Raw genomic sequence first — 144,179 nt, forward strand, 5'->3', positions numbered from 1 at the left:
GTCTGGTAGGGGTGGAGGTGGGAAGGGAGTATAAAATCTTTATGCCCATAAAACTCTCTCTCTTGGAAACATTTAGAGAACATGCAAGAGTAAATCGCTCTTTTATGAGGTCTGCAGAGCAACATAACACACAACTTGTCTTTGTTGGCTGTGTCTTTTTTCCCCCCTCCCAAATCACTTAAACATTCTGAGCTGGGGAAAACAACAAAAATTACAATAAGGAGAAGAGGGGAAAAAAAAAGAAACTCAGTAAGATAGGAAAGGTTCTTCAAGATATCTCTTTTCACTTCTCAAGTTTCACTTCTCAAAGTTTCATCTTGTCATCTTACTTATAAATGTTTTTCAGAGACTATCATTCCTCATGTTGTTCTTTACATCTTTTAATTTTTCTGATACTCATTATCCCACTATCCCATACCAAATATTTCTCTATATTTCATTTCCTATAGTTCATTTCTCTTATAGCATTAAACCAACTACTTTTTCTTATACTACAGGTATTTTAATTCTTAATTTAATTTATTTTAATTTCTTTCTTGCTTTTTCATCCCCCTTTCTTCAATCAATCAATAAATTGATACACATTTATTAGGTACCTACTATGTGTCAGACATTGTATCTGAGGAAACAAACACAAATTAAACAGATCTGCCCAAAAGGTGCTTACACTTCATCACTCTTCTTTTCTTCATCATCCTTCTCCCTCTATTAATATCTCTCCCTCTGAATCAACCCTCAATCTTCTTTCAGTCCAACTGCATCTTTAAAAAGTACCATTCTTATTTGTTTTGTTGGCTCTGACTCCTTTTTTTTACTGTTAATCTTCACCCCAGGTTTGTTTCCTGGCTTCTTTGTGCCTCTAATGTTATCTTGGCATGGTATTTTTCACTATATATAAATATGCGCATATTTATATGTAAATGCACATTTTATATATGTATATATATATATATTATATATATATATATATTTTAACTTTTGCAGATGTAACTTTTATAATAATTTTTCCTCTCTGCCAAATTGAGATGCTGCTCAGTGTTAGGGATGGAGAGTCAGAATTGAGGAGCTGAGTTGAAGTCCTGTCTCTAACACATGCTGTCTAAGTGAGCCTGGGCGAATTGTTGAATATCTCAGTGCTCTAGGCCAGTTCTGCCAGACACTAATAGAAACAGGGGCAACTAAACCATACATGAAGATCACCAAAGGAACATATTGACTTAAAAATCACATGATATTGTCTATGTCCCATTCTACTTTTATTTATTTTGTTAAATATTTTCCAATTACTGTTTTATCTGGTTCAGGCTGCACATGGCCTCATGTGGCCTGTGGCCTGCATATTTGAGACCTCTGCTCTAACACAGGGGCTTTTAAATTTTTGTGTGTGTCACGAACTCCTTTTTAAGTCTGGAAAAGTGCATGGAACCATTCTCAGACAACTGATTTTAAGTACATGGAATAAAATATGTAATATGTCAAAGAAAACCAATTATATTAAAATATGGTTATCAAAATGTTTTAAAAAACAAATTTGTACGGGGGCAGCTAGGTGGCTCAGTGGATAGAGCACTGGCCCTGGATTCAGGAGGACCTGAGTTCAAATCCAGTCTCAGACACATAACACTTACTAGCTGTGTGACCCTGGGCAAGTCACTTAACCCCATTGCCTAACCAAACAAAATAAATAAATAAATAAATAAAAATAAAAAACAAATTTGTAAAAATATTTAGCAGCAAGTATAACCACAATAATTTTGAAGAAAGAATGAGTGTAAATGATGTTTGAGTTATCAGTAACATCTATAATGTGATATGAGAATGTCTATGACTGGGAGGTGGAGCCATAATGGCAGAGTAAAGGCAGGGACTTGCCTGAGTTCTCCCCCAAACTCCTCCTTTAAATATTGACTCTAAGTAAATTCTAAGAGTGGCAGAACCCACAAAAAGATAGAGTGAAACAATTTCTCAGCCCAAGACAATTTAGAAGGTCAGCAGGAAAGGTCCGTTGCACCAGGGTCAGAGTGGAGCACAGTACAGCGCAGGCCACCCCAGCACAACCCCAGCCCCAAAAAACCAAAAAAGAGGCCTTGGAAACCACTGAATCAGCAGTAGCAGTGGCTGCTTCCAGGGCTCTCAGTCCACAAATGATAAGAGAATTAAACACCTGCTTAGAAGGAGATTACAGGGGTCTCTTTGCTTGTACAGGGGTTGCTGGACTCTGTTGCTTTGCCTATACTCAAATCTGAGTCACAGTCCTGGGTGGCAGTCCCAGGGTGAGGAGGAGCACTGGCACACCAGAGCTTGAGGCTACAGTGGAGCAGGGGCCCTCACAGTTCCAGAACAGAAAGATTGTTTGTGGTCACTCACAGACCAAAGCATAGGCCAGGAAAGTAATAAACAGCTCCCCTTAAATCATACCACCTTGGAAGAACTGAAAACTAATAGGTCTGTAGAAATATCTCTGAAAACAGCTGCACAAAACCCTCAAAGCTTGGGACAGTGCGCCCTCCACTCTGAAAGCAGAACTGTACTTTAACAAAGAGTTAAAAGTCAATTAACACTCTGCGAAAAGGAGCAAACAACAGGAAAAGAAAATCTGAAAATAGAAAGTTACTATGGTGACAAGGAAGATCAAAACACTCACTCAAAAGATAGCAAAGTCAGAGTTCCTACATCCAAAGCCTCCAAGAAAAATATGAATTATCTTAGGCCATGGAAAAGCCCAAAAAGGATTTTGGAAATAAAGTAAGAGAGATAGAAGAAAAATTGGAAGAAAAATGAAAGTACTGCAAGAAAATCATGAAAAAAGGAAAACAATGAAAAAACAGCTTGGCAAAGGAGACACAAAAAGTACTGAAGAAAATTAACATCTTAAAAAAAAGACTAGGTCAAATGGTGTAAGAGGTCCAAAAAGCCAATGAAGAGAAGAATGCCTTAAAAAGCAGAATTACCCAAATGGAAAAAGTGGTGCAAAAACTCACCAAAGAAAAAAAAACTCCTTAAAAACTAGGATTGGCCAAATGGAAAAGGCAGTACAAAAGCTCAGTGAAGAAAATAATTGCTTAAAAGCGAGAAATGAGCAAATAGAAACTAATGACTTTGTGAGAGATAAGGAACTATAAAGCAAAACCAAAAAATAAAAAAAGAAAAATATCTCATTGTGGTATGTGATTGTGATGGAATATTGTTATGCTATAAGAAATGATGAACAGGATGCTCTCAGAAAAATTTGGAAAGACTTACATGAGCTGATGCAAAGTGAAATGTACTCTGTGCAAAGTAATAGCAAGATTTTAAGATGATCAGTTATGAATTACTTAGCTATTCTCAGTAATACAATGATCCAAGACAACTCTGAAGGATTTATGATGAAAAATGCTATCCACCCCCAGAGAGAGAACTGATGGTGTCTGAATACACATTGAAGAATACTTTTTTTTTACTTTGTTTTTCTTGAGGGTTTGTTTTGTTTTTTGTCTACATTTTCTTTCACAACATGATTATTTTGGAAATGCTTTGCATGACTACACACATATAACCTATACTGAATTGCTTGCCTTCTTAATGGGTGGAGGGTGAGAAGGGAGAAAGGGAGAGAATTTGGAACTCAAAGTTTTAAGAGCAAACGTTAAAAATTATTTTTGCATATAACCAGGGAAAAATAAAATACAAAATTTTTTAAAAAATCAATGATTTCTGATGCTGACAAAGTCACAGGTACCCCTAATGCCACTATTGTTTGCTCCTACATTTATAATTTTTTTAAAAAATTCACTAAATTTCATTTAAAAGTTAGGGAAAAATCAAATATGTTTTTTTTTTCTATCCAAGTTCACATGCCCCCCTGAAATCTATCCACTGACTTCTTTGGGATTTGTAGACAATAGGATAAGAATCCTTGCTTGAACACTATAAATTGTAGAGGAAGTATTTCTTCCCCCCCCACCCCATAAATCTAGCATTATGAAAAAAATAATAAAATGGATAAACTATTGGTTAATTTGGTTTAAAAAAAGAAAGAAAACTAAATTACTAGTATCAAAAATGAAAAAAGTGAACTGGTAGAAAGCATGTCCTCAATAGACCCAGGAGTTTCCTCTACCAGTTAAGTCATAGATCTAATCCCTTCTCCTAAGATTTATGCATAACTCAAAACAGAAGCTTTAATTTGGGTAGGAGTAGGTATTTTGTTTGTACAATGCAAATTACCAAAATTAGATACTAGGCATGGCAAAAATGAGATGATCATGCTGTCTGTTACTGGACAGATCACTCACAGAGCCATTCAGTATGTACCTCTGTCTCATATAGACACCAAAGATGGAGAAGAACTGGGCTGAGAACTGAATAGAAGTAGGAGAGTGAGCTAGATTGCTATTGGGAAATTACACAGTGCTTTTAATGACTGCAAGTTTCATTCCAAAACAAAGGTATTTCTAACATCAATATTCTTATGGTAATGCTATATGATTGTGAGTCATGAAATACCACAGTTTCTGAGAAGTTCAAGTTGGGGATAGCCCAAAGGACATGGGTAAATGCACAGCAGCATGCCTATGTGGCAACATGACATTATGGAGAATTACAAATGAGAAGTGGCTTAAAAGATGGTCATCAAAGACATGCATAAATGGAAAAGAAGATGTAGTATGGTTGAGGGATTACCTGCTCCACTGCTACCCTTACAATGTCAAGAGTCCTAGAAAAAGTAACACGGGATTTGGGGTCTCCCTATGGAAAAATTTTAGGGGAACATGCACAAAGTCATACAGAATGAGGTGGAGATGGGTTGTTCTAAAGCAGTAGTGTCAAACTCAAATAGAAAAAGTGGCTGTTAAATACTACATAAGGATCTCTGCAGGCCACATATTGATTTAGCTTTAAAATGCAATATTATCTATCATTTATTATATTTTATGTATTTTGTTAAATATCTCCCAGTATTTTAATCTGGTTGAGGCCGTACTAGGGAGTTCTGTGGGCTGTATGTGGGCTGTGGGCTATAGACATCTGATACTTCTGCTTTACAATGTAGATTCTATACCAACCAAAAGATATTCATATCAATAAGATCACAGTTTTATTGAAGTTAAATATAGTAAAGTTAATATTAAAATATGTCAGAGTGGTGTTTACCTGCACTTGAAATCAGAAGACTTATGTCCTTATCCTGGCTCCACTTTTAGTTCTGTGTCATTGGGAAGATCACTTTATTTATTTTTGCCTAAATTTTTTCATTTATAAAATGAGGGGAGTGGACAAGAATAACTCTAGATTCTCACCCTAGGCTAAAAAGTCTGTGATTCTCAATGATTATACAAACAGAGCAAGAGATTATAAATAAGAGTACAATTTAGACCCTTTCCCACTAAGGCTATTATTATAAATTGTTTTATGTTCCTAGCTGCCTCAACTTTCTATCCAACCCAACAAAAATAAGAGCTAAGGTACATAACTGGATTTTTACACTAACAGCAGCAAACTTGCATGAGTCACTTTTCCCTAAAAGATGTGAATAATTTCCTAAGGCATTTTGAAAAGGGAGAATGCCACCCCACTTCAAATGGATATCATTATTTATTAACAGTTTTATGAGGTGAAACTTGAAACTTAAAATAAAGTATTACTTCTCAAACCAGCTTGGTTGCCCCTGGCAACCAGCAACTTTAACAAACTGCCTGTGATACAAGTGACAATTAGAAAGATCTTATTACCTCTTTTACTTTAGAGTAGTAAATTTTGAACAACAATTTCAGGCAGAAAATTTGACTGGATGTCAGAAAGAAGGTTAAAAAAATCTTCATCACATGTAGCGATACCCCTACCCACACAACAAAATAATAACAATGGTTTTGTCTTGTTTCATTTGTTTTAGGAATTAAAATGTTCATTTGTGGCATATGTTACAGAATAAAATAAAATGGAGTACGATAGGGTAAAATGGGATAGAATACAACAGAAATATGTTTCTGGAATCTAGTTAAATTTTGTTTTTAAAATTTCAAACTCCTCTCTTCTCCACTCCTCTCTCTCTTTCTCTTTCTTTCTTTCTTCTTCTCTCCCCTCATCTCTCTCACTGCTTCTCTCTTTTTCCTGTACAGAATTTGATTAAAAAACAATGTGCTTGCTTAACAGGAACTTTTTGTAAAGCTATTAACAATACAGCTGAAGTCAACATCAGGCAAAATATCTAAGGACTCTAGTTCTATTTTAACTATATTCCTTATTTTATACTATACTTGCCTTCTTGAAGTCATCTCTCTTTCTTACCAATTCTGAATTTATCCTTGTTTCCTACCTCCTTTTTCTCTAGTGGAAAGTTTTCAATGACTATGAAAGAGATCATCTGTATTCGATAGGCAGGGCCCAAGTACAGCATTTTAAATTTTAAACAGCCCCTTTTCCCAGTTGGGAGAAACATAGACACACTGTACCATCTTAAGAAAAGGTGCCTTTAATTTACTATTCTATAATTATAAACAATTCTCTAGTCTTTTCATTATTTATTGAACAAATGAAATGCATTAAAATTGCAATTCTAGTCCTTCTTCCTATGTGCCCAGCACTAATATACCTCATGTTCCTCTGATGTTTTCATGATGCTCTCTCCCATTAAAATTCCACATTTCTTTTGTTATTTATCCATGATGTTCTAATATATGGATGCTATGCATCCCCATTCCATTAATTCTCTCCTGTGCATTTACTGGTCTATTACCCCTTAAGTTTTGTTTTTCAGTATTATTAACCTTGTTTCTTATGACTGAAAGGCAAAAATGTCACTATTTCTAGTATTAAATATACCTGCTGTAAAACCACTTGAAGACTCTTATAGCAAATATCAGTTCTTAAAGCTACATTATAGATCAAATACAACCAAATCATCAAATAATTGAGGGACTTAAACAAAATAATTGGCATCCATGGTCATCAGTGTAATTGTTGTTTTTCTAACTCCGTATTGAAATAAAACTGACTTGGAAAGCAAGTGTCTCATAAGATAAATAGCTCCTTTTATAAACCTATGCTTGTGATTTTGTTAGTTAACATGAGGTAAACCATGCTTAGAAAGGTAGCATAGTGGGTAGACACTACCAATGTGGAAAACAGGCATTGCCACAAATTAATACATGATCCAATCAATTATTTTTTAATAAAAGTGCTTTGATAGATCTGTGATCTCATCAATGTGGGAGTCTTTTCAATGAATATTATACATGTTCTCTGATAAATTCTCTACAGAGGGTCCATCCTACATGACTGAGTGCCTTAAAGTATATCTCCTAATATTATATGGGGCATCTGCTATTAGTTATGCCTTGCACTCATTACATGACTGGCCAACCTTTTCTATTTATACCCCTCTTGATGACATTAATGGCACTTTGGGTGAATATGTTTTGTAAGTAATGTGCTAAAGTCTTTACACACCTTCCATGCATCTCTTAATTGCCCTTTGGGTGACCTAGTTGCTTCACAAAATGTGACATTCTATGATTCATTTCCATTTAGCGTAAGTGGAAGATTAATGAATGTTTTTGAAAAAAAAATAGTAAGGCCTCTGTTTCAGGAAGAAGCTTGAGGTCATCAAAACTAATGCACACTTTCCAAACTGCAATTGAGCTTGATTTCTTCCCCCATTCAATTCTGGCTTCAGTTATTTTTCCACTATTATTAACTGTCTAAGTGTTAGTTACTGATGGATGAGCTCTATGGGCTTTCCACCTAACTACAGTTTGGATAATAAATACTCTCCATCCACTTTTTTTCCCCATGTGGATAGTTAGATCAAACTCTTCTAAGGGACTATGGATCATCAGAAGGCTCTGTAGTTTTCTGAGACTTGACATAACCATCACAATGGCTTCAACAAACAAGAACACCTGGGAAGACTTCACAATTTATAAATAATCCCTCTTCCATTTGAATCTTGCACAAGATTGCCAAAATACCTTGGAGGACAGCCTGGAATCATATATGTATATATGCATATATATATATATATATATATATATGCATATATATATGCATATATATATATATATATATGTACACTATTGTCATAAAACTACTATAGAGGTGAGAAAGTAGTCATCTAGACTGATAGTTTCTGATATTTTCATGATGACATTATTTTGGTTGTAACAATGTCCATGATTATTTTTTCTAAGCATTTCATACATCATAGAAATAGATTTTCTAGTTACTTCAATATTTTGTCCTTATACTTTCTTCTAGAGAATAAATTCATTAAAATGAAAGTACTAATATTATTTGAAGCAAGTTTCTAAGGAATTAAGTACTTAGGAATGTAATGATGACGTCTTCTCTAATACCAAATAATTTTTGAAGCTTCCTTATTCAATCCTTGATTTAACTGTAGCTTCAATGACTTTCAACGAGTTGGTCTATTTTCAAACTCAGCTACTTCCTATGCTGTTTTGGCATGTATGTCCCAGCAAAGGCCACTTTGTCCTCTGAAATCTTGCTCTATCTCCAGAGGTCTCATAAACTTTACTTATCTGTTTATAATTTGAAAGACAGAATATATCTAATTTTTACTAGCACATAATAATTTGATATATTTTTAATACTATAATTTAATATTATTACTTAAAAAGTGATCAAAATGATTGTTGAAACAGGTAACCTATACATATTCACATAATGTTGCATATTAAGATTTTGGACATCAAGATGAATTTTTACAAAATATTTACTAATATCATGAATGACGAATGTGCGCATTATACAGTTTTAAAAATAAAAATTTCTTGATAATTTTGGGTTTTGCATCATTTAAATTTTCTCTAATATCCTTGCTCCTCCTCCTCCTAGAGAGCCAACCCAGATAATAAAGAATTTTTAAAAGAAAAGGAAGAAAAAGAAAATCAGCAAAACCAATCAACAAATTGAAAAAGCTGACATTTTAGGCAATGTTCCACACCTATTGAGTCCCAAATCTTCAAAGAAGTTGTGTGTGAACAGATATATCTTACTATCCCCCACTCCCATTTCTTTATGCAGAACTACTCCCTCTACTAGGCATCCAGGTCCTATATGGACAATTCAATTAAGGGCTCTGTTATGCTCTGAGACTTGTCTGATACCATTGCTTGCGTTAATAGATGAAATATCTTCCAGGCCTCTTTTCTGTCCCTTTTCTGGCCAGAATCAATATATTAACCTTTTTCTTTTCTTTTCTTTTCTTTTTTTTTTTTGGCAATTGGGGTTAAGTGACTTGTCCAGGTCATACAGCTAGTATCAAGTGTTTGGTCTGAGGCTTAATTTGAACTCAGGTCCTCCCAACTTCAGGGCCAGTGCTCTATCCACTGCGTCATCTAGCTGCCCCAATATATTAACTTTTTTAAAAGATGGTAAAATATAATCTTAGAAAGGATAATAATTTTTTCATGTCTCTTCCTATACTTTGATGCAGGTGGAGACCTGTGTTTGCATATGTATGGCACATGGCATTATGGTCATAAAGAGATACAAAGTCCTATTTTTCACTGCCATGGATATTTATTCACTACTATACTTTCAACTATCACCAACTCCAATGAAGATGGCTCCGTATATCACATTTGTAGCTTTGATCTCTCCCAACACTTCAGCCTCCCACTTTTGAGTACTTGCTAGATATTACTACTTGCCTGCCCAATTTTCTTCTTAAACTCGATGTACCTAAAATCGAAGTTATCATCTCCTTGTCACCTTTCCTCAAAACTAGCTCTTCTTCCTTGCTTCTCTATTTTTTGAAATTAATAACACTAGTATCCCTTGAAATCTTGGAACCATATTTGACCCTTCCTTTTGTTTTATACTGAGTATCCAATAAGTCTCCAAGAGAAGTGATGAGTTACTTTGGACAGAGCAATAGACTTGAGAGTCAAGAAACCTTCTTAGTTCCAATTTGGCCAATAAATAGTTCTGTGATATCGAGCAAGTCTTTTAACCTTGCTGGAATTTTCTCATCTGACAAATAAGGAATTGTATTTCCTGGTCCTCTAAGGCCCCTTTCAATTCTTTTGGGGGAAAAAAGTTATTCTAAATCATATTAATGTTCTTTAACAATGTCTCACAGTTACATTCTCTTTGTATTCCTATTGGCCTTTCTGTTTCCACTCAACCTTGTTCCTATGCTGATACCTCAGGCATTCAATACATGCAATATAGCTTCTTAATTGTTTTCCCTAATTCTAGTCTTACCCTAATCTGAGCCATTTTATATCCAGTCATCAGGTTACTCTTCTCAAAACACTAATTTTCTGATGTATTCCTTTATTTAAAAAAAAAAAAACCACAAACATCCTTTACTCTCCAAAGCCTACTGTGTAAAATCTATTTCCCTTAAGCTGGTATCTAAAGCTATTTACCTTTCAAGAGATCTCACACTACTCCCTTACATAAATCCTCTTTCACTCTGATTGGTGTATTCACCAGTAAGGAGGCCATTTTAGAATCCTCTGTTACTAGGACAAAATAAAATGTGAAGAAAGAGAATTTTAGATTTGGAAAGGACTGTCAGAGGTTATCTACTCCACCCTCCACCCCCATGTTACAGATGCTGAGGAAGTTGTCAGTTGCTAAGACTCACAAAACTAACTAGTGAGAGAACTAGGAATTATATATGAAAATTAGTCATTGTGTGCTCATAATATTATTCTATATCACTTCATGCCACAATAAACTTTCTTCACTAAAGAGATCAGAAAATGTCAAGGTGGTGTGGTCTCTCCAAAAGCAGACAATTTGAAGGCACTTCTCTTTCCAGAAATATCCTACCATTTGCATCAGCCAGGTGTCTACCACTGCTTAAAATGTATGATTCTTTGGAAAGTTAACATTGTCATCAGTATCAGGAAGCAGCCCAGATATACTTATCTTAGGGGACCAAAAAACGTGGAGCTGGGCTCACTTATCTGCACATGCTCCCAAAGAGCTAAGTGCAAGATTTTAGTTTTTCAATTCTGAGGAGAACTCAGACCTGCCTAGTAATCCCAAAGGGAAAATCTCAATCATAAACCCAGACTGTATCTCTTGCATTCATCTCTTTGATACTGTCCCTGGTATAGACACTCCATTTTTTTGTTGTTCTGACTCTTTTACTCAGCTCCTAGCAGCCCAGGCTACCAAACTCTGTCTCTAAGCAACCAATGAGTCCCACATCTTCAAGATTAGCCACCTCCCAGGTGTAGACTCCATTGCTCCCTCCAAACAAAGACTTCAGCCCCAACCAAAAGGAAGTACCAGGTTGAGTCTATGCCTACTCCTCATATCTAGATTTTATTACTCCTGGAGTGGAAACTTGGTAGGAAAGCTTAAGTGTATTTTGAGAACTTTCTTCTACAGCATATACAGTCCAAGCAAACGCAAATTCATTAAAATGTGGCTGCATCATTTTTTAGGGGAGGGGGATTATCATGGGGCTTTACTACTTTATCAGGTGATGTTAAGTGCATTAAAGTAATTGGATGAATTTTGAATTGAATAATTAGGCAACCTCCAGGGAAAGGAATGTATGTGTGAGAGAATATGCATTGATGTGTGTGAGTGTAAAGGAAAAGTTGATGAACCTACCTTGATCACCCTTTAACCTGCTAGTTGATTCATTGCTATATTTATCCATATCATCCCAGATTGAATAATAATCCAGGAATGTGTTTATATATTTTATAAAATTGTAGCTTTGTTCTTATTAATCACTTAGCTTGAAGCTCCATCTCAGTTTATTATGTATTATTTAATGAAGTGAAGACTTCATTCGCTATAAGTAGTTAGTATCTACTGATAACATTAAAAAAATAAGCAATACTAACCCAAGGTGTATATATATACATATACATACATACATATATATTTACGTATATATATATATATGTACACACATATGTATGTATGTGTGTGTATATATGTATATATGTGTGTTTGTGTGTATATATACACACATACACACACGCATATATATATGTGTATATATATATATATATACACATACACACACACACACCCATATAGTTAGTTACAATATAAGGCAGCTAGGTGGCACAGTGGGTAAAGTGTCATACCTGGAGTCAGGAAGACTCATCTTTCTCAGTTCAAATCTGCACAGTTATAAACTGTATGACCCTGTGAAAGTCACTCAACCCTGGTTGACTCAGTTCCTCATTATAAAATGAAGTAGAGAAGGAAATGGCAAACCATTCCACTGTCTTTGCCAAGAAAATGACAAATGAGGTCACAACGAGTCAGAAATGATTTCAATGACTCAACAACTAACATTCACAATATTCTGTCCATGAGATAGATCATAACCACAGTTACCTCAAACCACCATGGAAACTGCAGATAAGATAACCTAATTTCTGGAAATATAGTTCACTCAAGAGACCAAGCCAAGGTTGTTCTCAAGAATACAACATATATGTTAAAATAGTTTCAACAAGAAAGAAGGTCTCCATCTAATTTCTCTCTGTCTTCCAGTATTTCTCTCTTACAATGACAGGAAGATAGAATCTTCACCTCTCAAGCCAACTCTCTGAACAGTCTCCAAACTACCAGTAAAAACTGCCACTGCCATAACATTACATATGGTTCTTAAACTATAGGAATGGGGATAGCTTCTGCTGAAGAGGCTTTTGAAAGCAATGTTACACATATCCTTATCTGCATTTATACAAATATGTTATATATTTGCATACATATATGTATGTATATAGTATCAACAGAATGAAATAGTGTATGGAGAAGTGGTCAAATACTCAGGAAAACCTGGATTAAAATCTACTTCTAACACATACTGACAACAATACTCTGGACAATACACTCCTCCTCTCAATATCCCATGTAATATATATCTGTGTGTATACACACACACACACATATGTACATACACATATGTTATATAAATTGTATGTATTGATAACATGTATGTATATGTATTTATAACTAATAAAAGAAAAATAAATAATATAAACAAGTGAGAATTGAGTACATTGGCTAATCAGCTTTGTTGTTGTTATTCAGTTAGTTAATTGTATCAAACTCTTTGTGACCCCATGTGGGTTTCTCTTGGCAAAGTTGCTAGAGTAGTTTGCCATTTCCTTCTCCAGTTCATTTTATAAATGAGGAAAATGAGGCAAATAGGGTTAAGTCACTTGCCCAGGGTCACATAGCTAGTGAGTGTCTGAGGATTTGAATTCAGGTCTTCCTGGTTCCAGGCCCAACACTCTCTCCACTGAGTCATCTAGCTACCTCTTCATCAGCTTCAAGAATGTTTTAATTTTTTATTTAATTTAATACTCTAAATCACTATTGATTAGAGAAATGCAAATCAAAACAACTCTGAGATACCACATCACACCTGCCAGATTGGCCAACATGACAAAACAGGAAAATGATAAATGTTGGAGAAGATGTAGGAAAATTAGAACACTAATGGATTGTTGGAGGAGTTGTGAAATGATCCAACCATTTTGGAGAACAATTTGGAACTATGACCAAAGGGCTATAAAAATGTGCATCCCCTTGACCCAGCAATAACATTTCTAGGGATATATCCCAAAGAGATCATACAAATGGGAAAAGGACCCACATGTACAAAAATATTTATAGCAGCTCTTTTTTGTGGTGGCAAAGAATTGGAAATCGAGAGGATGCCCATAAATTGGGGAATGGCTGAACAAGTTGTGGTATATGAATGTAATGGAATATTATTGTACTATAAGAAATGATGAACAGGCAGACTTCAGAAAAACCTGGAAAGTCTTGTATGGTCTGATGCTGAGTGAAGTGAGCAGAACCAGGAGAACATTGTACACCGTAACAACCATGTTGTGTGATGACTAATATTGATAGATTTAACTCTTCTCAGCAGCACAAGTATCTAAGACATCTCCAAAGGCCTCATGATGAAAAATGCTGTCCACATCCAAAGAAAAAACTATGGGGTTTGGAGGCAGATTGAAGCATGCTATTTGCTACTTTTTTTCTTCTGTTGTGTTTTGTTTCTTCTTTCTGGTAGTTCTTCCTATTGGTTCTAATTCTTACTTAGAACATCACTAATGTGAAAATGTATTTAATAGGAATGTATATGTATAGCCTTTATCAGATTTTGCACCATCTTGGGGAGGGAGGTGGGGAGGGAGGGGGAAAAATTTTAAAACTCAAAAGCTTATGGATGTGATGGTTGATAAATCAAAATAAATTAATTTTAAAAAATAATGTTTTAATTTTTGATGTTGCTGGAGAGTTTGCTTAAAAAGTTTTGTTGGGTACTTGGGTTGCCCTGGTTCCTCTTAGTTTAGTCAAAGAGACACCTAAAGTAATGTTGATACAAGTCATGATGATAAAAACTAAGAATGAGAGAATAAAAAAGGAAGTTCCAGGGGAAGGAACATTGAAGAAAAACATGAGAGATGAAAGGGAGGCTCAAGTAGGGATGTAATAAATATTGGTATCAGAGTGATTATAGGATGAGTGATTTCTGCTCACTAGAATACAGAGAATAGCAGAGTAGTTTGATGAGGAAAAAAGAAAAGAAAAGAGAAGGTCAAGGCCTTTTACTGAAAATTCACTTATTAGCTGTGCAATTTTTGGGAAGGCCTTCCAACTTCTCTTTACCTCAGTTTCTTTATCTGTAAAACAGAAATAATTATCCTTGAACTACCTCTCCATTAGGCATATCAAATAAGATGATGTATAAGCACACACCCATAAACAAAATAAATGTCAGCTATTAATATTAGTGAAGGTAATGATGCTTATTTTAAGCTTCAGTTCCAAACAATTATGCCATATGAATTCTTTCAAATGCTCATGAATCACTTTCCTAAACTTTCTCATGAAAAAGAAATAGAATTATTTTGCTTTTTTCCAGTTTTGGACTTAGTTGAATCAGCCATCCAGAATAAATCTACACATTTAAAAAGATTAGATAAATGAGGTAACTTATCTGTATGCTGGTTTTCGAAGGACATATGCCCCATCTATAAAGACTTGTTTCCTTTTTTAGCCATCTTTCCCAGGACATCTTTCTAATTGTTTTCATAATAACTTCATCGTCTCCTTCTAGACAGCATTTCTTAGCAGGTGGCTGCTCTTTTGTGATCCCTGATGTGATGAAAGCCAGTTCCTAATAACTGGGTTGCACCTGCCATGTCTCTATTTCTCTCTCTGCCTTCTTATCCCCTTTTGCCCCCTCCCAGAGGTATCTTAAATTGGCTAAATATAGGAACAGAGATTAGCAGTAACCACATTTTACATTCTAGCACCTCAGTATTATCTTATAAATTTATTATCTAAGCTCCTCATTTCTCCTTTTCCCTAATACCCCTCTTCTTTTTGATATGTCTTTGTTCTCTAGCAGGGAAAAGGAAGAAGGTCAAGGTCCAATCCAGAAAGAAGTAGAGTGGATATAAGGGTTAAATGCTGGGATTACAATGAGATATTGGGATTGCTAGTGACTTCTGTTCATCCCTCCTATCCTTATCTCCCATTATCTTGGATAATTGAGCATATGTGATATCTCAGGAGCAAATATCTATCTTCAGAACTGATTCATGAGTCATAATGCTCTGTGTGTGTGTGTGTGTGTGTGTGGTGTGTGTGTTGTGTGTCTTTGCTCTCTAAAAGGGGTGGAGGGGGAGGCAGGAAGATAAGAAAACTTTTAATTGGTGCATTCAGCCAAGCAGTTCAGGAACAGAACATTAATTTTTATTTTAATAATGTAATTTTAATTGAATACTTTGCTAGTGCTGAACTAAATTGGGTCTGTTATTCAAAATTACATTAAGAAATATCAACCCCCTCTTACTACCAATACCACTCAGACTCCTAAATGAAATGTTGTCAGTTTGGGAACAGGAAGAATTTAAATGAATATTCCTTGAGAGATTCTAACAGAGAAAAGGGATGACTATCCAAAAACTTGTATACTTGCTATTTGTGAGTAACTGGAAATATCCTGAAATGTGTTCTTTCTCATATATCCTGGTTCTTATGAGTTTTGCTCCTTATAGAATTAAAAAAGCAACAATCAATGGGTTTCACATATCTTCTGATCATATAATTATAGATTTAGAGGTGCAAAGAATGTGAAAGGTCATTTATTTCAATCTCTTCCTTTTAGAGATGAAAAAATTGAGGTTTAGAGAGATGAAATTTGCCACAGGTCACACAGTTCATAAGTGATTGGGCTGCCTCACAATGTCAGGGCTTCAGACTCCAATGTCAACAAGCATTTGTTAAGCTCCTACCATGTTCCAGGCACTGTGCTAAATTCTGGAGCCAGTCTTCTTTCAACTATACCATGATGGCTTTCTACAATCCTCCAGCAATAATGGAAGATGTTATGTAAGTAGCAAGAAAAAGTCCTTTGAAGGACTTTATTTATTTATAACATGCAATCAGTTTGATACCTCAACATATTATACTATATATAATCTATGACCATTATGTAGTATGTAGCCCAGGTATGTGGTAGATACAACCAATGTGTTTGCTACAACTTGTATATTTGGTCTATTTCATGCAATTTTTGCTTTGCCATTATGTTCCCTGGGCTGTCTGATTTTACCATTTTTCCTGTAGCTGTACCCCAAAGACTCTTGGGCCTTTCCATCCACTCTGCTTCTGAATTCTAAGGACCTTTCTGGGCCTTTCTGTCAGCCCTGTGTTCCTACTTTTGTTCTGGGCCTTTCCATAAGCCCAGTTCCTACCTGTGTTGTATCTACCAGTTAGAATGACAGCAAATTGGGAGGAGAGATAGTACTGTTTTTCCTATTTATATCCTCAGTTTTTAGCATAATACTTGGAAAATAATAATTATTTCATAAATGCTTTTTCATTCGTTCATTCAATTATAGCTACATATTCCAAGGCAGGTCCAATCTTTTATATATAAAGGTGCTTACACCATGGAATTGGGAAAATTTCACAGATCATGGTAGAAGTTAGAATTTATATTTGTTGGGAAATCATAGAGGAGGCCAGGACTCAAAGGACACATATTTTTCTTGGGTCAGTGTTTTGAAAAGGGTTATTTCCTGTTCCTTCTCATAAGAAAAGTATATAGAGCTTTTTTATTTGTTTTTTAAAGGCCTTACTCCATGAAGTCTTTTCTTTCTTTTATTTTTAAAGTGTAACTCTCAATTTAATTTATTTCATGTCTTTTTTTAAACATATTTAAACATTTATTAATTTATTTATTTTTAGTTTTTAACATTCACTTCCATAAGTTTTTGAGTTCCAAATTTTCTCCCTATCTTGCCCCTGCCCCCACCCCAAGAGAGGGTGCATTCTGAATACTCCTTCCTCTAATCTTCCCTCCCTTCTATCACACCCCACCCTTCTTTTATTCCCTTCCCCTTCTATTTTCCTGTAGGGCCAGATAGATTAAAAGACTGGATATTTATTTATTTATTTGCTTGTTGTTTTGCTTTTTGGTAAGGTAATTAGGGTTAAGCGACTTGCCCAGGTCACACAGCCAGTACATAACAAGTGTCTGAGGCCAGATTTGAACTTAGGTCCTCCTGACTCCAAGGCCAGAGTTTTATTCACTGTACTACTTAGCTGCCCCCATGAACTCTTTTCTTTTGACCCCTAGATGAATGTACTATAACAGCAATATGCATAACTTTCCGTAGGGGTTCAAAGATGACAGAAATCAGATGTAGTTGGTGAATTAGTGAGAAGTCTTATGAAGAAGGTATTTTTTGACCTTCACTTTAATTCAAATCTACAAATATATATTAGGTATATTAAATACCTAACATGCACAAGGCAGTAGGGCCTGGAGTGAAAAATTAGAAACTGTCTCTTCCCTCAAGGAATTTACAGCCTACTAGAGATTGTAATATATGCACAGATAGGTAAATATGAAGCATATACCAAGCAATGAAGATTAATTCTAAAAGGAACAAGCATTAATTTTAAAAGAACTAAAGATAGTGGGGATATGGAAGGCCGAAAATAGGAAGTAGTTCCTGGTATGTGGTTTGAAGGAAGCTGGAGATTCTCTGACGTAGGGGTGAGGAGGGAATGCATTCCAGACAAAAGGGAGGGGGGAGGCAATCTGCACAAAAGCCCAGAGATGAGAGACAACTTTTATACAGAAAAGCAAATAGGCCATTCTTCTTGGAATGGAGAGGGTATTGAAGGGAACTTAGAAAGTTAGGTGCTATTTTCATAGAAGCAAAAGTTGGCAAAGTTTCAGGTTTGTCTAGGGAGCTGCAAATAGTCTGTGTTATCTGGTATATGGGGCATCTGTTAGAATCTGGATAGACTGGGCCACAGCATGGAAGGCCTTAAAGTTTAGATTTAAGATCATGAGAGTTAAGGATTGAGAACCCTCTCATTTTTGAGTTGAAGGAACGAGAAAGAGAATCATTGTACCCAAAGTGACACAGGTAAGAAGCAGGAGACTTGAGATTCAAGATCAGTTCCCAGTGGCTCTTATTATAGCATTTGATAGGTAACAAGAAACTAAAGGGAAAAAATGTGAAGATTTTTATCTCAAGTATCATGTAAGTGCAATATTCTATGATCTGTTGACTCTATTTTCAGTCATTTTGATGACATCATAGATACAAAGATCTAATTCTCTTATTTTATAGATGAGAAACTGGTCTTCATAGAAGTGTTTTGCCTAAAGTCACAAAGGTAGTGAATAGCAGAGCCAGGATTGAACTAGTTCCTCTGACTCTAAATCTAATGCTCTTTCTACTGTATTATATTTCCTCAGTTCTAAAGAAGAAAACTTATTTGACTGAGCTTAGCCAACCATTTTTGGAAACAAGACGTGAAAGTACAGTGGCTACCTAAAAAGATTCCTAGGGAGCAACAGCAAGCAATGTGAAGGGATGAAGGCCCTACCAATCCTCAAACCACATCAAATCTGAGAGCTAGACCTGATTGAGGTCTGGGGAAAAGGAAGCTGATAATGGTTTACAGGAAGATGACAACAGGGAAGGAGAAACTGAAAGACATGTAGTTTAAATAGCATTAAAAGAGACCAGCATACAACATATTTAAATGCTAAATGCTGCTCCTGACATTTTTGTCCATATTGAAAGGGAACATGACAGAACTATGAAGAAAGAATCCTTTAATATAATGGCTGACATTGAATCAAATCATCAATTACAGGTGTCAAGATCTAAGACTCGTTCTGAAACAACGCCACCTGGCATTTTCTTAGAGTTAAAGGCAAAAGGAAGACACCTGGCCGCTGCTTTCACTAGGATATATAAACATGTTAGGTTGACGTAGTTGTGGTTGAAGAGAAGATGTCTTACAGAAGCAGATCCAAAGTTGACTTTGGGATGTTAGTGCCCGTTATGTAATATACATATACGTATACATACACGTACACATACACACACATATGTCTACACACACACACACACACACACACACACACACACACACACACACACACATATATAATGCATGGCATCCATTGTACCCTTTGACTTCAGGGTGATCTACATTCGAAAACTAAAAAAATAGATTAGATGCCCTGCCCATTTTGATTTGATGTACATAAAACATCATATTGACACGTGACTTTTGCATATATGTATGAAATGTAAATATAACATTAAGATGAGGTTGAAAAAAGAAATAAAGCCCTTTAGAAGAAAAGGTGAAAGAGCTGATTATACCCTGAGTTACAGAATGGTCAATTAAACATGTCTATTTTAAAGAGATGTGCTATGAATGAAACAGCATAGGATTTTGTCAAAATAGGGAGCACAAGAGCGAGGTAGCAATTTCCAACTTTAAACTCCCCCCTACCCTCACCCCAGCATTCTGACTTCATTGGTCCAAACCTTTAAATGAGTACTTAGCTCTGGAGTTGAGTTCATAGAAGTTAAATGTTTTGCCTAAGGCCACACAGCTAGAATGACATTCAATCTCCCTGGACTTTCATTTTTATATCCAAAAGAAAAAAAATGAAGGGCTTCTGAGGTTTCTTATATTTCCCAATAAATGTATTGGGAAATTGAAATTTAATTAAAATGAATGTTTTGAGAAATGTTGTGAATTTAATCAAATGTACATTGTGTTTAACATGCTTTACATGGGTATTTCTCATTTGATACTCCTAATGACCCTTTGAGATATGGTGTACCAATTTGTTTTTTTACAGATTATGAAACTAAAGTTCAAAGAAATAAAAGATTTCTGCAAGGTTACATAGGTAGCATATAGTCAGACCCAGTTCATCTACCTCTTAAGTCTTGTGTTTTTTCTGTCATACTCTGCCTTTTTGTAAGGAAATCTTTCATAGAATTTCATTCCTTTTTAAAGCGAATGAGAATTTAAGTGGTCATCTAAGGAAGTAAGGTATTGAAAGTTTACCTAAGTTCACATCGCTGCCTAATGGCAGAGCATTGCCTAGAAGCCAGGATTCCTGACCCCTAATCCAATCCTCTTTCCACTAGGTCATGCTGCTTCCCCTAAAATTCTCCCTTTTCTTTTTTCCTTTTGTCAAATTCTGCTATTAGGAAAGCAATTTTGACACTGTGAATCTATAACGATGGGATTTTGGCTATGACTCCCCTAAGGACACTGGAATGATGAGTCATCAGAGAGCACCTCGGAAGTGGTGGGGACTTGGCAACCTGAATTAGAAAACCTTGATCATTCATTGGGCTTAGTGTACCTGTCATCATTTGCCTCTGCAAATGAACTGAGAGCTGGAGTCCTCCCACAGAGTATGAAGTGGGTCACCTAAAAGAAGAGCAGTAAGCACTGCAACTGTGAGAGAAGGAGCCGAGTCTGGCAGAGAAAGAACAATGACACAGTCTCTGCCTCTGAGGCTGAGATCACACAGCTGCCACTCAGTCCATGACCGGGACCTGGCATAGAACAATAGGTAGAGAGAATCAGATACCCTGATAAAGCCAATCTTAACAGAGAGCAAATGCATACACTTTAGAAAAGGAACACAGCAGAAAGGAATGTGTCAGGAATAATCTTGGCCCTTCCAGAGTCACAGAGATCTTCAGAATAGAAGTGACAGTGATGTCGGCAATGATATTCTAAAGTGAGGATACTTATCCTGCGGCCCATAAACCATGTATAATTTTTTAATAACTATTTCAATATAATTGTTTTTCTCTGAAACCCTATGCATTGTATTTTATGTATTTAAAAACATTCTGAAAAGGGGTTCATAGGCTTCACCATCTGACTAAAAGGGTCTACAGCACACACACAAAAATAATGGTTAAGGACCTCTGGTCTAAAGCATAGGGAAGGACTTTGGGGAATCAATAAGGGAATGTTTTCTTTCTTCAGGGGACCAGGGCAAGAGGAAAGTCAAAAAGACTGTAGAGTAGATGTTCAGCACAGCCCAAGGCCAAATAGGATGAAGTCTTTCCAAGGAAATAGGGTTGCAAATATTCTCCAAGGTGAAAAGATCACCCCCATAATCTGAGGGGGTCTAAATCTTATTTATTCCATTGAATTTTGCATAGGCAAAATTATGTTTTAAAAAATAAAAAGGATCACAACTTTCCAGACAAGTTGATCCTAGACAAGAGGTGAGCATTAGAGACATATTTTAGAGGTTGCTTTACATAGTTTATGTTAGAGGTAGAGGAAACATTTATATAGGTTTTCCCTTCATTTCCTAAAGAGATTTTGATAATAGAAAATTTCCAACTTTATTTATGCTAAAATAAGAGGAAATCATTATTCTTCTTCTTCCTTGACTTTGGTAAGCCTAGGTGGTAGGTTCAGTGTCCCCCTTGAAGTTATTTGTGACAAGGGTAACAAGCATGCAGTCTGAGAGTCTAAAGGATCAGATGCAATGGAACTTGACTAAGTTGGGGATCCAGAAGAGAAAAAAGTTGGGCACAGAAGCTAAGGGTGATGATAAGGAGGAGGAGCAGGATGACCATTACAAAAATGACTTTTCATTCTGGCCATTCCTTCACATTCCACAAAAGTGTCACAAAAGAAGAATGGGGATTAGAAGACTTTCTTTAAAGGTCAGATTCAGTGCTGAAAGGGAATTGAGAGGCCATCAAGACCAATTGCCTCCTATTTCAGGTGAGGAAACCATGACACAGAAAAGTTAAGAGAATTGTCAAGGGTCACTCAGAGAATATCTGAAGTAAGGTCTTCCTCACTCTGTGTATATTCCAGCACTGTGTTCTGAATAATTAAGCTGTCTTCCAAGTCCATGATTATCTGATGACAAAAGAGTACAAAATCAAGAAGACAAAGGGGAGGGGGGGAATGGGACTTCCAAATATTCAGATAATTGTTCCTTTCATGGAAAAACACATTATTCTGAGTTCCTTGTAATTCAAACCTATAAACTGTTAGCAAGGAATGAGTTACAAATTATTGTGAATTAAGTGATGGCATTCAAGAAGATTAGGGAAGGAGCTATAAGGTAAAAAGAGGACACTCACATTGGTGTGTAGTCTGCAAAGTCAGCGATGAGTAGAGAAAACCACATACCCAGAACGGCACATTTACTGAAGAGCTAATATATGTCAAACAATCATGAACTGATTCAAAACATACTTAATGAGGTTTAACACTTCTGTAACAAACACAGAACTATATAGTTTCAATCATCACTTATTTAAATTGATATTCAAACAACCACTATCATAATATGTACTATATACTATGCATTAAATAATCACAGTTGGTTAGGGAAAACAAATGCCTTCCAATGTTTCATCATCGCTGATTTGTTAGGGACAGTGTCAGTTTTTCACTTCCATAATACTGGCAATTTACAAATGATAGGGGTTTTGTAGGAAAATACTTTTTAAACCCTGAATATAGCTATTTTTTCTCTTCAAGTTAACAATAACTGTAAATTATTTTTATAAACAGCAAAAAAAAAATCCACAAACAAAATTATTTTCAGTAGCATCTCATGGAAATATATCTTCATGACTCTCAATAGCACTACTCAAAATTTTTATTTTAAAAATTCCTATTTAAAAATCCCTTCCATTAAAGCTATACATAGATATATTTCATTCAACCATTTGGGTCCTTAGCACAAATTATTTATCTCCTTCTCCCAGCACAATACCTTCAGAAATTCTACTTTTAGCAACTAAAAGTTGTAAGTAGGTAACATCCAGGGCACCTCTTTCCATTTCCATAGCTCCTTCTCTCTTACAGTCTTTATTATTTCATTCTCAGAGTATGGCAATAACTAAATGCCTTTATAATACCAGTTTCTACATCCATCAAGGCATCTTTTATAATATTATGATTCAATATTACCCTAACACATTCAGAACTCCAAGTAGGACACTTATTCTGTCACACAATCAGATTCACAGGAGTTTATACTCTTGGAACTACCAGTTATTTCCTTGAGGCTTCTGCAGTTTCTGAGTGTGTACTTTGATCCAACCTTTGCCCTATCATTCTGCAATTAGCAGTGGACCTCAAATCAGCCAACTCATTAGCAGATGAGAAAAATTTATAGGGGATCAGGGAATCCTCCTCAGCCAGGAATGGCTATGCTCAGTGAATAAATTGAAATACTGAGGAAAATGGGACAGGGTGCCAGCAAATGAGGCTGCACAAGGCTTGAAGGAAAATGGCCTGGCACCCAACTGGTTTTGTTCTTTCCTCCTACTACTCCACAAGTAGTTGGGGCAGCAACAGAGTCTAGACAGCTCCTTCTATAAGCTATGAGACTCAAAGACTTTTGATGCTAACCCTGAGGCATAAACTTTAATCAAAGGGGAAAGATTCAGAAAAAGAGTAATAACTAAATATAAGGACAAAAAAAAAAGGATTAGAAACCACCAAACATCTCAGGTGGAATAAAACTCATTTAAAAACCAAGATCAGAGGGAGATAATTAAACAAGGAAGATATTTAAAAAGAAGGGAAGATGGATACCAAGACATATAAATTACTATAAACCTCTTGAAATAAAATTTTAAGACAAAGGAAATTGAACTAATACTTAATGAAACAAAGAAGCCTGTGGGTTTCCAAAAGATCTATGTAATCACAGCAAGATGTTCTATATGGTTCAACAAGAAAATGAGAAAACTTGAAAGAAGAAGTTAAAAGGGAACAAATGGCAGAATATATGGCCTACATAGCAGAAATCATTAGCAGAATACAAAAACAAAAGTTAACTCCATAATGGCTTTACAGTAACAAAAGAAAGAACAATATATTGAGACTTCAAATATACTGAAATAAAGGACAATCTTACAGAAGTGAGGCAAATAGCAATAACCTTAAAAGAACATATGATCTTTATAAAGGAAAAAGAAATTCTGATCTAAAATACAGGATGCAAAGAGATAACTTAAGGATAATAAGTCCTAGGAAAAAATGACAAGTCAAAAAATAATGAACATTGCAATGGAAGAAACAATACAGGAAATCTGCCTAGAATTTCTGAATCTAGAAAACAGCAAAAACTGAAAGAATTCAAAGAACACTCCTGAAGCAAAAATGCTTTAAACTCAAATATAAAAGTCATCAAACTTAACAATTTTAATGAGAAACAAACAAAAAAAAATTCTGCAAGTGACCAAAGAAGGATGCTCAGATTCGAAGGAAATTAACTTGTAACAATACAAGATAATATTACACTCATCAGAAACTGCAGAAGTTAATGAAATAATATATTTTGAAAAATAAAGTATCTCAAGGTACATATCCTGAAAAATGACATACCTTGTAAACCTAAGTCTAATCACCAATGAAAAAATGGATTTTCAATAAAAGAAATAATTTGAAAACACCCCTAAAAATGAAAATGGTATGAGCAGATGCTAACAACTACTAAAAAAAGCCCCAAACCTGGCATTCAAGGCCCTCTGCATTTTAACTCCAACTAATCTTTACAGAATCATATTACACTGCTCCTTTTTGAATCTTTGATGCTGCAGAAAAACTGTACTATTCTCCATTCCCCAAGCTTAACCTTCTCTTTCCACTTCTATGTCCTTATTGACATCATTCTTTAAATCTCTCCACCATATTTCCATCTGTTAAAATACATATCATCCTTGAAGGTACAACTCACACTACCTCCTTGATAAGGACTTCTCTGATCTATGGTAATGAATACCTCATCCTAAATCTCATTGTACTTTCTTTTTATTCATGAACTTATTCTAATTTATATTACAATCTGTGTGTTTTTTATAATTTTTCTTACAAGGGCATAAGCTGTTTGAGTGGACACTATCTTTTTATTTATTTCCCTTCCTTCACAAAAATCTAACATGAGGTATTCATATAATTGTATTGAATGTGTATTTATTGATATGTGGTAAGTTGAGTTGAGTTGAATTGAATTCTATGAAAGACAAGCGCAAGGACATTAGTGAGCTGAAAATTTTGACACTGGCCAGACTTTATTAAATGTGTTTGGCTTACTATTTTAACAATCCCACCCACCCACTCCCAAATAGAAATTACTGATCTAATAGTTATAATACTGATCACTGTCTACCAAAAGGTGGATTATTTTGAGAAAGATTATTAAATTACCCTACAAAATCTTTTAGACATGTATAAGTAAGCAAGGATTGATATAATAAAATTTATGATCCACCAATAACTACTAGCATGTTAGGCTATAGAAGTAATCTTCTTTCTCAGAATTATAAAAAAAAATGTTCTTTATATCAACATCATAATACTAAAATAGAAATTTGTCAATTCTGGATAAGGTACCAATTTCCAACCATTGCCTCACTGGTTCATTCTATGTAATAACTGTGGCGATAAAGGTCTTTGTTTTTTTGTAAGAATAAGAGGAGTACTCCCAAAACTAATATTTCTATTACTATCAAATGATAGCTCATAATATTTTCCTCTTATTCCTTCTGTCCTTACTTCCTCCCTTCCTCTGTGTCTCTCTCTCTGTCTCTATCTCTCTGTCTCTCTGTCTCTGTCGCTGTCTCTCTCTCCTTGTTAATTCATTAGTTTAGGGAAATTAATTATAACTGTTGTGAGCAGGCTCTATTTTCCAGTACAAATCAGCTGTTTTTTCTTGCAGTGTACAGAGAGTAGAATAAGGAGGAGAAGTTAAATTATGGGAACCCTGTTTTTCCTGACTCCAAGAACAGTTTCCCACTGACTACCTTATACTGTTTCTCAATTCATAATATGACTTTTTGAATAATTTGACATTTTATATTTCATGTTGTGTAATATAGATATAGAAGCTAGGTGACACAGAGGGTAGATATTTGATTTGTATTCAGTTTAGATCTGAATTTGAATCCAGCTTTATAATAGGCTTATTGTTTGGATACAATTTGCAAACTTAAAGTATTATATAAATGCTAGTTATTATTGTTGTTATCAGCAATCCTGATAGATTGATGTGGCTCATAATTATTCCCATTTTACAAGAAAGAAAGTTCAATATAGAGTACCTAAGTTAAGGTAATTGAGGAAAGTCCATGTGCATGTGTTAAAAAGGAGGATGGTAATAAAAGAGGCAGAGATTAGGTTTTCTGACTTTGATCACGGACAAATATTCCACCTTTGAACACCATGGTTGATTGATAAAAAGGAAGCTGATGTCATTTGCTCCTTGTCAGGTGAGAGGGTCAGCCTTGAAACATTCTTTGATTATATGGAGATGTACATATGTGTGTGTGTGTATGTATACATACATATATTAAGTTATAATGTTATTGACTTTCATGTATTGTATGTGTATGTGTACATGTGCATGTATACATACATACATCAAGTTATAATGTTGAGAATGTGTATATATATATATGTGTGTGTGTATACATACATATATGAAGTTATAATGATATTGACTTTCATGTATTGTATTTTATTGTGCTTTCTTAATTCTTAGATAGGAAACCACCAGAAGCAGAACCTTCAAGCTTGCACAACTTGATCTGGTAAATGTAGTTCTGATGCAGAAGATGGTATCAGGATTCAGTAAATTCCCTTTTTGAAGATACCGTATACCTTCAAGATGATATGTCACTTTAGGTGTCCAATTTGGGATCAGCCATAAAGCCACAAATTCATTTTTCAAGAGATATGTGTCTGAGTAAGCTTAATTAATTACTCATCATCCTGAAAATGAGGGAAGGGGAGGTTACCTCTTCTCAGCTCTTCCATTATGCTAAAAATTAAAGAATGTGTGATATTGTCAGTGGAATTGATTATCTGCTTATATTATGATTGAGTTGGGAAGTTTACTTTTTATACTGCTAGGAATACTATCTAGTGCTTTGACACTGTGAGAGCCTAAAATTTTAGGGAATATAGAGTCCTCAGTAGAACACACCAAAACTATGCCTGGGACAAATTTGGATGGCAGAAAGAATAATATAGGATTTCAGTTAAGAATGGGAGGAGAAGAAGCAAGTTATTTTCCCAAATGGGGAAGCAATCCCTGTCAAGCATCAGAACTACATTTACCAGATCAGGTTAGCCTTATGCTGATTATATTCATGGTTCTCAATTTCCTATTATATGTTCAATGGCTATGATTCTATATTGAATCAACTTTTGTGGTATACAGTCAACTTATTCTCCCCTAAAGCAAAAATTTTATTGAAATATTTGCATTATTATTTTAATCTTCATTGGTCTCTGGAGTTTTGATTTTAATTAACAAATTTAAAACAAAACTTTTCTCCTTTGGAAAGGAATTGTCAGACTAGCATAACCACTATTTCTAGTAATGGTAATAACTATGTTGTATCAAGTCAGCTCATCTTAGAAAAGTTCCTGATTGACCCAATGCTGAAGATGAGGTAGAGAAATGGAGGGAGATGGAGAGATGAATTTGTATTAAGGGAGTTTTGCAGAATCTTACACATAAGCTCAAATATGGTTCTAATAAGGATGAAACAATGAATGAATGAACATTTATTGCTGTACTCTAAAATCATAACCCTGTGATGAAAGGACTATACCATCTTTTGTCGTTTGTCTAGGCTTATTACTTTGTTTATGTGGGGAACTCCCAGTGTATAAATTCCTGTTACCTACATACACGAGCAATGAGTCAGTTACTGATTTTCTTGGGGGACAAAAAATTTAGGTGATTTGTCCATAGTCACAAAGCCAGTATGTAGAAGAAGCAAGGGTCTTCCTGACTTCATGGCCATCCTTGTATGAATTGTGCTAGGCTGATTCTTAAGTCTTTATTCCTTTGCAATTTCTCACATAACATTATATGCCCAACCTAAGTTGTGAGTTGACACTGTATCATCTTAAGATAAATTAGATCTCAAATATTTATATGAGAAGGTAGACCTTTCTTAGAAATTGTGGAAAGAAAATTACAACATTGTTAAACCAAACAATTAGGAAATACCCTGAAGCAATCACCTCATCTCATTTTTTCCCCTCCACTGTGAATGTCTTACCTATTTAGCTTTAGATATATGGATCATCAATGATCTTAGAACTTTTGGTTATGGTTGTAGTAAACCTGGAAATGTCAATGGATGAATTTCTTGGACTAGAATGAATAAATCCCAGTGAAAATGTACTAAGAAAGACAAAGTAGTCACCCCTAAGACTAAACCTATTACACAAAATTAGCACCTATGATGAGCAGTTAATAAGAAGTAAAAAGGTAAAGGTGGACCTGGCCACATGCCTGTCAGGATCTATCACTCTAATCCAATCCAACAGTTATTTATCACCTATGTACAAGGAAGGCACTATCCGAGGTGCCTTGGATCCAAAAAGAAAAATAACAAAAATTAATAATAATAGCTAGCATTTATATAACTCTTTGAGGTTTAGAAAGATCTTTACCAATATTATTTTATTGTATATTCACAAAATTCCTGTGAAGCAGGTAGCATTATTAATACATTTTTTCAGATGAGGAAACAGTAGAAAACAGAAATTATGTGACTTAGGCAGGTGACAGGAAGCCACTGGAAGAATCATGGTCCTCTATGTGATGTCACGTATTTATTACACATGAAAGGACAAACATAATTTGGGATGCTTTTTTTCTTTTAAGGCTTCCATACCATGCAAATCCTTTCAAACTAATCCTCACGTCAGTGACATCAAGATCCCTCAGATATTAAATTGAAAAAAAAAGTAGAAAAAACCAGTATCTGATTGCAATTATCTAACAATAAAGTACAGTATGTCCCTGTTATGTATTCAATATGTATTCTAAGGGCTACATTAAATGAGGAAACTAACACAGTTGTTTGAAAGAGTTTGGAAGAGTCCTTGAAGGCTGGGTAGGAAGGAGACCCCCAAGATCTGGAGTGACTCTTCATTAGGACCTGAAGAGTCTTCTTGATCTTCCCTGAACAGCAAATGAGAAAACTAAACATTGGAGCCAATAGTAGTAGGGTTTACTGTATTTTGTTTTTGCAGTATTATCACAGCCTTTAGATGGATTCAATCAGTCCATCAGCAAATGTGAATTCTTTACTAAGTGCTAGACACTCTTCTAGGTGCTGGGTACAGAAGAAAAAAACACTATAAACAGTCCCTGCCCTCAAAAAGCTTACGTTTATCATGGGAAGCAAAATGTATATGTGTAAATGGACACAACTATATTTAAAGTAATCAAGGGGGGCAGCTAGGTGGCACAGTGTATAGAGCTCTGGTCCTGGAGTCAGGAGGACCTGAGTTCAAATCCAGCCTCAGACACATAACACTTACTAGCTGTGTGACTCTGGGCAAGTCACTTAACCCCAATTGCCTCATAAAATAAATAAATAAAGTAATCACAAGGTAATTTCGATAGGGAAGGAAGTAGCAGCAATGGGAAGATGCAGTCAAGTTAGGATGGAGTAGGGAAGATTTTAAGTTTCAGATGGTAGTTCTGGCTCTTGCCACAGACGATATAATAAAATATAGACTTTATTTTGGATAAATATACTTTTATAAACTCAGGATTGGAATCTTGCAGTACTTTCCTCTCAAAAAAAAATCTGTGCTGTTTGAGACATATCACTGGTCAATACTGACTGTCCAGTCTATTTCTGGATGAAATTTCAAATATTTAATCTATAGCACCTATCTAGTTTTTGACCCGGATACCTACGTGAATCTTTTTTGTCTCTGTTAACTCTCCTAACGATAAAACAAACTGGAGCTAATTTTTCTAGATTCAGACTTAGAAGGCCAAGAAGTAGGCAATCTTCCACCAAACTCGCTTATCCTCCCCTCCTGCTACAATAAAGAGATAGTGGTTTGATGTTCCTGAGATGAAACAAGATATATTTGTTTAACTTGCTTTGTTCTAATGTGTAATTTACGCTGTTTGGTTTTTTTCCCTCCTTGTCTATATTGTACATTTCTTTAATGAACATCCAGTCAGCTAGAAACATTGATAAGAATTTAAAACAAAACAAAAGAAACCAGCAACAATAAACAAAATAGGAGACTCTTGACAGATCTGAAGTACACGTGGGTAGATGTTTTCATGTCACAGCTCTTCATTCTTTCCATTTCCCCCTGCTTTGTTATTGTTATTGCTGTTGTTGCTTATCCTTTGTTCTCCACAAGGACCAAATGACATCATGAGAGTGATGTTTTGCCTTGTTAGTAAATTGGATTTAAGTGAGGCAGAACCGTGCAAAGTTATCAGCCTCACTCTCTCCTCCAGAGTCATCACAGTCCAGTGGCAAGCCAAAAGTCAACATGACTGGCATTGACCCAGGATGCAGGGGATGACCTTGGCCTTTTTTTAAATCAAGATTTTTCTCAAGCCTCAATTTGTCTGAGGCAATGCCCACATAAAGACTAAACGCTCGGTAAGAATTCAGAGAAAGGATGGCCTGATCTACCATGGTAAAAATATCAATCCGGGAGAGGAAAACTCTCAAATTGTCTGCCTTCCACTCCATGGTTGACTTGAAAGTCTTCATTCCTAAATGTTGCCTCTTCCTCTTTTCTAGCCTTGCCTTCCTTTCCCCCTTCTCTCCTGCAAAATAGGATTCCTGTTTTCAAGTTGTCCCCTATCCACTGCCTCTTAAATAAGCATAAAACTTCTGCTGGAAGCTTTCTAAGAATTTTTATGCTAGTAACTACAAGGAAACAGGTCAGTTTTTTTTAAAGGAAAATTTACTAAATTAACAGCTAATCCTAGTTTTCCTTTTGAATGTAGAATGAGCTAGGTCTTAACTCTTTTATAACTCTCTCCAGAACCCTCTTCTCTCCAAAGTAGTTGGCTTAAATCTTGTTTAGGTTAGATAATATCTCAAATTCATCAGATACTAGACTGGCATAGATTTAGATTGACAAGGCTACTGTCTTTCTTATTCTTTCTGCAATTTGCTTCCCAATAATATGTACAAGTATGTGGTTCCTGAGTTTTTCTTTCTGCAGCCCCCTTTTTTCCTTTGCTTATTTCCCTCTCCCACCCACTAACAATTGTCCCATTGACCCCATGGGCCTTCTGCCTTCTTCTAATGGTCTTCCATTTATTTTCTTATCACTCACTGAAGACTATAACAGTTAAAAAATCTTTTTTTTTAAGTATCTAGTCCTCACCTTCACATGTGAATAAGAAAATATCCTCCCTTATGAAGTCTCCAAATGTACTTTCATTGGTTTCAGGCCATCCTATGTTGACCTTGCAGTCATCTCTCTCATCTTCCCAAGAGGTTTCCATATCTCTAATTCTTTAAAGTTTCTGTTACTCATGTCCAATTCCTCTTGGTCCTCACTGGTTTACCTGAAACAAATTCTCTACCTGCTTAGTAAGTATTGTGTCTACAATTTTGGTTCTAGCATCCAGTCCCGCTTCCTCCCAGTGGCTTACAACCTGAAAACAGTAAAATCATTTGTGGGGAGTTTTTTTGTTTTTGACTCTTCCTTCTCCATGGACATTATCTCCAAAAAAACAAAGATTCAACTTATCTTCCTAATTCAAAGTCCCCAACATACACTAAATCTCTCACTAAGTTTTTATTTCTTATATGGAGTGTACATCTCACTCTTACTTGTGGGACTAAGATGGCAAACAGATCTTGAACTCTATGAAGGAGTATGGCTTTGTAAAACCATAAAGTGCTTCGTAAATATCAATTATTATTTTTGTTTTATTTATTGTGAGGCAACATCTTATAATGCTTAGAAAGTGAACTTAGGAGTCAGGAAAAGTTGGGTTCAAGTATTACATGTTGTCATGTACAGCTTGATAAATTCACTGAGCTTCTGAATGCCTTCAGAAAACTTTAAATCACAGAGTAGGTGCTGATCTTCAAAAACAGAATTTCCTTGCATAGCATTTCTAAAACAAGTGAAATTTCAAATGTATGTATATATGTATGTGCATATGATGCATATATATACACACATAAATGTATATATATATGTGCATATGATACATATATGTATTCACATAAATGTATGCACATATGTATGCATATGAATATATTTGTGTGTGTAAACATCATTACACAGCTAATTAGTTCACTTCTGTTCTCTAGAGAGGCATGGTGGTGTATTGGAGGAAGAGCTGATCTGGAGTCAAGAGAATTTGTGTCAAAGTCCTGCCTCTAACACACAGAAGCTATATATGATTATAGGGAAACCATTTTAAACTACCATTATTTACTAAGATACCCTATAGCTGGCCTGATCCTGAGGTGGATCAAGGGGGGAAAACACTAATGTTCTCCAACATGAACTTAGTCTGTTTGCTTTATGATGTATGCTCCTTTTGGACCCATTCAATGTTGTATCTCAACATAATAGTTATGCCTTTCACATCCTGACTTTCTGCATTACGGTTTCAAAATGTTGCAAGTAGGCATAAGAAATTGGGAATTTTGGGGGAGTTTTGAGGAAGTTTAGAAACTTAAAAATGCATAATATATATACATATACATACATAGTATCATATAATAACATATTTCATCTTTTAATATCACACTAATTCAGACTTCTCTGGTATGAAGGGAGAGCCAACAATTTTAGCACAGATTTTTCAGACAGTGGGAGCACTGCACTGCTAACCTCTGGAATGTGGAAGGGATAACTGTGTAGTGTGCTTACCATGTGTCAGGCACTGTGCTAAACACTTTAAATTATTATCTCATTTGATCTTCACAACAATCTTTGAAGACAGGTACTATTGCTATCCCATTGATATTAGGAAACTGAGTCAAACAGAGCCTGTGATTTGGCCAGGGTCACATAGCTAATAAGTGTCAGAGGCTAGATTTGAACTCAGGTCTTCCTGACTCTAGGTCCAGCATTCTGTATCCCTCAGTTAGATCTGCTTTGCTCCAAGACTCATTCCAATGTGGAACTGATTATCTTTACTGGGGTGAGGAGGAGGTTTACCTTTGCATCAGTGTAGAGAATTACAAAGAGAGAAATGAGGGGAGTAGGGAGGGAAACCATTCTCAGAGTTCCCCACAATGCTGAAATCACAGGGTCACAGGTCTGGAATACTATACTTTCCCCTTCCCCACCAAAAAACAAAAAACAAAACAAAACAAAAAAAAGAACATTCCCTAGGTACCTTGTGATAACTCACATATCAGATTCTGTGCTCCCAACCTGAGCCTCAAAGAGTCATCCTTCCTAGAATAAAGGTTCACCATAGAGGGAAAAATACTTTATGTACAAACTGTAATAAGAGGCAATTCCCACTGACAGAAAGAGAAGGGTCATTTTCCCACACAGGGAAACCCAATAATGGAATCATATAGTGTTTGAGACCTTGGAAGATGTTGATTTAGTCCTTCCTTTTTCCCTTCAGGCAGAATTACACTTAAGTCATCCTAGACTGACAACCTTTTCATTATTTTAAAGCTACTTAGGAAAGGAGGTTCCAGAATCTGTTTCCCACCCTCACTGTCAATGTTTAATTCATAAGTGAGAGAAATCCCTCTACCTAACCAGGTCAGTACATAATGTCTTTCTTATCCTTGTATAAGAGCACTTTGAGAAGTAAGTGACTTTTCCAGGGTCATACAGTCAGTATGTATCAGGGAAGCACATGAATACTTTGAGGAAATTTATCCACCTGTAGGTTCCCAAAGTGGGTGATACCGCCCCCTGTGGGATGCTGGAACATCCAGGGTGGCAGTAGAAGTCTCAGGTGAAATTGGGGACGTTAAAATAAAAATAAGGGTTAACTTCACCTTACCCCAGGAGGTGATGAGTATTTTTTTAAAAGCAAGTGGTAGGTCAAATAATACACAATGTCTGAATACACAATGAATCTCGCAACAAATTATAATGACAAATGAAATAAATAACATAATTGGTTGTTTGTTAAATTTATTTATTTATTATTTATTTAAATATAGATATGAGTAATTAGAATGCGAATGGGAAGCACATCAGCAGGGACTCAGGAGTTATAGAGGTAGGAATATATCTTTCTCCCAAGATTACTCTTCGAACTTTGAGAGTAGGTGAAGTAGTTAGTCAGCCCCTCTTCAAAGTGTGTTCAACTTTGGGGAAAGCCAGCCTACAAAGAGAAAAGAGCCTAGAGGAGGGAGCCAGCCACCTGATACATATTAATTCATTCAACAAGCACTTTTCTTTCGCACTGACTATAGGCAAGACAATGTACTAGGTCCAGTGGGAGATTCAACAATGAGCAATACTTGGTCCCTTTGTCCAGTGCAGATGTGTTGTGCCATATCAGGCTGTCTTCACTTCTGAAATTTGTCACAAAGTAGAAAGAGCACTGGATTTCAATTCAGAAGACCTAAGCTGAAATTCTGGCTCTGCTATTTATTGCCTATCTTATGTTCTTGAGCAAATTACTTTGACTCTGGATCTCAATTTCCTAATCTGTGAGGAAAAAAAGAAAGATTTATACTAGGTAATCTCTAAAGTAGCTTCTAGCTTTCAGTCCTATTGTGCTATAACTGTTCCTTGACTGCTCCTAACAGCTCCTGAACACCTAACAGGCAATTTAATGTAAGTGTCTCAGTGGATAAAATGCTGGCTTTGGACAATCAGAAAGATCAGAGTTCAACTTCTGCCCTAGATTCTTCTTTGCTTTGTGACCCTTGGCAAGTTACTTCTCTTTTCTTTAGCTTCATCATCTATAAAATGGGAATAATAATAGTGCCTACCTTCCAAGTTTGTTGTGATGATAAATTCAGATAAATTAGTTTGTAAAGCACTCTGTAAAACTTAAAGGACTTTATGTAATATATATATATATATATATATATACATATATATATGTATACACATATATATATATATGATCACATAATCATACTAAGACTTAAACTTTATCATATCTGTTTCCAAAATGTCTTTACATATATGTTTGCCTGCATGTGCATGCACATGCACATACACACATATGTATATGTACACATGACACATGCATGTGTATAAATATTGGTTTCCAAAAATTCCTTGTATGTGTATTCATGTGTGTTATAATACATGTATGCACATATACACATACGTGCATACAGATATGTTCACTTTATTCTTACATCAACCTTGTAAGAGAGGTAGGGCAAGTAGCGTTTTTCCTATTTTTCAAATGAGGAGACTGAACTTAGAGTTAAGCAATTTATCCAAGGTAACATGCGTAGTAAATATTAGAGCTAGAACTAGAATCTTAAGTCACTGTGTTTCCTTGGGAAGTAAGTTTACCTTTCCAGGCTTTAATTTCTTCTTTTGTAAAATGAGAGGGCTGAATTTGATGATGTCAAACTCTCTTTTGCCTCTAAATCTACGATCCCATGATCTCATGAACCCAAATTCTGCCTTCAGTCCGGTCTAATAGGTTTTCCATTGGATTATGATGCCCAGGTCTAATAAGAGTTATCCTTATTATGGTCAGGTTTAAAAGATGAGCAATTGATTTAAAATTGGAGACTCAAGTGGTAATACAAGCATTTTGTCCATATTATTTTGCAAAGTAAACATTAGAAGTATTATTCTGGATCTTGGCATCCAGGAAAATGTCATTCCTTGTTGCTGTTTACATTTAACTAATTGAGATGTGTGTCAAATTATCTAAAGAGTTTAAAACACATTCTAACAATATGCTTCCTTCTTCCAAAAATCACCACTCTTTGTTATTGTCCATAATGATACCTGGTAGGTATAAGCCAGACACCACTGTTATTTCACCTTTCTAAGAACTCTTTCCTAAACCATTAAAGTAAATGCCACACTTGCTACTTAGCGATGCAATATTGGGATCTGCCACCAAATGAGTTTACCAAGAAATAATTTAATACTGAGCATGTGGCAATGTATATATCAGAATTAGAGATTAACCTTAATCTTAATTAAATCTCACTAAGGCAGGCAAGAGCTGCCTGGCTTACTAAATAAATAAATAAATAAAGATTTATTGATTATTTTAGAAATGGAAATCACATTTAATAAATATTGGAGTGAGCCATTAAGGGAGAGCAGACCACTGAAAAGCATTAAATGGTGATTAAAACAAGATAAATATTTATTAAATGTGGCTGTGATTTATTAAGCTGTGTTGGACTAAACAAATGTAATTTGATATCTGAATCATATCTCATTCTGATATAGCCTTCATTAAATCTGAAGTCTTGGCTTTAAATGGATATCATATGTTCCTTCCCTTCAGTTCTTAATCTCTTTGAAATATCAGTTTGATGCTGTGGAAGACATTGAAAGTCACAGAGACTGAAGGCCCTTGATTATCAATGAGGTTGTTCTGCTCTCTGCACAGGGAATAGTGGATACTTTCCATAATGTGGAATATTTGACTCAGTCAAGTGCTGTAGTTTAAAAAACAGCAACAACAATAAAACACTAAGCTGGGAGTTAAGAGACTCGGGTTCTAGTCTTTACTTTACCATAGTGTGTATACAGGTAAATGATTTTAGGTTTTATTTTCTTCATCTGTAAAATGAGGCATTTTGATTTGAAGATCTTCAAAATACTTTCCAGCTCTCATTTCTAGGAATTCTACATGAAATGTGTTGTTATTCAGCTAGAACCTTCTTTATCCTGATGGATCTATAGAAATGGTTCTTTACTCTCTAGGTTGAAAGATAAGTATCATACCCATTTATTCTATATTCTTCACAATAACCTTTTATTCAAAAAAACCTATTCTTATCTGCTCTCTAGGTTTATCTAGCAGAAAGAAACAAGGTATGGCTTTATACACAATTGAAGGGGAAATTTTAAATATTTATCCAAATCATTTAAGCCTAAGTACTTGGGAAAAAAATGATTTGAGGGGTGTGACAGTTCAAAGGCTTCCTTTGATTCATTGCCATCACCTCAGGCCTTGAGCTTCTTGCATGGGGAGGGAAAGGAAAGGAGCACATTCCCTCTATCTCTTGGCAATTGATTTACAAGATTCAAGCTAGTCTTCAAGTGCAAAAACAAGCAAACTGTATAAAATACCTTATGTAATTACAGTAGGTAGTTAATAATTGTTCTCCACTTGTCTCTCAGAGTTCTGAATTTCCTTTTAGTATATTTATACATGGGATCTCGAGTCATTTTATGGCTACTATGGGAAATGAAGAGCACTTCTTGTTTATTCATTAACAATTAGCCCCTAACAATTATCTCTATTGTTTATATTGTATAAACAAGGAACCAGCACTACTATAAGCCACAACTCCCACGTACTTATACTGACAACAGAAGGCTATTTTTATGTATGTTCAGGAGTGGGAAATGAGCAGAGACAGAGACAGAGACAGAGAGAGACAGACAGAGAGAGAGAGGAAGAGGGAGACAGAGAAGCAGAGAGAGAGAGAGGAAAAGAGAGAAAGAGAGAGACAGAGACAAAGAGAGGAAGAGAGACAGAGAAAGAGAGACAGAGAGACAGACAGAGAGACAGATGGAGAGAAGAAAAGGGAGACAGAGAGAGACAGGAAAAGAGACAGAGACAGAGAGAGGAGGAGAGACAGAGACAGAGAGAGACAGAGACAGACAGAGAGAGACACAGAGAGAGAGAGAGAATGTTAAATTATCCAGCCTAGTTATCTTACATTGATTAGTCTCTAGTTAATTAATTATCCAATGACCACTTTTTTTTCCCAATGTAAAACTCGTAAAAACATTAGCTCATGTAAGTAACTGAAGCAATGAGACAAATTCCTCTTTTGTTTTTTTCCTGCCACAATCACAGGAACTAACCAAAAAAACAAAAATTGACCACAGATAGGATATGGGAGTGATCTGAATCAGCTAGCAAGATTATTAAAATAACCAGTCCAAACATGTCATGAGCTGGTTATTCGCTGGTAGTTACTTGTGGCTGATAACATGGCCTAAGTTGCTTTGAAGCCAAGTAGACTTACATTGCAGTCCTACCACTGACAAATACTTGCTCAGTGACCCTAGACAAGTCTTAGCCCTCTGGGAAACAATCTAAGGCTCTGAGATGCAGAGAACATGACAACCTGCATTACAAGAGGGAATCTCTTTACCCATGTTTCCTGTTCCAATGAAATTATAATTCCTATCTCTATTCCTTATACCTGACTATAAACTTTCTATTTATGCAACTATTTTGTAACTCTTGACTTTATGTATATACGGGCAGCATGAAAGCATATCAATTGCTACCCTTGGAGTTAGGAAGACCAGAGCTTGAATCTTAACTCTAATACTTATTAGCTGTATGACTTCTGGGAAGACATTAAGTCTCTTTGAGCCTCAGCTTTGTCATTTATACAATAGAGATGATAATGGCACCTACCTTCCAGGCTTGTGCTAAGACTCAAACAAGATGATGGATGTAAAGCTTTCTGAAAACCTAAAAGCATCATACAGATTCTGAAAATTATTATTTATAATTTATTATTATATCATTGGTAGTTATATTTCTAAAACTTTCATTAAAAAAGAAATTGCAGAAGAAGAAAGGAGATATGTGAGAAGGGTTAAGGGCACTGACTTTCTCAAGCATCAAAGTGTCACGTGTCCAGCTGGCAGGACAATCGCTTGCATTTTCTGGGGCAGCTCACTCACCTTGGCTGAGATGTCTGTGCTCATTAGACATGTGACAAAATCTGCAAGCTACATAAATGCCAGGGCTGACTCATCAATGTGTCAGCACATCATTTCAAGTTTTCTTCTCTCTCCTGAGAAAAAAAAGTAAAGACTGCATCTCTGAGCAGAGAACATACAGGAGAGTTTTCAGCCTCAAAGGTGAACTGGTAAACAAAGTTACATGACACTAAATATATCTGTAGAGTCTTAGAGTGAATGCGGCCGTGTCAACCATAACTGTAATGAAACAGCTAATGAACAAGTGCATTCTAGCAAAGAGTCTAATGGCAGCAAAGCTGGCCATGTATGGTACTGAGCACAGGAAGGGAACCAAGTGAGTAAACAGCAAAGGCAGGATTAGCCTCATTTGTGAGGAATCTGTTCCAGCCCAGAATCAAACAGGGGAAAGAAGAGACTTTGCATCTGAAAGCAGCTGGACTAACTACTGAGCAAAAATAAAATAAAATAAATAAGTTTTAAAAAAATGTTCCATAGCTCTCTTCCATGGCAAGAAGTTATCATGCATGTAACAGACATGTACCCATGAACTAATCCTGTAAAACTGTAGGAAAGAAGCCCTAAAAATCTCCTATTGTCTTATAGAGCATGAAAATCCTGAAAGTCACATCCTTTAAAAAAAATCTTCCTTGGTTGGTGTATTAATGGACAAAAATCTGCTGAGCTCTTAAACTCTAAAGAAAAAAAAATCAGACATGATCAGATCGCCTCAGTCTCAATCTCAAATCCTCTGCATGTAGTTGCATATCCTTACCTAGAAGTAATAGCCTTATTCATGGAGGGTCTTTAATAGATTCAACTTAACATATAACATTAACAATACAAATTAATATTTGATTAAACAAAACTCCATATTTATCTGCCAAAAGAAAAAAAAATGTTGATGTTATCAAGTAGTGAAAGGACTGAACTGGTAATCAAGAGACCTAGCTTCTTCTAGTCCCATCTGTCCTGCCAGCTTTCTTTATGACACTAAGAAAATTACTTCATTCATTCAACAAGAATTTATTTTTATTGATTTTGTTGCTAACTTTTGCTTTCATATCAGTTAGAGTTCCCCCTGTATTTACCTCCTTCCTCCATCCCAGAGAGTCATTCCCTTCAAAAAGGTATTTTTAAATAACCTACTATGTGCTAGGTATTGTGCAAGGTGCTTGACATACAAAGAGAGTCAAGAAGCTTACATTGTTTGGGCCTCAATAACTTCATTTGTAAAATGGAGTGGTTGTCTTAGATCAAATAACTTATTTTTTCTTTTCTTTTTTTCTTTTTAAAGACAATTGGGGTTAAGTTACTTGCTTTAGAGTCATGCAGCTAGTAAGTGGCTGAGGCCAAATTTGAACTCAGTTCTTCCCAACTCCAGGGCTGGTGCTCTATCCATTGTACCACTTAGCTGCCCCAGATCAAATAAATTCTAAGGGCTCTTCTCACTGTATTTATAAGGTTGCAGGCTCATGGCTCTAGAGCTGGAGAAGGAGTCAAAGACCAGTTTGTCCAACATCCTTATTTTACAGGTAAGAAAACTGATGCCCAGAAAAGTTAAATGAATTTAACCTAGGTCACACAGTCAAGTATTTTCAGAGGCATAGTTTATGTCCATTCAAGGACGGTGAATGGAATGTGAACTGCAAAATCCAGTTGACTGGCATCATCAAAATCCTTTGCAAATGCTAAAAAGGCCATTCCTGGGCCCTAGGTGCCCATACAATCCAGAGATCATGAATGGCTATAGGCTTACTATAAACTATTTGGATTAAGACGGAAAATTTAAAAAATAGATGGAAAGTATGTCACCCCTTCATAAACTCTTTGCTAATAGGTATCCATATCAGTATTAGGATAAAAGGGAGGAAGTATCCAAGCAATGCAGATAGGAATTAATGCTAGTCTAGGAAAAGAATTTAAGAAGAAAATGGGCTTAAAAATCAATAATTAGTAGAGACCTAATGATCTTCCCCTCTTCCCCAAACCTCTTCTTCTTAACTTCTTTGTTTCTTTTGAGAGTACCAATAGCCTTCTATTCACCCTGATGACCATTGTAGTCATCCACAACTCATGACATTAGAACACATTATAAGAACAAATTACAAGAAAAATTATAATAAATTACCTGTCCTAATAATTTTACAATCCTGAAATGATATGACATTTAATAATGTTTGAAAAAACATGGACCATTGGGTTGGAATGGTCCAGTGGAAAGACAAGTGGATTTGGAATCAGAGGACATGGGTTCACATCATAGTTCTGCTGCTTATTTCCCATGGGACCTTGACAAGTCACTTAGAGTCCCTGGGGCCAAGCTTTCTCTTCCAAAAATGAATGTTAGATTAGATGATCCCTAATGTCCCTCCTAACTGTAAAGCTATGATCTTACTATCTTTCAGCTTTATGACATAGCACATTTAGGGTTATATTGCATTTTTACTGTTATAATTGAATATGACCTGTACTACATACTTCCTAGTTTCAGATTTTGTGAGCCCTGGCCCCAGATTCAGATAGAGAGTATTATATAGCTGAAACGTTTACTGTTCCATAAGTAGTTAGAGCTAGGCTATCTATGTTCAGAATGATTTTATCCTACTGCAGAGCAGAATAATAGATGTTTATAGTTAGAAGAAAGCATAGAGTTTGTTTAGTAATTTACAACCCTTCTTCAATATCTATCTGGCCTTTAAAACACATTATAAGGTGACAGTTATCAAAAGTATTTGCTACTGAGCAAAAAATAGAACCTAATAGAAATCCCAGAAATAGATTCATATACACACTCACACACAACTATATTATAACCACATTGCCATTAAACAATAGGAAAAATGACCATTTAATAAATTTTGGGAAAACTAGATATTTTGGGAAAAAATGAAATTTTAATTCACAGATCATACTATATTCTACAGTAAATTCAAGTTGGATCAATAAGCTATTTTTATTTAAATAGGTAAATGGAATAGTATACGTAGTCCATATGTTGAGGGGGGGAGAGAAATTCTAAATGAAGTAAAGGAAGAATCGATTAGGGAAATGATACATTATTATTATTGTATGTGTAGCAAATAACAAAGAGATCAAGATAAAAATAAGAACAATAGATTGGGGGAAATTTTCTATGAATATGGCAAATAAAATCTTCTCATCTAGAATTTATAGAAAACTAATATGAATTTCAAATACAGAAGCAAGGACAAACATTTTACAAAAGAGGAAATGCAAATAGTAGGCAAAGATTTCTTAAAAAAAAACTTTAAACACACTAATAATTAAAGAAAGGAATGAAAATTAAACAGCTATAAAATATATCACAGTCATCAGTTTGGCAAAAATAAATAAAATAATATTGTTGGAGCAGTGGGAAAGGTACATTCATATGTTGCTGTTGGCAATGCAAATTGGTGCAGTCTTTCTGGAAAACAATCTTATAAGCAATATACAGCAAGAATCAGAAAACCATTTATACCCTTTGACCCAATAATCCCACTATTGAGAATACAACCTAAAGAAGCAATTAGAAGAAAATAAAAAAATAACAATCTGTACAAATATGTTTATAGCTGTTGTGTGTAAGAGGAAAATAAAGTAAAAGAAAAAAGCTGGAAAAAATCTAAATGCCCAACAGTTGGGATATAGCTGAATAAACTGTGGTATACCAATGTAATTGAGTACTGAAATCATGATAAAGCACAACAGATAAGAATATATAGAAATATAGAAAGATCCAAATGAAATAATCCAAAGTGAAAAAAGCAACAACCAGCATTATATACATGCAGAATGCATCTATATAATAAAATGTATTTGACTGTACACAGATGAATGTATTATCACAAGGCTTAGTAGGGGGTTATAGATTTACTAATAAGGCACCATTAATTCCTCCATCTTTAATTGTACTTTTTATTGTAAAATTTAAAAAATACAAAATGAAATGAAAGGGAAAAAAAAATCTTTCCCCCAAACCTCACTCTTGTCACAGCAAGTGGGGATAGAGCACAGGGCCTGCAGTCAGGAAGACATGAGTTCAAATCTAGCCTCAGACAGTTATGTAGCTGTTTAAATCCGTGGAAGCCACTTAACCTTGTTTTCCTCAGTTTCCTTATCTGTAAAATGAGCTGGAGAAGGAAGCAGCAAACCACTCCAGCATCTTTGCCACGAAAACTTCAAATGGGGTCACAAAGAGTCAAACACAACTGAACAACATCAATCACTTGTCACTGTATAGAGCCAATCGGGTTAGTACCTAGGCGGTGAGTGCCCTTCTGCCCATAGGTCACAGAATCTTCTAATTGCTGAATTGGAAATGACTTCAAACTCCATCTAGTCCAACTAATAAGTGGTCATCTAGCCTTTTCTTCAAAGAAAAGGTATCAATAAGAACTTTAATCACCTAGTCTTCTTAATATTTATTAATTAGTGCAGGATATGGTGCTTAATTGAAGCCAATCTAGGTTGGCTAACTGTGTTTTTCAAAAGTATTTTATTACCATTGTGTTGGAAAACAAATGAGAAGATAATTCTTTTTTTTTGTCTGTCTCTTCCTCTTTTTTATTAATTTATTTTTGAATTATCAACAATGACTTCCATAAGCTTTTGAGTTTTAAATTTTTCTTCCCCTCCCTCCCCACCTTCCTCCCCTACATGGCATGCAATCAGATAGAGGCTATACACATTCATTCCTATGAAACATATTTTCACATTAGTGATGTTGTAAGTGAGAATTAGAACCAATAGGAGGAACCACCAGAAAGAGGAAACAAAACGCAACAGAAGAAAAAAATAGCAAATAGCATGCTTCGATCTGCATTCAAACTCCATGGTTCTTTCTTCTTTGTGGATAGCATTTTCCATCATGAGGCCTTTGAAGATGTCTTAGATCCTTGTATTGCTGAGAAGGGTAAAGTTTATCAATATTAGTCATCGCACTATGTGGCTGTTATTGTGTACAATGTTCTCCTGGTTCTGCTCACTTCACTCAGCATCAGACCAAGTAAGTCTTTTCTGAAATCAGCCTGTTCATCATTTCTTATAGCACAATAGTATTCCATTACATTCATGTACCACCACTTGTTCAACCATTCCTCAATTGATGGACATCCTCTCAATTTCTAATTCTTTGCCGCCACAAAAAGAGCTGCTATAAATATTTTTGTACATGTGGGTCCTTTTCCAATTTGTATGATAGCTCTGGGATATAGCTCTAGAAGGGCTATCTCTGGGTCAAAGTGTATGCACATTTTTATAGCTCTTTGGGCATAGTTACAAATTGCTCTCCAAAATGGTTGAATCATTTTACAACTCCACCAGCAATGCGTTAGTGTTCCAATTTCCCCATATCTTCTCCAACATTTCTCATTTTCCTGTTTTGGCATGTTGGCCAATCTAGAGAAGGGAATTCTAGACCAGACCAATGTCCATAATGGCAAGGTCAAGCGACCTCAAGCAAATCATTGTCATTGTCATGAGAGGTATTGCTCTGCTATTGGTGGACATATTTTACCTGGATAATTGGAGTGAGACTCTGTACCACTCTTGTCCCATGAAGGATAAATCAAGATACTTCATAAAGTAAACGTATAGCTAGTAATAGTTGATATTTAAAGCAGATAAGGATACTTCCCTTCACCCCCGCCTCTCCTCATTCAAGATAAGCTTAAAAATTATTCAGTTAATGTGTCACAGAGTATTAAAGTTGCAGCTGCAGGACTTGGGTTCAAATCCAACTACTACTAAATAAACTTTATCAAATAATTTTCTCCCATCTAAGCATTATGTTATTCATTTGTAACATCAGTGGGTTGAATTGGTGATCTTCAAGGTACCTTTTAGCTCTAAATATATGATCCATGCTTTTTGGGTTTTGGTTTTTTTTTTTTTAGAATCCTTTTTATGACCAGCTGGGGTAGAAGTTTAACTCTGGGCTACCATGTCTTAATCCCAGGAAAAGCCTCTTTTGCCCATTCATAACTATAAAATACAGAGGTTTCTAGTAGTGCAAGCCCTTCTCATTTTACAGAGAGTATAAACAGGAAGAAAAATAGGATGGAAGGAAATGCACAGTTAGTAATAATAATTGTGAATATGAATGAGATGACATCTCTCATAAAAAAGAAATGGATAGCAGAAAGGATTAATAACCAGAATCCTACAATACGTTATTTGCATGAAACATACTTGGAACAGAGAGGCACATACAGAGTAAAGGTAAGGGGCTAGAGCTGAATCTATTATGCTTTTGCTGAAGTTAAAAAAAAAAGCAGAGGTAGCAATCCTGATCTTAGACAAAGCAAAAGCAAAAATATTTTAATTAATTAAAAGAGATAAGGAAGAAAACTATGTGTTCCTAAAAGGTACAATAGACAATGAAATAATATCAACACTAAACATATGCACCAAGTAGTATAGCATCCAAATTCTTAAAGGAGAAGTTAAGAGAGTTACGGGTTCATAACCAAATAAGAGGTAGCGTTACGAAATGTAAAATAGATAATTCTGATTATTTTAAATTAAAAGGCTTTGCACCAAAAAAAAAAAAACTAATGCAACCAAGATTAGAAGGAAAGTAGAAAGCTGGGAAACAATGTTTACAGCAAATGTATCTTATAAAAGCCTGATTTCTGAAACATATAGAGAACTGAGTCAAATTTTTAAGAACACAAGCCATTCCCCAATGAATAAATGGTCAAAAATATGAACAGGCAGTTTTCAGATGAAGAAATCAAAGTTATCTATAGGCATATGAAGAAATCTCTAAATCATTTTTGATTAGAGAAATGTAAATTAAAACGACTCTGAAGTACTATCTCACAACTATCAGATTGCCTAATATGACCAAAAAAAAAAAGCAAATTATAATTGTTGGAGAGGATGTGGGAAAATTGGGATACTAATGCACTGTTGGTGGAGTTGTGAACTGATTCAACCATTCTGGAGAGCAATTTGGAGCTATGCTCAGAAAGCAACCAAACTGTATGCACTCTTGATACAGCAGTGCCACTACTAGACTGTAGTGTGTGATCCCAAAGAGATCATAAAAAAGGGAAAAGTACCTATATGTGCGAAAATATTTATAGAAGCCCTTTTTGTAGCGGCAAAATATTGGAAACTGAGTGGAAGTCCATCAATTTCAGTATGACTGAGCAAACTGTGGTATATGAATGTAATGAAATACTATTGCACAATAAATGATGAACAGGCAGATTTCAGAAAAACCTGGAAAGACTTGTATGAACTGAAGCAAAGTGAAATGAAAAGAACCAGGAAACCATCATACACAGTATCAGCAACATCCTGTAATGACCAACTATGAAAGATACAGCTCTTCTCACCACTGCAATGATCCAAGACAAGTACAAAGAACTCACAAAGGAAAATACTACCCATATCCAGATAAAGAACTGATGGACTCTGTATGCAGATTGAAGCATACTGTTTTACTTACTTTATTCTTTTTTTGTGTGTTTTTTTCCCCTTTTGATATGTTTCTTCTTTCACAACTGTAACTAATATGGAAATATATTTTACATGATAGTACATGTATAACCTATAAAATTGCCTGCCATTTTATGAAGAGGGGAGGGGAGGGAGGCAGGAAGAAAAATTTGGAACTCAAAATATTGTAGAAATAAATGCTAAAATGTGTCTTGACATGTAATTGGGGAAAATACCATTAAAATAAATAATATAATATAATATTTTCCAACAAAGAAGAGATAAAATGAACTGCCCTCACCAGCTCTAGATTCATCTTTTGAAATTCTACCCTTCTTTTATATGCCATGTTCAAATGTAATATACTCTATGAAGTTTCCTTATCTTATCAGAAATTATATTTCCTTCTAAGTTTGAACAATACTTTATAACTCTCTTATGTAAAAATATACATCAGTCACTTGTTCAACATCACAAGATTGAATCAAAGTGAACTAAACAAAGAAGAAAACAGAATAAAATAGGATAGCTGTATATGTGTCATATCCTCCTTGCTAGACTGTAAGATACATGAGAGCAAGGGCCTGTACTTTAATCATATTTATAAGAAAGGCAATGGTGCAAAGTGGATATAGAACTGGAATCAGGAAAAGCTTGATTCAAGTCCTGCCTCCAACATATACTGTGAAATCCTGAGTATATCATTTAACCTTGTTAGAGTGTTAGTTGAACAGAACATGCTTATCCACATTGGTAAAAGAAACTCCTCACTAGAAGTTCTTTACATTGATGAAATCACAGGTCCATTAAGAGAAAAGGAAAAGAAAAAAGTAATGGACAAAAAACAAAGAAAATAAAGGGAAGGGAAGAAAAAAGGAAGGAAGGAAGGAAGGAAGGAAGGAAGGAAGGAAGGAAGGAAGGAAGGAAGGAAGGAAGGAAGGAAGGAAGGAAGGAAGGAAGGAAGAGGAAGAAAAAAAGGGGGAATTAGGGAAGAGCAGGAAAGAAGGAACTAAAGAAGAAAGAGATGGAAAGAAGGCACAAAAATTATTTCTCTGTCTTCCTCAGTACCTAGAATAGTGCTTTGCATACAATATTAAAGGGTTATTGAATGAATGAATATATCAGTAGGGAAAGAACAAGTAAAAGACACTTTGGAAAGGCCAGAAAAGTATACAGCCTATTATTTAAGGGAAAGTGAGGCAATCCCCAAACCTCTAAATCCTAGGTAGTTTTCAAGATTTTATTGAATTTCACTTTAGGCTGTTCCTGGGGCTCTAATAGTTTCATCAACGCATTGCAGTCAGGACTAGCATCTTGAACAGCATTTTTAGGCCAAGGTTGCTTTCAGTGCTTTGTTTGGTCCTGGTGTTTAAGATGTACATAGTATACCGAGAAACTGAATAAAACCAACTACTTCTTTCCCCTGGGACTTTGCACAGGGCTCAAATTTAAGTCCCCTCCCCAGGGGAGAGGTCCGATGCAAAGGCTCCATTTGTTCCTATCATCATCCCAGAAAGTATACTCAGTTTCAAAAGACTAGAGTTCCTTTCCCCTGGCTGAGATTTAAGGGTGTCCTTGCTGGATAAAACCAGGACCAAAAGTGATGCAGAATGATACGATAAGTGACTAGAAGGTAGAGGACCTGACAGTTAGTTTCTGCTCAGATGCTAGGAGCTTTGTGACCTTAAGCAAATAATCACTTGTCTGACTTAATGTATAGATTACTGAACTTTATATTAGAAAGATTCAGGTTCTAATCACTCCCTAAGAGACTGCCTAGCCTAGTGACACTAGGTAAGTCACTTCCTAGTGAAGGAAAGAAATATGATATCAATTACATATGTGAAATCACGTAAAACATATTTCCATGTTAGCCATGTTGCAAAAAAGGAAAATAACAACCCCCCCCCAAAAAAAATAGTATTCTTCAATATGCATTCAGCCTCCACTTCTCTCTCTGGATATGGATAGCATTTTCCACAATGAGTCTTTTGGACTTGTTTTAGATCATTGCATTGCTCAGAAGAGCTAAGTCTAATAAAGTCAGGCATAGCACAATGTTGCTGTAACTGTGTACAGTGTTCTTGTTTTGCTCACTTTACTCAACATCAGTTCATGCAAGTCTTTCCATGGTTTTTCTTAAACCTTCTTGCTCATCACTTCTTAGAGCACAATAGTATTCCTTCACAATCATATACCACAACTTGTTCAGCCATTCCCCAATTGATGGGCATCCCATACAATTCCAATTCTTTGCCACCACAGAAAGAGCTGCTGTAAATAGTTTTGGTATATACAGGTCCTTTTCCTTTTGCTTTAATCTCTTTGGGATACAGACCTAGTAGTGGTATTGCTGGGTCATATGATATGCACAGTTTTATAGTCCTTTGGGTATAGTTGTAAGTTATTCTCCAGCACAGTTTGACCAACTCATGATTTCTTCAATGGAGCATTAGTGTCCCAATTTTCCAGTATCTCCACCAACATTTTATAATTTTCTTCTACTGTCATGTTAGCCAATCTGATTGGTGGGAAGTGGTATCTTGTAGTTGCTTTGAGTTGCATTACTCTAATCAATAATGATTTAGAGAATTTTTTCAAATGCCTATAGATAGATTTGATGTCTTCTTCTGAAAACTGCCCTTTATATGGGTTGACCTGTTTATATACTTTGAACCATTTATCAGTTAGGAAATGTTTTGTATTTTTTTTATATAAATTTGATGCCATTTGCTATATATTTGAGAAATGAGTACTTTATCAGAGAAGCTTCTTGTCTTTTTTCCCCGTTTCCTGCTTTCCTTCTAATCTAGGTTGCATTGGTTTTGTTTGTACAAAAACATTTTAATTTAATGTTATCAAAATTATACATTTTACTTCCCATGATCCTCTCTATATCTTGTTTGGTCATAAATTCTTCCATTATCCATAGATCTGACAGGTAAAATGTTCCGTGCTCCTCTAATTTGCTTATGGTATTATCTTTATGTCTAAACCACATACCTGTTTTGACCTTATCCTGGTATACAGTGTGAGATGTTAATCTACACTCAGTTTCTGCCAAATTGCTTTTCAGCTTTCTCAGTAATTTTTGTCAAATTTTGAGTTCTTGTCCCATAAGCTTAGATCTTTGGGTATAGCAAATGCTAAATCACCATGGTCATTTACTACTGTGTATTATGTACCTAATCTATTCCACTTATCCATCACTTTATTTCTTAGCCAGTACCAGATTGTTTTCACGATTACCACTTTGTAATATAGTTTGAAATATGATATTACTAGGTCACCTTACTTCACATATTTTTTCATTGGTTCCTTGATAGTCTTAAGTTCTTCCAGATTAATACTGTTATTATTTATTCAAGCTCTATGAAATAATTCTTGGTAGTTTCACTGATATAACAATGAATAAGTAAATTAATTTAGGTTAAATTGTTATTTTTATTACATTGGCTTTGTCTGTCCATGAGTAATTAGTATTTCTCCAATTGTTTAAATTTTTGTCTGAAATGTTTTATAATTGTGTTCATATCGTTCCTGCATTTGTACTATGTAAGTTCTAGATATTATTAACAATTGGGCTCTCTGCTCACCTTTTAAAAGAAGGTATTGAACTAAGTCACTTAAAGTTCTAAATTTCGGTAATACGGTGTCAGTGGACCCTCCAAGATTTTTGCCTATTGATAACACCCTCATTTGCTTCTATCTACTTTGCTCAATCTCGGGAAATTTTTTATTAATAACAATTGGTATGACACAAGCTTGCCCATTCATTGAAGTTTCTTTGGGAACATATGAAATTGACTCATTTTTCAGTTTGAGGATCCTTAGATCCTTAGCTGCTATTCAAACATCAGATATCCAAGTTATGAAACATAGAACAAATATTCCAAAAAATAAACAAAGAATTCCTACTCACAAAAATTGTACCCAAAGGTAGATCACACCTCCCTTCAGAGAACTACAGAGTCATTTACGATCTGTATGTAATACTACTTGTGTTTATCACCGCTACAATGACAAAAGGACATGTGGGAAAAGAAATAAGGAATTTGAGGGAGTCAAACAACATAGCCATAGGGTGAGCACACAAAGCAAAGAAAGAACGTAAGGTTTCTAGAGAGTCAACCCTATTGCCTCACACCTTTATGGTCCACATAATTTATTGTACCAACGAAAAGAAAAGTCCAAATTTGCTCTTCCATATGATTTTATGCCTTCTTGACATTCTTTTGGTCTTTAAAGATAGAGAACTACGTTCTCCCACATGTTAATTTCCTCTCTCTCCCTGTCCTGTCCTCCTTCCTTCCCTGTCTCTCTGTCTTTGTTTCTGTCTGTCTGTTTGTCTGTCTGTCTGTCTGTCTGTCTCTCTCTCTCTCTCTCTCTCTCTCTCTCTCTCTCTCTCTCTCTCACACACACACACACACACACACACACACACACACACACACAAAACCTCAGTCTTGACTGGTCTTCTTTTTGCAGCTTCATCATTCTGATATACCTGATTCCTCTATTTCTTCTATATTCTTTCCACTGCTGTTACTGTGACTTTCTCACAAAATTGTTAACAACTTTTTTTTTTTTAGTATCAGACAGTCTGGCCAACATGCCTCTCTTCTATTCAACATAGATTCCAAAGGTCCACATGGTCATCAAACAAAAAGTCCCCTCAGGAACTATGAAGACTTTATAGTTCCAATTTTTTATCCCTAGCGAAGTTAGAAAAAGTGAAATCCATCCACCCCTTGATGGTTTCAAAGAACAAACATTTCCTTGTCACTCCTCCTCCTTACTGACATTTGCTGAATCTTCTTGTGACTGGGAAGCAATGTTAGTACCCCTTCTCTTCACCTTTCTGACTTCTTTCATTCCCTGAACAATCAAACTTGTATTGTGCAAGTTACTCTGAGTCTCAGAAAAGGACTAAGAATGCATTCAATAGCTGGAGGAAGAGGGGTAAAACTGATGGTTTCTCAGAGATCTTGCTTCAATAAAGAGAAGGCTCATGCATCTCTTACATTTCTATGACTGTAACTCCAACTGACCTTTTTTTCTACTCTTCTGCTTCATATTTTTAAAAAATCTTTTTAATACCCAACATGTAGAAAAATTGCCATTTTTCATACACAGGTATCACATAAAACTAAATATGATTTTTAAAATCCTTGCTAAAAGTGTTTCATTCCTCTACTCTTAAACAGAAAAAAGAAAGCCATCAAGTTATATTTTTGCACATACCCCTCTGCTGGACAAAGATGTCTTTCCTGATGGAGTGAAAATGCTTTACCATCCCATATTCTATTGTCTACAGAAACTCTTCTGAATGGGACCAGCTGCCATTAAGTGAGTAAGTCATGCATGATCCCTGGGCATATTATCAGGCCCCTTGTGGAACATTTTTACCAATGATGAAATGTTATTGTTGTCAGTGTCAGACATTCAGTCTTTATCAGTCTCCTTTCTGACAACCCTCATTATTCAGGCAGCCTTGGGATACTTTCAAGGTTAGATCTCTTACTACAAGGTCAAATGAGCCAACTTTCTTTCCTTGTCCTCCTCAAACATTCCAACCCCCTTTTACCCACTTCATGACTTATAATACAATCCTACCTCAAGACACCCAAGGGAAGTGCACTGTTCTTCTTGGCCTTACCCTAGGATTGGGCCAGTGATAGGACCAGTCCAGGGCAAGGTAGAAAGTCCTACAAAGGGAGAGGGAGAAGAGGGAATAGAGGTATGCTTTTTATTTTAGTGTTCAAAAGCTAGAAGAAAACAGAATACTACAAAAGCCAGGCTGGTGATGATTATAATCAAGCAGCAAAGTAGCAGAGACCAAAGGCAGAAGACATGTCCAAAGTTAAAAGAGATGAGGCAATAATTCAAGAATATCCAAATTTGAAAGGATGATTGAAGTTAGTCAAGTGTTCAAGGAATTAAGTATCTAAAACAATGTTGAACTAATCCAAAAAGTATCTTTCCAACTGTACTTAGTTCAGTGATCATGCTATTCCTCTTACATATGCTATTGTTAAGGGTTAGCTCTGGCTCTACTTTATCTTCTGCCATATTCTATGTTACTGACAGTTTCCCAATGGTACCAATACTTTCTCTATTGGAAACAGTTGAGTTTGTGTTGACCAGAAAGTCCAAATAACAGAAATGCCAACGACTCCAAGTGGATCAGAATATTTTTATGTGAGTTTGGTACCATTTCTATAGGCTAGAGGGTGAGACAGGAAGTTGGTCCTTAAATCCTTAAATTCTTTGAATATTTTAGATTGTCCTTGAACATCCTTTCTCAGAATGTTTCTCAGGCACTCTATAGGTAGCAGAGTGGGCAACCCAAGGTGGCACAGTGGAAAAAGCAGCCAACTAAGAGACAGACCTTGGTGGTCCCAGCTCTAGCAGTTACCAACATGCAGTGTAAATTTGAGCAAATCACACCACGAAACTTCAGTATTCTCCTTGGTAAAAAGGTAGCCATGATACTTGCACTGCTGACTTCAAGGATTGTTGTCAGAAAAGCCTTTTGTAAGCAATTAGTGCTTCTACCAAATTCTCAGGAAGCTTCAAATGATCCTGATAAGTTTCTCCTCCAACAGTGTCATCCTACTCCACCAACTGAAAAAAAAATAATTTTATATTCCCAAGAGAATTTTAAGTATTCTAATATATCTTGGGGATTTATGAAACCAGAAAACAATCAAAGGTACAATTCTAGCACATTTTGTATACATACATGCATATAAACAATATATATATATATATATGTATATATATATATATATAATATGTGCATGTATATACACATATGTAATGTGTATAATATATACAAATATGTGAATATACATATATGACAGGATTGACTAGAAAACAAAAATAGCTCATCACCACATGACAAACTGTATATGTAGGACGGCAGCTTGACCATTTATTTGCTTCATTATGAGTATTTTAGATTGAAAGGGAAAGGTCTTGGAACAGTAAAAGACATAGTTATATGTGTGCTAGGTGGTACTGGTTGGAACAGTGGATAAAGTGGTGGACTGGAGTCAGGAAGACCTGGGTTCAAATTAGGCCTTAGGTACTCCCTAGTTGTGTGATCCTAGGAAAGTCAACTAATCTGTTTTCCTCAGTTTCCTCATCTTTAAAATGAGGATAATATCTACTGCCCAAGGTTATTATAAGATCAAATAAGATAATCTTTATAAAGCATTTTGCAGACCTTAAGGTAGCTAGGACATGATTAACATGGAAAAGGAATCCTGAGAACTGCTAGCATTATTCAAATCTTACTGCATAATTCCAATGGGCTGAAATCAATTGCCATATTTTATATAATTTTAACTTTGAATAGTGTAAATTGAAATATATGAGACCATTTCATGGGATTCATTATCATACTAATCAAGATCTAGTGATGTATAAATTCTTATTTCTTGGGGGGACGCTGGGCAATTGGGGTTAAGTGACTGGCCCAGGGTCACACAGCTACTAAGTGCTATGTGTCTAAGGTTGGATTTGAACTCAGGTCCTCCTGAATCCAGGGCCGGTGCTCTATCCATGTGCCACGGCCCGTATAAATGCTTATTAAAGAAAGTTTGGGAATGCACTAGTTCAGGCCCTTGAAGACTTTAAAGCCCCAAAGAGCCTACTGGAATATCAATAAAAATACTACTTCATTTCAATTAGCCTGATTCTATCCCTATTGCTATATTCTCTACCATTTTCCTAACCAGGAACAAAAATATAGTGAAACTGACCTCATACACATTCTAAAGCAGATTCTCTTCCACAATTGGTCCTTCATAATGTTCAACCTCAAGAATTAATGTAATGGCAAAAGCAAAACAAAGCAAACCCCAAAATAAAACAGAACAAATAAACCTTCCTTCTGCTACACAAAGGAAGGATCAGTTACTATGACTTCAACGTTCTCTCTTTCCAGTGTGCCAATTAGTAGTTTTGACCTCATAGATTACACTGAAACCTTGTAGACTGGGATACAACACTGGGATACATAAGACTCTGCTAAGGTATGCCATACTTAAAAGTAACAGGAGAGGTAAAGAAAAGGAAAGAATAGTAATGTATATTAAGAATATATTTTCATGTGAGAAAATTGAGGAGGTAAATGTGGGAAGTATAACAACAGCAGGAACAACATCAATAATAATTAGCATTTGGTAGTGCTTTAAGGCTTTCAATGAACTCTGTGCATTTTCTCATTTTATCCTCAAAAAAACTGTGACTTAGGTGCCCAAATTAACCCCATTTTATAGATGAAGGAACAATGTTAGATAGAGATTAAGAACTTTTCCCAAGGTCAAACAGTTAGTTAAGCATCAGAGACTGCATTTGAACTCTAGTCTTTCTAACTCCCCATCCTGGACCCTATTCACTATAACACCTAGCTGCCTCACATGATGGAGAGAATTTGGCTGAAGATCAATGGAGAAAGAAATACAAGTAATATTGTCTTTGGAGTATACTATAGACCCACCTAGAGAGGAATAAATAAATACAGAGTCTCAAAAACAGTTCACAAGCCTGAAACAGGAGGCGTGATACAGTAGTGATTGGGGACTTCAATTATCTAAACAACTGTTGGAACTCCCTGCCAAAAGCAGAGCAGTTAATAATTTCTTGGCTTACCTCAATGCTAATTTCATCCTTCAAAAAGCAGAGGAATAAACAAAGCGATCTGCTATTGTGAGGAAGTGGTTGCTGATGTAGAAATCATGGGGATTTGGGGAAGAAGCAACCACTCAGTCTTAGAATTTCTGATAGAGGAGAGGAAAGTTAACACACTCCAACCCTATGTACTCTAAAGTTTGGGAGAACAAATTTCAATATCTAAAGACTAAGGAAAGTTTCATGGCTTACAATTCTATGGAGGAAATCAGCATAGGTGAAATGGAAAGCTCTCAAGAATCGAATGCTTAACCTGGGGTCCATTGATAGATTTCAGATTCTCAATTGAAATGGATTAGATATTTTTAAAAACTTTATATTTATCTCTCTTTTCACTAATGCCTAACTGAAATCTAGCTTTTCCTTCAATTATGAATATAGTAATATACAATAACAGTATTAGCACTACCTGTAACTTGTTCACCAACAGAAGTCAGAGATATTTTCATTTCTTGTTATAGCTGATAAAAATTCTATGTACAATGTGACATGAATATTGCCTTGTCAAAGGCCAATCCACAATGTATAGTTATTCATATTAAATAACAACAGCCTTTACATTGATGTCTTTAAAAATTAAGCTCTTATTTAATTTCTCTATATTTAAATGTATTTTATTATTATTTAAGAAATTAATAAAGAAGCATATGCATTACAATAGCACAAATTTGGTTTTAAAATACTTTGAGAGTTACATTCCAATGTAATATATTTCCTTTGTGATTATATTTATTTATTTTATGAATTAAAATACTTTTAAACCAAAAAGGGCTCCATAGGCTTTACTCTGATGCCCAAGAGGCCTGTTAACATACACACAAAAAAATCAAGAAATCCTATTTTAGAGGCAAAATTCCAATGCTAAAGGAAAGGCAGAACTGTCTGAAGATACCAATGTGGTTGCATAGGGAACTCATTAACCAATTTTGGTGTTTAAAAATACATGTAAATAGGATAGAAACAAATTTGGGTAGATAAAAGGAGATGAATTTTAAAAGTGTGCTGCTATCATATGAGAATAGTGTCCAGATAGAAAAAATGCAAATGAACTAAGGAATAGTGAAGAATAATTTTTTTTAAGTTTCTTTTCTTTTTTTTATCTATCCAGGGGCAAATGGGACGGCCAAGGAAAAGATGGTCTGCTGCTCGAGGGGAATGAAATGATAACAGATTATAGTAGAAAATGTAAATTTTCATAATTCTGACTCTACTTTTATTTTTTTCTGCCAAAAAGGATAGTCATTGGACTTTTAATAATAGAATAAAAATGGCAAATTAGGAGTTAAAACTCAAGGTAAGTATTGAGGTAGGAAAAGAATACTTGTATAACCAAAATGAGTTCAAGTCACCAGGACCAGGTGCTAAAAGAACTAATAGATGGCATTTCTTAGCTACTTCATGATCTTAGAAAGATTATTGATAGCAGGACATATGTGGCAGAACTGGAAAGGGGGAGATGGGTTCTCCAATTTATCAAAAGGGGAAGAAAGTGGGTCTTCAGCCTATTTATCTAAAATTCCTGACAAATTCTAAAATGGATTATCAAAGGAATGCCTGGAGGAAATAAAACAGGGATCACAAAGAGTCAAGTGCCATCTCATCATGAAAAGGTCATACCAGCCTAACCTCATTTCGTTTTTGACAGAGTTGTCATACTGGTAGTTTGCAGGGATGCTGTAGAAATTATTTAGCTAGATTTTAATTAAGAATTTGTTTGAGTTTTTCTTTCTTTTTTTATAATTAATTTATTTTAGTTTTCAACATTCACTTCCATAAGATTTTGAGTTTAAGTTTTATCCCCCTCCAATTCTTCCCACCCTCCCAAAAAAATGGTGGCATGCAATCTGACATAGGCTCTACTTATGCAATCATATTAAGCATATTTTCCCATTGGTCATGATGTAAAGAACAATTAGAACCAATGGGAGGAACCGCGAGAATGAAGCAATAAAACAAAACAACAAAGAAAAAGGAGAACAAATAGCATGCTGCTGTCTGCATTCAGACTCCATAGTTCTTTCTCTAGATATGGATCACAATTTCCATCATGAGTCTTTTGGAGTTGTTTTAGATTTTTGCATTGCTGTGAAGAGCCAAGTACATCAAAGTCAGTCATTGCACAATGTGGCTGTAACTGTGTACAATGTTCTTCTGGTTTTGCTCATTTAACTCTGCATCAGTTCACATAAGTCTTTCCAGGTTTTTCTGAAATCTGCCTGCTCATCATTTGTTATAGCACACTAGTATTCCATTACATTCATATAACATAACTTGATGGGCATCCCCTCAATTTCCCATGCTTTGCCACCACAAAAAAAGCTGCTATAAATATTTTTATACATGTGGGTCCTTTTCTTGTTTTTATGATCTCTTTGGGATACAGACCTAGAAGTGGTATTGCTGGGTCAAAGGGTATGCATATTTTTATAACCCTTTGGGCATAGCTCCAGATTGCTGTCTAGAATAGTTCTATCAGTTCACAATTCTACCAACAATGCATTAGTGTTCCAATTTTCCCCATATCTTTTGCAACATCTATCATTTTCCTGTTTTGTCATGTTAGCCAATCTGATAGGTGTGATATGGTACTTCATAGTCATTTTGATTTGCATTTCTCTAATCAATAGTGATTTAGAAATTTTTTTTCATATGACTATAGATAGCTTTAGTTTCTTCCTCTGAAAACTGCCTGTTCATATCTTTTGACCATTTATCAGTTGGGGAATGACTTATATTCTTATAAATTTGACTCAGTTCTCTATATATTTTAGAAATGAGGCCTTTATCAGAGACACTGGGTGTAAAAATTCTTTCCCAGTTTTCTGCTTCCCTCCTAATCTTGGACGCATTGGCTTTGTTTGTGCAAAAACTTATCAATTTAATGTAATCAAAATTATCCATTTTGCATTATCTATTGCTTTTTTGGTCACAAATTCTTCCCTTCTCCATAGATCTGGAAGGTAAACTTTATCCCTTGCTCTTCTAGTTTGCTTATAGTATCAGTCTTTATATTTAGATTCTGTACCCATTTCGACTTTACCTTGGTATAGGGTGTAACATGTTGGTCTATGCCCACCTTCTGCCATACATTTTTTCCAATTTTCCCAGTAGTTTCTGTTAAATAATGATTTCTTATCTCAGAAACTGGAGTCTTCGAATTTATCAAATAGTAGATTAGTATGGTCATTGACTGTGGTGTCTTGCATACTTAACTTATTCCAGTGATCCACCACTCTGTTTCTTAGCCAGTACCAAGTAGTTTTGATGATTACTGCCTTATAATACAATTTAAGATCTGGTACAGCTAGGCCACCTTCCATTGAATTTCTTTTCAATAATTCCCTTTATATTCTGGACCTTTTGTTCTTCTAGATGAACTTTGTTATTGCTTTTTCTGTCTCTATAGAATAGTAGTATGATTGATAGTTTGATTGGTATGGTTCTGAATAAGTAAATTAATTTAAATTGTCATATATGTTATGTTAGAAATCACCCAAACAGGGGTAGCTAGGTGGTGCAGTGGATAGAGCACTGGCCCTAGAATCAGGAGGACATGAGTTTGAATCTGGCCTCAAACACATAACACTTTCTGTGTGATTCTGGGAAAGTCATTTAACCCCAGAAATCATCTGATTTTTTCAAAGCTCTTGTGGATAAGAAGAAGAAATGTTGGCTGGACAATGATAAAATAAATCATTGGCCACTCAGGAGCTAGATGACAGTCAGAGGAAATCACAGTATCAAAGATTTAGAGCTGGGAGCAACTTTAGAGATCATCTATTCCTCTCTACCTCCACTTTATAGGTATGGAAAGTGAGGCCCAGAGAAGCTGAGTTACCTGAGGTTACATAACAATCAAAGGCAGAATTTGAACCCAGGTCCTCTGCTTCCAAAGCCAGTATTCTTTCCTCTATACCACATTTCCCCTCAAAGGTAATAAGTCCATAATTTCCCCAAAACAGGAAGAAAAACCAAAAAGAGTACAGACATCAAAGTACTGTATTTCCACAAGTGCATTTCATGTTTTAACATATTTTAAGTCCTTTATTTGCTAAACCTTAAGTCTCATGCCTGGAACACAATCCCTTCTCAACTCTGCATCATGGAATCCCTAATTTCCTTCAAGAATGAACTCAGATTTAACCTTCTATATGAAACCTCACAGCTACTAGGGTCTTTTCTCCCAAATTATCTCACATTCATCTTGTATATATTATACCTATGTATGTGTGTGTGCGTGTGTGTGTTCTCTGTTAGCTACTTGAGGGAAGGAACTGTTTTGGTTTTCATCTTTGTATCATCAGAATCTGGCATAATCCCTTGTAACTAACAAGTTTTTAATAAAAAAAATTGAATTAATAACTGGTAATAGTTGCTTCATAGCTGGGTCACACAGGGACTTGGAAAATAGAAAAAATCCTCTGCAAATCAAATCAAGTAGGCAGTAACTGGGTACAAAAATCTAAGGCCCTATTCTCTGAAAAAAGTATTCCTGACCACTGGGGGTCTCAGTCACCTGTTATATCTAAAGGTACTTCACTCCCTGGTCATTTCCTCCAAGCTCTGGGCTCAGACTAGAAATTAAACCCTATAGGAGTTGACTGCCTCATCCCCAGAATTCTTGTCCTGGGGCCCCTTGTCTTTATTAGCAGTGGTCTCAGTCATTTATTTTATTCACACACAGAGAGAAGCTGCATATATAATATCAATGATATATTATACATATACATATATTATCAACTCTATATCTGTCTATCTATCTATCTATCTACCTATCTATCTTTCTATCCATCTTTCTATCTACACACCTATCAGTAAGACTTATCTCCCCGAGTTCAGCTCTAGCCTTAGACACTTAGTAGCTATGTGACCCTGGGTAAGTCATTTAACCCCATATGCCTTAGTTCCTCATCTGTAATGTGAGCTAGAGAAGGAAATGGCAAACCACTGCAGGATCTTTACCAAGAAAACCCCAAATGGGGTTGTGAAAAATTGTACACAACTGAAAACACATACATACATATACACATACACAGACACACATACACACACACACACACACACAGAGTGGTGTGTGTGTGTATATGATACATCACAGTCACATACATACATATGTATATGTAGGTATGTATATCAGTGTTCTGGAAACATAATCATATCAGCTCTGTTGCTATTTTTGGAAAGGATCTGTCATCAATCTACTCCTGTAAGTGGGCTCCACTCATCTTTCTTATAATTCTCCTAAGCAAAACACTCTTCCCTGGATTCCTCCATGCTATAGGTGTTGTCTCCTCTAAGTTCCTGGAAGGAACTTGACACAGTGTTTGGCATAAAGTAAGCACTCAATAAATGCATTTTTCATTCAATTCATTGCATTTCCTAGATAAATCATGAGGAGAATCACCCTTTGACCTTCTCTTTTGCCTAATTTTACTGTCCTCTTCTGTTACTGTGTAATTCTAAATCAAATAGAAAACAAGGTTAAAGATTAAAAGGTGTGTGTGTGTGTGTGTGTGTGTGTGTGTGTGTGTGTGTGAATGTGATGCACACATATGTATGTGAAATCTAGAATATAGTACGGAATCAATGAACACATAAACATAACCTGGTGAGGGAAAAGTCAACATGTTTTTGTAACAAAGAAAATCATGCCTTGCTAATTGACTACAGGTTTTTTTCCCCTTTTTTGAGGTGCTAAATAGGTATGTAGAAAGAGAAGTATAATTTATTATTATTTTTAAAAGCCTCAAACAACACACCAAAAGCTATTAAACTTAAAATAACAAATACTAACAGCCATGCAAATATGGGGGAAAGGTGAGGAAATGGAGGAGTGCTTTGTAATGGGATGAGTGGACATGTAAAATTTTAACCCAGAAAAGAACAGACCAATCAGGGCCTGGAAAGAAGTCATGGCGTTCTACCAGTATAAAGCTTCCTCTCACTTCTGTTTTGGCGCACTTTCTTCTGGAGGTGTACCCGCTCTTACAAGAACGCAATAAACGGTTCTTCACTCCAAGCTTAGTTTCATTTTTGATGAGGAGGCTTGAACTTTCAGAGTCATACAACAATTAGGGAAATTGGCTGTGCCAATTCACCAGGGCTTAAGCCTCCACTCTGCTCTTGAGAGTCTTTGAGGCCTCATTTCTAACATACAGGAACATCTTTAAATCCACAAAACAAAGGAATAAAATAGATTTTTTTTATGTATGTAATGCTGTTAATCTTATATTTAGATTTCAAAGTTCTGAAGCTGATCATGATGTGGTATGGACCCAAGCCGAGACCTTTTGCCCCTAGCCCCAAAAAGAATTTGGGTCACATTTATCTATGGTCACAAAAAACCCTTAAACTTTCTTTGACATCACTCACCTACTTGGCCTCAAAATGTTGCCTGAGGCTATAATCCACTCAACTGGCCTTTCCTTATCTCTTATTCTTATTCTGATGGACTTGCTCTCCCTGCCTTTGATACCCTAATGAAGAAACCTACTTTTAATACCCTAATGAAGAAGCCTAGAATATTTCCTATCTTTGATTTTATCCAGACCCCATTAAACCTCTTCCTTCTCTATCTCCCAGTTCTTTTATAAAGCTTAGTCCTTCTTGGTCTGTTCCCCAAGACCCCATTCAGCCTCCCAGACATTCCCATTTGGGTTCTCCCTAAACTCCCTAAACCAGCTTCAGGATCCTCCTCCCAGTCCCTCCTCTGAACACTCCAAATTACTTGGCTATATAAGATATATATTAAATATATAAGATTCACCCTGGCCCCCATTTAAACAGTGAGATTTCCTTATGCCTGCTTGTCTTTGCAGATGTCACTAATATTCAAATTCCTGAAGAGTCTGGCCTGTATGGTTCATCTCTAATAAAACCTTGTCTTTGCTGAAAGAAGACTTAGGTCAAATTCATTTGGGCAGGACATGTGTGTTGTGATTTTGGGGTCCTAGCACCCCTATCATCTACACCTCATCAATCAGGTCCTAGGGTCCAGAATGAAAGGAGGTTATATTAGATCATTTTTAAAGATCTCTTCCAGCTCTAAGACTATGATGATCTCTGAGGAGTCATTAATAAGTTGATGTAAACTATAGTGAGGAAGCTAGGTGGCCAGGGGTCAGAGTGCTGGGCCTGGAGTCAGGAAGACTCATCTTCCTTACTTCAAATCAGGCCTCAGATACATACTAGCTGTCTGACCCTGGGCAAGTCACTTAACCCTGTTTTCCTTAGTTCCTCATCTGTAAAATGAGGAAATGGCAAACCACTTCAGTATCTTTGCCAAGAAAACCCCTAATGGGGTCACAGAGTGTGACATGACTGAACAACTACAAAGCAGCTCCAGATTGCAAAAAGTATGGTGTGCAACTCTGACTTGATTTCAGAGAGTAGGAAAAAAACAACTAGCTCACTATTACCATTGGGTTTTAAAAAGCTGAAGACTATTACTATTTGATGAAGCAGTATGGTTTCTGATGGGCTGTCTAGACCAAATCTCAGACTATTATTTATGCATCTCATTTGGACATTAGCTACAACATACATGCCATAGGGGAGGGGAAGGAGAGAAAAAATAGATACCTCATGAAAAACACTTGTTATTATACATAAGAAAACAACCGAACAACAAAAATCAACTACAGTGAGGACTCTTGAGGATCAGCTTTTCTATACTTTTAACATTGATTTGAATGAAGCCATAGATAACAGAATATTAAATGTGATATAGCATTAATATGCTAAGAGGAATAACTAATATATTAGATGAAAATTTGAGGCTCCAAAGAGATTTCAACTGATGACAATATACCAAATCAAATAGGATGGAATTTAGTAGGAAAAAATGCAAAGTTCTATACTTTGGTTCAAAAAAACTTTAACAAGTTACAGAATGGAGGAGGCATGGTTAGACAATTTTATTTTAAAAACTATCTGGTGGTCTTACTACAGTACAAGCTCAATATGTCAACACTGAGACATGGGAGCCAAGAAAACCTGATGCTATTAAAAGAAAAATATAGTGACATAGAAAAGTATCATAGATTTAGATTTGAAATGGACCTTGGAGTTCCTATAGTCTCAAGCCTTCATTTTGTAGATGAGGAAACTGAAGCTTTTAGAGAGTACGTTACTTGTGAAAGTTCATACATGTAGTAAACATCAGAATCATGATTTGAACCAACGTCCTCTGACTCCAGATGGAGGTAAAAGGTAGGGAAATGATAGTTCCACTATACTCTGCTTTGGTCACCCCACACTTGAAGAACTGTTTTCAATTCTGGGTTCCATATTTTAGGAAGGACAAATTAGAGCCCTTAGAGAGAATGGTCATGGACTGAAATACTTGCTGTATAAGGATTGGGTAAAAGAATTGGAGATGTTTCACTACAAGAGAAGATTAATGGGATCTATGATAGTTCAATTCACATATTTGAAAGACTACTGTATGGAAGAACAATTAGAGTTGCTATTTATTTGGCCCAGAGGGAAGAATATGGAGCTACTGTTAGATGTTGAAGAGAGTGAGGTTAGGTCTAACTTTCTGACAGTTTTAGCTATTCAAAACTGGGATGGGATGCCTTAGAAGCTGGTGAGTTCTTTCTTATTAGAAGTCTTCAAAGAGAGGGTGGATAGTCAGTTTTCAGCTTTGATGCAATGAGAATTATTGGTTAGTTATATGGGTTGTATGGACTTTGATATCCTTCCCAACTCTATATCATTCTATGATTTACCAGTTAATTTTATGATGAATAAAAGGAATAAATATTTTATATAATGGCTTGTAAATGGATTCAATTTGTCTTGAGAGAGGTTGGGCAGGCAAAAGTATAAAAAGATCAAAGAATGGTTTGAATAAACTGATAGATGGTAGTTCCATAATGTTAAGGAGGGGGAAGTTGAATGTAAAATTGTAGACTATTAATGTTGGAGAGAAAATTAGGAATCTAGTCCTAACTCCTCATTTTATAGATGAGGAAACTGAATCAACAATCACTCTAAACAAAAAGCAATCAAATAAACATATAAAAAATTAAGCACATTATTATCCTTCACCTTTAGCCTTTACCAAGTCAGAACCAAACTCTTTAACAAACAGTAAGCATTCAAATAAAATGTTTTTGTTCTATTTCCCCTTTCAGACCTGCCCACAGTTCTATCATATGTGGTTTGGTTATTTTCCATCTTTTTTTTTAAATTTTCTATATTGTAGTCAGTGTGAACACTGTTCTGATGCTATTGATTTCATTTTGCATCATATTATATATGTCTTCATGTATTCTGTTATGTGCTCCACATTTATCTCTTTCTGGAATCATAATATCCCATCATATTAATATGCCCAACGTATTCAGCCATTCTCACATTTTAAACATGCAGGAAATTCATTTTTTTGTTTTTATTTGTTTACTGCTTTGCTTTTTGAAAATAAATCAACTATGAATATTTTTATACTAGGATAAAATCCTAATAATAGAATCTTTGGGTTGAAGGGTAAGATTAGTTTTATGATTGTTGTTACATATTGCCATATTGCTGTTTAAAAATTTTTGCAACTATATACTCCTATTAGCAATGTATTTAAAAGATTGTCTATTTCATATTCAGTGACAATTTGTTCCATTGGGTATTGCATATAGGTTTTTTCTATCAGATCATTATCTGAAATACTTAATGTAAATGGTTTCCCAATTTGTTTCTTCTTTTTCAATTTGGGGTATATTGCTTTTTGTTGCATAAAAATATTAATCCATGTATAATTAAACCTACCAAAATCTTCCATATTGACAAAATACTTTTCCTCTTTATAACTGAAAAATGCATTATTCTTTTTTCTTTCACTTTTGTAAATGATTGCTTTGTATTTAGTTTATTGATTTAGTCTTTTGTGGTTTATGATCTAAGGGGTGGGTTTTATGACTTTTTTGGGGTAACACTGCTATCTATCCTTTTCCTTACCATTCTTTATTAGTGATTTTACTCTATAGTGTTTTTAAGTATGATATGTGTGTGTATACATATGTGTGGATAGATAGATATTTCTTGAATTCTATTTCTGATTCCTATCATTTTAAGGTTGATATCTCTGGGGACTGGAGGTCATTCTGTATAGAAATCAGTTGAAGGAATTTTGGAGGTAATAATTTCCTCAACACTGGAGGCTTTTAAATAAGGGATATTTAGTCTAAAGAAGTGATGAATTAGGAGATTTAAGTAATTAAAGGGCTGTTCTGTGGAATAGAAGAATGATTAGAATTTTTCTGTTTGGCCACTGAGGGCAGATCTAGGAACAATGGGAAAGGATTTGCTAAACAGTAGATTTAGAAATAATGTCAGGGAGGTGGAAGGTTCTAACAGTTAGAGCTGTATAGAAGCAGAATGGGCTACCTTAGGAAGTATTGAAGTCCTTTTTAATGGAAATCTTCAGGTGGAAGCTGGATAACCATCTTCTAGATAGGCTGTGGAATGGATTCCTCTTTATCCATTTGGAATAGAGGATTTGCCAGGTCCTTCCTAACTTTGGAATTACATGTTCATTAGCAAGCTCATACACAAACTGTTCCCTGATAACTTCACTTGGGAGAAAGTATCGGATTGGTCATTAGCTTGGTCCCATGTGGCATTTCATAGAATTGGATTTGGAAGCAACCTCAGAGCTCATCTAACGCAAGACTTACCTGATGCATGAAACACCAGCCCCCCTCATCCTGGCAGATGGCTATCTAGCTACTGTTTGACATTTCCAATCACGGAAAATTTTTATATTTTGCTGTGATTTTGTGTTTAAGAAGAGTGAACTCTTTCATGTATAATTTGCAATAAAATAAGGTTTAATAAAGTCAGAATTTGGATGGGGACCTGGTAGGGAGGTCTGTGGGAGGCAGAAAGGCATTTGTATGATTCAATAGAGCAATGCCTTGTCAATCCTATTACTCAGCATGGAAACTGGGGACATGACAATGCCAGAATTGTTTTTAAAAGACCTGTGCAGAGCCTACTTTAGGGCTGTAATTGATTTCAGGTGTAAATTACTATATTTTTATTACAAAAGTAAATGGCATCCATATTCATGACCAAGAAGCAGAAAACAAATGCATGATAAAGTACATCATTTGCATAATGTAAGTCCAGGTTAGAGGAATAACTGCTCCTATCAAAAGCTAGCTCATATAGATTGGTTGGGACATGCACACACATGCCCACACACACATAGGTACATACTGACTAACAACTAACACATTGGAAGAATTTCCCAGAATGCTTTCTAGACTTCTATTCCACAGTATCTTGTATATTTTCCAAAATTCCAGTCACTCAAATTTCTTTCAAGACAAATACTAGCACACTAATGATACTCAGCTTCTTCAAGGAAAACATGTATAAGTTAACTCTCTGTCATTTGAGTATCGAGGCAAAAATGAGTTGCTTTTTCACTGTGTATGCAAGGCTTATGACTTAGAGTTACAAGAGATATTAGATAGCCAACCGCTTAATTTGCAAATATTTAAACTGATGCCAATAGAAGTGAAATGACTTTTTCAAGGTACTATGTGTAGAAAGTAGGAGAAATAGGGCATGAACCCAAGATATCTGAATCAAAATCACATACTTTTTCCAATACATCATCACATGTACCTTTACTAAAAGGTGACTCTTCTCACTCAATTTATGCATACACGCATATTCATAGACATTTTCTATTACTCCCTGGCTTCACTTAATTACTCCATCTCTCATTTTTCCTCACTTAAAAAAGGGGGAGAGGTTAGCACAACAAATCAACCAGTAAACAAGAACAGAAGGGATTCTATATTAAAGGATGTTTGTTTATTTATTTTTTGGTGAGACCAATTGGGGTTAAGTGACTTGCCCAGGGTCATACAGCCAGTAAGTATTAAGTGTCTGAGGCCAGATTTGAACTCAAGTCCTCCTGACTCCATGGCTGGTTCTCTATCCACTGCACCACCTAGCTACCCCAGAATGTTTGTTTACAGCCTGTTGGTAGTAATCATCACTTTACAAGGCAAGACTCTTCTACAATGTGATGCTATGGGAAGAAGTTTCTGTTTCAGAGGGTAAGTCCTTAAGGGGTCTCCTTGGATACCATTTTACATCTCATTGGTAGCATGCTGTTAGTCTCACCAGTCAGCATCACTAGATGTTCTAATGTCAGTTATCATATCATATCATATCATATCATATCATATCATATCATATCATATGTCATATCATTATGTTATGTTATATTACATTATATTAGATCTCATTTTATTATACTATTATGTTATGTTATATTACATTATCATATTATAATGAATTGTTAGTCCTGTGCTCCCTGGGAAACTGTGAAGAGACATGAGAAGAGTGGAGGGGGAATGAAGGCTATCTCCTCCTTGTATGTTGGCCTCCCAGAACTGTCTGATTCTTAATCCAACTCTTAATTTAAGGCTCCAGGTCAACCCTTACAGAACAAGCATTCTGTGAAGGAGCACATCAACTCAAAAGTTAACTCCTACTAGTAAACATGTTATATCTTCTCTAATAGACTCCTTGAGAGTGGCAATTGTCTTTGTTTTCATTTTTGTAGCACCAGCAGAAGCATAGTACCATATAAATAGTAATATGTGTTTCTTTACAGTTTTCATTGTTAAGATCTGATCTGAGATGAGTCTAGACTTAGGTCCATCTCAGTTTGAAATCTCTTGGTTAATCCTGAGCCTTCAATTCCCAGGCTGAGCCCAGAATCCAGGAATTACATGAATCAAATCGTAAAATATAGTCTTAAACTTCCAGTTCGTAGGACTATTGCTCATTTCACAAGTTCTCTGACTTAAAAAAAAATAACTAACCCAGTGCCTCATGTGGTGTTTTGCAAAAAAGTCAATGCTTATGAAATGTTTGTTAAATGAATGATCATTTCAACTCCATGAGACATAAGTACCTAAGTATTTCAGTAGCAGTTGTAGCAATAGCAACATATAGACTTAGGGTATGGCCCCTAGGCTCATATAAAAGTAGTCTACTAGGGGCTAAGGAGCATGATGTGTGGCAAAATCTCATTAGCTGCCCTTGAGGAGTTTCCAGGGTTACATATATGAGAAAAGTAAAGGTAGGAAAGTGACTTTCGCAAAGCTGAAGAAGTCATTGTCAGGCCTGGAATCACTGCACTGGAGCAGCTGTCTTAGGCTCTGGACACCAGCCACCTTCCTCTGTTATCTGTCTTTTCAGTATCAGCTATAGCTGGGGATTACATTGTCCTATTGATTCTTCTTATCTCACCATGTTACAGAAATGCCAATTATAGTCTTCATCCAATGCCAGAAATTCTAGCTCATCTCTGTTTGATTTTAGGCTTCTCTTATTAGTACACAGAAACTTGCAGCTTCATTTCTCCTCTTTCTGACCATCCACAGCTCTTCAAATGGTGTTTTAGCCAGCACCTATCAGGCATCGGTCACCAAATTATTAATGAATTATGCATTATTGCACAATAACTATCATAGATATGCATTGAGTATGAGGTGGGCATATGGATACACTCCAAGGGAGCATTGCCTTTGACGCTTACCCTTCCTCTTAGGCCAAGAGTCAACAGGAATTCTCACCCAGGGGGGTTTGTTAGCACATCTAGCCTATGCTTGGCTCACATCTATGTCTATGTTTTTTTTTTTAATTTAATCTTGAACCTGACATTCCTAATTTGTACTGAGAGTTTTGTTTGTTTGTGGCATAATGGAAAGAATGCTAGATTTGACATCAGAATGGAGCTTGATTTGAATCATACCTCTGCCAATTCCTAGTTGAATGCCCACAGATAAGCCACTTAACTTGGCTGATTTAGAGTTTCTTTATCTGTAAAATGTAGCAATAACGTACAAAGTATTTATCTTCCTGGTTTGACTATCAACTACCACAGTTCCTATAAGTACTTAACCACAGTACCTATAAGTACTTAATAAATAACTTGATCATTGATTAATAGTATATAAAGAATTTTTTAAAACTTAAAGTGCTCTTTGAATGCCATTTGCTATTTTTATTTTTGCTATCGTTTGCCTTAGAAGCATAAGGAAGAGCAGACCTTGAGACATGTACCCAAATATTCCTGCTGTGTGGTCCTGAGGAGTCATTAAAACTCTTAGCATTCTATTCTAGAGATTTTCAAAGTATGGACTTCTTAGGATCTCCAAGACCCTTTCATGGTATCTGTGAAGTCAAAACTATTTTCATAAGAATACTAAGACATTTACCTATGAAAATACTCTTCCCTTTTCCAAATATATATCTGTTCAAGGCCAGATTTTCTTCATATACCTCACCAAAACAACATACACTTAACAGATTAAATACAGAAGCAGATATAAAAACCAGTTGGCTTCAATTGTCAGACATTAGGAAGACTTACAAAATAAACAAAGCCACTCTTCTACCCAATTATTTTTGTTTTGGAATATATATTTTTGTAAAACACATTATTAATATTGTTTTACAATATATATTTTGCAAAATATATTAAAATTTTAATATAATTCGTTCATTGTTGCTATTTAAAATTAAGTAACAAATATATTTTAATTTTTCATTTTAATTTCTAATAGGACAAAAATGTATAGAGATAACCTATATAAACAAAACCTATTCGGGGTTCTCAACAATTTTCAAGAGTATTACCAAGTGCTCAATAATAAAAATATAAAGGTGTCCTGAAACCAAAAAGTTTGAGAACCATTACTCTAGGCAAGTAAGATTTTTAGCTGTAGATTAAATGAATACCTGTATTGGTAAAAGAATTTAAAGGAGTTCCCTCTACCAATGAAATCACAGGTTCAATTTCTATCTTTATGGATATATTTATATTTATACTTCTCCATTCTCTAGCAATTTTCTGGTAAAATTTTTTTCCAAGTCCTTAATCATTTTTTCAGCACCTTTACTGTCTTGGCCACATGTTAAAACCTTGATATATTTGAGAGAAAGAGGAGAAAGGTGCCTTAATGATTAATTTATAGAGACTAGAATATTCTCTTAAGTTTCAAAAAGGAAGGAACTAAGCTATATGGTTATGAGGTAGCTAATTGGTAGAGTAGATGGAGCACTGAACCTGGAGCCAGGAAGACCTGAGTTTAGATCGCAACTCAGACACTTGGGAGTTTTGTGACCCGGACATGTCACTTAACCTCTGCTTGCTTCAGTGTCTTCAACTGTAAAATGGGGACAAAACAGCATCTAACTCTCAGAGTGTTGTGAGGATCAAATAACACAATATTTGTAAAGTACTTATGGAAGTGCCTGGCACATAGGAGGTACTGTAGAAATGTTTATTCCCTTTCTCTCTGCTTATTGTTGTTGTTCAGTCATTTTTTCGGTAGTGTCTGACTCATCATGATCTCTTTTGGGGGTTTTATTGGCAAAGATACTGGAGTGTTTTGAAACCTTCTTCTCCAGCTCGTTTTGCAAGTGAGGAAACTGAGGCAAATGGGGCTAAGTGATTTGCCCAGGATCACAGAGCTAGTAATTGTCTGAGGCTGGATTTGTACTGTTGTCTTCCTGACTCCAGGCACTCTAACCACTGTGTTACCTAGCTCCCTTATTTGTGACCTTTAAAAAAAAATATGGCAGTAGAGTGGAACAGAAAGAAAATCACTGGATTTGGAATCAGAAAACCTGAGTTTGAGTTCTGTCTTTAATGCATGATAGCTATGTTACTTTGGGTAAGTCATTCACCTTTGTGGGGTATTTGTTTCTTCATCCATAAAAGGGAAGAAGAACACATATGCTCTCTTTCTCCAGAGATTTTTGTGAGGATTAAATGAGCTAATGTACATAAAATACTTTGTAAACTGTGAAACACTTCATAAATGTCAGCTTTCATTGTACAGTTTGTTGTAGCATTAAAATATCATCTCTCCCTAATTACTTCCCACAAGACACTGCTCCCTTTTACTAGGAGACCTCAAGTGCCAGGTTAAATCAGGGTTTCTGGTCACTCCCCTCTGTGAAAGACTACTGTACCAATGGGTTTTCGCTCCCTCCTCTGTTTTTTGGAGAAGTGTGTGTCACAGTAAAATTCTCCAGTATTTTTGGATAAGTGTGTGACACAGGAGGAGAGGAAAGGTTCTGCAAATAGCTGGGACCATTCCTGCTCAGCCATCCCAGCCAGGCCTGGAGTTTTGAATAATGCATGTTCCATAAATCTAAGTGTCCCACTATGCCACATTTTAGAACAGGGAGAGAAAATAATAGCTACTGTCCACACTTATCACCGATAATAAATTGCAGGGCTCCCGTGTGTGGCAGCGATTAATGCAAAATGCAACCCCAAACACATAACTAAATAAATAGATAGTTTGACTTTCTTGGGGGTTATCTCTTTTCCTCTTTCTTTCTTTCTCTCCCCTCTAAACAGAAAACGCATTTTTTTTTAAAGAAATGCCACAAACACCTACCCTGTTCTCTTTCAAGACAGACAAATGGGCTCTTTTTCCATGCAAGGACAGGAGCTTCAGTTTCTTAGCTTCTGCTTGCATGATACAGAAGGAGTGTGAAAATTTTTAGATCATATTATGGCTTGTGACCCTGGGTGACACCCAAGCTTACAATGGGTGGATTTATTAGAGATGGGAGTGTTCATGGACTCCTCGGCTCTAGGTGTTTTGAATCCAACCATCAGGTAGTCAGAGAGCATCAGATCTAGAAAGGATCTTAAAAATCATATGGTTCAATATTCTCATTTTACAGATGAGAAACAGGTCCAGAAACATAAAGAACTTCTCCAAGATTGAATGTCAAGTTAGTTGTATTCCAAGTCTCCTGACTCCCAATCTTGGGGCTTCTTTTTGAGCTATACCAAGCTGCTTCTTAAATCAATTAGTTTTGGAAACAAGATCTGTGATTTTGTGAATGTAGGGAATTTCCTCAACATAGATGCAAACCATCTAGAGCTTAGTAGATAAATCCTAGGCAAGAAATTGAGGCTCATAACATTGTGTGACTTACCCAGGGTCATGCATCTAAAGGTTTCAGAAGCAGTATTTGAAGCCAGGTCTTCCTGGGTCCAATAGTCTTTTAAGTATAAGATGCTGGTTCTACATTTTTAAAATCAACATCAGTAGAAAAGCCCCTAAAGTGTATAGATAATGTTGCCATGGTTCATAAGGATTTGTTAAATTTCAGTCTCCCTGCTCCCCTGGGAAAACAAACAAATAAAGAAACAAAACCTCTCAAATCCCCAATACCTGCCAAATAAAAGTTTTTTTCTTCTTTTCTCCGAAAAAGTTTTAGCACATTTCTATCAAAGAGGCAAGGAGATATGTTAAATGACCACTCAAGAGTCCCTGTAGCCCTAGGACTCTATGACTCATTATCAGCACCCTCAAAATTGCAACCTGGGTCTCACCCTACTACAGGCATTCACTACTTTTGTAAAATGGTAATAACACCTATGGGGGAATATTCCTCTCTTGATTGGTGTAAATCTCAAATGAGATAGTGTTAATTGCTTTAAACTTCAGTTTTCTCACCTGTAAAATGGACATAATAATACCTTTGTAACGTACACCTCTGGGTTGGTGTGCATCTCAATTGAAATGATTTATGGAATTTATGGACAGCTAGGTGGTGCAGTTCAGAGAGTGCTGGGACTGAGGTCAGAAAGACTCATCTTACTGAATTCAAATCTGGTCTCAGGCATTTACTAGCTATAGGACCCTAGGCAAGTCATTTAACCCTGTTTGCCTCAGTTTCTTCAACTGTAAAATGAGCTAGAGAAGGAAATGTCAAACCACTCCAGTATCTCTAACCAAAACCCCCGAATTGGGATGCAAAGAGTCAGACAGGACTAAAAATGACTGAACAACAATAAAAAAGGAATCTATATAGACACACTTAACATGCATATCTAGCACGATAATTAACAAATGCATTCCCTGTCCTACTTCTGTGTTCCAAACTCAGTCCTGGTAAGATGAGCATATTCATTCCCTTATCATGAAGAAGTTTTTGTCTTCTTGCGTAAATACAAGCTGACTTTATCAAAATGCTTCTTTATTTAAAAGAGTAGAAAGGAGGGGAGGATTTATTTCCCTAAGATTAAATAATTTATCTTGTTGAGTACAAATTCTGAGAACTACAAGCCTGTTGATTATGTCAATTTCCTTAATTCCACTTTTGATTCTGTTAATTTTGGGTGGTCTTATTAAACACTCAGATTTTAACAGAGAAGTGAATAAAAACAATAATTCAATATTTCAATGAAACTGTGACCTCATCAATGTATAGATTTCTCCTATCAGAGCAGCATAAAACCCACCTATACCTTCACATGCTGTGCCTTCCTTGTGCAGGTTACCACATTGTTCCTCCGCAATAAAAACCTTCTTCTAGGTCTTTTTATATGATGTGGGTACTGTTGGAGCATTCAGGCTATCCCTTATCTTTTGTTCTTATCCCATTACCAATCTACTTCCTTTCCCAATCATATGCTCAATAATATCCATTGCCTGACTTCTTGAGCCACATTTTGTATGGACTTTAGTAGGCCATATGGTTTTTTACACATGGCCTCATCTTAGTCTCTCTGAAGGCATTCTTTTCACAACAGCATCACTATGTAAATACTTGAATACTCAAAGGGATCTCTAACCTCACGGGCCTGAATATTTCCTCTAGTGATAAAGATTCTAACACACCCACATTAAGTTCTTTAGGAAATACCACTGTGTTTCATCTTTCTGTCATGTTACAATATGGTAAATATTAAATGTTCATATTAAAAATTTGGACTTCTTTCTGGAAGAAGTTTAGGGCCCTTAAAGCTTTTGAATTTCCTGATTTCAATCCCCTCCTTCCTATGCAATGTTAGCTACAGCTTATTGTTCATCTGCACTGTCTGTTCCATGCATATATTCCGATAAGCTAGCACTATATGCCTTTCAACCAAATACATATAATAATCTGGACAATAGATATCCCTTATTCACTTAGCCTGCCTATGGGGATGGTTAAGGCCAAACTCATCTACTGGTTACATATCTTTTTTAGGATGCTTTGCAATGTTCTGTGGCTTATTGTAACCAGTGAAATGTCATCGACAAAGATCAGTGGCCAGAGGGCTTCACCATGCACAAGGAATCAGTCTTCAACATGGATGCTGGGGTGAATCACTACTCATCATCTTAATATAGCTTTCTGAATTGGTGGATAATACAGCATGATTCATATGGGTTTTCATATTCCTGAGAATATATCAAAAGCATTTTAAAAACACAATACAATGTAGAAAACTACAAATAATTTTCATCCTATACTTATTTCTCTCAATGAATTCTAACTAAAGCTAACTATGCCATGACCTGCTTATCCCACAATCACAGACTAAGTCTTCAGGAAACTAATTAGAAAATAGGTTATCCTTTAACCCACTAGTCCTAGAACTCTTGGGAAGTGCAGGAAGAAAACTCAAGTGCAGCTTTTAGTACTGAGTTTCTTTGAGCCACTTCCAGGTAGGTGAGCAAACAACCTAAGAGTTATCAAAGAGATTTCCTTCTCTTCAGCAAGAGCCCATTCTTCTTTTCTGGTTCACGTACTCTAATCAAAGACACAACTCAATAGAGCACAGTGTGTGGAGAAAAAGACTGAAGACAGAGTGAAAGAGCATGGGTGAGTGTAAGGTTTTTATTTTTTTTTTATTAATTTTGCACATGAGGAGTATTGTTACTTGTTAGAATTGAGATCCTACATTATTATTTACTATGATTGCCAGGAATAAAACAAAATAAAACAAACAAACAAAAAGTCAAATGTCTCATAATGATACCATGTGTATGAAACACTCAGGAGATACAACATGACTAAGTAGTAGTCAATGTCAGGGAATTACTAGAAAAAAATTATATTTAGAATAATAGCACATTCATGTTGAAAATGCCAAGGGAAAAAATGGAGAGATGATGAGGTGGGAATCCGAGAAAATTTATATGTATATATATATACATATAAATTTTCTCATTTCTAAAATAAGAAATTTTGCTGTAAAATGCAGTTGCAAGCAATATCATGTAATAATACTTTACATTTATATAACAAACTGCCGTTAGAAAGACAGAGAGGAAAAGCTACTTTCCTTCTTTCTCTCTCTGTTTCACTCTTCATAAACTTGTCCTTCTTCCTGACCTCTAGACATTCCTCATGACCACCATTTTACTTGACCATCACCCTTCTGTGGTCTCATTCAACCCTTTAATAAACATTTAGTTAACTATTGTTAAACATTTCAACCTACATCGTACTCTGTTCTTTATTCCCTAATTCCCTTGTACTTTATCAGTCACACAAATAAACACCGAAGGAGGATGTCACAGAAATGTGATGACCAGGCCTGCTACACATTTATATTATGCTGCTATATTTGGGCCTTTTTTTTTGGCTATGAGGTGATCCTCTTACTCTTCCTTGATTGACTTGCTATTCCATTCCCCACAGCAGTTTTTCTTCAGTTTTCAAACCAGTTATATACCACTATCTCTCCACCACCCTTTGCTGAGGATTTTGCCTCAATACTCACGGAAAAAATTGAGTCTATCCATAATGAGATCACTTTTCTACCCAATTCCACTCTTCAAATAATATTGGTTTCATTGTAATTTTCTCATTTGTAGTTCCAGTCTCAGAGAATGAGGTGATCTGGTCCTTCTCCTCACCAAGACCAATCTTCTATTTAAGTCCTTGGTCCCATTCTCCTCCCTACCTCTTCTCCTCTTGTAGCTTGTCCCTTTGATGGTTCTTTTTTGTCTCTCATTTTTAAATCTCTCCTTTTGTACTGGCTCCTTCCCTACCGACATAAAAACTCCCAGATCTCCCCCATCTCTTTTCCTGGTCCTCCCATTCAGTCTAGCTAACATCCTAAAGCTCTCCTTACTTTTGGAGCCCAATTATTATAAAATATTATCCATGCTTCAATAACACAATCTTTTGTCTGTACTACATAAATCATTCTCACTATTTACCTTTTACATTTATATTATAAGTAAAGTTATTTGGACTATATTCTATGTTTATTGAGATGAGTTGTTCCTGATATCTGGTAGCTAGGTGCCACCATAGGTAAGAGCATTGGGTTTAGAGTCAGGAAGACCTGAGTACAAATGCTGCCTTAGATACGTACTAGCAAGGTGACCCTGGGCAAGTCATTCAACCTCTCTGAGACTAAGTTTCCCCATCTGTAAAATGGGAATAATGCTATGACACACCTCACAGGGTTGTTGTGAGATTCAAATGAGACAACTTTGTACAGTACTCTTAAAACCTTCAGATACTATATAAATGCTAACTATTATCACCTTCACTTTAAAATGCGAGATAATATTATTAAAGGAGAGAGGAACCATGTGGGCATCTGGGTTTCAGAAAGCTCCAGGACTCTGAGATTCTCATCCTTAATTGCTAAAACAAAGTGAGTTGTAAACTCATGAGGTTAATTGGAAACTCGTTTTCTCATATCTTCTTCCTTTAGTAGCCTGATAGCCTGTGATGACCGCCAAGGGAGGAGAAATCTTCATACTTGCATGTTTGAGTTCTGGCCATTCCCCTGCTGTACATCCCTGACTTTACCTGGATTTAGTATCTTTATCTATGAAATGATGAAGTTAAACTAAATGGCCCCAATTATCCCTTCTAACACCCCAGTTATGTAATATAAACCCTTGTACCCCTAAAAAGTATCACAGGGTGTGTATGACACCTAGAAAAATACAGAGAGAAGGAGATGATTGGCACAGGACACAAAAATAATGTTCTCATTAAGAATGTCTTGAGTTTTTAAGTTTTAAGTTTGGGGCTTTAAGTCAGGGGAAGAAGAAGCAAGAAATTCTGATGTCCAGTTCAGGGAGCGAGAACATCCCCATAGGTTTGGACGTATACTGTACTCCACCCCAGGCGACATGAATTGATATGTCTTCGGGAAACTAATTAGAAAATAGGATATTCTCTAAACTACTAGTCCTAGAACTCTTGGGAAGCACAAGAAGAAAGACAAGAAAAGGATTAATATGAGGAGTGAAAGATAAATAGATTTGACTATGTGATGGCTGTTCTGCCCCCTACCCCAATCAGTGTATAAAGTAGCTAACTGTTCCTTCCTTATCTTCTCCCCAATCTACCCACCCACCTATGTCACAGAAAAACAAAGTATATTTTGCTTAGAAATATCTCTATTAGTTTGTATTTTCTTTTTCAAAGTAAAAGAAAAAAAGTGTGAGGGAGGAATTAATTATATGTGAAAATAAAATTCCCAAAATGGGATGATAGGGTAATATGGGTGGGTAAAATATGGGAATAAATATAGTACTGCAAAATCTACTAGTACAATCATTTCTTCAGCATTTCATGAAAATTCTGAGTCTTTTTGATAGATTTAGAAACATATAATTTGGTTGCCTCAAGTGAAAGTTTCTAGATTCATATTGCCCTTATTCCATGTGCAAACTCTAATGTATACATGGTGAACAGGGACATTCCTATTATAACCAATGACAGTACCACAAGAGGAAAATGGTACAGCTGAAAAAACAAGTTAAAGAAGAAGGGGAAGAACAGGGGTTGGGGGTGGGAGATGGGTAGCCCCTTCCCCTGAGACTAAGGTGAAAGCAGATAAGGAAATGCATATGTTAAAAAGTGGAACATTCTCATTTTCATTAGTTTCCTCTTCAATCCTTTGCCACTTTAAGCATTTATTAGGGAATTCCAAAGGAAATGGACAGAGCTGAGCATTAAACAGCAACCATGACTTTCTAATCAATCATCCATTCATTCAAGAAATATTTACTGAAAAACAAGTTGTGCATAGGTGACCTTTTTTTGGTTGGGAAGAGTTGGATAGAGAGCTGTGATTTCCTCAGTATGATAAACTCCAAATTGAGAAGCTCTTTTTACTGATGCAGACTGGCCACTTGTTTGTAATTCACACTTTGAGAGAGTTCCTGGTTTACTGAGAGGGTAAGTACCTTGTCTGTGGTCGTCCAGTTAACATGTGTTACAAGTAGAATTTGAACTGAGGCCTGCCCTATGTCCAAAAGAGCACACTGGCTTTCATTGGTGATAGAAGAGAAATAAAATGCATGGCCTCTACCCTTAATGAGTATAAGATCTAGTTAGGGAGACAAAACACATGAAATATTTAAAAACTACTAGATAAAATATGATAAAGTCTCAAAATGAGTGGAACGCATATTAAGCAGTGTAGGGATTCTAAGGGAGAAATCACTGAATATTGGTAAGTCAGCAAGAATGTTATGGGGGAAAAAAAGAACTTGAAGGCTGCATAATATAGACTTGAGTGGGGGAGATGAAGGAGCTCCAGGCAAGATGCAGAGCACTGCATCATCAAAGAGGCAGCTATGAGAGTGAATACAGTATGTCTGAGGAACTTCGAAGAGACCAGTCTAGGTAGGGGTCAAGATTCATGTTTGGGACTAATAGATGATGTTACTGAAAAAGGCAATCTGAGGTCAGACTGAAGACATTGATGTATCGCCAGGCTAAGGAGCCTGAATTTTACCCTGGATGGAATAGGGAACCACTGGATATTTTTAAGAAGAACAATAATTTGCTCAAAGCAATATTTCTGATAAATTAATGTAATAGAAGTGTGCAGGTAGGAACTTCATTAGTAATTCAGGCTGAGGTGATAGAGTCCTAGAATAAGGTGATCAAGTGGGAAATACAAAAGAATTGATTGTGGAAACATTTTAAGTCAGTGTAGACATGATTGAGATGGACAGGATTTATGGGGAAAATAATAAAGGAAGGAATCAACCACAGCTCTGGGAACTTCAGTCTGTATGACCAGCAGAAGGCTGGCCTCTGGGCATTCTTGTTTGGGATTAAGGATAAATTCACCCCAACTCGCTAAAAATATGCCCACGTAATAAGTTTTCATGATCTGCAAGAACTAAACATCAAAGCGAATTTAGTTTAGAAAAGGTATTTTCCAGTACATTTTTCTAACTGAAATGCATGAACACATACACAATTTTAAAAAGTAACAATATTCATTTAGTCTTCTTCTTGGCTACTCTCTTCTGAAACAGACCAGATGTCCATTTAAATGTGGCATATGAAATATTTCCATTTTGATTATTAACTACATACTGCAAATAGATCATAAAATCAGAATTGGAAGGGAATTTAGAGATGAGTTAGTCCAATGTCAGATGTGGAAACTGAGTCCTGGGGAGGGAAAGCGTCTTGTCTGAAAAATAATTCTGTCATGCTGGTGACAAAGCTGGAATAAAACCAAACTCAGGCCATCTGGCACTCAGGCCAGTGCTCTTCTCACAATACCAGCCCTTCAATTTTTGATATTCAGTAATAGGAAGAAACTGATAAAATATTAAAACTAAAAGTTGACTTTTTTTTCTGGACTCAAATAATAAACTAAATGTAAAAGTCTCCATTTACACTTATACTCCATTTACATCAGTAAGTGATATGTTCTGGCTTTCTAAACTCTGTGTTCTTTGAGTGCCTAGAGATTTCATTTAATACACAAGCATGTTTTTTTTTTTATTGAGCATCCCACTTAATACGGATGATAAGCACATATCAAACTCACTTTCTTTCAATACTTCTTCATCAACCTTTTTTCCTCCCATCTTGTTACTCAGAAACCACTCATTTTAAAAAGAGAGAGAGAAAAAAACCTTTTTAAAAATACACAAACAATAATCTCCAGGTATGCTATTCTTAATACACTCATTTTAGGACTAAGAAGAATAAAGAATGCAAGGCCTTCTTTCCTGATAATATTGACACTATGGAAACACTGAAATGGCCTATTCTAGAGGCGGACCTTTGGGACCAAAAAAGGTTTTAGAAATACTTTAGTACATTGTTGTCTCCTAACTCCTAGGAGAATTTGTTTTCCATGAGTACAGAAGGGAGGATGGTGCAACAAAAGTAATTTCATCATCTGAGTCCTGCAAATTAAGTTTGGCCTGAAATCTACCTCAAGAGGCAAGAAATGGGGCAGCTAGGTGGCGCCCTAGAGTTAGGAAGATCTGAGTTCAAATTCAGGCTCAGACACCTAATACTTCCTAGCTGTGTGACTCTGGGCAATCACTTAACCCCAGCTGCCTCGCTAAAGGGAAAAAAAAGAAGGAAAGAAAGGATTTATCTCAAATTTAGTGCATTCCAAGATGCTAGAACATTGCTATATGTAATTAGGGGTATAGAATACTCAAAATACGCACTTTCCAATGTCATTTTGAGCTTTCACATCTGTAATGTAGCAATGAAGAAAAAGTTCACATTGAAACCTCTAGACTAGCCTTGAAGGAGATCTGACCTCTCCAAGATGGCCGTGGGATCCATTTGGCTTTATGTTTGTACTTAGATCTGGGGCAGCCCTAGCAAGGACAAATCAATTAATTGTTACCAGTATCCCTCTGGTAAAAGCACAGAAGGCCTTCCCCTGGTCAGAAGACAAAAAAGAATGGCTATTATAGTGATGAAGACCTGGATGAAGCATAATTACTTTATGTTGCCCAGGTAAGTTTGGGATGGCACCATTGGCCCTGGACCTAAAAGGACCCAAAGTCCTGAGTCTCATCCCCAAAGTCAATCAAATTTCTAGAATCCTTTGGACCAAGTTAAAACTAGGATCTTTCTCAGTGTCACAAAGCCTCTTCAGGTTGAGGTAGACTCCTTGGGGCTGGGATGAACTTTAAATAGCTCCTAGTAATAATTCCTAGAAATTCCCACCAGGAACCTTTTCATCCTGGAGGTGCCTCCAACCAGTGATTTTCTCTTCTTATTGATGGTTCAGTAACCTGAACTTCCATTTCAGAGGGGCACAGGACGTACTCACTTAACTTCTGGCTTCATTCTTCCTTTTCCAGAATTCTTCACCTCCACCCGTGAAGTCTCGCTCCCATCCAAGTCTTTTTTCCCCTTCTCCTTAGCTTTGCCAGCTTTATATGTTGTATTTCCCCATTCTTTGGGGACAGGGCCTGCTATTTTTTTTTTTCGCTTATATTTGTAATCCTAGTACTTAGTACAGAGTCTAACACACAGTAAACAATAAATGTTCTACAAAGGGACCATGATATATGAACTCATAGGGCAGTTGTAGGTCTTAAGTGATAGAATCAGGTTCTTACCTTTGGTAATGTGTGATTTCCCTGTTGGAGAGAATATAATCATAACTAGACCAAGAACCTAGAGAATAAGGTGGCTTGCCAGGGTCTTGATAGAAGCAAAGAATCCCCCATGTCCCTGCTTAGCCCTTGTGTGGTCCCTGTATATAATCATAGTTGGCCCTCTTGTTAAGGCACTTTGGAGAATAATTACTGTGTGTGTGTGTGTGTGTGTGTGTGTGTGTGTGTGTGTATGCATGCGCGTGCAGAAGTGTATGTGTGGTTTTTTTTGTTTTTGTTTTTGTCTAGGCAATGGGGTTAAGTGACTTGCCCAGGGTCACATAGCTAGTAAGTGTTATGTGTCTGAGGCTGGATTTGAACTCAGGTCCTCCTGAATCCAGGGCTGGTGCTCTATCCACTGAGCCACCTAGCTGCCTCTGGGAATGTATGTTTGAAGTGCTTAGACAGTGACCACATTATGTAAGAACCGCATTTTTTCCTTTTAAAGAAGTTTTTGCCCTCTCTTGCTAATAGGGAAACCTATGTAATTGGAAAACTCAACTTGACAAACAGTCTCTCTCTTTGTCATATATGTGGGGAGAGTGGGAGGAGTGAATGCAAATGAACTATAATTCCACCCAAGTGTTGTTTTTTTTTTCCTTTATGTATTTTTTTTTGTCTTCTGGCAAGTGAAAGGCCTTCTGTGCTGGTGCCAGGAGGAGACTGGTAATGATTAATTGATTTTGCTGTCAAACCAAGGGAGTATGTGGATGAGTGGGCGTATGTGTGAGGGGCACAGGCCATCCTTTTTATGATAGAAACTTTGTTTTGTGGTCCCTTATAATAAAGAAAAGGATGGGGGTGGAGAAGGCAGGCAGAGAAATGAGGGAGAGTTTAAGAATGAATGTGTCCACAAAGAAGCACATTAATAAAGGAATATGCAGGCGGCAAATAGCTCTTGTTCCTCTGGGTGTGTGCACAATCTGCCTTCACCATTTGGGAATTTGAATGAAAGATACAATCCTTATGAAGGCCTGAAATTCTATGAACAGGCTGGTTCTGGGGCACTCCATTGTAATCTTACCTGTGCCTCTGGCTTACCTGTGACCTCGTGTGAATACATAATCTGCTGGAGTGTTTGATCTTCCTACCACTGAGAGGTGCTATGAACAAGCATACAACTAAGAACCACTGAAAGAAAAACTTTGCATCTTTGGACTGATGTTATCAGTACTGGAGAGTCAGAGGTGATAGGTTCTGAAGTCTAAACTCTTTCCAGAGCAGCAGTAATAATACAACCTTGTCATCTTGTTAGGGGACTCAAAGCTAAGAAAAATCATTAAGAGCTCCTGCATGAACCACCTTTCTATATAGACTAGTTGGGGATACTGGCCTATATCCATTCTCACACGGAAATCAGTATTCCCGGCTTCCCAATAAGAATGTACCCTGATTTGGGGGTTGATCTTTTCACTGAAAATCTTGGGGAATTATGGCTATAGAATTGAGTCCAATATCCTCCTGAGAAACAACTCAGAAATGCTATAATTCTTGTGTTTCACTTGACTGGAAATAGGACAGTCAATCATCAATTTTTATTACAATGCTGAGTCACTCTCCCAATAGCATTTTCTTCTGTAATGTGTAATCAAGACATTGCTATCTGAAACATGCAAATTCGTTTTGATATAATGGCTAAGGTTTATAAACAATGGGGAGATGTGATGGACCTATAATTCTTTGTTTAATGGTAATATTCATTTATTATTTTGAATAGCATATATGTTCCCTATTCTGAAATGACGAACAGAGATGAACAAGAAAAAATGAACATGTTGTTAAATATGCTGATAATTCCAGATCAGTTTCTTGTTTATTGCAGATTTCCAATTTCACACTTTAATGGTTATTTCTTTCTAGTTATCTGGCCTTTGGCACAGTGTAATGGAAGAGTAAATGGAGGAAGATTCAGAGACCAGGGTTCTCATTGTACCTCTGATGTTAACTAGTTATGGAACGTTGGGCAATTTCTACAGGCCTCAGTTTCCTCATGTGTAAGATGAAAGTTTAGTCTTACCACTCTCTAACATTCTTTTCAGTTCTGACATACTATGATTCTGTCAGCAATGTAACTAGAAGATTTGTAGTTTTGACTAATTTTCCTTCTGATCAGGGAAGACTAACTTTGTTTTCTATGATTCACTCATAACTAACTACAGACCTTTAGTATTTCATTGTTTTGTGGTACTTCCTTTTTATTTGCTTTGCTATCTATCTTTCCTGAGAACTTAATAGACACATTTTCTGCTCAGCCATAGTGACTCTGTGGCCTTCTCTAAAGCAACCTACTTAAACAAACTGTTGACTCCCCAAAATAGGAAATTGACAAAAATATTGACATTGATTGTATCACTATTTCCAGAGGAGTTTTAATGGATGAAAAACAGTAACCACAAAAAGGAACTTGAAAGAATCCAAAGTCTGACTCTTGAACTTTTTCCCAAGAGGAGAGATCTAACATCCAAAACCAACATTAGTTGTACAAGCTCATTTTAAAATAAAGAAAAGAATGATGAAAGATGAGAAGTTTCACCTTGCAAACTGCCATTGAAGGGAATTTGTAGCTATCAAGAGCTAGGCATGAGAGCTATCCAAATTGGATCATCACCTCCAAAGTATGTGAAAATGAAACTAGGTGAAAAACAAATGTATATAAAATGGAAAAGATCTGCAAGTATCTCTAGAATGATTTGTTCTTAACATACATGAGAGTGGAGCACCTTTTCTGTTGTTGTTATGGAAAAAAGTAGAAACTAATTGACTCATCAGTTGAGGAATGATTAAAAAAAAATTACTCTGTAAGAAATGAAGAAAGGGAAACTTGAAAAGACTGGCAAAACCCATACAAAGTGAAGTAAGCAGAAAGAGGAGAAGTTTGTAATACCCCTCCCCAACCTCTACTCAAATTAGAATCTATAATGATCATGCCCCAAGGTGTCTTCATCACCAGGAAACTGGTCATCCTGTGGGACTGCATCACCTTTGGTACTCACACCTCATCAGTGCCCTCTGCAACTTTGGTCGGAGGGCTGGGAAAAGAATTCCTCTCAAAGCCTCCATTTCAAAAGGGCTCCCGGGCAAGTAGTCTCCTTATTTCTCAAAAGCGACACTGCTTAGACTGGACTCCACCATGTCAGGTACCTCCTCCTCCTCCACCAACCTGCTTTCCAGCTTTTTAGCTTCCTCTCCCCCTCTCCCCCCGTTAGTTTTTAAACTCCTTAAGGCCAAGATCTCTTTTATTCCCAGTGCTTAGCACAGCACCTGGCTCATAGTAGGTACTTAATAAATGTTTATTGACTGGCTACATTGGCTGCAACATTTCAATGGAAACCAATTTTGAAAGATAACATCAAGCAATGTAATGGCCTATTATAACTCCAGAAGAGTGATTATGAAGCATGCTTCTGAAATCTTGGTGGGGAGTCGATGGAATTGAGGCGTAAAACAAGATACACATTTTTCACAATTCTTTCAAATATTTCTAATATTCTTTTGCAAAGCACATAGGTAGCTAGTTAGAGCTACAATGTTCTGGGCACATCCTAAACTTGACATATCAAAAATTGAATTCATTATCTTTCTGCTTAAACCTTCCCCTCTTCTAAATACCCCTATTTCTGTTGGAAGGTACCAGCATACTTCTAGGTGCATAATCTTACCATTATCCCTGATTTCTTTCTTTCTTGCAACCAAGATTTCCAATCAGTTGTGAAATCTTGCCATGTTGGCTTTCCCAATAATACTCTCATATAATCCCTTTTCTCTATTCACACAGTTACTACCTCAGTTCAGGACCTTGTCACCTCTTGACTACATCATAGCAAAAACGTGCTAATTGGTCTCTCAGTCTCAAGTTGCTTACTACTCCTGTCCATTATCTATGTTTCTGCCAAAGTAATCTTTCTTAAGGGTCGATGTAATCATCTGACTCTTCTACTCAAGCAACTCCAGTGGCTTTCTATTGCCTATAAAAGAAAATACAAACTCCTCAGTCTAGCTTTAAAATTCCTATGTAACCTGGTCAGCCTCCAGTGGACGTCACTCCTCTTCTCATACTCTGCTGTCAAACCTGACTGGCCTTCTCTGTTCTTCAATCGCAACACTCTATCTCCTACACCTTCATCCATGCTTTTGCTTTAGCTGGCCTCAACGCCTGAAATGCACTCCCTCTGTACCTCTATCTCATAAAATATTTTTATTCCTTTAAGATGATGATCAGACACCACCTTCTGCATAAAGCCTTTCTTGATCCCCAACTGCTAGTCTGCTAATGTCCACCTGCCCATGGTACCTTTTATTTTTGTATTTGACTTCTTGGGGTGGGGACAGAGACAGACAGAATGGTCTGCATGTACAAATAGATATTTTTCAACTTCATATTTATGCTATACATATTTTTTTAGGCAATTGGGGTTAAGTGACTTGCCCAGGGTCACACAGCTAGTAAGTGTCAAATGTTTGGTCTGAGGCTGGATTTGAACTCAGGTCCTCCTGACTGCAGGGCCAGTGCTCTATCCACTGTGCCATCTAGCTGCCCTCGTACATATTTTTATATGCATCTCTTATCTCTCTGTTAGAATGTAAGCTCATTACAAGTAGAAATGGTTTCATTTTTTTATACATGTCTCCGGTGCCTAGCACGTAGTAGTGTCAGGATCCTATTCCAAGACCTCCCCTCTCTTTTTACTCATCTCTTTTACTATTAGGAGACTCTGTTTTCCAGAGCTAAGGCCCAGCAAGCAGGCTGTGCCCTGAGGTTGGCATTACGACAATCCTTTGTGTTCACCCCTTGGATCAGCTCAATTACAGCAAAATCCCAGAATTGTTTCACATTAGCCTCAGGTGGTCCCTGAGCTCAGACAAGCTTCTTCAGGACCCATGTTCCAATCATGAAGCCCTACTATGGATCAAACTTATCACATTGTTGCTGTTATACCCTACTGTCATGCCTACAGCTCACTGTGTCGCCATTGCTATGAGATTTGGCCTCACTAAAGCGGGTCTCATCTTAGAGGAGGGCTCAGCACACATGTCTAGTTTCCCTCCTCCAATGGAATAAAGAAAGTTTTTTGCTCATGACTGCTGTTGGTCCTATTTATTCTATTTTTTAGGTTAGCTGAGGTTATGATGACCTGTGTGAGCTCTTTGGTATTTTTAGAGTGAACAGTGGTTGCATATCTGTGACTTTTTGGTTATTTACTTTTAGACTTGACAGCAAGTACTTAAAAAATGCTCATTGATTGAATGACAAGCTTTACATGTTTAGTGTTAACACGGTGTTTTGTAAAATGTTGCCTTTAACAGCGTGGTATAGTGGGGAAAAGACTGGCTTTGGAGTTAGGTGACCTGAATTCTAATTCCACTTCCAATGCCTACTACCTTTGAATTTAGTCAAGTCATTTAATCTTCTTGATCTCAGTTGCCTTATCTGTAATCCTAGATAGCCTCTTTGGCCCCTTCTAATTCTAGATCTAGGATTCCATGAATGGAAGAAGGAAGAGTTCAAGTTGTTCAATTCCAAACTCAGAGGTCTACTAGTGTTGAATTTAATACATGGCTTCCTTTGCTACATCCATCTCTTGAAAACTCATTCCTAGTAAAGAGAAAATGATGGTCTCCCAAATCTGAACATTAGTGAACACAAACTCAGCCACATAGTGACATCTTTCTCCATAGAAATAATGGTGAAGGCTGTCTCCATAGTTTAAGGAAGCTTAAACTCACCCTGAAAGGTGTCAGGAAATATAGTATTATCCCCTTTTGCCTGGAGCTGCCTTGACAGCACCTTTCCTACCATAAGGATAGATTACAGGCAGGGTGGTAATCAGTCAAGAAGTTAGTAAAAATAGGTTCTTTTTAAAGCAGAGTGTGTACCTGTGAAGATCATAAAAGGGAGTTTAAGCCATACTGAGGAATGGAACAATTAGTTCCCTGCTGCCTTAAACTAACCAGGAACAGCATGGGTCTATGCTACAGGTTGGTGAGGGGCAGCAGGGAGTTAATTTGTCCTTTGATGGGAACACTGATGAATGCTCAACAAAGCCCATGAAGCAACAGCACCTGGGTACTATGGTGACAGGTGCCATAGAAATACATTCAGGAAAAAAAAAAGAGGTGGTGGGAAAGTGGGGAAGGGGCATAGCAAGTCAAAGAGGAGGGGAGGAATTTGATGACAAGGTATTAGGTTGTAATAGGGTATAGAGAGATGCAGAATAAAAAAAACAGGCAGAGGCAGAAAAAAAGGAATAATTATTCAATCAATAATCATTTATAAGACTCCTAGTCTATTGAAGAAACTAGGGATATAAAGACAAAATAATACTGTCTCTGCCCTCAAGAAGCTTACACTCTGCTGTACTTTAATAAAAAGTTACCCTGCCTTCAAAAAATCAGTTTAATAATTTCAGTTTAATGTTGTGTATACTCCTTGACAGAAGGTTGTTTGATTTTTTGTCTTTGTACCCCTAGCACAATGCCTGCCATATTAAAGGTGCTTAATAAATGCTTACTGGTTGATTAAATTAATTTAACAAATATTTCCAGAGTTCTTAGTGAATATTTCATGCAAAAATCCCATGGGGATGCTAAAAGAAAAATCCCACAGTCTTCAAGAACATTTGGCAACATAGAATCATAAACCTGGGTACTGGAGAGGACCTTAAGCATTATGCCATCCCAGCTGGACCTGATGCAGGAATTGCTTCTACAGCTAGAGTAGACATCTACTCCAAGACCTCCAGTGACTGGGAGCTCAGTGCCTTGTAAGGCAGCCAATTCAATTTTTGGTTAATCCAATTGTTAGAAAGGTTTTTTTTTTTAATTGAGAAACTGTCTATAAAATTTTTTCCCCACTTTTCTGCTTTCCTTCTTATCTTGGTTACATTTGTTTTACTTGTACAACCCCTTTTTTAATTTAATGTAATCAAAATTATCCATTTTATACCTCACACTGCTATCTCTTGTTTATTCATAAATTTTTCACCTCTCCATAAGTCTGATAGGTAATGCATTCCATGTTCTTCAAATTTTCTTGTAATATCTCTCTTTATATTTAGATCATGTATCCATTTTAAGCTTATCTTGGTAAGTGGTATAAGATATTGGTCTATGCCCATTTTCTGCCAGATTGTTTTCCAGTTTTCCCAACAGTTTTTTTTACCAAATAATGAGTTCTTATCCCCCAAATCTTAATTCTTTACACTTGTCAAATACAAGTTTATTGTATTTATATTATTATATTAAATTGAGCTGAAACAACCCTGCTGATCTTTTTGATACAATCCCACATACCAAAATAACTCGATTACTTTTCAAAGCATTATAGAAATTTAATCTATTATTAGGAAAGGGATAAGAACTAAAGGTGATTTCATTGCTGTAGGAAGTTCCTAGATGAGGAAATTTCATCTACCAATGCAGGATTGCAGTTTTTCAGCAACTTAGTGTCTTAGAGAGATATTTAAAATATGGAAAAGTTAAGTGAATTGCCTGGGGTCACACAGCTGATACGTGCCAGTGAGAGAGCTTGCACCCATGTCTTTCTGCTTCTGAGGAATCAACTACCTATCCCTCAGTCTATGGCAGGGGTGGGGAACCTGCAGCCTCGAGGCCATGTGGCCCTCTCGGTCCTCAAATGCTGCCCTTTGTCAGAATCAAAACAAATTGTTCTGTGAAGTTTGGATTCAGTCAAAGGGCTGCACTTGAGGACCTAGAGGGCCACAAGTGGCCTCAAGGCCTCAGGTACCCCACCCTGGTCTGTGGTATCTCTCATGTTGTTTTTGTTGTTACTGAGGCTGTGTAACTTGTTTATTGTTAAACATGAATAGTCTGTGAGGCCCACAGGACAGAAGAGGATGAGGAGGACCAACCCTACTAGCCTTCCAAGAAAATATTTCAGTCAGGATTTCATAGACTTTGGGCATTTGGATTCATTCCCCTTCTCTTCGTTTGGGGACTCAGACTTTTCAAGGTACACAAATCCTCAGGGTGCCCCTCCTACAAACTCATAAGCAAAATGGGGTTGAAGAGTTGCAGCTGTGCAAGTATATCCATTAGCTGAAAACCAGTCAAGTTGAAGGTAAAGATTTACCATTCCAAAAGGTGTGAAATATTTTATGATATTTATATTTTATGGCATTTTAAGGGGATTTTGTAGTAAGCCTGCTTTAATAAATAATTTATTTAGCATAGCAAGAGAATTGAAAAATGACTGTCTTGGAGTGCAATGAAAACTTTTAAAGTCAGTGGGTGGGAAAGCTCCCCATTTGCTCAAACAAACCCACTCCTAGCAAAGTCCCTGTGCTCACATGCCAGCGATTCCTGAAATCTGATATTTGAAATGTTCCAACTCATGTACAGTGACATTTCTTGCTCTTTGACACATATACTTCCCTGTGGAAGTGCAGTCATTTTGAATGGCAGGTGTCCCTATGAATGCATCTGCCTTCCTAAGGTTATATTTTCTGTCTTCTAGCTTAATAGCCAGACCAATTTGAAGGAAAATTGGGTTGAGAGAAGTATTCTGAGACTGAGCCTCTCCATGTCAAATACTACACCCTGGGGCCAATTTATTCAGCTGGGATAGAATGGGCATAGAATATAATGACTGACAGACCCCTGGGAATCTCCGTGCTTTGGAATGTCACTATCATCTCTCTCTTTTTTTTTTTTCTTGTTTCAACAGCCCTTAAAAGGAAACCACTTCCACTAAAAAATAGCATTTTCAAGGCAATTCCAGAATAACTCATTCCCTTTGGGGGAAAAATAAGCACACCTCTCCCAGCCCCAAATCTCTAAGCTCCTATTCCTCCTTTCTAACATTTGTACTAACAGCAACTATGAAGTGAGAGATAGATTTCTTCCTTCTCTATAGTCGGTATAGCCAGATGTTCCATGTTGGTCATTTTCTTTCTTCTCCCCAGTTCTACTGAAAATCAATACTTTACAGTTCTGTAATATTTTGGGGGGCATTCCTCAAGCCTCCTTTCCTTCCTTGTTTCAAGTCTTAAGTTGTAGGTCTCTTGCAGAATTAAGAGGAAGTGCTAATTATTCCACTGTCTAATATGGGGTAGAGAGGCAGGCAGCTTGACATGCCTTAGCTTCTGAACCTTTGTATTCACATTTTCTGATAGAAGAAAAAATAGACTTTTATTTCCACTCACCAAAGCTCAATTGAGATATTAAAGAACCCAGAAAGGCCTCCAAATGATCAGCAAGTCAAAGAGAACTAACTAAAACAGTGGAAATTGTGAAGTGGGTTCAAGTAACAGGAAGGGGCAAACCTTCTGGCTAAAGCAAACAGACAGGATGCCATTCGACCTGGTATTTTACCTCAGAGAGAGGGAGACTCACGTTTTAAAGATGATAATTCATTTCCCTCACTTATCCTACCCTCTTGTTTCATGTAATATTTTAAAGTCTTCTTATACAATGCTGACTTTCAAGGTTATTTGCATTATGAGTGAAATCCCTAAATGGCACCACACATTTGGTCCTCATTGACTTTTGATTTGAGATCAGCACTGGCAGATGTAGAAGACAATGACCTAATGGTGGGTTTTGAAGGTTGTAAAAAGTCAGACTGTTTTGCCAATGGTCTTGAGACTCTCAACCTGCAAAAGCATTATTTTGGTTAAGGCGCCAGAGCCACAGAGTTGCTCTGGAAAAGAAAAATACTAATGGGATATATGGTAGGAATATCAGATTGAGCCTATCAGTACCCTTTAACACCTTGAAGTGAAAGCTGCATAGCAGATTAAATAGAATTCAGGGCTTTGTGGGAAAGGGGAAAATATTTTAGTGGAGTAGGTAGGAAAGTCCAGAGTTTGGAGCACTGCCCAGTAGGGAACAGTGTAGTGGGACCCCAAATAGGGACATCTGGAAAGTCATGAACCAGTATTAGGACATTATGGAGATGAGAAGGGAGCAGGAAATCTAAAATTAAATATGAGGCACTTATAAAAAAGTCAGAAGAGCACAGAAAGACAAATTTCATTCACTTCACAATTGCCATTATTGAAATGATACTATTATTAGAACAGAGATAGGGACTGGATCTATGATTTCATTGTTTCAGTAAACATTCTTCTAATGTAGGTTGGTATAATCTATCTGTCACCTCTTTGACTTTGGGTAATTTAAAAAAAATGTCTCTGGGCTTCACTTTCTTCATTTATACAATGCTGGGGTTGGGTTAAATTGCCTCTGAAGTTGCTTCTAGATGTAAATCTATAAGCTTATAAGCCCAAGACTAGGACTTTTGTCCCTTGAAATGTCTTATTTCCCTGAATATTCTTTGTTAGTTAAGCCTAAGAATCTTGTTCTGGCTCATATGTGCAATACAGAATCCATTCTCCATTTGGGTGACTGTTTGCAGGCCTCATTTGAGATGAATCCTGGTGATGTACTAAGGAGGTGAGGGCTGAATAAAACCCCTTTAAAGATTGTTCCAAATCCCTGAAGTTATTCTCCTAAACTAGAAGTATGTCTGGGCTCTTTCCTTCCCCAAGTCTCCTCAGGGTTGAGGCCCAGAGCTGAGAACCTGGGATTCTGGGCCTAGAGCCTCACGGGAGAGACCTTGTGGCTCAGAAATCCTTGGAGTCCAGTTAGGCCTACTGAATGCACTGGCAAGAGTTACAGCTTGTACCCAGAGGGCTTAAGTCTAACTGATGTGAGGGAAAAAAGAAGATATGCAAATCTTTACTGACTCCTACAGCTAATCAGGTTATGCCCTAAAGCATGAGATCTACTTTATGTAATGTACTATCTGATTTATAAACTGCTTATTGACCCTCCAGCTATATTGAATGTTGCAAATACAATGTTGAAAATACTTTGGCCCTTCAAAATAACATTGTTAAACCAATGTACTTAGCAAAATACCTAGTACACAGTAAGCACTCAATAAATAGTTTATTGATTGATTATTGAAATCATCCCCTGACCCCTTATTCCTTTGTGTATGTTCAGCATATGTGTACATTCTCACGGACCTCAGCCTGCATGGTTAGAGGTATGGGCAGTTAGGTGGGGCAGTGGATAGAGCACTGCCCAGGCTGGGGTCAGAAAGACCTGAGTTCAAATCTGCATACAGACACTTACAGGTGGTAGGACTCTGGGCATTTCACTTAACCTCTGTTTGCCTCAGTTTCCTCACCTGTAAAATGGGGATAATGATGGCACCTATCTCTCAGGGTTGTTGTAATGATTAAACAAAATAGAATCTGTAAAGTGTTTAGCATAGTGCCCAACACATAGTAGGTGCTAAATAAATGTTAGTTATTATTTGATAGATGCAGAAATGGCTGAGGATAACCTGTTATTTTCCCCTTAAACTAGAGAGAGTATTCTGATTGTATTCTATTCTGCGGCACTGAATGCCAAAGAGTGCCCTCACACAATGTGAACGTATTAATATAGTGGCTATCCTAGCCACAACATCTTAGTCGGGGCCCGCTGTAGCCAATCAATAAATTACCCAGGGGCCATTCATGTGGAAGGCAAATGCACTAGAGGCTGTTCCCAATTTAAAGCATTTGATTTGTGTGTTAAACCACAGTGGGTTTAAAAAAAAGCAGAAGGCAAGAGTTGGATTCTCACATGCAATATATGTGTTGGGATTCTGAATTACCTGGTTAAAACAGAGAGCTTGTATCTTGCATTATGTATGTGAAAGAAATATTAGCAGGGAATGCACTTAGTCAAACCCACCCAATGCTCTGAGGTTGAGAACTAGAAAGTATCAGGGATGAACTCCCTTGACAGACTACGTTAAAAAGCCAATGAGTTACATGGACCCTGGTCCACAGAGGAGTTTACCAACATGTCTATTAAGGAAGAAAACACTGGCCTAATGTAAGCAAAGTTGTTCAGTGTCAAAGGAAAGCAGAAATGGAGAAGTTTTTAACCTCTGATCTGATTTCACTCTAGCCTCTATTGTGTGCCTTTTGTTGATAGCTTTGACAAATAAGCATTGATATCCCTGTTGCCTAAGACATCTTTCCTTTACCTTCTCCACATTTGCCCTTCTTTGTACAGCTTTTCTTTGCATTAATGCAGAGCCCCCATGTATCTCATACTGCGTATATACATTAGCGGTTGTTCCTTCCTCTTAGAGCCAGGTTTCTTGGGTTGGATAGAGGACACACAAAACTGTTGTTACTTTCAATTCCAGACCTCCCAGCAAAACTCTGCAAAGAAATCCTCCTTACGCTCTGTTGAAAAAAGAAATGAAATCACAGTATTTTAGGACCAGGGAAGCCTTTTGGAATTATCTAGCCCTCGTTTTATAGATAAAGCAATATAGACCTAGAAAAAGTGAATCTAGCTAGATTGTGGCAGATCTTGAAGTGGAGTCTCTGCCTTTCGAGTCCCAAGACAATGCTGTTTCTCCCTTACTTCTTTGGCATCATGGATTGTCCCCTCTTCTTGTGGGCACTAGGCTCTGAAGGGGCTCTTTACATAAATATTGGCTATGAGCTCTATTTATGCAAATGGAGCAGTTCCTCTTAGTCTGCTTTCCTGACTCAACTTGTACCGGCAGACAGAGTCTGCAGAGAGCAGGTGGCTACTTTTCCCCTCAGGATTCTATCAAAAACCCCGAGTGATGTGTATGTTGGGGGAGGGGGGATGGTTTTATTAGTATTATTGATCATAAACTCCCATCACTAGGCTTCCCTCATTATCTGTTAATATCAATTAGCCAGCCAGACTTGATTAGCTTTGAGTATTTACTCCAATGATAAAGTAAGAAGAGTTAGTATACAACTTTCTCAAGTCTGGGACACACTTGATCACAAATCCAGAAAGAGTTGAAGAGAAAGTGATCTCAAGCTTAGAGAGTTCATGTAACAAAGAGCTAACTCACAACTCCTACTTGCTAGAAGTCTTTTTCTCCTTTTATGACATTCCCATGAGTTTCCTCTTGGCCATGGTGTATTTATCTAAGTCCTGAAGCTAACTTTTCTCAGTGCTTCTAGTTTATTCTCTGTACCCAGTATAGACACTGCCATCAGCCTGTGTTCTTCCAGAAGCATTGCTAAGACATAAATAGGAAACCCAACATTTTCTTACTTTCATGTTTATAAAGTCATCTTCTGTTGGAAGTAAGGAAGAGAGGAAATAGAATTCCCCTCCCCCATGCACCCAGACAATGTCCTCTCAGGCACTTTCCTCTGTATTTTTCTATCACTAGTTTGGCTGTATGCTAGAATGCTACCTGACTTGCTTTTTTATCAAAGCTCCACAGTGTATGGCTGTTCCATCAAGCAATCCCAACTCACTTCTTGTATAGCATCACTTCATTTTATCCAATTGTTTGAGACTCTATTGCTTTCCAACAGGATTAGCCAGGTTGTTTGCACTGAATTTAATGCCTCTGAAGGATTTGTTAATTCAACACAGGTGTTTTTGCCTGATAAGGCACCAGGCCTATAGTATTTTGTTAGCCAACAAGTCAATAAACAATTATTAAGAGCCTACTATGTGCCATGCACACACTGTAACAACAGCAAGGGACAGAAAGGCGAAAGACATCCTTTCTGTCTGCTCCCTGTTATCTAGGAGCTTACAGTTTAATGGGGGAAGGGGAGGACAAAATGAAATCAAGAATGTACCAGTAAGTTATATATTGGATAAACAGAAGCAAAGCAACAGAGGGGAGGGAATTCTGGGCATGGGGAACAGTTATTGAAAATATATGGAGTCAGGAGATAGAGTTTCTTTTTTCTGGGGAGGGGTAGGCAATGGGGGTTAAGGGACTTGCCCAGGGTCACACACAGCTAGTAAGTATCAAGTATCTGAGTTTGGATTTGAACTCAGGTCCTCCTGACTCCAGGGTCAGTACTCTATCCCTATGCTGCCTAGCTTCCCCTATAGAGCATCTTTTGCAAGGAACGGAAATAATACCATTGTGATTGGATCGCAGGATGAATAAAGTGTAGGAAGAATAGAAGGGTAGGAAGGGGCCTTTGCATCCATTAACTCATCTGATCCAACAACCTTGTGGGGAAGGTACTATTATTTTCCCATTTCATAGGTGAAGAAACTGAGGCAAAAGGAGGTTAATTGATTTGTCCAAGGTCACACAGCTAGGAAATTCCTGAGATAAAACTTGAACTATCCAATGCACCACTTAGAGCTAGAAGCAACCTTACTCTTCAGCTAAACACCTCATTTTTTAGATCGGGAAAGTGAGGCTGGGATAGGTTAAATGTTTCCCTCAAGGTCATTTAGGCAGTAAGTGGCAGTGGTTGAATTTGAATTATTAGTAGCCCAGACAAGGTTGTTCAACAAGGCAGATGTGGTGGGTACAACACGTCCAGGCGACATAGACATATAAATACTTAGACACAACCTCTCTACTTTCCCCCTTCATTTGAAACAGTAATGTATTTCCTGGAGCCCACATCCTTCTTAAGCTAGATCAGTGTGCCTTGATGATTATGTATTTTGTTTTGGTTTATTTTTTTTCCTTGTCACACTCCAGAAACAGACATTCTGGCCTTATCAATTTCATTCTTTCTACTTCCTTGTTAATCAGTGTGTCATTTGTACTGTGCTCTAGGGTGCTCTGCAGGGCAATAGAGTGAAAACATCAGTTCTTCATACGAAAATAGGGAACGTGGAAGAAGTGATTCCAGATGCAGGCCGGGTTCTAGTCTTGGGACTCTTTGGGCTTGTTGTCTAGTTTTAGTCTGCATTGACTGCACAAGGTAGCTCTGATTGTTTTCATGTCAAACTGCTTGTGTGTTTAGAGAATACTGTCTTTGGCATACAGCAGCTCCCAGAGGACTAACTCAAGGACTTTTGAAGATATTCGTAGCCTGTTAAGCTGAAACGGTTTCCTGGAAGAGTGGGAATGGAGTCTAACATCAGCTTTCAGCCTTCTTATGTCCTTGAAGACAATTGCATGGAGTAAACAGAATACTAATGGGAGTCCAATAGAACTTGCTTCATTTTGCTGATAATGAGGAATAGGTTGGCCAGCTTTGATGTGACCAGCTATGCTACCCATATGTAGGCTTTGGCTTGCTTGTGCACTGCTACTGTCAGGTTTCCTGATGGTGTTGGCTCCTCCTATGAAGCTACGGAATGCATTATTCTTCTCTTCTACTGTATCTCCTGTATAGAAAACAATATCCTACTATAATCTAAAACCACTCAATTCTGCTACTTAACTACCTGTGAAATCTAACAAATGTGACTTTGCCTCTCTGGGCCTCAATTTTCACATCTGTAAAATGAGGGAGTCAGACTGGATGCTGTTATAGGGTCTCTTCCAACTTTAAGATAGTGTGATTTTTTATTATGCTGTTCTGACAATGCCCGGCTAATAATGCTAGCCAACCTGGAAGGATTATGGCAAGCATTATGCTGTCTATACATTCTACAGTAATATATTTGGTCACATAACATGCATATACACACTTTACTCATTTGGTAACAAATCCATTAACTTTCACTGGAGGCCAAGCACAGAAGTGATGAGACACTGGAAGTATCCAGTTGGGAGTTAGGGACTGTGGATTATAGTCCCATCTTTAATAACCAAATAGCTGCATAAATTTAGACAAGTGGTTTCTCTTCCCCAAACTGAACTTTTTCCTCATCTATAAAATTCAGGGGTTGGACTAGGTGATTTTACCTATGATTTTACCAAAGAAATAAAAAATGAAAGTTGAGATGGACATGACCATTGATAACACTAAATGGAGAGGATTCTGGGAATCTGGTAGAGTAGGTCAGAAAATTCCAAGAAGGTACAAAATTCCTACAAACAAGATAATGATAGCACCTCAGGGCAAACATAGAATGGTAAAAATAAATAAGAGTAGGGGCAGAACAGTGGTCCTCTTGGGACAACTGAAGAAGATGCGAAGAAAAATCACAGGAAGAGGTTTCGTCGCTGTGAAGAGGAAAATCCTCTGGCCTCCAGGCTAGGACTGCTTAAACAACAAGCAGCAAACCCTGGAGTTTGCTGGGTTGGGAGGATGCCTTGGTCCCCCCACCACAGGAACTTTTTCCACTGGAAGAATGAGGGGAGTTGGGCATCTGAGCTGGGGAAGATTGAGGGAATCTCTGGTGACAAGGAATGTCAGACCCAGCTGTGCCGGGGAGATATGAGAAGGAACTAGCACAGCCTGGTGAGTGCAGAAGCAGTGGGGTAGATTCACTAGCTGTGGGCACTTACAGGAGCCTGTAGGTCTTGTTTTGGTTCCAAGCCAGAGGAGAGAACCGAAGGAGGATCTGAGGCCAGAGACACCATCCCTTTACCCCAGGGCAAGAGGTGATTACAAAAACTAAGCTGCTGCTGCTCCTACTACTATGACTACGGCTATGACTACTACTACTACTACTACTACTACTACTACTACTACTACTACTACTACTACTACTACTACTACTACTATGAAGAAGAAGAAGAACAAGAAGAAGAAGAAATAGAAGAAGAAGAAGAACAAGAAGAACAAGAACAAGAACAAGAAGAACAAGAAGAACAAGAACCAGAACAGAACAGAACAAGAACAAGAAACAAGAACAAGAACAAGAAGAAGAAAAGAACAACAAGAAGAAAAAGAACAAGAAGAAGGAATCTAACCATAGAGAATTACTGTGGGAATAGAGAACACCAAGGTTTATCTTCAGAAGGGAGACTGAAGCAAAGAAACCCTCTTCTACCCCAAAGAGTAAAATCAAATGGTTACCTGCTCAGGAAGAATTCCTAGAAGAACTTTAAAAAGACTTTAAAAATCAAATGAGAGAGACTGAAGAAAAACTAAAATAAAAAATAAGAACAATCCAAGAAAAACAAGAAGATTATGAAAAGAAAGTCAACCAATTAGAAAAGGAGATCCTGAATCTTGAGGAAGAAAATGACTCCTTGAAAATCAGAATTGGACAAGAACGAAAAAATAGAAGAGAATGTGAAACATCTTGTAAAAAAAAGGAAGTGATCTGGAGAACAGAGCAAGAAAAGAAAATATAAGAATAATCAGACTACCTGAAAGCTATGATTAAAAAAAAAAGAATCTTGATACAATAATAGAAGAAATATATATTTTTTAAAAATTGTCCTGAAGTATTAGAACAAGAGGGGAAAGTGGAAATAGAAAAAAATCCACTGATCACCACCTGAAACAGATCCTAGAAGGAAAGCCCACAGGAATATCATAGTCAAATTCCAAAACCCCTAGCTCAAGGAGAAAATATTACAAGCAACAAGAAAAAAAAAACAATTTTGACATGGTGGTGCTACAATTAGAATCACACAAGACCTAGCAGCAGTGACACTAAAAGACCACAGGTCTTGGAACACTATATATCAAAGAGGAAAAAAACTGGAGTTCCAGCCAAAAATATAAGCAGCAAAACCAAGCATAACCATGAATGAAAAAAAAATGGATATTTAATGAACTGTCAGATTTTCAGGATTTTGTTAAAAAAAAAACCTGAATTTAACAGAAGATTGACATACAAGAGCCAAGAGAAAAATAAGGTATATACCAAAGGCTAATTACAAGTGACTCAATAAAGATAGACGGTTTACCTTTTGTGTATGTAAAATTTAAAATGTATGTCTAAGATTGTTATTAGTATTTGGATAGCTTGTAGGAAAGATTGGAGTAGACCTGGGTATGACATGTTTTTAAAAATAAAACCATTTAGGAACAGCTAAACAGAGTTATTATCTCACACAAATGAGGTATGAGGGGGAGGAGAGCTGGTAGTTCTGGAAACCTACTTTCATCTGAATGGGCTCAAGAGGGAACAATACATATATCTAGAATAGTATAAGTCTTCTAAATTCAGAAAGAAATAAAATGCTAAGGGGATAGCGAGGGGAAAGAGGATAAGAGAGGGATATTTAGAGGGGGTGAGGGAATAAGTTAAAGCAGAGTATATAAGGGTGTTTAGATTAAGGCAAATAGGAGGATAAGGAAGGGATCCTTGGAGGGGGATAGGCTAAGTAATAAGAGGGCAAGGTAGAAGGTACAGGTAAAGTAGAAGGGTTAAGAGGGATAGGAAATAGGTGGTACACACAAACATAAAATAAAGATAATAAGTAGAATTTGTTAGGGAAAAAGGAGCAGGGGTGGTAATCATGATCTCAGACAAAATTAAGGCTAAAATAGATTTGATCAAAACAGAAAAAATAGGGAAACCACACTATGTGTTAGCCATATTTATCAATGTTGTTTTGGACTATTTAAAATAAATAGACAGTATAAGGTAGGAATACTGCTGTGGTGTAGGAAATGACGAGTTAGTAGACTTGGAAAAAATATGGAAAGATTCAGACTTATGAGAAACCCCCAGAGAAACAGAGGATGACTAAGTATAGTGTGGTCTTACATAGATGCATATGAATGTATATGTCTGTATATGACTACCATTATCAATATCTAAGTATATATGTACATGCAGGTATGTACAGGTGTATGTGTGTTTATGTATATATGTATATCTTTGTGTGTATATGTCTATATATGTATTGCATATGCATATATGCATGTGTGTATATACATATATACACACACATTTATGTATATATGTATGTATATGTGTATCTGGACTTAATTGTAGCCTTCGGGGGGGGGAGGGGGAAAAAAGAACAAGGTAAAAAGTGCACAGCAGAGAACAAAAGAAAATTTACAAGAAAGGAAAGAAAAGATGGACAGTTCTCAACACAATGTGTAGTATTCGTTATATAGACTTTCTCGAAATGGAAATTTATTGCTGTATATTTTAAATCCTTTCACGTTCTGCTCTGTACATGGAAATGTTTTTTTTCCCTTATTTTGTATTATTTTAGTTTTAGTTTTAGTATTTAAGTTTCTTGTTTCTGTTTCTTTTTTCTTTTCTTATTTTATATTTAAGTTTAAAACAAAGATATTTATATTAATAAATATAAAAAGAAAAGAAAAAATTTACAAAGAAAAAACATACTAAATGTTTGTTAAAATTGAATGAATTTTAATTAGATTGTTAATAAATTATTGAACTTGTTGATTTACAAATTATAGTCATTTGTAGATCATTGGTCCAGTCTCTAATCAGGTGACTACAAACACTGAAAATAGAAAATTCTCTATCTCTACTATCTAAAACTGTATCTCTAAAGAATGAAGATTCCATAATCATTATCTTCTTCTATTAAAAGGGGAGCTAGGTGGTACAGTGGATAAAGCACTGGCCCTGGAGTCAGGAAGACCTGAGTTCAAATCTGGCCTCAGACACATAACACTCACTAGCTGTGTGACCCTGGGCAAGTCACTTAACCCTAATGCCTAGCCAAAAAAAAGAAGAGATGAGCTTCTTGAGAGCAGAAATTATTTCACATTTCTGTTGACACCCACAACACTTGGCCCAGTTATTTGGACATAGTGAACGTGACAAATTATTTTCATTTATTGATTGACTGATTGATACATTCATCCATCCATCCATCTATTCGTTCATTCATCCATTCATTTATTTATAGCCCAACTCTACATATGTTCCCACTATCTAATCAACTTTAGAGTTATTTTTCTTTACTGGTGAGCCTTTCTTGAAGATGTGGTGTATTTTCTTGGGGCTCACATCTTGTGGATCAATCTAAGACAATATCTTTATTGCACACATCATTCATCCCAACTGTGCATGCATTGTTATTTTCACCTGTTCAAATTGTTGAAACTGTCAAATAATCAAGTAAAGGCAGCATGAAATGCAGTATGAGTCTTTATTAGGTTGAATAAAAAAGCAGAGCTAGGAAATGTGAATTTGAGAATTAGAAACTGTCTTTATAGCATGCCTGTGGAAAGGAAATGGGACTTGGAGTCAACTGACCTAGGTCTTCCCTCTGTCTATACCTAGCTATGTCATCTTGGACAAGTGACTTTATAACACCGAACTTCACTACTTTCATTTGTAAAATGGATATAATAATCTGCTTTATCTACCTCATAGGGTTCTGTTGAGGATCAGATGAAAATACACTTAAAATGCTTTGTACTCATAAAGAGCTCTTTTAAAAAAGCTGTTACTAAGAAAATATAACTGAACTCACTTCTGCCTCATCTCTAAGTCTTATTTCTTTAGACCTTCAAAGAAAGTAGGTGTTAGGATGCTGAGCTTTTAAGTCCTTATCATTTTGAGGTACATTTTGCTCTCCATACATAACTAGAAGAATCACCAGGCTGATGCTTCCTATGTTTATGAATGCAACAAAGATCAACCCCTGGTATGAGAGTCACAGCTTCTAATTTGCAATGTTTCCATCAGTTATAATTCAGCCAAATACAACCACTAATTAGCTACTGTTGGTAAACTTAGTCTCGAGCACAAGTCAGTACCTCGCTGATCTGGCTCCCACTGCTCACAGATCACTATAGTTACAGACACATCAGAAAAACAGTTTGGATGGTTGGGTTCCAAGAAACTCAGTTGTCCCCAATTAGAGCAAGTAATGAGAAGAATGGGGAGATGACAAGCCTGGCTGTCCAGTATGCACATAGGTGCATCTGGTTTGTTGGGAAATATTGAGTGTTCATTATACTGGGCTGACGACAAAGGAAAATTAAATGGGTAATAGTCGTAAAATGAAGGTGATGGTTTAGAAAAAATGACTACATAGAATCATGGCTTTACACACATACACACACACACATCTATATCTGCATCTGTATCTATATATATCTGTATCTATAACTATCATAGATATATCTATATCTATATATATATATATACACACATATATGTGTATGTATAAAATATATTCATATACATACAACATATATATGAACAAACACATTTATATTATATACATAAAATTTTAATACACATACATATATGAATATATGTATATATATATATATATATCTCCCTATGCTCTTTCTTAGTAAGAGTGAAGGGTAACTTACATACAGCCATTAAGCTCCACAAATATATGCCATGATGTCATATCAGGATATCATGAAAAAGAAAGAAAGGTCCCAGCACATTTGGTGGATCTCTTTGAGACCCAGAACGGTTAATTGACTTACTGAGAGTTACACAGCTAACAGGTGTCTGAGGCAGGATTCAAACTGGTCTTCCTGACTAAATCCAGAACTCTCTATTATACCACATTGCATCTAAGGGAGGACACATATTTGCTTTATGTCATTACAGGGAATAACCATGTTGATGAGATCACAGATCCTTTGGATTATTTGAGTATGGATGTCACCCCTGTGCCGTGCCAGAAGAGTACATAAATCTCAGTCTCTGTTCCCTCCCAAGGTATTCTATTGTGTGTGTGAGTTTATATTTACTAACATTCTATTTCATTTAAGTTAAGCCATGTCTTTAGGCTATCTAAAGGTATTCTACCTAAGATATTCTCTTCACCAAGGGTGCAAAATTCAAAAAAGTAATGAAAAACATATATATTCTGTGTCTTGGATAATGGAAGTTGGTTCTTCCTGCTCAATTATTTTTAATTGTATGGTTAATACTCCGTGTGAAAGCTTTGCTAATGAGAAGAATTGGGGACCCAAGACCCTTTGCTAAGAACCTCCTGCTGTCCATTCCTGAGGTTATCAGTCTGCTTGTTGGGTATCTGGGTGTCATTATTTTTATCCATCCAATAGCATGACAGCTTCTGGCATGAGACTTTTCTGTGATGCTTCTGCTCATTGGAGCAGCATGAATCACATCATTGACTCTCCATCTCATTTAGAACTTGGGCTGAAAATAACATCCATATTTTTTCATTTTCTCTCTCCATCTGCCCTTCCTTATGATTGTGGTTGGTAATTAAACTATTTCATAGGGAGGGGGGAGTATTGGAGGAGATAACTTGTATAAATACAATGTATACATACATTGTGCAACACCATCATGAAGTCAAAGATTAGGACCAAAAGTGACTTTAAAGGGTATTTTGTCTAACCCATCCATGGAGACTTAGGTGCAAAGATGTTGAATGACTCACTAAAGTTATCAAAGGAAGGTAAGATTAGAACCTAGATCCTCTGTCTCAGAGCTAATATACTTTCTACTGTGTGTTGCTGTCTCTTCTACTTTCTAAAATTTCCCAGAAACTATGGCAGAAAAGGCCCTGCTTGGTACACTTTTCTAACAACTGTGATCTGATAATAACCATTATTAGTATGAATATATATGTATGTATACACACCCAAACACACACACATTTATTGAGCACTTTTAGCACACGTGGGCCTCTGTGCAGAAAGTAGAAACAAAGTCCTTTTCTAAGGCCCCAGTGAAATTTGAACTTGGCATTCATGGTTTATAAAAAGAGAGAGTGCTGAGACTCTAGTAAAATAAAAACTTGCTTAAAATTCAACAAAAGAATGTACCACATGGATGGTACATTTAGAAAGAGCCCATCTACAAATGGTTATAACATCTTGCCCAAATAGCGGAGCCTTTTTTACAACCATTTAAAACCGAATGAAGTGTCAAGGAGAAATCATCAGGTTCCCTAGAATCCACTTTCTTCTACCCATGTACCTATCCTTCATTTGAAAGAAAGAATAGATTAACATGGTAACTATAGGAACCAGCTGAGTCAGGGAATGGGGAAGAGCAGGTACAATTGTTTAATAAGTAATTTAGTGACCAGTCTAACGTCCAGAGGGGGCATTTAGCTAGGGCATCTAAGGAGATGAAAGGAGGAAAGGAAGTTGCTGTTGAAAGAAGACTAGTTCCAATTTTTGTTGCCTTTGAGAGGAATTGATGTTGTTGTTGGGACCAATGACATCGGGAGGGCGATGACTTGCCTGTGGATTGGATATAAGTGAAAGTTGTTGGATCTGTGAAAGATGTCACCCTCACTCTCTCCTCCAGAGTCATCAACATTCAGTGGCAAGATTGGCTTAGTAATTAAAGACCCAAGTAACCTTTTGGTATTCATGGTAGGTACAGCTACAGTCAGAATTATAAGGGTGAGACAACTGGGGCTTTATCCCAGGACACCAAAATGTAGACGGTGCTAATAGCACTTACACCCCTTTAATGGAGTAGAATCAACTGAACATTGTACCTAATTAGCAAGAATAATTAAGGTAGGAATCATCCAAATGGAACAATTGCTCCCCTTCCAACCTAAAATGAAACTTGGAAGAGCTCCATCCTCTGCTTAACCCTATCTCATTCCCTTTTTTCCATCCTCACTTCTCAGGCAGTGTCTCAGTATCTTGATCCATAGGGGGCTGATTTCCTAGCATCTTTTCCTCCCCAACAGGACCAAGACCTAAATTTTCTCCTCCCCTCTCTAACTGAATTTCAATCAATAAACAAACATTTTTTAAGTGCAATGTGACAGACATTTTGCTAAGTATTCACCATACAAAAATAGTCAAAAACAGTCACACTACCCTAAAGAGCTCACATTCAAAAAGGAAAGACACCTTGAATTATAAACAGGTGCCTAAAGGTGTACACTAGCAGGTAAAACATAACTGTAGATGGAAAAGCAAAAAGCTGATTTGAAAATGGTGCTTACTACTTGATATGGGTAGCAAAATGCCTAGTTTTGGCCCAGTTTGCAGCTGTGAGGATTATCTGGATGGCTTCCTTTTATTAATGTTCTTTATGCTTCTCCAGTACACCACCCATTTGGAAATACATCTAGGGAGCAATGAGTATTTATATGGGTTCCCTTTTCTCCCTTCAGGGTTGCATATACCATACCTATGCTTTATACACATCCTTGAATTGAGGACTTCTTGTTATTGTTCAGTTATTTTCAGTCACATGCAACTCTCCATGACCCTGTTTGGGGTTTTCTTGGCAAAGATATTGGAATAGTTTACCATTTCCTTTCTGAGGCAAATGGAATTAAGTGCCTTGCCCACAGGGTCACACAGCTAGTAAGTGTCTGAGGCCAAATTTACTATAAAGGTGAACTGTAATGACATAAGAATTCAGATACAGCCTAGTCTAAACAACTGAAAAAGTAAGCCCCATCCTAGGGGCAGCTAGGTGATGCAGTGGATAGCATACCAGTTCTGGAGTCAGGAGGACCTGAGTTCAAATCTGGACTCTCACATAATGTCCACTAGCTGTGTGACTTTGGGCAAGTCACTTAACCCCAATTGCCTCAGCAAAAAAAAAAAAAAAAAAGAGAAGCTCCATCCTATAGTTATGTGTTTGAAAGTCTCAGGTTAAACAGCATGATAGTTAAGAACTATATTTCTTTTAATACTTAGATAGAATAGGCAGTGACCTGCACAGTGTGACTTAAGGAGAATCTTAGTATCCAAAATTATCCTCACTCACCAACTAAAGAGTCACAGTGCTTAAAATTTCACCAATAAACAATCACTCCTTTTAGATGACATAAGCTCCATATGAGTAGAACCTGTGTGTCATTCCCCTCTGATCCCTCATCACAAATCATTTGCAGACAGCTAGGAAATGCTAGTAAGAGGGACACTCAAAGACTGAATAAGGGTATAGGCAAGGCACGATAGAAAAGATGCAAGATTTACTTAGGGCTAGACCTGGGTAGGAAACAATAAGAAAGCAGCTTTTACCACTGACCCAAATGCAGTTTCTTACCTAGGAAAGAGCAGCTCTTCCTTTTTTGTTCTGGGATGGTTTAGTCAGCATGAAATCTCTTTCTTGGGACTATATTGTGCCAGTTACCTTGCAGGAGTCATAAATAGCAAGTCCATTGAGAGTGGTATCTTATGACTGTATGCAATTTCCTTGAAGATCATGGAAAAGTTGCCTAGATGTGATAGGCAGAAGACTAGTCTGCTCCAGGGAATAAGAAGATATCTTTAGAGTAAGTGTTTTGCTCTTATTCTGCTTAGCTTCATTCTTGGGTTATGGAGCCGGACCTCTCCTTATATGGATGCTATTTTAAAGGAGAAGACTTTTGATTCCCACGACTTACTGCAATGGACCCTCAACCTCACACATTAGAATACCTGAACAAACAGGGAAGCACTCAGGAGGTATTCATGAGATCAGAAATTATAGGACTTGGAACTGGAGGGGAACTTGGATTAGGGCATCTAGTCTAACCACCTAATTTTACAAGTAAGGAAACAAGGCCTAGTGGGGTTGATTGATCTTCTCAAGGTCACTTGCATAGTAAGATCCTGAGGTGGGATTTGAGCCCAAGTCCTCTAATTGTAGAACCAATGGTCTTTCTTGGGTACTTCCCAAGCATCAAAGATAACATCTGCCTTTGACCTTGCGACACAGATTTGTCATTACCTAGGACTTTCATGTTCTTTGTAATCAAGGGCTAATTATGCATAGCCATTTGGCATAAGGGCTAAAAAGTACATAAAAGTTTATCTACTTCCATTCTCCCATTTTACAGACACACACACACACACACACATGCATATACATGTATATATGTATCTACATGTGTGTATGTATACATACATATATACATACATACACACACACACACACACATATATGTATTTGGAAACTGAGGTCTAGAGCTAAAAAGTGACTTTTGCCTAAAGAAACATAGCTTTAAAATGACAGAGCTGGGATCAGAACACAAATCTTGAGGTGCATGATAAATTGGAAATAGTTCTAGATTTAGTCAGAGAACCCGGATTTGAATCCTACCTCATAGGACCCAGCTGTGTGACCCTGGGCAAGTCATTTAAACTTTCTGAGCCTCACTTTCCCAATCTGCAAAATAAGGGGATCACATTTAGTGATCTCAATGATCTCTTCCAGTTTTAAATTTACAGTTTTCTGACTCCAAAATTTCTTCTCTATTCATTAAACCGTGCCCTCTCAATTCAGGCAGTTTTCATCACAGCCTGACACAAATAAGTTTCCCCAAGACACACAAAAAAACCATACACACAGTATAAAGCCACTTAGGAACTACGAACCCCAGGAACTGTATTTTTTTGGGGGAGGGCAAGGCAATCAAGGTTAATTGACTTGCCCAGAGTCACATAGCTACATAAGTATCAAGTGTCTGAGGTTGGATTTGAACTCAGGTCCTCTGACTCCAGGGCTGTTACGCCATCCACTGCACCACCTAGCTGCCCCACCTTTTCTGCTAGGCAATTGTGGTATTGTATTGACATTAAGAGGCCTCACTTGGCTTTTTTGGTTTTCATTCCTTCCAACACACATAGGTTTGCAACCAGAGCATGGTAGCATTATGCTACCAGCCCAGAGGCTCTAGCTATTCTTCTTATTTTTTTTAATTGCCCACCTAGTCTCAGAATTGAAGAAAGGTTGGTGCCCTCATTAGGCTCATTGACTATTCCCTTCATGGCCCCATTATTCAGCTGCCTCAACACCCTGACTAGGGTAAGAGAAGGCTGGGTCTCAGTGCAGTAGGAAACATGCTAAACTGTTTTTATAGATTGTCACATCCACACCGTTAGAGCTTGTCAACTATGTATTAATAATGGTGATGTTACCACGAGTCTCCCTCATACTTGCGGTTAGAAACAGCAGCCTCATTGCTTTCTTGTATAGGGTATTTTTGCAGTTGTATACCTGCTAATGAGGTGTCTTATTGTTTACTAAAACTGGCTGTATTACAGTGAAACCAACATTAAAAGAGAATGGAGGGAGGAAAAAAAATCATCTGCTCCACTCAATGGATGCTCTGTGGATGGAATTTCATGTAGATTTGCCTTCTGAATTTATGTTGTGATTCCTCCAGAAAGACAAAAGGTACCACATGAATGACCTGCTAATCCAGGCACAAGGCCATCCTAATGCATAAGGCCTCAAGAGCTGGAAGGCTAATAGACTAGGTCAATCCAATTCACACTCCCCTCATTTTACAGATGAGGAAACTGAGACTTAAGAAATTATGACATACATTCAGTAAGTTAAAAAGTGAAATTAAGGGGGCAGCTAGGTGGGGCAGTGGATACAGCACCAGCCCTGGATTCAGGAAGACCTGAGTTCAAATCTGGCCTCAGACACATAACACTTACTAGCTGTGTGACCTGGGCAAGTCACTTAACCCCATTGCTTAGCCAAAAAAAAAAAAAAAAAAAGATTTAAAAAAAAATTGAAATTAAACATAGATTCTCTGAATTGAAATCTAAATCCTTTTCCACTGTATGTGACTGCTATTCCCACTTCCCTAATCTTATAGATTTGGAAACTTGGGCCCTGGGAAGGGAAGAAACTTAACCAAGGAGATGCAGTAGAACAAGAATTAGGTATAGATGCTACATATAATACTAGAACTATTAGCAGAACTAGAATTCAAACAAAGGTCCACTGGTCCCAAATCTATCGCTCTTTCTACTTCAAATGACTATTAAAGATACTTATTGAAGTTATCTAGTATGGATTAGGGGAAGGGAAGAAAACAAGAATTTACATAGAGCTTACTGAGGCAGTTATGTGGTGGGTGCCAAGCCTGAGGTCAGGAAGATTCATCCTTGTGAGTTCAAAACCGGCCTCAGATATTTACTGGCTATGTGACCCTGGGCAAGTCATTTAATCCTGGTTGCCTCAGCTTCCTCATCTGTAAAATGAGCTAGAGAAGGAAATGGCAAACCATTCCACTATCTCCTCCAAGAAAACCCCAGATGGAGTCAGGAAGAGTCTGACACAACTGAAACGACCGAATGAAAACAATAGAACCTATTATGTACCAAGTACTGTGATAAGCACTTTAGAAAGTATGGCATTGGACCCTCACAACCACCCTGCAAGGTAAGTTCTGTTATTGCTCCCATCTTCCGAGAAACTGAAGAAACTGAGGCAGACTGAAACTCGGTGATTTGCCCAGGGTGACACAGCTAGTTAAGGATCTGAAGCCAAATTTGAACTCAGACCTTTCAGACTCCAGGCCCAATGCTCTATCTAGCTGCTTCTACTAGTTATTACTCCTACTCCCTTTATTCCTAGTTACTTTTTTAACCCTCTGCTAACTCCCCTTGCTACCTAGATATGCCTCTAAGTATTCTCCAAAGCTCCATAATTTGGTTTGTGCTCAAGGAATGAAAATTCATCTTAATACCAGTCTCAGCTAAACATAATTAAAGAGGCAAGCCTGCTGGTGCCAAATTGATATGATGTAGCACAGAGCCAAATGTAAATGATATTTTGACTATCCACTGTTTTGGATTATCCATGTACCACTGCTCCCCTTCGTTAGCATAAAAAATGCAGAATTGACAGTAATGTTTTTAAAATAGACTCTTCTGCCCAGGCTCAAAAATCATTTTTTTTAAACTGCTTTAACATGGATGCTGTAGCCAAAGTCATTTGGTCCTGGATGAAAACTAATAGATAGTCTGCATACTATTCCCTTCTTCAAGTCAGAGACCACCAATAGAGAAGTCAGGGGAAGCACATAGGCCACCATTGCTCGATCCAAAATTTGTCTGTGACTTGGCATTTCTCTTATAGCATCTCCTACCAATCAGCAATCACTGGAAAAATGCAACTGGATGGCCCACCAACAACCTACCAACAATTCATCACTTGCTGAAACATTTAATCCATTTTGCAAGAGGCCATCCACTGAACTGAGCAAAGAAGCAAAACGTACCAAGGCTAAAGGGAGAAGCTATTATTCTAGGCCACTGATTCCCTTCAGTTACCACACTTAGTCTAGTGTATCTGCTTGTCTTACATCCAAAATCAACAAGCCAGCATCAACTCAGCCCCTAATTCATGTAAAAAGCCAAGCTTCCAAGCATTCTCAAATGGATATTTTCCCAACGTCACATTCAAATGACATTGTGGCCATACGTGATATGCCATCCAAAGCATAATTGGATGGGAAAGTAGTGCTAAATTTTCTTTTACTTATCTATGCCTGTAAAAACTCTGGCTGTTGAAACTATGGAGCCATAGGCCAAGCATCACTATCCAACAGGTGAAAGAATATTTGATTGCATCAAAGAAGAAATAAGAGCCTTGGACATAACAGTGTTATTTAAAAACCCAATCTAATTAGATAATTCAAAATATGAGTTATTTTGGCAAATGGGATGCCAAGACACCCAGTAAGTACCAAGGGCATACTTGGAATACATTCACCAGATCACTTTGTATCTATCGTGTATGTACTAATGCAGATACACGTTGTCTCCTCCTAATCAATTGTATTTGGGTCAGGACAAACAAACATTCTGATTTTGTCTTAGTATCCCAAGAATCTAGATGATGAAAAATTAAAGCCCAATTTGGAAGATAAACACATGGGGACACTGGAGGATGACAAAAGCCTACTCTAATTCCCTCACTTTCTAATACAACTCTTATAAATTGTCAAGAACCACTCAGAAACAGTTTAAAGGTTTGTTAATGTCTTCTGTTATTCAGGTATGATGTGAATGGCATCAGTCACTTTGCATGTATAAATGACCACCTGAGATTTTTTCTTATATTGAATCTATAGAGAAGAAATGCTGTAGTTTCCAAATCCTCTGTCATTGGCTGAACCGTTAATCACCATCAATCTAGCTGTCAAAAATGAACCAACCAGTTAGATCCACCCTGACTGGCCTCATGCTGAATGACAGATCAGGGGTATTGGTAGAAAGAGGAAAGGGGTACCTTTTTATTCCTCTGTGTTTACATATGTCCCATAAATAATTTCAGTCCTAGTACAAAATTTCTACACTCAGCACAGGAAAAAACTAAAACAACTGTTGTTTAGTTGATTAGTCATGTCTGACTCTGCTACCATATTTGAGGTTTTCTTGTCAGAGATGCTAGGATTGTTTTCCCTTTCCAGAAGGCATAACTTTGCCCACAGAGATAGTGCAGCCCATGCAGATGAGGAAACTGAGGCAAACAGGGTTAAATGACTTGCCCAGGGTCACACAGCTACTAAGTGTCTGAAGCCAGATTTGAATTCAGAAAAATGAGTGCTCCTGACTCTAGGTCTGGTAGTCTATCTATTGTGCCTCCCAGCTGCCTCACAAAACAGCTACTCATCTGCATTGATCAATGGTAGATTCCTATACTAACTACATAATAGATGTAGTTCAAAAAAATGTCACACTTTTAGCATTTGGCTCCTTCTACTAGATAATGGAAGGAAATCTCTGAGGCTGGGGGAGATGGGGTGTCAGGGATCTAGAGTCTGAAGGAGCAATAAAACTGACTCAACAAACCCAGGGAAACAGATGGCATATATGGGCTTTGAAAGAGAGACAATGTAGAGATGAAAAATGATGAAAGAGGAAGAGGGAATATAAGGAAACAAGAGAGAAGGATAAAAGAAGGCAAAGGAAAAGAAAAGTTAACACAGATGAGGAGGGTCAGGATGAAGGAAGGGAAGACAAATTAAACTACAGTGCTTAGATGAGGTAGTGAAAAGGCAAGGAAATAAAAAAAAATATCTGGGTTTATAGTCAGAGTTCATATCCCTTCTCTGCTGCTTCCTATCTGTGTGACCTAGGTATGCCATGTAATCTCTCTGAGTCTCAGTTGTGCCATCTGTAAAATGAAGGAGCATAATTAGGTGATCTAGTACTAAATCTGTGATCTTATGATACTCCTATTAATACACACACATATATTCAGAAAACATTTCAGCGTATGCATTTTGCACAGGAAGGAATATAATGATTACCCTCATCCTTTCTTCTATTCCCTTTTCACCAATCCTTTTAAAGATATGAGACTCCTATCTGTGGATTCAGTTTAATCGAGATCTTGCCTCAAGGCAAAGGAATGGACCAGCCAACTTCTCAAGTTCTATTCCATCTCTGAACACACCAAATCCCTGATGGCACTAAAGGAACCAGATGCATATTGAGAAATCTCTGAACCCTTCCCAAGAATAACCCCACATTTTAATGACCTATTCCTCCTGGACTTAGCACCTGGTGCTAGGCCTTTCAAGGGAGGTAATCATGTATTGATGAGCATTTCAGTATTACTGCGTATGTATAATCCAACTCCCTGTGGGACTGAAAGTTACTTTTATGACTGTGTCTTATTTAGGTTTTATATCTCACCAACCCCCCAAGCACAGAACTTCACAACTCATAGGCATTTAATGATTTTAATTTAGTTGAATATGCCAGAAACATAGAAGGACATTTTAAAAAACTGATGAATATTTTAGGTCACAACAATTCATATATACTATTTACTAAGCGAGTTGGGAATTTCTATGGGTGGAGGAATCACACACACAAAAGAAAGTTGTTAGTACTTTCTCTCTCTCTCTCCCACTCTCCCAAACATTATGGCATATATTTTGTGTATGTATATTTATGTACATGCCTTCTCCTCTAAAGATCAAACACTCAGAGGGGAAGGACTGTTTTGCTTTTGTCTTTATATTCTCAGAACCTAGCACAGTGTCAGGCACAAAACAGGTTCCTAATAAATGCTTACTAAGCTACTGATTATTGTTATTTATTGATTGACTGATTTTCCCACTAAGAGTTTCCCTCACCAATCAAATCCCAGGTCTGAACAACAGTAACATAAGGATCTAATTTCACAGAAGTCTTACTCTGATTACTTAGTGAGGTGTGGGGGTGAGCTTAGCTTCTTGAAGCTAGCACTGGAGCCAAAGGTTTGACAGATCTTACCCAGATGAAAAGGATTGAATATAAACCCTGATGATGGACAGTATGTCTATCAATATCATCTTGTTAACTGATTGATAAGTCCTGGAAATTGGTGGGAAGCCTCACTCCAGGAACCTCAAGTTGCATCTTGGAATAAATATGGAATTGTTAAGAGCGAACTCCAAAGAACAAGAAAGACATAGAGAGCCTCACCCGGGGTGGAAGTTTGGCAGGAAAGATCCTGAGTGTTCAGAATTTGTAGCCAGAGAAAGAAAAGCTACGGTACAGGAAAAAGATCAAAGGATTTGAAGTCAGAGGATTCCACTTACTACCTGTGTGACCTTTATGGGCCTCAGTTTCCTTATCTATAAAATCAGGGAGTTGGAAAATGTAGTCTCTAACATCTCCTACAGAGTATGATCTTATGAGCCAATTAGTAAGGCTTAGTGGTCCCCCAAGAATCGCCACTATTTCTAGGAAACTCTCCTTTATCGTCATTTCAATTTTTGTTGTCAAACTAATTCATGACTTCCTGAATACCTCATGAGAGGCAGCTACGTTGCATAATGCTGGGCCTAGAGCCAGGAAGACTCATCTTCCTGAGTTCAAATCTGCCCTCAGACACTTACTGGCTGTGTGACAGTGGGAAGGTCATTTAACCCTGTTTGCCTCAGTTTCCTCATCTGTAAAATGAGCTGGAGAATGAAATGGCAAACCACTCCAGAAAACACCAAAAGGAATCATGAAGAGTCGGACATGACTGAAATCATTAAACAACAACAACAATGAATCCCTCACGAAGTCAAGGTCTCAAAGTCCTCGTCTGTTCTTCAACCCGGCACTTCAGGCCAATCAGCTTAATAACCACTCTTGTCTTAGTTAAGCCATTAGCCATTAAATCTTACCACTTGATTACAAGCCCCCTTAGTATAACTAGGACATCTTCACAGCATAGTGTATCCAGAAAACATTATTTTGTCCACAGAGACAGTATAGCCCATGCTGGCACTGAAAAGTTGGGAGAGACTTTTCTTTATGGATTATATTTATGGTTTATGATAGACCTAGGAGAAGCAAAGGCGACATAATTTACCAACAGAGAGAGATTTCAAGAATACAATTTACTGCTTTTGTGTGCCTATTAAATGACATCATCTTTTGGCCCTTCAACTAAACTAGAAGCATGGTCCCCTTTTTGGACTCACTGTGACATGCCAGTGTTAAAGCCTGTTCAGTACCGCACTGTGCTGAACATAATTACCTCAGTGAAAGTTTGTGGATGAAAACCAGAAAGATCTACCTTTATCAGAGCAACACAGAACCTGAAAATTAGATGTCAACATTCACTCAGAGCCACCTCTGTTTGCTGCAATGCAGTAATTACTGAATGAAAAGATAAATAAACCAATGTATTTGGAGTCACCTCCATCCCTTTTCCAACCAAGTCCATCATTCAGGCAAAGAAACAAAATGAAAAGGGGGGGGTGCAAGCCTTATGCTGTGCTGAGGCTGGCAGTAATAGCAAACAAATAAATAATCACCCAATGCAAAAAAAAAATGTAATTATCTGCCCATACCCATTTTACCATCTCATGCCCTCCAAAAGAAAAGAAAAGAAATCCTTAAAACAAACCCTCAGCAATCGTAGGATTATTGATTCAGAGCTGGAAGCAACTTTAACGATCATCTAGTCCAATCCCCTTGTTTTACAGGTGAAGAATAGAGGCCTAGATAGGTTAAATTACTTGTTTAAGGTTACACAGGCAATAAAAGGCACTAAGAAGTGGAGCAAGGGTTTGAACTAACCTAGAGTCTAAGACTAGCTGCTAAATGGTGCAGTGGATAGAGTGTTAGGCCTAGATTCAGGAAGACCTAATTTCAAATATGGCTTTAGATAATTTTACTAGCTGTGGGACCTTGGGCAAGTCACTAAAATGCAATCTGCTTTAGTTTCCTCAAACATAAATTCGGGATAACAACACCTCCCAAAGTTGTTTTGAGGATCAAATAAAATAATATTTTAAATTGCTTAGAACAGTTCATAGCACACAGTAGGTGTTTAATAAATGTTTATTCTACCCATTCAACCCTATGGATAGTACAATAGACCTACTAGGATGATAGTTAAGGTACATTCCACGTCAACTCAAACTGAAAAAGAAAAGAATGTTAAAAATTAATAAATAATGACTTAAGTTGTTAAAAAATGTGCACATTTGTAAAACAGCAGATGACTCTGACCAAATTTTGAGAACCTTCTGGAGTCATTTAAAACTTAATGAAGTATCAATATATAAAGAAGGTCCCCAGGAGATATATATATATATATGAAATTTTCCATATATAGATATATATGTATGTGTACATATATATATACACATATACACACACATACATATATATATACACACACATACATATATATACATATACACACACATACATATATATACATATACACACATACATAAATATATACATATACACACATACATATATATACACACATACATATATATACATATACACACACATACATATATATACACACATACATACATATACATATGCACACACATACATATATATACATATACACACATACACATATATATACACACATACATATATATATACACACATACATATATATACATATACACACATACATATATATACATATACACACATACATATATATACACACATACATATATACATATACACACACATACATATATACATATACACACATACATATATACATATACACACATACATATACATATACATACACATACATATATATACATATACACACATACATATATATATACATATACACACATACATATATATATACACACATACATATATATATACACACATACATATATACACACATACATATATATACGTATACACACACATACATATATATACATATACACACATACATATATATATACATATATGTATATATATATATGAAGCAGACAAAAACTGAAAATTATCAGTTGCTGTCTGTGATTTGTATTTTTTCAGGAAATACCCACACTGATGAGATACATAGACAGACAGACTGATAGACAGGTGATAGATAGATAGATAGATAGATAGATAGATAGATAGATAGATAGATAGATAGATGATAGATAGATAGATAGATAGATAGATAGATATAGAGATATAGGAATGTATCTATATCTCTGTTGTCATACAAAAAATATTTTAAATCACTACTGATGAGAGAAATGCAAATTAAAACAATTATGAGGTAGTACCTCATACCTATCAGAAATGACAAATATTGGAAGGGACAAGGGAATATAGGCACCCTAATGAATTGTTGGTGGAGTAGTGAACTGTTCCAACAATTCTGGAGATCAATTTGGAACTATACCCAAAAGGCTATTAATTTGTGTGCATATTCTTTGATCCAACAATACCACTCCTAGGTCTGTATCCCAAAGAGATCAAAGAAAAAGGAAAAGGACATTTGTGTTCACAAATATTCATAGTAGCTTTTTTCTGTGGCAAAGAATTGGAAAATGAGGACATGCTCATCAACTGGGAAATGGCTGAACAAGCTGTGACATATTTTGTGATGGAGTATTATTGTGCTATAAGAAATGACAAGGCAGGTGGTTTCAGAAAAACATGGCTAGATCTATATAAACTGATACAAAGTGAAATGAGAAAAACTGGGAGATCATTGTGTACAATAACAGCAATGTTGTAATGATGATCAACTGTGAAAGACTTTGGTGAGTGTGATGAATGCAATGATCCACGATAATTCCAAAGAACCCATGATGAAAAAAAAATATTATTCACCTCTAGAGAGATAATTAATGAATTTTTGAGGGCAAATTGAAGTATAAAGTTCTCTATTTTCTTGCTTTCTTTTTGAAATATGGCTACTATGGAAATACATTTTGCATGACTTCATAGTATAAATAATATCATATTGTTTGCCTTCTCAGTAGGTGAGGGAAGGAGTGGGAGGGAGAGAGAGAATTTGGAACTTAAAACAGAAAAAGAAAAGAATGTTAAAAATAAATACTTAAAATGTTAAAATAATATAAGCAAATGCAAGGGTTCCTACTCTCAAGAAGCATACATTCTAATGTGGAAGATAACAGAGAAAGAGTAGCTGGAAACATGGCTGGTGTGTGTGTGTGTATGTGTGTGCGCGTGTGTGTAGAGAATACCTGACAGGGGCAAGGCTGCTGGCAATGAAGTAGAGAACTATGGAAAGTGAAAAGTAAAGGTGGGAGTGAAGTAATTAGCATTACCTGGGTACCTCATGAAATGCTAGTACAGACCAAGGCCTCACCAGTCACTAGGGAGGGCCACAGGGAGGTGATCACAGATACGCTGGAGTTCAGGAGTATTCGACATGTCAGCACACTGTGATAGAGTTATTGGTAATACCAACAACTCAAATTCCCTCTGACTGCTGAGAAGCAGAATCAACAAAACAATGGACTCATTAGAAGTCTTGTTCTTAAAGTCAAGAAAGGGCCAAGAAGTTGAGAGAGGCTTGCCCTTCTCATACAGTCAGTTTTGCTTTACCATGACATAATATTTGAAGCTCTAGTCCAGTCCTCATAACTTTCCTGAAGTTTCCCATAACCCTCCAGTGAATCCCAATGTGCATTTTCAGATTGATCTGCGCTTAGCACCTAGGACAGTAGTTCTAGACACATGGTGGGTGCTCAATAAATATTTTAAATATTTCATGACTGTAAAATATCAAGCTGAATCAACAATAAAGCCAATTGAGCCAAGAAGGCTAAATCTACGGGAAGGGTCAGTGGCAACATCTGATCTTTATTCACAGCTAAGAAAAAAAAAATTAACACATGAAATCCGCACTGTTTCTGAATACAACTACAGCTGAAACCGAGATTCATAGAACCAGTGCTGCTGGAGCAGACTGCCAATGAATCATGGACATAAGGGCCTGATTTTAGCCTGCTCAAGGACCCTGGCCTCCTCACTCTCTCTCTCAAGGAGCCCTGGACAATCTCCATGAGTAATGGGTTTCATACTCTCTATACCATTTGCTTCCAAAGCCGTGAAGGGCAATACCTTTTGCTGTAATTCCCTTGTGACAATCATGACTTCTATGTGTGAAACAAGCTGTAGTTCAATTAAGGAGGATGTGGTACTTATAATCTCCCATTAAGGGTTAGGACAGTGACTCCAGCAGGAAACACTTCCTATCTCTTTATTAAGAAGTTCCTCATAGTCCCAAGTTGAGTCTAACTGAGCAGGAGCTGAGTGAGGGTTTCTCCAGATTCCATGAGTCAAAGAATCTGCTTTGAAACTCTGGTTTAAAGTGACAGGACGGCACTGAGAAGAAGCCTGCTTTTCTTTCAGCAAGAGAAAAAAAAAATATGCTAGTGTATCCTATCAATAACTAAAGGGGAAAGAAGAGATGTGCTACATTTGACAGTAACAGGTTTCAACAGTTCTGACAAGTCAAGAAACTTCATCTGTTCATCAAACTTTTCTCTCTTTGCTGATTTTGAATGCAAGGCCCTTACTTCAAGCCTGACTGACTTCTCTCTTGATTTAGAGTAATTGGGAGCCTTAGAGTCCTCCCAGAAGGAAACCTCTGCTAGCTGTATCCTCTCTGGGCACCATTATTGTATAGCATTATGAGTTATGCTTAGTACATGTGGGCATTAAATTAAGGGCTGAGGGCACTGGGCTGGGCAAACTCAATCAGGCCACAATATAAGAGCAAGACATTTTAGCAAAAGGGGGATAGCCTGGTAATGTAAAGTGCTATGTTCAGGTTGCAGTTTCTTCTAGAGGGATGGCTTCAATTATCACTCTTTATAGTTTGATTCTTGTAGCACAAATATAATGGAATGGAAAGAGCTCTAGGAAATACAATCAGAAGCCCTGGGTTTGAATTTTGCCATTGACACATATTAGCTCAATGAAGTTGGGTAACTAATTCACTTCACCTTTCTAGGCTTCCATTTCTTCATCTATAAAATGAGGAAGTAGGCCAAAATGATCTATTAGAGCCATGAGACCTGAGGTAAATGACTTTATCTGTGTGCTTCCATTTTCTTATCTGTAAAATGAGATAGTTAGACTCGATCTCTTGAAGGTCTACAAATCTGTGATTCCTTCTTGATCCATCATTCTGTAAATCTAGTAACTGTGTTTCTTCTATTCAGCTCTTCACCCATTTCAACAAAATAGTGTAATAGACTCCATGAATCTTCTAGAAATCTTGAGAGAGCAGACCATCTACCAAAATAATTCCAATCTCTCCACAGCATATCACATACACGAATATGCATATACATGCATATAGGTATATCCTGCAATAAAAATTGATCACTTCTTGTCATTATTACAGATGGGCCTCGAGAAGTCTAGGTTTTTAATGAACTGGTATAGATTTCATGTTCCACTGGCTGTCCAAGCAATAGCAATAGCTCTTCCCTGTAAATATTGATTCCTAAAGCCTAGATTTTAAGGTCATCTTACTTTTTTTTGGTAGAAAGGAAGCTTCTCCCCATTTTGAGAATCCTGTTTTGTTAGGTGAATATTCTTGTCTATGTCTACACAGGAAAAGTGAAGGAAATGGCAGTGGACATTTTTTGGGGGGAACGGGAGAATCTGACCTACGTGAAGAGTCAATCTTGCTACTTCAGCCCAGCAAATAAGAAGTTTTTGATTAACAGCATTAAATATCTAAATAATTGGTTCAGCTCTTCACGCCACTTTCCTTGTATAGAAAGTGTACTCTCAATTAATCCCCTCTGTTTTGTGGAGCTCATTTTCTCTGCATTTAGACAAGAAAATACTTTTCCTTTTCTTCTTGTCTATTCACATATTCTTACAGTAATAACAGACATTCTCATATGCATTAGCCTGAAGGGTTAGACAGTGTCCAATTTCTTTTATAAGTTTTTTTTTTCATGTCACTACTCCTCCGCTTGGATAACAGCAATAAAAATCAAGATCCTTCACGCTGCCAGACTAGTGTGATCACACTAGCTAACTGCTTCTCTCTTCTCTTTGCAAAATACTTGGTGGGATTTTCTCATGTGCAAGTCTTCAATGACTGAATCTCTGGAAGTCTAATTCTTCAGAAGGTTGTGGATGGCATACTCTGGGGTCATGAAAATTACAGGTGATGTCATTACACAGATACAAAATCTTGCATCTTTTCTCAAAGGATTAGTTGAATTTTCAATTTTCTCTTAGGCAAGGAGTATTTGACTTGAACTGAGATTCTTCATCTACTAACCCACCTGCATCCTTAGGGCCTTCAAGGGAATCTGACTTTGCAAATAGGAGCTGTGTGTTTGGGGTGCAATTGTCACATCAATCACCCCAACAAGGATATTGTTGTTTTCTTTAGCGGAATGGAATGGATGTGGAACTGACAGAGCGAACGCAAGGTTAGTATAGACACGAAGGAAAAAATACCCTCCTCCAGGAGCTTTCATGATATAGCTTGTGGGCTAATGGACATCTCTATGAATTTCATTTCTTTCTCCTCTACTGGAGTACCCACCCCCTACTTCCTCATAGCAGATGCTCTGTTTTGGTTTTTTGCCCTCTCTCGGTATGGTTGCTGCACTCAATTTTGATTTAGTAAATGTCTCATTCACAGATCTCTCCTTGTCTTCCTTATGCCTTTTCCTTCCCTTAATTTTTTGAATGCCTGTATTTGAGATCGGCTCCCCAGCACATTGTCCCCCTCCCCTATTGGGGTAGAATGAGAAAAAAATACATACAAATCTCACCTTTCATCAATGCTAACAAAGAATGCAGCAGATGTAAAGTAAAAGCCCTAAAGACATTAGTGTTCTTGCCAATAAGCTGCAGAAACTCTATCACACACACACATACACACACACACACACACACACACACACACACATATATATTCTTCCCAGTTTTAGGATTTTCCACTGTCTCACCTACTCCCAGCAAGAGGCTTTACTATGGACCTTTCTGACTCCCTCCTCTTCATGAAAACTTACCTTTGCCATTCTCTCAAGTCCTTTTTTTTATGAGGCAACTAGCTCCCACAAAGGAAACTGGGCTAAAATATTAGTGTTGCTAATGGGTCAATGGGTGTCCTTACCAGATGACAAATTTGTTTTTTAACAGTAGTCTTCTAGAGCAGGACTTCTTAAACTTTTTCCACTCATGACCCCTTTTCAATTTTACACAGCATTTGTTGATGTTGCATAGCCTGAGGGCATGCGCAGTGCCAAGAGTGCATGCTTTGTCTTCAGAACCAAGCCTACAGTGAAGTTGTAGGAGGCAACACAGGCAAGTGCTGTCACAAATACCTGGATACATTATGTCTTTGATTTTGAATTAACTTTTGGTCATTGCACGTTAGAAACCTTTTACTGCTGCCAAATTTTTCATGACCCCAGCCGGGGTCATGACCCATAGTTTAAGAAGCACTGTCTGCAGACACAATTCCTTAACCTGAAGGTATATGTCTTATGGTGAGAATTCCAGACATTACGGCATGCCAAGAAGACAGATGTGGGGGACCAGGTGGGTTGACATACGTTACAAAAATCTAGCTACTCCTCTTACACAAATAATCACAGAACTGGAAAGGATCTTAAGGATCTCCTAGGCCAACCTCATTATATAATAGACGAAGAAACAGGTGCTTACATTCATTTAACAACTAAATAGAACTAGAGTTGTCTAAATTGTCAACATCACCTATCACTGACATCAAGATTTTTTAGCTGTGAGACTAGGAAATTTGTGACCCCCATGTTGTTTGCAAGCTACACTAAATATTCAAATAGGCCAAGAATGTGTCTTTCTTTGTTTAGAAGTGCAATAATACTAATTAACATATTTTGCAAGTTATCACTAGGATTTGATAATATGTCTAAATAAAAATGCTTTAAATCTAAAATCTTAACAGGTTCCCAGTTCACTGAGCTTTCCAACACTGCCTTTTGACACATTTTAATATTTTTAATAGTTCTCTCAACTTGCCATGACATGAGTGTGCAGTAATTAAGTTCTCATAAATATGTTCAGTAACAATTGCTGTTTAAAATGATTAACCATTGATTAGTTTGTATCAATTCCATGACAACACAGCTTCTCAATTTAAACAAGCTAACATGATTATGACATTTTTAACTTATGTGATTTAATTTTTAACTGGAAGCATGGAAAATACATTAGGACAATAGTACTTTAAATTGATAATGCCAAAAATCTTTCTAAATAATTGTTGATCTTATAAGATGTGTATACTTGAAGTTCTAATTTTCAAATGATTGCTGTGACATAACCACCATGCAAATGTGGCCTCAAGTTACAGGCCTATCATTACTTTGTCTCCATATGGACACTGAGTTTGCAAAATTGATCCAAAATGTTACCATAGACAAAGAAGCAGGGGCAGTTGAACCTCAAGGGAAATTAGCTGGCAAAGGTCCTAACAAAGATTGTAGCCTTTTCTTATTCTGAAGCTGCCTGTGGACAGTAGGCAAAAGTAGGGTAAGCCCAAATGTATGGACTGATATTCCTAGTATTATATTACTTTTTTATAGAAATGGTTTTCTACCATGGAGGGTAAAGGGGATAGGTAATAGAGGAGGTGCAACAGAGGGAGAGAGAGGAGAGGAGAGGGGACAAAAGATGAGGTGAAGGGAGGAGAAGAAAGAAGGAGCAGAGATGAGGTTGAGGAGAGGGAAAGAGAGGAGAGGAGGAAAGAGAGGAAGAGAAGGAAAGAGAGCAGACAGGGACAGACAGAAGGAAGGACTGGTTCAGGGAGGAAAAAGAGAGAGGAAGGGAGATGGAAAGGAAGAGAGAGGAATAAGGAGTGGAGGGAAAGGAAATGTGAGAGAGTGGGAGAGGCAAAAGAGGGTGTAGAGAAGAGAGAGAGGAAGACAGAGAAAAATTCAGGAAGACAGAGACAGAGGGAGACAAAGAGACAGAGAGGTACAGAGAGAGACAGAGACAAAAACAGAGGCAGACAGACACTGACAGAGACAGAGGACAGACAGAAAGAAGAGGACAGGAAAGAAGGGGAGAGAGGAGGGGAGGCGAATATAGAGGCTTTAATAGAGTAATGTGTTCCTACGTGGCTTTCCTGTGTATTTCTGTTTCCCTGGTATGAATCTAACCCTGGGAAAATAACATGCAGCAGGCCGTGTGGTGAGCTGTCCAAGGTCTTGAATATGGGAACACGTAAGGATTTGTTTATAGCAACTCTATCACAAGGTCAACAACATAGTTGACATACTTTCTGAGACATTTCTTAGATTCTCAGGCATAACTTCGTCAGAGCTCATGGAACCCAAATCAGAGACGCCACCTCTTCTGTTGATTTATGAAAATGAAACTACATTTAAAAAATTCTGGACTATAATATTATTATACATCCAAAAAAGATCTTACTGTTTTAATTATGACTGCTGCTAAGAAAGAAAGATCTCAAATAATCGAATGTGTTTGGACGTATTTAGCTTTTTTAAGCATCATTTCAGACAGAAAAAAATTTTTTTTCTGCTTATCTTTAATTATTGCAGTAATTGTCTCAATCTGTGCTTTGGCCAGACAGTGTCATCTGATTATTCTGACCCTGCCACACTTTCTGTCAGAAGCATATATAGTGGTTCCTAATTACTATTCGAATTAAGTAAAAAATCTGACCATAGGCTTTAAAGCCTTCAGGCATCTGCCCTTCTCTTACCTAACTACCTTCACCTCTTGTCCACCGTAGCTCAATGACCTTTCCTCTAGCCAAGCAAGTATCTGTTTATACTGAATTTTCTCCCATGGATATGTTCTTTAGATCTTTGCATAATAATGAGTGATATTCTCTTACCTTCCATGGCTTCTTTGTTCTCTTCCCTAAATTACTCACTTCTCAATACCAATGGTACTACTAATTTCCTACTTCCATTAAGCCTTTTCAGACTGACCCTACTTCCCTCTAATAATTCTATATCTTTTATAGTTATCACAATAATAATAATTCATACACAAATGTTTACATAATTTTACTGTGTCTTTTTTGTTTATTGATCTTTATTTGTATTTTGCTCATTTATTCTCATCTTATTTCCCAATTAGACTATAAACTCATTAAAGAAACTTGTGTCTTTTATTTATTTTAATATAACTGACAATATCAGAGATTCTTAACTTGGGGTCCAAGAATTTTTTTTCAATATTTTGGTAACTAAATATATTTGGTTTTTAATCCATTTTATTTTATCTTATGTATTTTAAAATATTCTGAGAAGGGATCCATAGTCTTCATCAGAATGCCTATGACCTATATAATGCAAAGAGGTTAAGAACCCCTGCCTTACATATACAAAAATCACTCTGACAAATCAAATATGCACCTGACAATTGCACAAATCAAATTCCTGCCTTATATAGACAGTATACATTTGTGCAAATAATGAATGCATAATGAGTTGACTTAAATATAATATATAATTACACTACTTAAAGCATTTTAAATATTATGTCAAAAAAGAAGTAAAAATGTCGATTCTTTTGGAAAACCTGTCTTCTTAAAAAATACAGTCACCATCAAATTATTAAGTCCAATTGTCCTTTTACAAGTCAGGGTAACTTTAAGAAAGGTTGGTGAAGGAAATGAGTTTACAGGATTGTTAAGTCTGGCCCATGGAAGAAATCACATAGAACATTGATCACACACAGTTGTTGATTGTAACCTGAGTCATCTGTTGTTATGACTCAGGCCCTTCCTGGAACAGGGACAGGGATCTCTAGAAATCTAGCCCTTGTGATCAATGGCAAGTTATAGTAACAGCTACCTCTATGAAAATATGTTTCAAATACAATTGTACTTTTGTTTTCACTTCTCTTGACCTCTTTGTGGCATTTGACATTAATCAACTCTCCTCATTCCCTATTCCCCTAAAACTAGCACTTATCAAGTTCTCGTTATGTTCCAGGTACCATGACCTTACCTTCTTCCTGGTTCTTTACATGCCCAATTGCCCCCTTTCTGACTTCTGTTCTTCTTCCTTCTCCCCTATCTGTCTTAGACCTTAGCCCTCTTTCTTTCTCTACATTCATTTGGAAGAAGGCATACTCTAACACAGTTTTAATTATAGCCTTATGTGACTGACCCCTAACTCCCAAACTTTTGCCACGATTTTTATCTCAAACTCCTATCCTATATATACATCTGCTGAATGGACTTTTAATGACTCAGAATCATTTGTTTGAAACTAACAACCATTCTCTTGGTCTCTCAGGCTTGAAACTTCTGGGATAGCTTTCACTTCTTCCTATACTTTATCACCTATATTGAAGCTATAATTAAATATCAGGGATAGAATAGAACTCTGGACCTATCACCTAATGAGGCTTACCTTTCCCCTTCATCACCTTTATTTCCAACTCTTTGTGACCCCACTTGGGTTGTCTTGGCAAAGGTGCTGGAGTGCTTTGTCATTTCCCTCCTCTTTGTAATGCTTTCATCCCAACATAGTCTGTGCTGATTTCCCAATTTGGGAAATGCTTACATTTCTGGCCTTGTCCCTCTGAATTTGGTGCTCCACCTAGACGTTTTTGTATTTACCCAGAATGGACTTGGATTTTTTTCTTATATCTTGACTAAGATCATATATTTTTCCCCTCAGGATGGTCTTTCCTCTAGCTCTTTTATGGTCCTCAAATATTATATGTTAGTTCCATCCATTTTTAGGCCAGAAGTCCAACAAACATAGAACTATATAAACATCCAGAGTTTTCAGTAAATATTTTTCTAAATATATAATGATACTATGTTCTTGTGTTATTACAGTCACATCCAATTCTTCATGACCCCATTTGGAGTTCTCTTTGCAAAGATACTGGACTGGTTTGCCACTTTCTTTCCCAGGTTATTTTACAGATGGGAAAGCTGAGGCAATCAGGGTTAAGTGGCTTGCCCAGGGTCACACAGCTACTAAATGTCTGAGGCCATATTTGAACCCATGGAGAGGAGTCTTTCTGATTCTAAGCCTAGTGCTCTATCGCTGTGCCATCTAATTGCCCATTATCAGAAATACAAATACTTCATTCCCTATGAAATTTTTGGTAAACCATCTCAGTATTCTAAGCCTTGGTTCCAGCTTAGAGGAGAGGACTGGAGTAGCTGAACTCCCTGAAGTCCCTTCCCATTCTAATCACAGGATCATACAAGTAGAGCTAGAAGAGACTTGAGAAGCAATCAAGTCCAACCACTTTATTTTACAAATGAATACATAGGCTGAGAGGAAGGCTTTCCCAGAGCCATATATGCAGGAAATAACTGTGACAGGATTTGAACTTGGGCCTTCTTGTCCAGCAGTCTATCTACTAGATCATGCTGTCTCTCAGTCCAATGAGTATTGTATCAGTATCAATGGAGGGTAGTCATATGACTATAAGAGGAGGAGTATATTCATTTCCGTCCCCCATTTATAGACTAATTACTTTCTCTCTCTCTCCTATTCTCAATGTGATTGTACCAGCATCCAAGATACCTAGAGGACTGAGAAAGGTGAAGGGAGGAAGAAATAGGCCAACATTGGATGTATTGTATTTTCCTTATCCTGGATCACTAGAAGTTAAGTAAAAGTACTTTATCTTGTTTATGTTAGATATGCATTGTGACAGACACAGGGTACACAGTGTGGTAGAGCTTCCCCTGGAGCAAGACCATTAACTTGGAAATTTCTGCCTTGTAGCATGCCTGTGGTTTTTTTTTTTAGTTTTTTTTTTTTTTAGTTTAATGCTGCATTAAAGTAATTTTCACATTTAATGAGCAATGAAAGGGAAGCTGTCTCACAATGCCCTAACTACAGGTATGTGGGCGAGCAGTTGTCTGAAGATTATTACTTGGAAACAGATTCAAAAGCCAGCTAAGAAAGGCAAAACAACTCAGTTTGGAATGTGAATCAGCCTTTGAATTGGTATACTCCGGTGGGGATAATGTGATTTTTCCTGCTTCTGTGACTATGGCCATGGATTCTGTTTCCAAAAATCCAGGAAGCTGCATTCTAATCAGGGGAGAGCTCTGAAACTCAAAGCACAACATTTCTTTTTTCAAATAGCCAAATTTGCATATACACTTTCATAAATCTATTAATAAATCTAAAAAATTCCATGACATTGTCCTAGGTCCATAGATTTAGAGACTGAAGGTACTAAAATGTCAGTTAGCCCAACATCCACACTTTATACCTGAGGAAATTGAGGATGACAAAGTTTGAAGTAACTTGCCAAAAGTCATACAGATGTTAAGTGATAGAGGCCAGATTCAAACCCCAATTTTGCAATTCCCAATCCAGTGCTCCTTTATCCCTGTATCACATTTTTTTGGCCATTCTTGCTTTATTTTTTTCCTCGCCATATCTTGCTTTATTTTTTTCCTTGCCATATCAATCACTATGCCTTGCTATTTCTTCAGAGCCTGGGGATAAAGATGTGTAAACTTCAAAAAAGACAGTCTTCCTGAGTAGGTCTAGCTGGAAACAGAACTTTCTGGGAATGTGCACAAATGACTATCTCTATGGCTTACTCCCCTCTCCTTAAAACTAAGGAAATACTATCCATATGTTTTTCGGAACACAGAAGAGCCTCCCATCTTGCTGTTGTTTGTTGTAAGGTAAAGCAACTGTAATGACTATGGTAGTTATACTCCTGGGTAGTATATAATTGGCACATGGGGAGAGTGGAATCAAGTCTTCCTAGAGTAAAAGGACCATATGTCCAGCTGCTAGTCAAGTATAGTAGAAAGAACACTGAAGTGAATTCTTGTCTCATCTGTGAAACTGATGGATAGCTTCAGTTGGGACGAGTTGCTTCCTCCCAACGGTAAAATGAGGGGGGATTGGAGTGGATCATCTCTAAGGCCTCACCTAGCTGTAATGTTATGATTGTAGGCATGGGAGAGAAGGGAGAAGATGTGGGAAGGAAGAGTGGCAGGTAGGTAGGGAAAAAGAAAAGGAGAGGAGCTCTATTGTCTCACTTTTCCAAAGTCCTCAGCATGTAGTGCATGACTACTCAATAAAGGTTTTTGATTACCGTCTATGCACACCTCACTAAAGAAAGCAATCCTGAAGATACATAGAGTAAAAAGATGGTCCCTGCCTTCCTGGGATTTCTAATTTGGGAAGTTGGAACATAGGCTTAATAGGACAAACAGCAATGAAAGATTGCATGTCTTGCTATATACTAGGTGAACGGAGCAGACTTGCTATTGATGTTCCCAAAAGTCAGTCATCATCGATAGCTGTGATGCTGACCGAGGACTCGAGGACCTTTACATGTCAAGGAAGGGCGCGACTTACAGAAGTGGAAAGGAAGTGGAAGGACATTACGGGAAGAGATGATGTGGACAGAAAAAAATGAGCGTATTGTGTTCGGAGAAAAACGAATGGATCTTCAGCTGGGATTTGACCTGGAGTCGTGGTCATTTATTAGCACTGACTAGTGCCAGCCTGTATATCCTCAAACTAAATCAAACACAGTTCTTGGCCTCAGTGAGTTCATAGACTAATTGGGGAGAAAATATGCAAATTTTTGTGTAGACAAGGGATGCATATATTGGAATTAATCAGATTAGAGAAGTAAAATTAGATTAAGATTAGAGTTTAGGGCCAGATTGTGTGAGGCTGTGACTGTCAGACTGAGAAGCTTGGGTCTATTCACCTTGAGATAATAGGATCATAGATTTCAGAGCCTAAAGAGCTCCCAGAATTCATCTACCAGGAAATCTTAACCTGGAGTAAGTGAACTTTTTTTTGAAACAACATATTTAATAATTATTTCAATACGATTGGTTTCCTTTTCTTAATTCTATCTATTTTGTTTTTTTTTTAAATGCTATCCTTAGAAAGGATCCAAAGTCTTCACCGGATTGTCAAAGTAGTCCATGATGCAAGAAAAAAAAAATCCATGATACCAACAAAAACAAAGACACAAAAAATGTTAAGAACACATTATCTAGTCCAACCTGTTCATTGTAGAAATGAGGCCCCCGAGGCCCATGGAGGAGAAATCAATTATTTGAGGTCACTCATTCTTCATAACAGTTTGAAATGTCTCTTTATTTGATGCCAAGTCCTTGGCCAGAAATGCAAACCCCAAAAAGAACACCGTTCTCAGGGGACAATAAGATATGGTTTAAGATATGATTTCCAAAATATACTGCCAGACAAAACAAAGATTACTAGTATTTGTTTTGAAATGCATTATTATTTTTCAATAAGTTTCCATTTTGAAATATATTTTGCTTATTCTGAGACTAAAATTAATTTTTAAACTTGAGCAAAAACATATACATGGGAAGAGGTAGCTTAGGAGTAGGTGATAAAAATAAATCTACATGAGAATTAAAATGCATCCCTATAATCCAAAAAGTGGATTATTCACATTCAAATATTTGAAAATTTACCCTATTTTCCTAATATATTTGTTTATTTTTATACTACTGGCTAACAGGATTTTTTACCATTTTGACCCAAGTGGTGCAAATTCTACAAAATTACAAGAGAAGAGAGTTTAGATTCGCCTTAAATTCCATGAAGCCTGATTTGGGGAAGGGTAATTGGAAACAGTGTTTAGTCTGGATTGAAAGGAGGAGAGATTAGAGCCAGGGGTGCTAGTTAGGAAACTGTTATAGTGGTAATAAGGGGATCAAGGATATGGATTAGAAAGGTAGAAAAGGGAATGGAAAGGAATGCATGAATGGGAGAGGCATTAAGAAGAATAAAGAATCAACAATGATTCGTTACCTACTACATATTCAGGGAAAGGTTCAAAGAAGAGTTGGTAGTGTGATATTATTTGGAGATAAGTCAAGAGAAGTGAATGCTACTAAGAGAACAAACAAAAGCCGGGAGGCTAGAAATACCAGTGTGTAGGCTAGATTGTAAACTCCTTGAGGGCAGGGACTATTTTTTTGTCTCTTGGTAAACCCAGGGCTTAGGTGCTTAATAAATATTTGTTTATTGATTGATTTGAAGGGAGTATACCACATTGGAGGATAAAGTTTGGAAAGTAGGTTGGTGCCTGACAGTACAGGGCCATGAAGGTGGAAAAAAAAAAAGTAAACAAAGTACAAGAGAAAGAGACCTAGCATTGGAGTCAGAGTCAAAAGCCCTAGATAAAAATCCAACCTCGGACACTACCCGTGTCATGTTAGGCAAGTCCCTTAGCTTTTCTGGAACTCAGTTTTCTCTGTCCCCATTGATTCTATGAGCTCATCACAAAATTATAACTTTTAAAGGCAGGTGGTAGTGCAGTGGTTAAAGGGCTGGTCCTGTAGATAGGAAGCCCTGAGTTCAAATCTTGCCTGAAGCACTAGTTATGTAACCCTAGGCAAGTTACTTTACTTCTGATTGTCTCTTTTTCCTCATCTTTAAAATGAAAATAATATGCAGGTAATATTTATTAGGGCAGCTAGGTGGCACAGTGGATAGAATGCTGGGCCTGAAGTCAAAAAGAGAAAAACCTGATAAATAAAAGCATGTGTAGAATGAGATATATTATATATATATATATATATATATATATATGTATATATATATATATATATGTATATATATATATGTATGTATGTATAAGTTGTGCATAGTATATTTGTAGTTTCATGTGCAATCATCTTTTTTATTGTATTATGTTATAGAAATGCTTGTTTTATTCCACAAATTCAAAACAAAATAATTTTTTAAAAAAATCTTCCTGAGTTCAAATCCAGCCTCTTACTAGCTATGTGACCTTTGGTAAGTCATTTAATTCTGTTTGCCTCAGTTTCTTCATCTATAAAATGAGCTGGAGAAGGAAATTGCAAACCACTCAAATAACTTTGCCAGGAAAACTCCAAATGAGGATGTAAATAATCTAACATGACTGAAAAAGGACTGAACAACAACAATTAAAAAATGTTAAAACACCTTGAAAAGCTTAGAGTACTACATAAAGAACAGTTATTATTATAATTGTGCATTATAAATCCATTTTAAATTGAATCAAATTGAATTAAGAAGCAAAGGAAACAAATACTGAGATTTTTTTTTTCACAAAAGGGAAAAGCACAAAGTTTTTCCACTTCTCCGTGTAACCCTTGTTACCTTCCAGAGGCCTGGCTAGTAAGTACAGGGAAGGAAGTGGGTCTCAGAATCTAGTGAGTTCCTTATGTATACTTGCATTGGGCAGAATTTGCAAATGTAGGAAATTACAAAGACCTCTATAATCCAAAAATGGCTGACAGTAGAGATACTTTAGAAAGAAAGCCCTCCAGCTAAGAGATGGCTAATTCATATGGATGAAACATTATTTTGCTTTTATCCTTTTTTAAAAGAAAATCTTCCAAAGTAAACTAATTGTTACTAGGTTCCATGTGATCCTGTGGCCCTGATTGCATTGTTCTTAGAGTGCAGAAGAAATTAGTTGTTAAGAGGGACTTGGAACCGAAAAGAGTATGTGTGGTTAGCGATAGGAGGTAAACTGTTCAGGTCCTTGTTTTCAATCTATTCAAGAATTCCAGGAAATCCATTTGAACGTGCATTGACATCCAAAAAACCCTGAGTGGTGTATGAGTAAAATTAGCTAATGGTCAAGCTTAGCATTTACAAAAGAAATTGGAGAAAGGAAACTAGATATGCTTAGGAGGACCCATCTGTGAAATGGGGATTGTCATTCACTCCATTAATTGCACACTGAAATATGTTGTGCAGGCCCCAGAAGATAAGACTATTGAGCATAGAAGGAGGAAGCTGGAATGAAAGAAGCAAGGGACAACGTGGATGAAGAGGCCCTTATTAAGCTTTGTAAAAGTGTACTGAGAAAGGCAGTTGAGGCCATAGCCACAGGCTAGCTTTGGTGGCATAGTGGATAGAGTGTTGGGCCTAGAGTTAAGAAGCCCTGAATTCAAATCCAGCCTAAGACACTTAATAGCTGTGTGACCCTGGGCAAGTCACTTAACCCTGTTTGTCTCAGGTTACTCACCTGTAAAATGAACTGGAGAAGGAAATGGCTAACCACTCCAGTATCTTTACCAAGAAACTGGGGTCACAGAGAGTCAGAAAATACTAAAAATGACTAAACTTCAACTAAAGCTCCTATTCAAAGCCACTGTAGATTTGTCATTTTGTTTGGAAGTGAGTTGATTATCACTACTGACCAGTGAATTGTTTCCTAATGATGCTTGGGGGATTGTGAAGGAAGGCAGTATTTTTGACTCCGTGGATGTCTGAGTCATGTGTTGATATGCTTAGCTGAATAAATACTCATTAATTTTATGTTAAAATGAACCATGCGTATTTAATAGAAAACATACTCAGCCATCATGGGAATCCTACTTTATAAATAATTGCATATTAAGTCAACCCATTAAATTATGAATATTTAAAATGCAGTATGGTTAATTAGGAGAGCCAACATATTGGATCAACAGTCTGCTGGGCTTCAGGAAGTTGTTCAGTTGTTTCATCATGTCTGTACTTTTGTAACCCCATGGCCCACAGCACACCAACACATGGGGTTTTTCTTGGCAAAGATACTGGAATGGTGTGCCATTTCCCTCTCTGTTGGATTAAGGCAAACAGAGGGTAAGTGACTTGCCCAGGGTCACACGGCTAGTAAGTGTCTGAGGTTGGATTGAACTCAGGTCTTTCTGACTCTAGGCCCAGCACCCTATGCACTGAGCCACCTAACTGCCTCTACGATTCAAAATCCCCACCTCTAACACATACTGGCTATGTGTACCTGGGCAAGTTCTTAACCTTTCAGTGCCGCAGATTATTCTCCAACACTATAAATTGCACACCAAGTTTTGATATGCATTATTAGTTGATATGCTTTGACACGCAGGGAATTTTCTTATTGGGAATACCCTAGACCAGGGGTGGGGATCCTGCAGCTTCGAGGCCACATGTGGCCTTCTAGGTCCTTGGCTAATGCCTTTTTTGACTGAGTTCAAGTTTTACAGAACAATTCCTTCTAGTAAGGGGATCTGTTCTGCAAAGTTTGGATTCAGTCAAAGGGCTGCACTTGAGGGCCTAGAGGGCCGGCCACATGTGGACTTGAGGACACAGGCTCCCACCCCTGCCCTAGAACAACAAAATCAAAGATCTTCCTACTCCAAAAATAAATAATTAGACATTAATTTTTTTTAATTTGGTGAACAGGAAGGAAAAACATACTTCTTTCTTACCTTTACTGTGGGTCTACTTTATCGTATTATTTTTACATCTTTGGGAAAGGGTGAAAAAAATGAGTTCAGGAGAGACTTTAGGCATATCACTCTCAATAGATTCAGGAAGCCCAAAGACATGGCCAGAAGTGTGTGAGGAGATGAATCTGTGAGCATACTATTATAACTTGTAAACTACTCTCCGCCCCACCTGCCACCCAACTACACTGTTTGCTTTTCTAGGAGCCATAACAAGGGTGGGTGGGATAAATGGAACTTTTTACTAAGCCATGTCACTGCTAAGGGTTCGGGTATGCAAGGATATTCTAGTGACATTGGACCCCATATGCTTCTACTTTCTGGAGGAAAGTGGAGGGAAGGACACTACACATAACTCAATAGTATGTACTCCCTTCTGCAATTCCTTCCTTCTCTGCACAGTACATAGTAGGGGAGATTAGAGTGTCCACGTTATGAATGAACAACAACAAAAAAAAACACGTAAGTGAGCAGAAGATTCAGGAGCTCTAATGAGATTTTTTTTTCTTTTTTGATAAATGACAAAAAAGATACAACGTGAATTGGAAACCATCATACGGTGTTATCTCTTCTAGAACTTGCAATGTGACCTTGGAGACATGTCACAAATGCATTAAATCACTCTGCAATTTTTGTGTGACTGTAGACTATTTGTTTAAGTCTTCATTCATAAAATGAGAAAATTGGGTAAGATTACTTCAAACGTTCACTTCCAGATCTAAATCTCTGATAATATAGAAAAAGTGAGGATATAAAGTAATCATTTTATTGTATGACTCATAAACTTGTTTTGGAGAAGCTCCAAAAGGCTTCGAAAGAAAAGCAGCCCCATTCAGATAAGTACGTAATCTCCCAGTATTACTACTTTTCATTAACATGTGTGTGTTTGTTTACTATTCTAGAATCACACTTCATAAGGTTGAGGTTGCATAGTGCAGTCAACAAAGTTGTTCTTCAGTTGTGTCCGACTTTTCATAACTCCATTTAGAGTTTTCTTGGCAAAGATACTAAAACAGTTTGCCATTTCCTTTTCTGGGTCATTTTACGGATAAGGAAACTGGGGCCAGCAAGGTTAAGTAACTTACTCAGGGTCACACAGCTATTAAGTGTCTGAGGCCAGATTTGAACTCAGGAATGTGAGTCTTCGTGATTCCAGGCCTGGTAACCTATCCACTGCGCCACCTGGCTATCAGCAAAGTCAGCAAAGACTAAGCATCTATTCCATTGGATTATGAGTTCCTTAAGGTCTGGGACTGTCTTTTGCCTTTCTTCGTATCTCTAGCACTTAGAGTGTCTGGCACATGTTGACTTACTGCCTTGGTAAATTCTAGGTATTCTCTTACCTAATGTTGGACACAAAGACAAAACTTCCTGCTCTCAAGGAATTTACATCCCATTCTGTAGACAAAGTGAGCAAGTAGCAGGTATGGAGATTATTTAGGCCCTTAGAACTATTAATTTAAACCACAGTGATCTCTCATAAGACTTTATTGATTGAAGATCAAATGAGAAAATGTATGCAAAGCACTTTGTAAACCTTCCAAAATGCTGTATAAATACCAGCTATTCTAGCCACATAGGAAGTGTGGTTTATTTGTATATTTATTAATTTTCCTCTTGGTGCCTAGGTCCACCCCCAGCCTTCTTCCTTGAACTTATCATCCTCATAGCTAACCAAAACGGAATTTAGCAGCGTGGCTAGATTCATCTTTCCTCTCCTGGGCACTCTATGGCTGGGGTCAATACCTCTGAGCTGCTCCAACTTTTAAAGATTCCTAAAACAGCTGCTCCAAGACGCCTCATCACCTGCATTAAATCATCCCGACTTTGGAGACTCGGAATTGTAAACCTCAGTTTCTCTGAAAAAAAGACCTTATTCTATCTTACACCAGCTCTGATCATTTCCAATTCTCAATTGTTTCAGAGAAAAATAATAAAATAAAACATTAATATATTTAGAAACTAATGTACTGAGATCATTCTCAACAGAGTTTGATTCCCAAATACTCATATTTTTGAAAGATAGAGTTTTTTTTTAAAATGTATTTGTTTGTATTTTTTTCCCAAACACACTAACTACACATTTTTTCTCAATAATCTAGAGAATCACAGAATGCTAGAGGTAGAAAGGAACTCAGTCATCATAAGAACATAGATTTGGGGCTAAAATGAACTTTAATTAGTCATCCAGTCAAATCCCTTCATTAAATGCATGATGAAACTGAGGTTTGGAGATACTAAGTGACAATCAGGCAGCCAGTAGATAGAGCACTGGACTTGGATCTGCTTAACATCTTCCTCAGAATCTTCCTAGCTGTGTGACCCTGGGCAAGTCATTTAACCTGTCTGTTTCAGTTTCCTCATCGTACATTGGGATAATAATGGCACCTACTCCCAAGGTTTTTGTGAGGATCCAATGAAGTACCATATATAAAGTTCTTTGTAAACTTAAAGTGCTATATAAAGCTAGCTATTATTAGTGTTACTATTATTTAATTTCCTCAAGGTCATATAGAATTTCTGTGGGAGAAAAAATATACCCACTTATTTTGTTTCTTATACATGCATATTTTCAATTTTACTATAAAAAGAAAAAAATAGAATCTGCCAAATATTTACAAACAAGATACCTTCAAATAGATTTTAATCATTTCAGTCTGATGCAGAGTATAAATGACAAATTGTAATCTTTTATTCAAGGCAACAGAGTTTGTCACAAAAAATTCCAAAGAGCCAGGACTTGATTCTAGATGCTCTGACTTCATATCCAGTGGTTTTTTTTCCCCTACTTCACCAAGCCAAACCATCCTTTTTGAACATGAAGAAACTGAAGTCCAAGAGTTAAAGTGACTTAATTATGGTCATAGAAGTATGGGCAGCTTGGTAGTACAGTACAGAGAGTGCTGGTCCTGGAATCAAAAAATTTCATCTCCCTGAGTTCAAATCCAACCTCAGCTGTCTGACCCGAGGCAAGTCACTTAACCTTCAGTTTCCTCACCTATAAAGTGAGCTGGAGAAGGAAATGGCACGTCACTCAAGTCTCTGTCAAGAAAACCCTAAATGGGGTAACAAAGAGTCGGGCACAACTGAACAATAAAATAGAAGTAAGTGGCAGAGTCTGGACTTGAACCCAACTATCCTAATTCCAAAATGGTTTGTTTTCCCAAAAGGCCACAAATGAATGCTACCCAGTGCAAGCTGTCCTGAGTCACTTAGAACTTATCAATGTGTTCAACATGAGGCTCAACACATACGTGCTCTCAGTCACTGATAAGTAAATGAAAAATTCCTTTTATGGCTCAAGCTAAGAGAAAGAAACAGGAAAATTGGATGGTGTCAGTACCAGCAAAGTCAGGGTAAATTGGCAGCCAGTCAGATGAATAAACTGACTCCCATAATCTAGAAGAGCAAAGGATGAAGATAAAGAGTGATTTTTCAAGTGTAAGTTAAGCTCAAGCTGAAACTGAGGAAAGAAGACCAATAGGATTTATGTGTAATGACAAGTGACAAGTGATCACCATAAAGATATTCTTACAATAGAATCCAGCTAATCTCCACTATAATTCTAGCCCCAAATGCTTTGGCTCCTGTAATGCTCTTTGAGATGATATATGTGTAAACATAAGCAATGGTATTATGAAAGGGGAATTTTTTTTCTTGGTTGCTTTTTTTTAAAGCTAAGGTCAGGCATGATTATTACTTGGAAACAGGAATGTTTAGACTTTCTTTTTTATTATCATTTATAATTCAACAATGTATCGGATGTGGATAGATTTTTTTTTTGCTTCTGAAACAAATCTGCAATACTCTTTATCTCTGACTCAGAAAAATGTGCCTCTTGAGAGAAAATCTATTTCATTACAGACTTTACAAATGCTTTAAAATGACAGCATCAACAACAAAAAGAATTTAAGTGCTGCTTGTTCTCCTTCTCTGACGCCTCTTCTAGATTTAAGAAGTAAGTTATTCATGAATATTAATCACAATTAGGGGTAGATTTTTTTTCTTATGGTCACGATCTCTGGATAGAGCAACAACCTTTTCTATTTTAAAGTCCTTCCATCTTGCAGGTCAGTCTGGTTTACCTTATAGAGCAATTGTAGCTCGAGTTCATAGATGTTCAGCCTGATCCGAGATCTATGACCCAAGAGACCCACCCTGTAGTCACCTCAAAGTAGAGGACTTGAGCCAGTGCACATTGTTAGATGATGTTGAGGGTGAAAAGGAGAACACAGTGCTTATGGGAACTTTTTGAATCCAAAGCCTGGGCTGGCATCTTACCAACTTACAAGTAGATATTCCCTTCCTTTTTTTTAATTTTTAGGCAAATGAGGTTAAGTGACTTGCCCAGGGTCACACAGCTAGTGTCAAGTGTTTGGTCTAGGGCCGCATTTGAACTCAGGTCCTCCTGACTTCATAGCCGGTGCTCTATCCACTGTGCCACCTAGCTGCCCCACAAGTAGATATTCTCACATCCCGCACCCACACACACACCCCATGACCACTATTGCATTTAGATTGATTCAAAATACTAACTGCTCTCTCTGTAATAGTGGAGGGAAGAGGGGAAAATGAGAACAAGAAATTTGATTAAATCGACTTGAGTAGGCTGCAGAAATTAGGTGCTAGTTATAAATCTGTGGGTCAGTTTTGTGTAAGGTTTTATGCATAAAGATGCCTGTAAACACAGTTTCTAACAATCATCTGGCCACAAATGGGAAGCGAATTAAAGAAACTATGTGTCAAGAATGAAGATGTCTGTAACCCATTACTACTGATTGAAGCTTTTATATCAACCTATTATCCTCCCATTCTTTTACCAGCTCCCTTTCCTTCTTCCACATACAATCCAACACTTCAGAAAGATTTATGTAATAAATGCACCTGATTCATACAGGAGCCAAGAAAAGAATTTCCCCTAGGTTAAGACACAATGGGTCAAATTCTCTGTGAAACTGAGCCCAGGAGGAAATGAGGCAACACATTTGCTCATTTCACTGGGAAGGCTTTACAATTCTGATAAAAATTCATTCGGGCCAAACTGAGCCTTTTAATTTCCCCTGACTCTAGGCAAGAGACCACACTGCATATGCTTACTGTCAGCCTCTAAATATCTACCTGGAAACAAAAAGGACTTGATACTTCTTAATGTCATGTTAGTTTACCTAGAATCTTAAAGTCCAGCCGAGACTCTGGCCATCTATTATTCGTGGTAAAAGGCCTCTTTCTCTATACTTACTTTCCTGTACATATAGGTTATTCTAGACTTATAGATTAAAGGGTTTGTTCTCTGGGGCAGCTTCAGCCACTGTGACTACAAAAGGCAGGTGAATGTACCTTGGGAGAAGAGAGTCCACATAGCAGAGAATTAATGAGTAGTTACAAAAGACGATGGATAGTTCCTCTACATTCTGGTTGGGGTCTTCATGTAAAAATAATTTCAAGAGGCATCCACAAACCAAAGTCTCTGTTCCACCTGAGCTTCATCTCTTATTCTAAAATGGGAATAATTCTTATTATTTAGTGTTACTCCATTTTTAAAAAATGGACTCTGACATTCTGGTGTTAAATTCTTTTGTGTCAAGCTCTCTCTGCTTTGGACCCATTACTTCTTGGCCGTTTCTGTGAACTGCTTGGAACTCATATACTTATATCTTCAGGCCAGCCGATCCTGACCTTTCCCTTCCTGTGACATCAGAGATGTCAAATGCCCCTGAAAAACTTTTCACCTGTACTTGTATCACTTAGAGCCCTCATATTCTTTTCCTTCTGTGCTATAAAGGTTGGGAGCTATCAGCAAGTTGTCCTAATTATACTTTGTTGTTCTTGGCTCTGTATTCCTGCACCCCCTCCCATAGATGTCTGTATGAGTCTTTTCCGAAACCTTGAAGGATTAAACAAAATGCTTAAAATGCTAAACTACTCTTAGCACAGTGTCTGACACACAGTAGGTGCTTAATAAATATTTATTGAATTGAATTGATTGTGACATCTAAAAAGAAATAAAAACAACCCTGAATCTCAATGAGTATAGAGAAAGAAAAACTGATTGAAATGATGTTAAGTTCAAGATAATATACTAATATTACTGCCCAGAATTATCATTTTCATAGCTTAACATGACAGATAGATAGATAGATAGATAGATAGATAGATAGATAGATAGATAGATAGATAGATATAAATAGTAGTTGTCCTTCCTACTTGAAGAGGACCAAAATCACATCACTATGGCAGGGTCAGTGTACAAAGTATCAGACTATGTCTGATCAGACCAATTTGAGTCCAGAGGCTCTACCACAGGCGAGGTACAAAAAGTCTGTCTGAACATTTGGAATGGGGATGTCTCTAAATTTGTGCATTTCACATTTCCTTTGAGACGTAGGTATTAGATACTTAACTAGATATAGAGATAGATATAAATATTTCTATAGATAGTTAGATAGATAGATCACCAGCTGACAGACAAACTAGCTTAACCGATGTGGGAGTGGGGTGAGAGTCATTCTGAGAAAGGGAAAGGTAACAGAAAAAGCCAAGCAAATAAAATCATCATCACCACCTTGACCACCATCTCCCCTTAGATCCTAATGCAGATGGCCCAAGGCTCTGATACCAAGAGCTTTGGGAATAACAGTATCTCCCAAACCACCAGACTTACATCCAGCCCAGCCCTTATAGCCATCATTGAGGGGAGAGGTCATTATGGAGAAGGGGCCTGACATCACCAGCAAAAGCCGCTGACCAGCTTCCATCAATAGACAGACTGAGGAACTCTGGAAATGGCAGCACTCCCACCAGTCCTTGCCACATAACCATCAGTTGAGGAAGCAACTCCAGTGGAGAAGGGGTTCACCATCTCTACAAACTGCTCCCCAATAGCCACACACAGGGCAGGCAAACTAGTCTAGCTAAAGTAGCTGAAGTAAATACAGGCTGGCAAGTCAAACAACCATCACCTTAACCATCATCACACTTCTGATCCTGATGGAGACACTGCACAGTGCTGGACCTAAGAGCCTTGGTAATAGCAATATTTCCAGCCCAATGCCTTCAGTCGTCATCCTGGGAATCAACAGCTGGGCAGAGGAAACCTGGCAACTGCTCCTATAGGTGCTAAAGCCACAGTGACTAAAGGCTCAGAAAATAAGGTTATTGACATCAGAGTCCTTGGCACTGTCAAGTAGTTCAACATAAGAAACTGATGTTATTTTATCAGTGGGAACAATATTAAAGAAGAAGCATCACCATCTGCTTTGCTCCTAGTTCCTAAGCACCATGGGGCCTTTTTGTCTGAGTTGCAGCTGAATCTTTCTATCAGTATTGTCTCCATCATTAAATGAGAGCACCTTGATAGCAGGGAATGTACATATTAAGCACTAAATAAATATTTTATTCATTCATAGATAGATAAGACAGAGAGGAGAAAGACAGACAGACACAGAAACATACACACAGAGACAGAGAGAAATAAAGAGACAGAGGGAAAGATAGAGGCAGAGAGAGACAGAGAGAGACAGAAAGAGAGACAGAGAGACAGACAGAGAGACAGAGAGAGACAGAGGGACAGACAGAGACAGAGAGACAGACAAAGACAGACAGAGAGAGACAGACAGAGGGACAGAGAGAGACAGAGAGGGAGAGAGACAGAGAGACAGAGAAAGACAGAGAAAGAGAGAGACAGAGAGACAGAGACACACACAGAGAGAGACAGAGACAGACAGACAGAGAAAGTCAGTTACCAGCTAGTGTAATCTTGGGCAAATCACACAGCCATTCTGGGCCTTTTATTCCCTACCTGTAGCTAAGCAATGAAGTGAGTACACATTTTAAAGTAAGACACCCTGACTTCTGTTGAGAGTACCACCATTCTTCCAGACTCCCAGGTTCACAACTTCAGTCATCATAGACTTTTACTTTTCCATCACATCAGACATACAATCAATTCCCAAGTCTTATATATAAAACTTCCACATTATCTCTTGCATCCTTCCTTCATTCATATGACCACCATCCTTATTCTGACCCTAATATCCCTCACTAACACTATTGCAAAAGCCTTGTAAATGATCTCCATGCCTAATTCTCTTCTCCCCCCTCCCCTGTAATCCATCTTCCACATAGCTGCCAAAGTGGCATTCATAAATTATAGGTGTACATCACTTCCCACTCCTCAATAAATTCCAGTGGCTTCCCATTGTCTCCAGAGTCAAATACGCACTCTCCTAATTGGCATAACCCTGCCTCGCCTGATTCTGTTCTAACTTTTTCAGGTCTATAACACATTACTTTCACAATCACCCAACAGATACAAAGTGGACTTCCTTACACATAACACTCTATCTCTCCTGATCTATGCTTGGTATGTACTCCCTCCTTACCTCCAACTATCTGAATGCTTACCTTTTCTCAAGGCTCAGTTCAGGGGCCACCTTCCACACGAAGGCTTTCTTGATCCACCTCCCATCCAGGGTGTGCTGGTAAATGTTAAAAACAGTCTAATGGTGGGTGGAATAAGCATGCAAACACACATACTTTAAAATTTAATCTGCATTATTAACATTTTTCATCTAGACAATTAAGAAAACAACAAATTAAGCCTGGATTTGTAATGGCTGTCAATTCCGAGGTGCAAACGCTCATGACGAAAATTTAATAGTTAGCTTGTGAGCCAACTGTCTCCAGGAGAGCCCCACCCCTAGTAACCAGTTTTCCCCTCACAATACCTTGACTTTTTGGAATATATATTTTATATAGTAATGCAATATGTATATACTTAAACATGTTATCTCTTCAGATAAAATGAATGAGGCTTCTTGAGGGCAGGAACTGTTTCTTTTTTTTTTTTTTTAATCTTTAAATCCTGGCATCTAGGATAGACCCTGGAAGATAGTAGAGAATTAATAAATGTTAATTGAATGTTTGAGTGATTGATAAAGCTGGAAATGATGTTTTGATACTTTTTTATTCTAAAGAAAAATGTTCCCGTATTTGAATTCTCAATGACGGTCTGATGACAGTACCTCTTCTTACTTGGATTATAGTTCAGAGATGGACTATTATCTAACAAGTGCATTGAAAAACCACCTAAAAGATAGAGTCAGCAGATGTCATATCCAGCTGCTCTACCAAAAATTGGTTGAGTCTCCAAAAGCTAACTAGGTTCTCTAGACCTCAATCTGTAAATTGGGAATAAAACTGCTTAACCACACTAAACAATTTACTTGTGACATTCAATTACAATAATTAGTATCTGCAAAGTGATTTGAGATTCTGGATGAAAGGGGTTGCAAAAGTGCACAATGCTAACATCACAGTTTATCAAGAGACAACTTTTGACAGAAGTACTAGAACAATAATAGAATAAATTAAAAGAGATCAAAGGATTGTAGACATATTAGGACGTCACCTCAATAACAACAACAATAACAATTTCACATGGTTTTAAACACTGTCTACTCAGAAAACCTAAAAAAGAATAACGTCTAATATATTAAGTGAACCTTTTCATAAATAGATTTTTTTAAATTTTGCTTCCTTGAAAGACGGGATTAAGCAGAGCAGCAGTGGTTTGCAGGCAGCTCAAATTCCCTGCCTCCCAGAATGGGTACTTGTAATTAAAAGCTTAGCTCACCTTATCCCTCCAGTTTCCCAGGCGAAAAGTCAAAGCCTGCATTTAATTGCATATATATGTGTGTTTGTGTGTCTAAAACCAAAGGTCCAAAGAGAGGCAGGGCTTTGGAGATGAGAGGGCAATGCACAGAAAGATATTTGACACAGAATTGAAAATAAAGAGAAAAGCAGAAAGGTTGAAGGGGGGTAAGGGGAGAGAATGATGAGAAAAACAGAACTCAGGTGTTTGCTTCTCTTCTGGTTTGGGACTTGTGAGAACATTTCTATTTAAACAAGCATTAAAAACAGGCCTACCAAGTTAATCGTGAATTTGCCTGAATCTTTGCTATGAGTATTTTCCATTTCTCAGTACTTTTAATTTGGATTATGGCTGGACTGTTGTTCTAGCAGTATCAGGATAGGAGAAGTTAAGAAAGGTTCTCTTTGGTGAACCACGCTATAAGGGCAGGTGTGGAATGAGTGAAAAAATGGGAAGAGGTGGAAGGATGTGAAAATATGGCCAAAGAGTGTTTTTTAAGCTATGGTAAGGGACACTGTCATATAAGAACAGGGCAGGAATCCCAATACTGGGGAAATAGGGGACACCTACTCCCCATGTTTTTTGAGACTGACCTAAGAGATTGGTATTGTGGAAATCTGAAAAGGGATGTAGTAGTGCTAATGGATCCAGTTGGATTTATATCATATCTATATCTGTATCTATGTCTATTTCTGGCTTTAGCTTTAGATATGCATAAGAATACATAGAGAGATGATATAGATATAGATCCAGATATATAGACAGATCTGTCTGAATAAGGAAGGATCTGGGACAGGAGTAGGAAGGGTCAAAGAAACATTTAGCAACATTGATGAAAGGAAGGATGAGAAATACTTCTTTAATCAATCTACATCAATAAGAATTTACAAATTACTCACTGTATATATTCAGTTATCATATATGGTGCTGGCATGAAACCTTCCTCAACAATAAACTACCAACCTGATCTAAAAGCATTGGAGTCAAGTTTTCATGTCCAAGTCCCCAATTATTCTATTCTTTAAAAACTAGGCATGTCCTTAGAGAAAGACATTTTCTCTACCTTGTACACCATCCTTGACTTAACTCAATCTCAAACCCCTGCTCTCTATCAGAGCACAGTGATTCCTTCTGAAAGAATCCCTTTTCTCTAATGTTTGTCACACAAGCGTGGGTCTTTTGCTTCTGTAGCTATCTTTCAACTGGAATATCTTATCTTTGTCCTGAGTGGTTTGTTCAGTGCGTTCCTGCTCTCTTCTATGTCCTGCCTTGAAAGGAGGCAGTCCTGTGTTTCCAGAAAGGAGAAAACTCAGAGTTTATTGATTTATACCAGATTGAAGCAGTTCCTCTTAGAAACTGCTTTAAGACAGTGACAAAAGATTTTTTTTAACGTAACAGAATATCTTAGAACAGACAATTGAACCAGTTTTTTTTTCCCGTGACAATAGCAAACATCACATAAAATAAGGCAAGAGGGATGAAGGAAAAAGAAGGGGAAAAGTGGATTTCTGTACATT

The sequence above is a fragment of the Phascolarctos cinereus genome, unplaced genomic scaffold (assembly GCF_003287225.1).
Source record: "Phascolarctos cinereus isolate Bilbo 61053 unplaced genomic scaffold, phaCin_HiC Scaffold_726;HRSCAF=1367, whole genome shotgun sequence".
NCBI classification, from domain to species: Eukaryota; Metazoa; Chordata; class Mammalia; order Diprotodontia; family Phascolarctidae; genus Phascolarctos; species Phascolarctos cinereus.